The sequence below is a fragment of the Melopsittacus undulatus genome, chromosome 2 (genome assembly GCF_012275295.1).
Source record: "Melopsittacus undulatus isolate bMelUnd1 chromosome 2, bMelUnd1.mat.Z, whole genome shotgun sequence".
Classification (NCBI taxonomy): Eukaryota; Metazoa; Chordata; class Aves; order Psittaciformes; family Psittaculidae; genus Melopsittacus; species Melopsittacus undulatus.
Window position 1 is genome coordinate 28,736,657 of NC_047528.1, and position 144,179 is coordinate 28,880,835.

General features: G+C 41.5%; 3 protein-coding genes and 1 long non-coding RNA gene across 8 annotated transcripts in view; 3 read left to right on the forward strand and 1 right to left on the reverse strand.

Annotated features, from left to right (window-relative positions):
* The first annotated feature begins 10,608 nt into the window (after positions 1-10,608).
* On the forward strand, positions 10,609-27,722 carry CPB2 (carboxypeptidase B2). Its single transcript, XM_005147707.4, has 11 exons — positions 10,609-10,685; positions 14,645-14,720; positions 17,502-17,626; positions 17,711-17,819; positions 18,341-18,442; positions 18,998-19,102; positions 21,572-21,688; positions 22,719-22,809; positions 26,400-26,602; positions 27,337-27,421; positions 27,538-27,722. Exons 1-11 carry the CDS (start codon positions 10,609-10,611, stop codon positions 27,720-27,722), a joined length of 1,275 nt encoding a protein of 424 aa, XP_005147764.4.
* A 1,224-nt stretch (positions 27,723-28,946) lies between these two features.
* Positions 28,947-76,811, forward strand: ZC3H13 (zinc finger CCCH-type containing 13). Of its 4 annotated transcripts, none has more exons than XM_034072371.1 (20): positions 28,947-29,131; positions 35,038-35,160; positions 35,604-35,713; positions 40,961-41,072; positions 47,629-47,737; positions 49,877-50,016; positions 50,533-50,693; positions 51,991-52,188; positions 53,578-53,751; positions 56,488-56,798; positions 58,822-59,286; positions 60,584-60,766; positions 63,708-64,251; positions 65,319-65,422; positions 65,829-66,848; positions 67,686-68,198; positions 71,306-71,461; positions 72,346-72,546; positions 75,558-75,721; positions 76,314-76,811. In XM_034072371.1, the coding sequence occupies exons 2-20, from the start codon at positions 35,044-35,046 to the stop codon at positions 76,482-76,484; spliced, it is 4,953 nt and encodes a 1,650-aa protein (XP_033928262.1). In that variant the 5' UTR covers positions 28,947-29,131; positions 35,038-35,043; the 3' UTR covers positions 76,485-76,811. The 4 variants fall into 4 exon arrangements, with proteins under 4 accessions (XP_033928262.1, XP_033928277.1, XP_033928269.1 ...); XM_034072386.1 differs by having other exon boundaries at positions 71,306-71,455; XM_034072378.1 differs by having other exon boundaries at positions 28,976-29,131; positions 35,035-35,160.
* A 27,753-nt stretch (positions 76,812-104,564) lies between these two features.
* LOC115946279 (uncharacterized) lies at positions 104,565-122,657 on the reverse strand. Of its 2 annotated transcripts, XR_004080374.2 has the most exons (5): positions 122,453-122,657; positions 122,128-122,286; positions 107,092-107,271; positions 106,249-106,988; positions 104,565-105,879 (listed from the first exon to the last, which is right to left on the reverse strand). It is a non-coding gene; the product is annotated as an uncharacterized lncRNA (long non-coding RNA). The 2 variants fall into 2 exon arrangements; XR_004080375.2 differs by lacking the exon at positions 122,128-122,286.
* The window catches only part of SIAH3 (siah E3 ubiquitin protein ligase family member 3), a 47,902-nt gene continuing 9,370 nt past the window's right edge, over positions 105,648-144,179 (forward strand). Inside the window, exon 1 of the mRNA XM_005147678.3 lies at positions 105,648-105,952. Within this exon, the coding sequence (XP_005147735.2) occupies positions 105,818-105,952 (135 nt within the window). The 5' untranslated portion in view covers positions 105,648-105,817. The remainder of the gene's footprint in view (positions 105,953-144,179) is intronic.

Sequence of the window (144,179 nt, forward strand, 5' to 3'; positions counted from 1 at the left end):
GTAGATGTGAGGCATGAAGTAGGTGATGGATGGGAGATGGTATCAGCACCAGGATAAGAGGAGGGGCTTTTCCCTTGGTCCCACACAAATGCAAGCAGCAGCTATCCCCAGAGAGAAGGGATTTTCAGGCATTTCCCATTCACCAGCCCTTAGCAACTCATTGTTTTTTTTTTTGCACAGGGGTAGGATTTTTCGATAAGCCTGCTGAGAGAGGCAGGGAGAGGAGGCTTTCACACATGGTGCATTTCTCAGTGGCAAGGTGTCTGTGGAGAGCAAAACCTGCCTCTAGCTCAGGCTCTGGTGATGTACACTGTTCCTCGAGGCATATTTTGTGAAGAGGGCTTCTTTTCCTCCTCCTCAGCACTGGAGCCAGGCACCTGCCATACAGCCCTCCCCATTGCTAGCCCCTTGTGCCCCAAGGCTGCATTTTGGGACACTCTCTGAGCCTCAACCTGCTCCCAGCCTTTGCACCAGCCCTGCACCAGTGCAGCACGGAGAGTTAACCGCGAGATGGCACTCGCTCTGTCTGGAGGTTTAGTGACTGCCTCGCTCGAGTTCTGAAAATGTTCTCCTCTGGGAAATGGAGTGAAATAGGGATATTTAACCGTAGGCAAAACGCTAGCAGCTGCCAGTGTGCAAAAGGGAGTAAGTGTTGTTGTCAGGGACACTATAGCAAATGCCTTACCAGATCTTCGTTTTTATCTTTATAATCTCCTTTGAAAAATAAATCTGTCATGGGCCTGGAGGTGTGGGAATAACTGCATTCTGTTACAGGAGTAAAACCATTCTCACTTTTTCATGCACCTCTGTTTAACTGGGTATTCTGTTTATTTGAGCACTTGAGGCTTTGTTTTCATGAACGGGTAACAGAAGCCTGTAATAAGGTTCCCAGCAGATACTGATGGGGTTAAACCTATGAAAAAAGAAAGCAGGATCTGGAATTTTTTGCTGCTGCTTTTCTCCAACTTCTTCCATCACTTTTAGAAAAAGCAGCTGTCTGGGATTCACTCCCAAATCAAGCTGGCTTTGTAAGCCCTTCCATTATTGATTTTCATTGCACAATTAATCATAATTTTCAATGCTTCAGAAAGGCTTAAACATTCATACAAATAAAAATAAAGCATCAGCAGTTACTTTAAGTAGGAGAAAAAAACCATGAGGGCAATCAATTCACGTGCTTCAGGGTACAGCCTGATCAGCAGATGGACTCAGAAGGAAATATCCCCCCACAGTGTAGTAAAACATAATTAGGTGCATGATGAGGATTTTACACTTTCTTGTATATCATCTATCCTGGCTAGAAACCATCTATTCTGGCCTTAAAAAGAGGATAACAAGCAGTACAGCTGGCTGCTGTGCTCCTGTACAGACAAAGTCACATTTCTGCTTCCTCCAGGGGTGGAACTGAACCAAAACCCCAAGCTGAAATCATTCCTCTTTCCAAGTACAGCTTAATTCCGCTGTGAACCTCATCAAAAACTTCAGGACTTGGTGTCCATTGCTGCTTAACTGAGAAGCAACTTCCATCCGTCTCCTGCTTGGAAAACAGGACCATGGTACTAGCAGATGACTGCAAAAAGCACATGAGCAGCATTGGTCCTAGAGCAAGCACTTGGCTACTGCTGCTTTCAGCTTGACTCAGAAATGGTTCCTGGTGCCTCTGGTCTTGCAAACCCATGTGTTGAGTTGCTACTGTGACTGTCTGTTGCTCCTGGCAGCCTCCTCCAGTGCCTGGAAAATGGAATCAAGCATTTGGGAGTGTTTTCCTCAAGGCTGCTCAGTCACTTTATATTCAGCACTTTCCAGGCTAGCAGACAATGTGAGCAGCAGGAAGTACCACACTGAATACCTGAGCACCAGCCTTATTGCTGTGTGGTGAACAATGTCAGAGTCAAAATTTATCCACAAACCTAAGAAGCTGTTCATTAAGTATGACAGGAAATGGAGGAGCTCTGTGTATGGTAAGGTGATTTCTGTGGACTTTATACAGCTTAGTGTGGGAAAATTCTGAACTAGGACCAACATCACTTGATAAGGCTCTCATTTTGTTTGTATTTTTTATATCAATCAGTGCTCAGTGGCGGTTCTCGCCTGCCGTTGAGTTGTTGCCCTGATGGTTCTTTTGCTGTTCTCAAAGTAACACAGAACTCTGAGTCTCAGTTCTCAGAACTAATGCTTAGTCTGAGAGCTAAGCACTAGTTTAGTTCTCAGCATTAGTTGGAGCACTGTTTTTCATGGCACCTTATTTACTTTTTGTGCCCTGATCACTTTTAAAGGCGTGTCTTACAGAAAGTCTGATTTAGTCCCAGGGTGCAAGCTATTACAGGTCCATGATAAATTGTCCAAAGCCAAGAAGGTCACAATTCACATAGGCCATGTGCTCACAGGTAATGACGTGTCTGAAATCTGTGAAAAGAGCAGAAAGCTACATAATCAGTCATGCACAGAAGCACTGAACTCCCTCAGGGCATGCACTCATTTAGTGCATGGTCTTGAGGATCTCAAGGAATACAGCAATGGATAGCTGTAAACACACAAAACATGGAGAGGAACCCCACACATCCACTCGGGAAATCTCATAGCAGGTAACTGATGTGCACAGTGCTGCTTTGACTGACACACGCAGAAAAGCAACGTCACATTGCCAGGCAACTCCAGCAGCCTATGATGCTGTCCTGGCTCTTCACTGCAGTTAAGCAAACTGGACACCATGGAACACATTTTGGTTTGTCACTGAGGTGGGGAGATGTCTTCTGACCAGCCCCTCAGTAACATTCCCTCCCTTGATTTTGCAGCCCTGGCAGAACACCCTGAACATCTGAGAGGTGATGGATAAGCCCTAGGTGTAGCAGCCTGTCCATGCCTTCTCCTCATAACCTGCATCTGCTTGGGTGCTAGTAAAACAGACCTGTGAACATGCCAAGAAAAGGCTCAATCAGCCGCATCAGTGAAAAGTAATTGAGCTCTCTGAGGAGGAATGCAGGCCCCGACCACCAGCCCCACCTCCACTGCTGGAGCGATGCTGCCCATGTGGTGATAAACCTTACAGAGCAGCCAAACGACTCTAGAAAGTTCCCAAATTCACCATTGAAGCCAAGTTCTAGGATTATAGGTTCTGCTAATTTTATAAGTTGTGAGCTGTGAATGCGACCAAGGCTGGAAACCTCCTTGGCTTGCCAAGCTTCACAACATGTGGGACCAACCTGCTAATGCGGGTTCAGCTTCTGCTGACCTGGTGGAAGCCATTTGGGAGCACCCAGGGGCTTTGAGCCTCACAGAGGAACAAATTCTCATAAAGTACTTTCACTATGTGCTTCTCATACAAGCTCTGGGCAGAGGAATGCAGAACATGTATACTATACAGTACCCTCTCTAGCCTACAGTGATCTCCTAAAGGTTTGGAAATGACATTTGGAAATGCTTTCAGAGAATGGTCCTTTGATGCAGATTGCATAAACTTTAAGCACAGATGCCCTTAGATGTCAGAGTAGTCGCACCATGCTGGGCTGGAGCAGTCACATAGAAGTGCCACTGCTTCGTTTGGGGTCTGCAACTGCAATGCTGAGAGTACACTGTAAGAAAGCTCACCTTCCCTACCCCTGGATGGATAGAAGACAAGTCAAGTGTGTATTTGGATACATTTGTACAAGAGCTTTTCCAGTGAGACAGTGATGAGTCCCTCTGCAGTGTGGCTCTGCTTGTGCAGACTGATGATCGGCATGGCCTGAGAGTGAGATATAACAGTCTGAGGTGGGGACCATACCAGTGAAAGGTGTGAATGAAAGGGGGCAGGAGCATTGTTCCATGAAGCTCCTCTTCACCAGCATCCTTAAGGAGGTATAGACATCCTCCAAACAGGTCGCAGCATCCTCCAAAATCCAAAGGCAGGTTCCACTCTTCTAACCTCTACCAAATGCCATGCAAGCAATGTGAACAAGTGTAAGCAGTGCAGAGAAGACTAGCAATTACTGTTGATGCACTCAGAGACAGGCAGAACACATTACTAGTCCAGATCTAACTGCGTTCCTGATATGTACATACATGCACCTAAGTACATAGCGATGGGGACAGATGCGCCATCCATTCACTCGCACCTTAGGTGCTCTCTGTAGGTGGTACTTGGAGAAACTTTCTCCAGCCCTCAGTAGCTTTTCCTGGAATGCCTCTGCAGTTCCCTTTGATATGCTTTTTTAAACAAAGTTAAGTTTGCTTTGCAAGTACTTCTTGTGAAGATACTGGCAAACAAATCAGTATCTACTGGCATTAAGAAAAGATGAGTCACTTGTTTGGGTGGGAGTTGATAATAGACCTTCAGGAAACGGAGCTCATGATGAAAATGTTTAACCAGTGGTGACACCTCCTTACCTCCCCAAAATGGCACATACACTACAGCATCTTTCTCCCTGCTGACCCTGGAAAGCTAAACAGTAAGGAGAGTAGAATAAAAACTTAGATAGGTTGGTGTAACTGAATACTCAGAAAACCAAAGTGAACATGTATATGAGGGAGAAATGCTGTAACCACAAAATTTAGACATAGTTCAGATTGTCGCTTCCTGGTGGTTTCATAGGCTGCGAAATTGCTTCCAGAATGAAATGACAGAGGTTGGTGACATTGGCCACGTATGTAAATGATCACAGTGTCCTAAGGAGATTAATTGGTTCATGAATAAAGATGAGGAGCTGAGGTGTGCAAGGAGAAATCATTTATCAATTATATGCCTTGGAAAACTGAAAGATGATGCAGCCTTAACGGCTGAATGGCTTTGAAAGGGAGACTTGTAAATTGAGTTCTAATTCTGTTCTGCTGTACTCATAATAAAGAGCTGTTAAACTAATTGCATCCTTGTGTAGTTCATGAGCAATGGCACTCAGCTGCATCCTACAGCAAGCAACAGAGATCAGAGTTCAGTCAGACTTCAGTCGTCCCTTACCTCATCTAGGAAGGATCCTAACCAGTTACTTTTGGCCTCATCAGTAGATTTAATGCACAAAAAAAGGGAAAATGCCTGTAAATATTTTTCAGGAGATTAATTTTGTATTTGAATCTGAATTTAAAGAACCAAGAAGGACAGCACAGACTCACTTGGCTTTTGTGTTCTGCTTCAGTTACGTGGATCCATCATGATTCCTGATCCCTAGAGGGGCTCATTGTTGATTAACTGGAAACATGAGGATTCTTAAGGGTCAAAACAATAGCAAAATATGCTAATCCCAAACAGGAAAAAGGATCTGAGGGATGAGGCTGCTGGTAACAGCTGACCTCTCTCTCTCCTACCCCTTCTGTGTGCTTGTTAAGAGGTTCACTGTTAAAAACAGACAGTATCAACCTAGCATGGGCTCTGGCACATGCTGAAATACAGACTCAGATCTGAGAATATGGATGCAGGAAGGGGCTTGTTATTTAAAGTCTTGCTGCTGGACACTGTGAAATCCTGAGATCAAAGAGACAGCCACACTTGGGTCCTGGTTGAGCTTACAGGAAATTTCATGACACTTAGTTGCTGAAAGCCAAGGATGCCACTGATGGGAGTCACTGGAGATTACTCAGTGGCACTGCTGCAACTGCTCAAGACCATCTCCCTGCAGCAATGCCAGCAGTTACTTTTTTGACTTGTTCTATCTGACCACTTTCTTGGTTCTGGCTCTCCTTCACCAGCAACAGCAGCTGCAGGAGCCCAGCACAATGGCCAGGCACAGCCCAGCATCTCAGTGTATGCTGGTGCAGTAGGTGCTTGAGCCGTGATAGATACCCTGACTTAGCTGGGACATGGGTACCTGGCCTCTTTTGCTGCCACGTTTTTGGTCACAGACATCCTAAGCCTCCACATAAAGATGTGCCAGAGCCTGGTCTGGATGAGGTACAACATCTATGCAGCACCCAGAGGACATTAGTGTTACTATACATGAATGTGGAGAGGGAGGGGAGAGAAAGCAGATTTGGCCTAAAGAGTGGATATCTCTCTTCAGAATTGCCTTTGAGGTGTCATTATACTTAAAAAAGCAATATACTAATGGCACCAGGAAGCTTATATACTGCCAGTCCTAAATCTCACAAGTGTAGTTTTCAACAAAGAAATCAACAGACTACTTTGTTAATTACCTGCTCTGAAAACTAGGACCCGATTGTCCCTGATTAAATAAAAACCTGTGCATGTCCCAGAGCTACTCTAAAAGTTAACAGAAACCAACTGTCCCTCATTATTGCAAGGCTTCTGATCACATCTGCTATGGTAACACTTACAGGCATCATCATAGCCTGTGGTCTACCCATGGTAGAAGGAATAATTAATCCAGGTGCAGCAAAACCTTTGAACTTTCAACCAAGCAGCTCTTCCTCAGGGAATGCTGATTCATCAGAAGCAAAAAAGGATCAGTTTTGATGAATTTCCTAATTAGAGAAAAATACATTTATTCAGGGAAGGGAGCTTTTGAACAGCTGAAATCTCCCCCTGCAACAGTTCCTAAATTCAATTTGATTTCCTCCAGGTCAAAAAAAAAAAAAAAGCAAGCATAAAAATGCAAGTTAATTTTCAATAGAATTATGAAAAAGCCTTGAAATTGAGTAAAAATCAAACAATGGTTGAAATGATGAAAATGACAGGTTTTGATTAACTCCATTGCTGTTATTATTGCCCTGCACAGTGCATTTTAAGACTGTATTATTCTTCCCAGCTTATCTGGGAAATATTTCTCAGGTTCACAGAAATTCTTGAAGGTTAATAAACAATTTACTGTTGTGGGTAGAGCAAATATACAGAATCACAGAATCCCAAGGGTTGGAAGGGACCTCAAAAGATCATCTAGTCCAACCCCCCTGCAAGAGCAGGGTAATCTAGAGTACATCACACAGGAACTTGTCCAGGCGGGCCTTGAATATCTCCAACGTAGGAGACTCCACAACCTCCCTGGGCAACCTGTTCCAGTGCTCTGTCACTCTCACAGTAAAGAAGTTCTTCCTGATGTTAACGTGGAACCTCCTATGCTCCAGTTTACACCCATTGCCCCTTGTTCTATCACTGGATATCACTGAAAAAAGCCTAGCTCCATTGTCCTGACACCCACCCTTTACATATTTGTAAACACTGATGAGGTCACCCCTCAGTCTCCTCCAAGCTAAAGAGACCCAGCTCCTTCAGCCTCTCCTTGTAAGGGAGGTGTTCCACTCCTTTAATCATCTTTGTGGCTCTGCACTGGACTCTTTCAAGCAATTCCCTGTCCTTCTTGAACTGGGGGGCCCAGAACTGGATGCAGTATTCCAGATGCGGCCTCACCAAGGCAGAGTAGAGGGGGAGGAGAACCTCTCTTGCCCTACTAACCACACCCTTTCTAATGTACCCTAGGATGCCATTTGCCTTCTTGGCCACAAGGGCACATTGCTGGCTCATGGTCATCCTCCTGTCCACCAGGACCCCCAGGTCCCTTTCCCCTTCACTACTTTCCAGCAGGTCAACCCCCAACCTGTACTGGTACATAGGGTTGTTCTTCCCCAGGTGCACGACTCTACACTTGCCCTTGTTGAATTTCATCAAGTTTCTCCCTGCCCAACTCTCCAGCCTGTCCAGGTCTCGCTGAATGGCAACACAGCCTTCTGGTGTGTCAGCCACTCCTCCCAATTCAGTGTCATCAGCAAACTTGCTGAGGGTACACTCGGTTCCCTCATCCAGGTCGTTGATGAAAATATTAAACAGCACTGGTCCCAGCACTGACCCCTGAGGGACTCCACTAGTCACAGACCTCCAGCTAGATTCTGCCCCATTGACGACAACTCTGCCTTCTTCCTTTCAACCAGTTCTTGATCCACCTCACTACCTGATCATCAAGCCCACACTTTCTTAGCTTATCTATGACAATGCTGTGGGAGACAGTATCAAATGCCTTACTGAAATCAAGAAAAACCACATCTACCGCTCTACCATCATCCCTCCACCTAGTCACTTCCTCATAGAAGGCTATAAGGTTGGTCAAACATGACTTCCCCTTCATAAAAGGGCTTTTGTAGCCCAGAATAACTCTTATTGCTTCTGACCATAGCAAAGACCTGAATGTCCAAGCTGAGGGAGGGAGATATCCAGAACCCATGCTGTTCAATGAAACAAACACAGACTCCTACCTCTAAGCCAATGGCCATGAATAGGAGCAGGTGTTTCATTACACTCTGAGATGTCTATAGAGATCACAGATGGATTAGTCCTGGAAAGAGGCCACTTCTCTGCAATGCCAGTGAAGCAGCATGAGATGGCTCTCTCAGGTATAGTGGTCTGCACTAGGAAAGGATGAAGCTGGAGGAGATGGTGTTCCTAAGAAGACAAGTGGGAAGTGGGATTGTCAACACAGAGACAAATGATGACCCCTAACAGCTGGGTAGAAGTAGGGAAGTTTATGCTTAAATTTCTCTTTTTTTTTGGTCTTCCATCCTACATTTACTTTCCTTTTTATTTTGTTTTAACCTGTGCAGTGCCTTAACCTCCACAAGACTCTAGTTTGTCCTTCCTCAGAATTTCATTTAGTGTCTTTAGTTTCCTCAAGCACCCATTTTTGCTTTTTTTTGGGGGGGTGAAATACTTCCAATGCAGACCAGAAACCCAAAACCAAGTAGGAAAACAGCAGCTTTCAAACAGAGTGTGAAGCACGTCTTTGCAAAAAGCTGAAGAACCCACAGTAAAAGCAATCAACATAAAGAAAGTCTCACACTTAACATTTTCCCAAACTTTATTCTTGGGTAGTTAGTAGAAAGTGTTCCCTTTTTCTACTTAATTCATGCTGTAAGACATAAAGAAATATGATCTTTTATTTCCTTTGTTACCAGCAACCCCACTCCATCAATTTCCTCTGTTACACCTATCTCAGTAGGTTCCGTTTTTCTTTGAATTTGTGTCTCTGCACCAGACATTTCCAGACAGAAGTGTGCCTGAATGGCCAAGCTTCATCTCCTGTGTTTTATCCTCTGTTGGCAGCTTCCTTTTGCCTACGTGAGGGAAGAGCATCTGAATCCCTGGTTTAAAAATCAACCCCTGTGGCACAGCACTTCCCTTGCTGGGAATGGCCTCTGTACCTTACCAGAACTCCCTATTTGTTTGAACTACATCTAGAAAAGATAAAATAGGAACTATAAAATCTAGGTAAGGTGTCAGTGTTTTTTTTTTTTTGTTTTGTTTTCCCTTTGGTGTCCAGTTTGTGCTCAACTCCAGTCTGGGGAATTCCAGTGTTGGTGTGTATTCACAGACATTATAATCCCAGGGTACTCAACTGGGTAGCATCATTCAGCTCTGCTGACTTCAGCCATCTAAGACTTAGCTGTCTGGCTTCTTAGGACAGATGTACCCTCCTAAGTAAAAAACACCAGGACTGAATTTTATCTTGGAAGCCTTGATTGCCTGCCTAACTGGAGCACTGGCTCTTACTCAGACCACTCCAGAGCTCTTTTAGAGGAGGCTGGTGGATGCAGTCCATGTTACCTAACGTTAGCTCCAGAGCTTGCTTCCAGGCATTTTTCAAGTAGTTGTAGAACTATGACCCCAAGCTACACCTGCAGCATCAAATAATTTAGTTTCCCCATTCATTCCCATGTCTTGGCTCCCTGCTGTCCCCTTTACATGTATATTGATTCATTTCTTGGTCCTATTCTGGAATTAATTCCCTCTGGAAGAAAACCATGTTGTGTTTCTGGGGACCACTTACCTGAATAATCTTTTGTGTCAGACATCAGGTTTGGTTCCCTCATTCTGCACACACATGACAAAAAAAAGCTAACATGTCAAATTGATTCAGCTTTTTGGCATTTCCTGTCTGGACAATTGTGGATAGAAATATAGGAGGAAAATCTTAGGGCATGCAAAAATTAATAATGAGATGAAGAGTCACTAGTACATTTCTTGAAAAGCTAACCCTGTATGACATATGGAAAATACAGGGACATCTGAACATCACACAAAAGAGGACACAGAGCAGAACAAGCAATCTGAAATCCTTGGATAGACCAGGTGTTAATAAAAGAGGCAGCGACCAGCTCCAGAAGATGGAGACCAAATCGGTGTGCTCTATCCTAAACAAGAGGAACATCCCTCAATAACAAGTAGGTATCACATCACACTTGCTCCTTGTTTTCTCTGCTAGCAAATGCCATCAAAAGAAGTTTTCCTGCTCAGGATTTTTCCATTTGGACTACACAGTGGGAGTGTGGTTAACCTCACTCCCACTCCAGCTTCAGCTTTGCTGTGATGTTATAGGAGTTCTGAATGCAGAGCAGGCTGCCAGACCTCTGTAAACATTACAGGATAACAAAACCTTTGTGCTGTGCATTCTTTCTTATGTCTGTGGTTCATAGCCACAGTGAAATGACTCGCAGGCTGAAATGACAAAGCAACTTGTCAATATGAAAATGCCCAAAATGTACTTTATCCTTTTGGAGGTGGACAACGTCAATATGAGCAGGACCTCCCCAGGGATCTCTGTCATATTGACTTAGCCACCAGGAGCTTGGGAGCTTGAGCTTGAGATGAGAGACAGTATTAAATTTTAACCACTCTTTAAATAACGTTTTTAAAATCAATAATGTGGGTCTTGAACCCTTGGCTTTCCAATTGCATTTTGTTTCATTGTGTATACCATGAAGATGAAGTTTTGCCTGCTCTTTTTTACCCTACTTATGTGGATTCAAGAGAAGCATGTTTTCACTCTTCCAAGGTAAATATCTACTGGTGCTACTGGGCTTTTAGAGTGTGGTGAGTGGGACAGGGAATATACAGAGGCAGAATAACTCCAAGCTGCATAAGAAAACATTTGGCAAAGGCTGACATTTATTTATTGGTCTTGTAATTGGATATGTGGTTCAATTTAACATATAGATGGTAGAGGAAATGAAATTATTCTAAGTCTTCTTTGCATCCATAAATCCTATGTTTTTAATCATATTAAAACTATTCTTTCTGGTCTAAGTGCCAATCAATTCTGTTCATTCAGTGCTTTTGAATGCCAATAAAGGGCATTCTGAAACTTAATGGGATAAAATAATTTGCTTCATTTGCCTTAAAACAAGATCTTAAGTGAATTACTTCTTGAGGTAGAAAGAGAAACCATTTCAGAAAGTGCTAACAATCTGTTTTCTTTCTAAAGCAGCTTTTATGATCGTTTTTCCAGTCATAAATCATTTTTGAATAACCATTCAGTATTTGTACAATGTTCTAGAGGCAGCTTTATTGTTACCTATCGATAAATTTCAGAAATGCCTGGGAACCAAACTCTTTCTTAAAACACAAGGACATATGTCAGAGATGAAGATGGGCAAAGTGCTTTGATTTTCTACATGTACAGATGATTTGAAAAACTGAAATGTTTTAATAGGTAGAACTAAGAGGATAAGCCCCTCACAGTGATATTAAGCAAGCTGAACAACCTACAGGAATCACGATTAAACACAACCTGCTCACAGAGCTAAAACACCCACACAAATAATAGCAAATTATGTCTCACAGCCCCTCTGTAACTCCACAACACATGCCAGTGGCAGACCTGTGAGAGATGAACACCACTGAGCTCATGTTTCAGAAGTGGATATTTCACCCCCATTTGTGTTACGATCATGTTTTGTTGTAGATTGCTACAGAGGTATGAGGAGGGTTACAGCAGGGGAACAGTTAAACACAGTTTTAGGTTAATAGGGGGACAATTAAACATGTTTTTAAGTTAATTCTGTTGGGCAATATTGTTCTGTGCTACTTGAAGGTTCATCTATTTCATATTATAATAAAATGCTGAATATCTCACCTTTACAGAAGAATACATTTCCCACTGAAAAGCCTGAGTCTAACCCTCCCAGCCCTGATTATAAAAATGTCTAAAACAATGAGATTTTGAAGGTGATATATCTGACTTTTTACTTTTATTTGGGTGCTAGTGTGGAAGGATTTAATGGTCACATATTAAAGCTTGCCTTTGCAAGGTTATAGTGTGATTACTGCATCGTGAGACTTGTGAAAGAGCTGGGAACAGTGGAAAGACACACAGTTCACTTGTAGGGAAAAGGCAAGCGTGGCGGCTGATTGAGAGACAGCAAGGTGGAAGAAAAGAGAGCCCACAGGCAGACATCTGTGCTCAAGGCAGATAAACAGCTTACATGGTCCAGGAGAACAGGTGATGATGCTGGCAGCACTCCTCTAATGACACTACCTGCCAGAGGCAGGTAAGACATTCAGCTGAAGACTGATAGGGAGGTCTCTTTTCTGGAGATGATAGTCACAACATGCAAGATTCAAATGAAGCCAGGCTATGAGGACAGAGAGATGCACCCCTGCTGGTGCCTTGGTTTTGTGGCATGTGATGCTGATGGCATTCCCAGTGACTGAGAAATGCAGTGGAGAGGAGGGATGAAGAGACTGACATACCTGCAGAGAGTCATCACTGATTTGTGATTATCTGTGAGATGGTGGCCAGGCCCCCTGGACTGGATTCAGCTGACTATATGGGATTTCTATAGAGTTCTGCATGGGAACAAGTCCCCTTCATCTCCCGTACAGCTAGTGGAGAAAAATACGTGTATTTAGGTTATAATTCATTCCAGTTTAGCACACACACCTAAATTCACTCAGGTTAACCAGACTCTGAAAATGCCTTTCTTTATTAGGAGTGACAAGCTCCGATTACGATATCAAAACCATCTAAAATGAACTGTAATGCATCCCACTCGCTCTGTCATAGCTACAAGGCAAGGCCTGAGTATTGTGGTGTGGGAATGGCAGCTGGACTTACTTTTGTCACCCAAAGAAAAGGTAGAGGCGAAATAGATGAGGAACAACGACAGTGTCCAGTGGGACCCTGGCAGAAAGTTAGAGGAGTGGAATAAGAAGGAACCTCTTAAGGACAAACTTAAAGAGCAACTAGGGAAGCAGGGCATGAGGACAAAAAAGTGGAAGTGTGTTCAAGATGAACATGTTCAACCAGGGCAGTAGGCAGGAAAAGGAAGCTGGGGATGGGAGGTTGTTTCTGAGATTTGTATAAAGGCAACAATTGGAGCTTTTCCTTGAAGCAAAGGAACTGAGAAGCTGAATGACTACAATTTCAGCTATTACTACTCCCCATGTTAAACACGGCTACAAGCGCAAGGGCAGAACTCAGATCAGCTTGTTCAGTGTATTCAGGTCCTACTAATGAGAGCTGTAGAGGAACTGCTGCTAGCTATGACCCGTCTGGCACTTATCACACTCAGCTGAAATATTTGTGCAGCAAATGTTGGGGTGCAAGTACATACCAGCTTCCTCATTATAGCCCTCTCAGGCTGTGCGAATCACAGGACAAAGCCAGATGCAACAGCCCTTTTCTGGCCTCTCCTCTGAAAAGGCTCCCCCAGATACAAGAAGACAAATTTTCTTTTAAAGTAGCCCCCAAAACACACTGTGGACTGCACCTGCCTAAAGAAATAGGCAAAATGCCAACTCTGTGTATCCCTGATTACTTTTTGATGCTCTGTCAAATGATGGTGGACGCTAAAATAGGGCTGGCATATTGCTGGTTCTACATGAGAAACAACAGTGATTGCTTTGAGCCTGGCTAAAAGTAGAAAAGATAAATTACCTGGTTGCCAGACGCTGTCACGTCTCCGCTTGAAATCAGTCACAACACTGAGTTGTGACAATTGTGTTATGCAGCTTGAAAACACTAGTTCTGATAGCCCTGCCTGTTTTCTTTTCAGAACAGTCTTTGCAGACACGGCTGGCAGGGCCTTCCACAGTGTCAGGTTTATACACTGCTGCCAACTCCACATGATTAGAGGGCTGAGAGCCAGCCCAGCCCAGACAATGGAAATAAGTGTTTGACATTCCCCTGAGCCTGCTCCTTCCACACAGGCAAATTAGTTTAATTATCTATCCAGTGCAATTTTGAACTACAGAGCTTGTAGGGAACTGGAAATTAGGACTGGATTTACAATGCGAAAATGGTGGGTTTTCTTTCCAGAAAGTGAATTTCACTTCTGTCACCAGTAGTGGGGTGAGGCATGGAGTAGCTGGGTAGCACCATCTCATGTACTTCATATCCAGACCATGGGTTTCAAGTAGAAGGGGAATATAAGTTACCAGGCAAAGAGGGGGAGGACAGTGGTACAGACCAACTGAAACAATACCTGGCAGAGAGACAGAAATTAGGAGATTGGGACAGCTGGACTTTAGTAGGAATGATGATGGCAGTAGCCTCTGCTCATCTATAAACCATCATGTTTTGCTTTTGCCCCCCTGGGAGGGCTTTTTCCAGGATGGGAGGGTTCATGTCTCTGCTGAACAGTGGCTGAGACCACAGAACTCAGGGGACAACAGGAGAGCTGTCTTCCTGATCTAGGCTAGTTTTCCACCGGTGCTGCTGCACTCAGGTGCAGCTGGAGCTGGTTGCTGTTGTGCTCTACCAGCTCCCAGGGTGGTTCTCATAGTCCATCAGTAAATATTGGCTACCAAAGCCCTGCACCACTTCTTTCATGGATTTTACTGTCTGGCAGAAGCAAAGGCTGGAATGGAGCTCAGCATCTTCATTATTGAATCTTCTTTGTGTTCACGGCAGCCAAGCCAGGGAAGATGAGAAAGGCCAAGCCTGCTTCTCTACTTTCACAAGATCTAGAGTTCTGAGTACCTGTACTTCACTTAAATACCCTTCTTTTTCAGAGATGGAGTTTTGTGGGCTCTTCCACAAACAGACAAACAGGTTGAAGCACTTCAGGATTTATTGAACACCACTGAGGTAAAGAGATCCCTCTGCCTCTCTTGTCTGCAGGCCAGTATTTTTCCCCCAGGTGCACTAATACTGCCTTTCTTATCAGAGGAAGATTTAGCCCACTTTTATCCACTTGTTTTGATATAGCAACTCAACAAATGCCTGATTTTCATTGCTTCACCATCTTCTGATTTACATGTGGAGATCCCTCCTTCATAAAGTTGAGTAATGCATTATACCAGAGCTCAGATTTCTGCAATTGATTTTGTGTAGTAAGACACTGAAAAACTGGCAAAGCACAAACACACAGTAAATAGAAACATGCTAGGGAACCTCAGCATTTTAGATCAATGCAATCTTGACCTATATGACTTGCACAGCTTTGAAGATCGGTACTTGATTTTTATGGTAGTATTCTTAAAGCAGCATTTAAAAGATAAAAATCTCCTAAGCAATGGTTTTTAAAAAGAAAACAACCAAAACTCAAAAACATTTTAACCTTTCATTAAAGACTAGAGTATTTAATTAAAATGAGCCATCTCTTCCTCTTCAAAAGCATTTGCCCAACTACACCCTCCCAGTTTGAAGCCAACACTCTGCAACAAAGGTGTAAATCTTCCATCAACCAACATAATTTACAGTATGATTGAGGATGTGTCACAGATGGATGAGAGCTTTCAGTGGTGTCTATGCCCAATCTTTCTCTGTCTTTCTTGGCTCCTATTTATTTTATGTCCACCCCAAAATCCTACCAGTCTTCTGCTGTCCCTATTAGCATCTTTTGATCCTTCCCTTTAGTTCTCACAAACCTTGATAACCTTCCTTCCTCTTTTCCACCTCCACCAGTCAATTCACATATCCATCTCCTTTCCTGTACCCAAATAAATCTTCCATCCTCACCATCATTCCTCACTTCCTTGTATGCAGGAGCCCCAAGAAGTCATTAAGAACAACTGCAGTACATTCAGGGCTGAGAGAGCATGTGCTGATTCCTACCAAGTCACTTGTGTGAATATGTAAGCCAAACATTTTTCAAGGGTTATAAACTGACCATTTTTTTCCCATGGCAACAAATTGAGCAAGTTTTAAGAAGAGAAAGGAAATAGGAGAAGGAAAAGGAAAGGGAAGCCATAAATAGTACCTCCTAACAAGTCTTAATGGTTCCAATCTAGCAATCTAGCAAAGTAGAAGCATATGAAAATTGGCATCTTTCAAGAAGAATTATCAGACTAATTATAGGTGCTACTCCTGTAGTTGGAAGCAAAAACCTAAAGCAAAGGAAATGGTTCTTGTAGCATATTGTACTTGTAGCATCTTGTAACATTGCACCTAGCCTCCATCAGAAAACCCAGATGCAGTAACACCTACAAGAGAGTCTTTTCTTGCTGCCATGGGGCAGTACTGACCATTGCAATGATAGGTAAAGAGACCAATAATCATATGCATTATCAGAGTTTCCCATTTACTCCCATTCATTGCTCCTCTGCCACCTCAGCTGTGTCAATCCAGAGTTCCTCAGTTTTCCTCACTCTCCATTCGAAGAATGTCTTTACCTAAGAGCAACTCAATCTGAACTGGTGCATGCCAGTGGAGACAGCAGCCTAGCTAGGGAAACAGGAAAATCAGTGCTGGGCAGTTAAGCATCCAGCTTGCATCTTAGATGGGTTTTCCAAACAATGCTGAGCCATGTGATGCTGTTACTACCCTGCCAGTAACCCATGCCAGGGATATGGTTTAGTGTGGGATGTCCCTGCCCATGGCAGGGGGGTTGGAACTAGATGATCTTGAGGTCCTTTCCAATCCTAACTATTCTATGATTCTATGTGAGGTGGCTATACTGAGACTACCTCAACCATTTGTATAGCACATTGCAGTAATATATCCAGGGGCCAAATGTTTTCCCACTTACTGTTCCAAAGTGTTGATTAAAAGCATGGATGAGTTTTCTGTATGATTTTGCAGACACATTCTCTCTGAGATATGAGTGAGGTAAACAGCTGACAACTGCTACATGCCTGGAAACATGGTGTCTAAATTGAATATAATAATGCAACTACACCAGAAACAAAAAAATATAAACCTGTTTGTCTGGCAAATCCATGTTGTATGTTTTCAAAAATGCATCCAAGGATTATGTTGAGCTTTTTCACATTGTAAATTCATAACCAAATTTCTGCTTACTGTCACCCCTAGACCTTTTGGTATTATTGGTTTTAAAGTTTCAGTCTTTTATTGAATATGTTGGCTTCTGATTTTATTATTGTAAAAGATTTAACTTTACCAAGAAGAATCTCATTTTCTTATTTTGCTCCCATTTCTAATCTCCATATTGCTGCTTCAACTTGACTTATATTCAAACCCCTTCTGGCATTTATTTCCTCCCTGATCAAAGTCATCAGCGAATACAATAACTACAAAGACTAGCCTGATCTTCATTAATTCTCCAAATACCCTCAGGGAAAATAACTCTCAGCAGACTTTAAAACATGTAACATAATAACCAGCTAAGCATATCTATTATACCAGAAATACTATCTCAGAAAAGGTTATGTTCCTGTCTTTGTTTCTGATTTATGAATTTGTGTGCAGAAGTCATTATAAACATGTCTTAAATACACACGTTTTATTTCCAGCAGTAGCAGAATGCAGAAATACAACACAGGGAACATTAAACTGCTTGTTACAAGTGGTCTCTTAAATTGAAAACATATGCTTTGATTATTTTTGAAATGCTTCTTAAATGTCAGTAAGAATATTTTTCTTTCCTAGGTTAAAAAAAAAATTAAAATGCTTTTGGAAACTTTGCAGGTCATTCTCTGGCAACCTGTTGTGGTTGAAAACATCAAGAAGGACAGAGAAGTCCATTTCTATGTCAGGGCATCCAGCATAAATAGCATAAAAGCTCAGTTAAGGGAACTGATCATCCAGCACAGGTATGTATTTTTTTATTTGTTGTCATGAATGTTTCTGTAAAGTTGTTTGCCATTTATTTCAGAGGACATTGTGCTCTTTTTCAGAGTCTTACTGGGAGATGTTCAAGGACTTATTGAAAAACAGATTATCAATGACACAGTCAACCCTCGCATATCTTCCTCATATTATGAAAACTACCATTCGATGAAAGAAGTAAGACATTTTTGTTGTAATCCTCTGCAGATTCAAAGACTCAAATTTGTCTCATGTTTGAGAATGGAGAAAGGAAAGAAATCATCATCAGGATTACCATTGTATTGCTCAGCCACTGAGAGTTGTATTTACTGTAATGCCTTCATAAAGAAAAAAGCCCCAGACAAAACCTCTCTTTTTTGCCTCAAACTGCCGTTCACATACAGTTAATACAGAAGGAAAATGAAGTCACAAAACAACATGTAAATATTTTAAACATGAAATGAACAGCAATTTAACCAAGGAGAAGTGAAGAGGGATTTCAGGACTACATTTGGACACTGTTGTGACTGTATCTTAGTGGGTTTGTAATGAGAAATTACAGAGAGACAAGTGGTAAGTGGGCTGAGTTGCTAGGTTTTCTTTCTCATCAGCTAAAGAGGCAGGATTTGGGTAGGAAGAATTAATCTAAGTCTAGACCTCGTTCAGGAATGAAGGAGAACAACTGGGAGAAGATCAATTTGCTAACTTCATCTTTGCAGATATATTATTGGATGGAAGAAGTAGTGCAAGTCCATTCTGACCTCCTCCAGAAAATATATATTGGATCATCATATGAAAAACGACCGCTTTATGTTCTGAAGGTACAGCTGTGACTTACTGCAAAACCTGTCCAAGTACTAATGTCAGCAAGTGATGGGGTTTGGCCAGAGCACTTTCTTAAATCTATACTTATATGCATATTTTTGTGGGGGTTAGAATTTTCCTAAAATATTGCAATAATTTGTATTGCATTTGCAAAGGCATTTGACCACATTAGACTCCTTGTTGGATCACAAGAAAGTTATCACATTTAGGCCATCATCCAAATGCATGAAAAACCGGCATGGTGGATACCCTCTCCTGTTAACTATGAATCCAGTCTAGGTTGTTGCCCTGCTTAGCTGGTGACCTACTCACTTGACTTCAGGTCTTGCTGTAGTCTTGATGCCATGTTAGGAGGTTGCTGCAAGCAGTCTGAACATGGCTCTCTGACTGCATGTGAACATAACTGACAGCAGTATCCTGGCCCAGTATCAGACTAAGCTCTCCTTACAAGACAGATATTTCTTCTTCCATCTTGGTTACTCTTTTCACTTCTGCTTTCAGGTGGTTCACTTTGCAATGGTGCCACTTTAATACAAATTCTCTTTTGTCAGCTTTCTAAAAGGCAGGACAAATCCAAAAGTGTCATATGGATTGACTGTGGTATCCACGCTAGAGAATGGATTTCTCCTGCATTTTGCCTGTGGTTCATAGGCCATGTGAGTAGCTAAACACATCTGATTGATTATCATTTTCAAAGCAAAGCAAAAAATCTCGATTCTTTACCCAATTGCACTCTAAGCTCCATAAAGTCTTAATCCACAACACCATCCTATGAGTTTTGTTTCTAAGCTGCATACGTAGCAGTGAGTGTGTGTGAACATATGTGTGTGTGAGTAGATGGAGGGGGGGATGTGTGCAACAGACAGAAAGTCATATGGATAAAATGCAAAAGAGCTCAGATGTATTCTCAAGTATATGATAGGAACTTCCAAGTTTCTTCAAATGTGCAGCAAATTCAACATAGATGTTTACAATTATGAACAGTCATGGATGGAGAGGGCATGTCAGGAAAAGCAAGTATCTGGTAATCCACTAGGGCTGTGTCCATACCACCACATGGATCCAAGGAATGGTCTTGGCTCTGAACCGTGCAGCACATGGTGGCTCATGCCCATATTACTGGCAGCTGGCACTCCCTGGAGTAGATCAGAGGAGACCCAGAGTGAGCTCAAGCTGTCCTACAACTCCTAGCTTTTCCCTACATGCCTTCCTAAAGCAACACATAACTCTTGCTCCAGGCATGGCATAGCTCCACACCAGCATGAACGCCAGCAATCTCTATTTATCACTTGCTGTGATGTGCCACCTGCTGCTGTGCCTGCTGCTACTGCTCCTCTGCCTCCTGCCTCTGCATTATTTATTCATGCTCCTGCTTTTTTCTGGTCTGCCTCATTCAGAGAACGAGGCCACACAAGCCACCTTCTTCTGAAGGTACCATCCCTCCTAGAGACACCCATCCTAGAGACCTCCAGAACACGACCCACATCTGCCAGCCACATGCATAGTACCAGCTCACGTGAACTAGTAAATCACTGATGGGATGAGACTGTAGTATGGCCTTAGCCTAAAAGCAGCCTTGATATGCAGTTGCAGACCGATGGTCATATCTGATCTTTAGTATTTTTGATACCTACACTGTTCAGAATAGTGAACAAAGGTACACCAAAAGATTCAACATCCATGGTTTTCACCTGTACCTTAACATATCTTGCCTTGGTCTTTTGGAATTTAAGGCATCTCTGCTCAATTCTGTTAAGCTGCTGGCCCAGTTCCTAAGATGTACCAGGAAAAGTCTCTTAATGCCTTTCTGGCCCAGACAAGGTTGCCCAGCTCGCTCAGTTAATATCCTGAGGTATTATTCACTGTTTTCCACAAAAGTGAAGTTCACTGTAAAAATACGCTAGATGAGATTCAGACTTAACAATCACCAGTACTGTAGCCAGAGAAACAACATAGATGAGTCCTTCAAACATGAATTACAGTTCGTGATGGAACTAAGTAATAAGGATAATAATAATCACGTGTTTATTTCTGTCCTCAGTCACAACTATAAAATCTCAGTGGCTATAATATTTGAAAGGATATTGCAAGAGTTAGGAGCAGATACAGCAGAATGTACCTTGTGATCCACCTATAATCCCAGCCTTTAAGGTTCCCTTGGAGAGAAATGCATTTGCCCTTTTCATGCTGCTCCAAATAATTACCAGCTGTGCTGTCACTTTGCCAGTGACATGTCCCTGCAGCATTTTTCAGAAGTAACAAGCCGAACATTTAAGTTCACAATCCTTTTGATCTAATTTATGTGTTTTAAATTCAAATTTTATTTTTATATCACTTCATAAAAGTAACATTTCAAAATCTGACATTAATCCACATCTGCACACATGCATTAAAATCACTAGCTCTCTCTAGCAAATCCTAGGCATTCTTTATAATGGGTTCCCCCTTTATCATTTAATTTTGTAGAAAGATTGACACTTCCCATTTAGTCAGAGAAAGTCCATTTCCTCAGTAAAATGAGGAAGGTTTTAAAATTAAATAAAGTAGTTTAAGTAAGGCATAAATAATAAAAAATATTATATGATTAATGACTTAATCTATTTTAATAGTAATAAACCCACTTATCTAGGTTAAAATTTATCCCTGTGTCATGGACCACAACAAGTAAGATAAGAAAGAAGAAATAATGTTATATACAGCAGACATTTGAAACGTTACTTGTTATTTTTGGGCCTGCCTTATTTTATGGCCTGATTTATTTTATATACCAGTACTTTTGTGGTATTTTCAGTGGGAAGGAAGGGTTCCCATATTTTATATGACTAGCAGAAGCTCAAACCTTCGTCTTAACAGGCTTCAACTCTATCTCATGACCACTAATTAACATTGGATTGCAGTGTATCTGATTGACTGTACCAGTTCAATTCTTACCCTCTCCCTGGCATTTCTAACCAAAGAGCTACTTTGCTGTTTAGCAGTTTCTGTGATGTGATGCATCTCTATGAGGCGATAGACTGGTCTGATAATTGCACAGTTATTTTACATAGCCCATCAGCTGCCTTTCTAGGACGGTAAGAAAACTGCTGTTACAAATGCTTTTCATAAGTTGCTCCTGTACTTTATAGGCAATCCATGTGCGTGAGAGAGATCAGACCATGACAGAGCTTCTGGAGCACTTTGACTTCTACGTCATGCCTGTGATCAATGTAGATGGCTACGAGTACACATGGAGCCATCCTTCTGTATGTAGAGCTTTTCTGACAACCTATGCAATGCACTGATGTGCTATTTATGGGAACCATCAGTGAGCATGCCTAGGACATCATTTTCATCCTGGAAGTGCATGCCCCAACCTCTTAATGTGCTTGGAATTTCTGCATCTTTGCCCTATGTCAAAACCAACAAATTCTGCAACAAATTGGCATCTGACCCACAGCAACTTGGTGTCTTCCAAAATGCCAGAAATACATTTAGAAATGACAGAATCTCACCTTGGGACTTTAATACTTCTAGAGATCAGGGAATGCCCGTGTCAGCCTTCAGCAGCAAGGTTACAACTATTGGCACAATCCAGCACAAGCTGGATAGCACGCTGCATCACACAAAGAACAGCCAATAACTCACTCCTTCCTCCTGCAAGGTAGCCCCATTTTCTGCACACTTTTTACTTCACATACATGAAGGTACAACATGTATCTTTTGTCCAAGATTTTATGTACTGATTGCAAATTCCAAGCTGTTGAGATGATTCTTTGGGTTTTAGATAATTCTTTGGGTTTTAGATAATTCACTAATGTCAAAAAAAAGAACCACCAAAAACCGACAATCCTCCTCCACTCTTTTACTCATCCAATCTTAACCCAGCCTGGCTCACATTTGGATAACTACATATATATACCTCAACAGCTGCACACCAAATTTCCAACTTTCTACATGCTGTCAGCAGTGCCTACAGAAAGGTTGGACTGGGAGTTCTAAACTCACATTTCTGGCCAAACTATACATCTCCTCCTCTCCTTCCAAGGTCCAAATCCATTGAAATCAGACCAGATGTGACCACCTCTTATCCTACCCAGTATTGGGTACTACCCAATCCTACCCAGTCTTTTATCATCCAGCCTTGCAGACAAGCAGACTGTGGTCTTTTGCATCTTCCTTGACACATGACCTGTAGAGGCAAAAGTGGGAAGTCACATTTAACTAACCAATGAGATGGTGCATTGTTTCTCTCAGCTTTTTCCCTGAACATGGCTTGTGTGTCCATTTCCATAGAATCGACTGTGGAGAAAGAGCCGTTCATCGCATGGTAACAGCAAGTGCATTGGTACTGACATGAACAGGAATTTTGATGCGCACTGGTGTGGTATGACATAACTTCCTTGCTATTGTACTCCTGCCTCACTTTCAGCCTTTAAAATTCATTATTTTGGGGGAAAAAAATCTATTTCACAGAGTTGATACAAAGACAAATGCAGCTGAGTATCTGTTATGAATAAGTGAATACTTCCTCAACTTCAGACACTTTTTGTTGGGACTCAGGATTTTTCCTCCTCAGATGCCACACTGGGGATTAACCTCTTCCCAGCACCATGACAAGAGAGAGGGGGACCAGGACCCTGGATCCTGCCCCTTGCATCACACCATGTCACATATGGTGCAGGCTACTAACGGGAGGGATGAAAGAGGGAAGAGAACCATCTCAACATCCCTTGCCATGTCAGTCAAGAGCTGTTGCACCATCCAGTTGAATAGATGCTCCACTGGGCTGTGTTATCACCCCAGTCATCCTTCAGTAATGCCTAGCTGACCAAGATTTTTTGGTTCCCAGTGTTTGCTGTTGTCAAGGCTGGATCATATTTACTTACCTACAGGCAGTTTAGTACTTGACAGATTTTTAATGCAGAATAGCTGCCTTAAAATGTTAACCTACAGGTCAGATCTGGTTACACACAGTACTGACAGTAACATCCTGTATGACTTTTGGTCCTTTTAGTCCATTACTAAACTGGGAATAAAGATGTTTATTTACCATTCATGGTTATTGTATGGGGAAAACCACACATTTTTTCAGGCACAAAATTATGAAGATGGAGACCACAAACACAGATCTGAAAGTGATTTTTAGTATAAATGTATCATAAAAACAGAATCTGGGGAAGTCTGAAGCAGTAACAGCGAAAACCTACGTGATACAGATACTAGTTTCAAGGTTATACCATGTAGCGCACTCAACTTGTCAAGCACTTCTGGTGAACAACTTCTGAAGTGGAGAGATGATTCTTTTTCACAAAGAGCAGAAGAAAACTTGTAGATTAGAAAGTGCTTCCTCTCTAAGTAAATCTTTGGACAAAATATACACCTTCTTACAGGGCAAAACCAGAACATCTTAAGTAATCAGGGAAGCATTCATACTGTTTTCAGCCATGCTACACTCCTCTCTTTCAAACATGTTTGGAAACATAGAAAAGCCTTAGCACCTTGTAGGGTCATTGGAGAAAAAAAAAATGTAAAGGTGAATCTAAGGACCAAGCCAGATGCTTGTAATAACTTAAATAGATGATTGTAAGGCTGTCCCTAAGTTTCTACTTCTTTTAGTTATATTTATGTATATATACATGTACATATAGTCAGTAAAACGATGAAAAACAAATCCCTGTTTTTCTTAGATAGCATAAAAATATTGTTTATACTGATTCAGATACATTAGCAACTGGTAGCAACAGTTGAGCAGATTTAACCCAGAACATATTAACTGTAATATCCCCATTATTGTTGTTCAACAGGATTCTCAGAAGAACCTAGCTGAAGTTTTATCTTTGTAATACTGCTGCAATTATTAGTAGCTGTGTCAATTGAATACAATAACACAATTGTGTTAATGGGAAAAGGCCACAAATTCATGGGAACCTGCAAGCTAACTTTTCTAAGCAGAGAGGAGTTCTTGTCAGGGATGCCAATTGTTCAGGCTTCCACTGGCTTCAGATTTGCTTGTGAATACATTTTTGTGCCACTGCAAAATCCTGGCTTTCAGCTGTATGCAATTAAAGCTGTTTTCCTCTTCAGCTGCTTAGATAACAACTTTGTGAAGTTTATGAACAAATCCCTCATGGTTTTTATGAGGAGCAAAATATGCTAAATGCACTGATACTGTATGTTTTTCTTTTATACCAGTATGAAGCAAAAATATTCTACAAAAAGCAATGCACTAACTTAGAATTTGCTCTGTGGAACTAATTTTGACTGGAACCTGGATTTAAATTGTTTTCCACATTTTCCATAAGGTTTCTTTAGCTGGCTACTCTCAAACTGATCAAGAATTTAGGAAAGCAGACAGAACATTTATCTAAGATTGCCAGCCAACAGATTCTTCATTGCCTTTTTCCTTGGAGAGTTTTCCCTTCTTTGCAAAACAAAACAGTGTAAAATTTAACATTCTCATTTTGCCTCTTTTACATGACTTTGCTCAAATGCCAAGAACTGTTTGCATTTTCATGTGCATGAATTTTCATGGACTGTCTGTGAAATCCCCCCTTGATTCAGAAACATTAAGGTTTATACTTGTATCCCAGAACATAAATGTACCACAGCCCTCTCTATCACAGTACTGTTTTTTCTGACCTCCCAGCCTGCATCTCCCAGAGCTTCTCTGTCACCACTTCTCCCACACAGCTTTCTCTCTTCACTGTATTATTTCTGCTTCTTCATACAAGGGGCATTTATTTTTAGCCATTGATATTATAAAGGAGATTGCAGCATCTGTGGAACAGGTCAATGCATGAAAATACAGGTTTATTCATAACATCAATAACCAGGCACTATCATATAACCTAAGCTTTCTGCCTATTGCAACAACATTTCATGCAAATACACCTTTATGGAGCCTTGGAACTTTTAATTAAAACATGTATGTTTTATGTATATATTAAAAAAAACCCCTAACATGTATGTATATGTTTTAATTAAATAGTAAGTAATTTTTTATATTGAGATACATAAATATATATATATATATATAATATTGAGATATATATATATTTCAATCACAATTTTAAAGCATTTTTGGGATCCAGGTATGCTTTCTGCTACTTCCTGACATGGTATAGATCTTCCTTAGATATCACTGGCACCAAAAGATATTTCCTTCTCTTCTGTATCTTAAGATAATAGCTTGTGTTTCTTCCTCAGGGCTGCAACTCAGCAGATGTAACTGGAATTATTGATTTCTGGAAGATGGGCATCTGTTAAAACATACCAGTGCCCACAGATGAAGAAAGTCTTGTGGGTGTTAAAGTACTCAGTGAGCTTTATTCCTGCATAAGATTTAAAGATAAAATGTCAATTTAAACTAGAGATAGTAGCAAAGGGGAAAATTTACAAAATTTATTAAAACATGGAGACCTGATATTTAACATTAAAGATCCTGGCTGCTTCCAGAAAGTTATTTGGTCTTATTCTGAAGAGAGCAAAAATGGTGAATCCTAGTCATCTTCTTGGTAATTTGTTCCGGTGTGTAGTTTTTCTCATTCTTAACAACCTTCACTTTGATTTGTATTTCTCCTACTTAAATTTGCAGGTTTTTTTCCCCCAAGATGAAATAATCACTTAGAACTGTCTTTCCTGTAGGACTTCCTAGATTTTGAGAAGGGATCTCATGATTTAGTTCTAGGTGAATTTAAATTGAGCATATTCAGCCCCTCCTCTAAGACATTTTATTGGGTCTTTGAGTCTTTCTTTTTTCTTCGCCTTCTCCATCTTGTTCCTTCTCAATTTTTTTTTCAAGGGTATAGCAGGTAAGAGATCCTGGTAGGTTCACACTGATTTCTAGAAGCATGAGGGTTCTTTCCACAGCATGGCCATGTCCATTTCTTCTGTATTAGCATCATACTCTGCTCTCTTGTTAAACAGAACTGCAGAAGAGGAGAAGGAGTAATGCTGTGCACTTCTTTGTTACAGGAGAAGGAGCATCTCCCTATGAATGTCATGAGATATACTGCGGACCCTACCCTGAGTCTGAGCCTGAAGTGAAAGCAGTGGCTCGGTTTATCAGAGATCACAAAGACATCATTAAAGCCTACATAACCATGCACTCCTACTCCCAACTGGTATTGTTTCCATACTCTTACACTATGGAAAAAAGCAAAGATCATGATGAACTGGTAAGTCTTCCCAGCTCCTGATTTCACATTTGTTTCAGAAATTCCTCCCCTGCTTGGTTAGGCTTCTAATGAGGGACACACAGTGCTCTAAGGATCAGGAATTAGGAGATTAGATTTCTCTTGATGTTCCTAAGAACTTAAGTCTGGGCTGATCTAGCAGTGTGCAACTTATCAAACTGTTTCTGAAGACTACAGAAAAAATAAAAATACTTATTACAGATTGATAACACAACAATCCCTGATACACTGAAGCTAAAGAGCAAAGTCTTCTTTTATTGGGCACCTCGAAAAGATCACTTGCTAATTTAATGCTCTCTGTACACCTAAGCAATGAGGTACTCTTGCGGACATTTGCTACTTTTAAAGTTTAATAGTAGAATTCCACCAATGAAAATCTACGTCAATACTACATAAATCAATAGTCACTTAAAATACTGTGGTGAAAAAGGAAAAATATGAGACAAGAGGGAAAAATTGGTCTGACAACAGTTTGCTGCCTGAAGTGATGGTAAGGTCCCACATATATTTTTTACCTAGCTACAGCAGAAATGCAAACTGTGACATGGGCATAGGCTGAAAATTTTAACCATGTTCTGTGGGTTTTCTAAAGCCATTAATAAGAACATTTAACTAATGTGAGTTAACACAGAACACGGTGCAAGTAAATCCTAACTGCATACATATTAACTATTATCACAACGGGGTAAAGCTAAGAATGTTTTGTTTAATTTCAGGAAAGTCTGGCAAAGAAAGCAGCTAAAGCTATAAGGAGAACAACAAAGAAAATTTACATACCTGGTGCTGGTGCACAAACAATTTGTAAGTATGACTTTACTGCAATAAATAACATCCTTGTTAGCATCAGAAGACAGCTTTTGAGCAGAAAACTGAAGTTCTGGTTCTAAGTAACTTATCTATTTTCCCTTCTCATACAGATTTAGCTCCTGGAGGGTCAGATGACTGGGCTTATGATCTTGGCATTAAATATTCTTTTACCATTGAGCTTCGGGACACAGGAACTTACGGATTTTTGCTTCCTCCTCAAGAAATTAAACCAACTTGCTTAGAAGCACTTTCTGCTGTCAAAGAGATAGCTCAACATGTTCTTCAAAATTTGTGATGCTGAATATAATTTATTCCAGCATGACTGTTCTCAGTTAGTTCAACCAATAATAAAAAAACCAAACTTGCTGCTTTATTAAAATTATTTATACATGGGCAAAAGAAAAAAGAATTACTGTAGTCCCTGTATTTCATTCTAGAATACATGGTATTTTTTTCTGCCATACTTACAGACCTATAACAGTAGCTCAGTGCACTACATATACATATACTGAACACTGTAAGGGGAAAATAAGATAATCTTATGTCCTTCTAGATGGTGGGAGCTCCAGGTGATGGAGCATCAAACAGGCCTCTGATTGAAATGCGTCATTCTGGGCAGACCCAGAAAAGATTCGCGCATTTTGGTCATTCAAGCTGTTACAGGATTTCCTCACCAAAAAAAACCAAACAACCTATCCATCATTTTTACTGCCAAATGAAGGGTGTTCACATGAGAACTTCCCCCTGCATCTTTAGAGAAAGGCAAGGACACACTAATGGTCAAATCCAGTGGGAGCTGACCAAAGGCTCCTCCACAATTAGCTGCTGTGTTTATCCTGTGGCCAAGGGTTAGCACAGAACAACCTAGGCTTCAAGACTTCATACCAGGGCCTCCAGTGAAAGGACAAGAGGCACGGTTTTATACAGAAAAAGGGTAAATTTAGACTAGGTATTGGCAAGAATTTCTTCCCTGTGTGGGTGGTGAAGCACTGGCACAGGTTTACCAGAGCTGTGGATGCTCCATCCCTAGCAGTGTTCAACGCCAGGCTGGACAGGGCTCGGAGCAACCTGGTCTAGTGGAAGATGTCCTTGCCCACAGCAGGGGGCTGGAAATAGATGATCTTGAACGTCTTTTCCATCCCAAACTACTCTGTTTGCACCTCAGCCACAGTGTTTATCAGCCCCACAGTCCTGAGAGGCACAGGCCGAGAAAGCAGACTGGCAAGCCCGAGAAGGGCGCGAGGAACAATCAGCGCTACCGGCCCCCCTGAAGCTCCCTGAGGCTCGGCGGGGCCAGGGGAACAGACACGCCAGTTCCTCCCGTGGCCTACCAGCCCCGCCTTCCCCGCCCTCCTCCAACATGGCGGTGACGCCGCTTCCGCCCGGTCCCCTCTCTGCTGTCCTCCCTCCCTTGACGTCATCACCGGGGGCATCGCGGCGGGGCGGGCGGCGCGAGGGCCGCCGGGAAGGCCGCGCGCGGCGGGAGCGGCGGTGGCGGCGGCGGTTTCCCATCGTCCGCGGCGCGCGGGGGCAGGGCGGGCGGCGCCGGGCTGCGGGAGCGGGCGGCGCTCCTCGGCTTCCTCTCCGTGTCGCTCCGCGCTCAGGCCCGGGAGGACGGACTCCCCCCTCGCCCCCTCCCACCCTCTCCGCCCCGGGCGGCGGCGGAGGAGGCGGCGGGGAGCGGCGCGGCAGCGGAAGGAGCAGGTGAGTGCGGCGGTACGACCGGGGGTGCGGAAGGAGGGAGGGAGAGAGAGGGAAGGGCCGTGAGGGAAGGAGAGGGTGGGCCGGGTCGGGTCCCGCATCCCTTTCACCGCGCCCCACGACGGGCTCGGTGCCGGAGCTGCGGGGAAGGGCCGCGGTGTCGCCCGCCCAGCCCGGTGCGAGGCGGGGGCCTGCCCGAGGAGGGGGCGCAGCTGGGCGGGCCTAGCGGTGCGGCCGGCCGGCCGTTTGCGCGGTGTGAGGTGCCATCCGTCGGTGACCATGTCGGAGCCCGCTTCCCGCGTACTTGGATCTTCCCTTTTAAGGGTTTTTTTCCCTTTCAGTGGGGCTCTTCCCCCCCTTTCTGGCAGTAAAACGGTTTCTGCTTCATGCGCCTGCAGGATCTACTAATTTCGCTGGTGCGAATTCCGTCATCACCATTTCTTTAGACAGTGGTCTCAGCTAGCTCCCATTCCTTCCAGAACTTGTATGCCAGGCATGTTGGGTTAGTGTTGTGGATGGTCTGCTTAGGTCCTCCCCTTTGACTTCCTCTGCTGGATTCTCCCTCCACCACTGGTTTCTTGTCAACCTTCTGCCAGACTGCTTGAAGAACAGGTTTTGACAGATAGTGGGATAGGGAACAGGACCTTAAGGGATCTTGCTGTGGTGGTGAAACACTTAGGGTGCCTCTGTGCAGATTGGAGCAGTCACACTCAGTGAGTGGGCCTAGTCTATCTGGAAACTGGAAGTGTGGTTTTATGTGGCTGTGCCCAAGAGAATCCATTCTGCTCCTTGGCATGCTTGGTATGGTGTGACAACGTGCTAATGTGGTGCTCCAATTTACAGATTGGAGGTAACACGTGTCCAGCAAACTTGGCACGAAGATATAGTGAACTGGGGTTTGTCTGCAGAAGTCTGCACAGACTGTCCCTTAGTCTGGTGGATCATCTTCTTTGAATATGAGGATTTTGTTAGACAAGATATGGAATACTAGATACTTTATTTTGTGGTGCTAGGGCCTGATTTTTTAATTTATTTATTTACATGTAGAAAGCCAACTGTGATTTTATACTTGTGAAAACATAACTAGCAGTTGCTTATCACTACTAGTGAAGGAATACCGTATGTTAAATGAGAGGTAGGGTCAACTTAATATGGTGATGGGTTAACAGCACGGAGTTGTTAAAATAAACTTGGAATAATTTCTAGGGTTTTGTCAAACAGGCTTCTTTGTGGGAGTTAAGAGTGTTAGACTGGCATCCTATAAATGTGCCATCAGTGTTTGACTAGTTTTTTGAAAGATGGGTAACAATGCATTTTACTATTTTTAGCATTATTTTTAGGTAGTAAACCGGTGGAGCTCATTCAGTATCTCTGTTTTGTTAGTAGTGTGATGTGGAAACATTAACACTGTAATCAGAAATGAAACCTTTTCAGGTAAAAGCTTTTCATGTGGAAAAGTGGAGGGAAGCACTGACATTTTCCTCTCCCTAAGGTGTTATTTAGTTGTCAACAGGTATTAGCTTATCATAGGGTGTTACAATCAGTTTGTGCCTGAACTACTGCAGGATTTTAAAATTACAATTTTGTTACTTTAAATGGCATATTGTCACTTCACAGGTAGGATTTTCTTTATGTTTAACCTGTGTGTGGTCTGCATGTATGCATGCACAGACACTGATTGACATGCCTACTAGGGATGTCTTGGACTTTCTTGAACAGATTATATCTTGTTATATTTTTTTTTCTGAACTTTGCTGTTGTTCTGTTACATCTCAGTTTCTAGTTGTCCTGTAGAAGCAGGATTGTTTTTTTGCAAATGACTGGATTAGGTTTTTCTAGTAGAAAAGCAGGTATTTCAGATGTGCTTCTATTGATCGTGGCTTATGTAATATCATACTTCTTTTGGAAGAAAAATGCTAATCATACTTGACCCCAAAATGGAGGAGTACTGATAATAAAAATACTGAATTTCATTGAATATTGTGTTAATCGTCACACTTCATGGATCTCAGTTACTTGGATAATGCCCACTAAGTATACTCACTTCTCTCAAGTCTGTCTTACATTTTAGATTTACTCATGAGGTAACACTCTGAGATACATTTTATTTCAAATGGTAGTATAATTAATGTCATTAACAGTTTGTCTCTCACCCAGGAAAAGTTATTCAATTTAAAGACCAACATAGATTCATCTGTAGGTTATTGTAGTGTTAAAATATTCCTAAATTATTACTAACAATTCCTGTGGATCTTATTTATGTATTGGAAAGCAATACTTTACAGTCAAAATTGTAGCTATAGAATTTATTTTAGGAGTATAAAGTTCACTTAGTAGTAGTAAGCTGTTTCAGAAGCTGCAGACACTTCAGTATCCCTACAGCAGTACAATGTCATGTACTTGAAATAAAGAAGTGCATAATTTTCTACTTAGAAACTTAAAAAAATAATTATTATGAAAGTAATTAGCTGAAATGTTGAAATATGAATGCTCAGGGCTCAGCCCATACTGATAATCAGTGCTTTCTAATCCATGTGAGTGTTTGATAAGGAGATGTTAGTTCAGGGACACAGACATTTGGTACAAAAGAAAATTGTTGAACTGGTCATTAGTGTGGGATTTATTGTAGAATGATGATCATCAAGGGTAAAGCAATGTAAGATGAAAATGAGGGAGCATTGAGCAAGTTATGGGAATGTTTATGGGATGTACCATTTCAGTTCTTGATTATCCATTAATATGCAGCCTGAAAAATCTGGAAATGAAACAATTTTGGTTTTCCCCTTATAGTATTCTTTATAAGCAAGGAAACTTGTCACTAACATAAAACTACTGTTAGGCATCTGAGGTTTTCAGCTGCAATATTGTTTAAGTAGTGTATTTTTCCAACTTGCTTGGGCCTTTGAAGAATGAAAATGGGACTGGCTACATTTCCAGATAGTCTCTCAATTGTAATGCTTGACATAGTGGAAATTCCTCAGTTTGCCTCTGAATAGCATGTCTGGGCTCTAAACCTTCAGCCTGTATAACAATTATGTTCACTTAAAGTGAAATCTCATACAGTTCTGGTTGCAGGAGCAACCAGAAGAACCCTTGTAATAGAATTGACAGAATGCTACCTAAAATAGTACATTTTTTAATTTGTTACTCTTAGCTTTTTTTTTTTTTTTTCATTTAACATAGGGTTTTTTTACAAACCATAGAAGAATCAGGGTTGGATGGCATTCTCTTAATTTCCTTATAGGAAATTATTGGCCTAAAAGTCAGGAAGCAGGTAGTTGGAATGAAGTTACCTGCTCAGTTATGATGGTGTTTCCCCCTTCATCCTCTCCATGTTTAGAACTGTCCTCTTAAGCTTAGTCATCATCTGAACTTCCCATAGAAGTTAATTCAAAGAAGGTAATATTTGTTGGGTAAAAAATAAAATTTAAAATAAGATGTTTTGCCTCTGTTCCCTCAAAAATAGAAGGACATTGAAATTAGGCAAAATAAATGTAAATATTATGTATCATGTACTACTATCATGTTAGTGTGTATTGTACTTGCGTATTAGATGCACTCATTTTATCTGTCCTTCATGTGTTGAACCTTCTCCCTATGCCATTGCCAGTGCCGTTCTGCTAACCTTTTTATTTCAGATATACCTCTTTTTAGTGCAAATATTTAAACCAAAATCAGTATGTCATATATATGATCGTCTTATTAAAAATGCTTTTGCATATGTCAGTCAATTTTTGTATCCTTTGTTAAAGCGTGTAGCTGCATGAAACCTTACAAATTCAGTGGGGGTTTTTGCTCACATGCAGTGGGAAACAATCCTGAAATGCAAGGGGCTCAGCTGGGTGAGATGTGGTATTGTTTTGCTTTCTACCTTTAATGGTTTATTCTGTCAGACTTTGTAACTACTGCTGCACATTGAGCTGTCCACAATGACTCCTAATTATTTTTCTCAGAAGACTGGACTAATTAAAACTCATCAAGTATTTAGATAAAATCATTTCTCCTTGTGTGCATTACATTTTATTTATTTGCATTTCATCTGCTGTTGTATTACTCAATTTTCTAACTCAGGTAGATCTTTCTGGAAATCTCTGTTCTCCACAGTTTTTACTAACCTAAGTAATTTCCAACTACTGATGAATTCTACTGTTTCACTGTCTGCTTCCACTAATTGTTGTTAACCATTGTTTTTAATGTCTGGTATACACCACATGGTTAACTTCTACCATCTCTGAGCATCTTGGTTATCTGAAACTTACTTATGATAGGGATCAAATTCTTCACATAGTCGAAGGGTTGGAGAAGTAGTCACTAGAGCTGAGCTGAGAAATCTCTCAAGTACATAGTTTAAGCTTGCTATCTTCTGTTGCTTGTAAAGGGGCTATAGTGCCTAGCAAGAGCTTCAGCACAGTTTTCTTTGTAGAAAGTGCACAAATGTCAGTCTTCTAGGGAAGCCTTGTTGAAGTAACCATAGGATTCAGATAATGAAGTTCCATCTAAATAAAAGGGAGAAAAACAGGTATATCCAAGTATCAAGTGTAAAATACATACAGCAGTGTTACTTTTCTTTTTTTTTTGTACATTTGTCAGCATTTATACTTTTTTTTAATATTACTGTAGAATGGAACCTTACAATCTGAATGCTATGGGAATATGTTGCTGATCAGATTGGTGAAAAATTGTAGTAATGCAGTGTGGAGGGTGTTAGCTTAAATTTGTATTATTCTGACTGTATGGATGAGCTTTTCATGACGTGGATGGGGCAGAATATATAGCAGAAGGGTGGGTGGTTAGAGTTTGGCTAATCATGTTGTACTGAGTAATGAGCTCTAGAATGATGGCACTGTGACAGAGGTGATTTTTTGAGCTGTGTATAAATCATCCAGAAACTGGCAGAATTTTCCAGACTGAAATAATTTCAATGTAGATCAAGTAAAATTTAAACAGTGGACAATGGTTTTTGGACTCCAGTTTGCCCTGTTTGTGCAATTTGTTTCTAAATGTTTATCTTCCTTTTTTTAAAAAAAAAATATTTTTTTTCTGTATTCAATAACTCCTCAGGTAAGAGAAATTGTGACTTATTTATCAAACTTATGCTGTATTTGCTTTCAAATTTGTTTTTTTTTAATGAAAGGAGTTACTTCTTAGGAAGCATAAGTTTATCACAGTTTTGTGGGTTTTTTTGTTTGGGTTTTTTGTTTTTTGTTTTGTTTGCTTTTGAGGTTGGTTTTTGTGGGTGAGGGGTTTTTTGTTCAATTTTTTTGTTTTGATTTTTGTTTTGCCTTTTTTTTTTGTCTTTCTAAACTCAGGTGATTGCAAATACTTGTAGGATACAAGCCAGTAACAAATACAGACTGTGGATGGTATCAGGGTGATGTTCAGTATGATACCAAGTTGGTATTTCACACATTAAAATGAGGGGGGTGGATGGAGCTCTCATTTTCTGGATATCTGTTTCTGAAAATGGGAGCCATTCTTAGTTTCTTAGAACCTGTTTCTGAGAGGTTGGTGAAGTAAAAGTAATATTAAAGGCTCTTTTTACCTGGAGTCACTTCAGCTCCTTCACATAAAATACATGTTGAAGGAAGGCATCTGTTCTGTGTGGTGTTTGGTACCGAAATGAGTAACATATCGTATGATCTTTATCAAAGGGAAGCTGAAGAATCCAAAACAGGTCATAAAATAAAATGAAGAACTATCATTACTGGTGCTCAGCTGACTTGTTCAAATCAGAGGCATTCCTTGTTATTAGATACATTTCACTCATTTATAACTTTTATTCTTTCTTCATCATCTCTGCAGCAACTCTTGCAATGTGTATCATACTATTTTATTAATGTGAGTTCAGTGTCCATAGCCTCAAACTGAAGGATTTTACAGTTTTGCTTTTTTTTTTTTGGTTGAAGTAGTACAAAATGTCAAAAATTAGAAGGAAGGTCACAGTGGAAAATACCAAGACCATATCCGATAGCACTTCCCGAAGACCCAGTGTGTTTGAAAGGCTTGGACCCAGCACTGGAAGTACTGCAGAGGTGAGTTGTGAAAATGTTCTTCTTCTGCTTTCCACCCCAGCATCTTCTTTTCCAGGATTTAGGTGGTGGGAAAGTATAGCTCACAAGTACCAAATACTCAGATGTCACTGATATTAGTAAAGGTGAAAAGAACTCCTTGACGCATGGATGTTCAACATGCTAATAACTAGAACATTCAGATAATGTGTGTTGTCCCAGCTTCTGGAGAGGAGCAGTAGTACTGTACATATTAATGGAATTTACACCAACCTAAATTTTTCTCTGCCAGACCTGATGCTCATTGTTGGGTTTTGTTTTTTTTTTTTTTTAATTATATTACTGGTAGACAGAAATTACAGATAAATGTGAGTTAATGTGGAGTCATTTGTTTGTTCTGCCACACTCACACCAATGGTATTTCCAGAAACGAGTGTGAAATTCACCCAGTGATGTCTGTCTCTTAGACACAGTGCCGTAACTGGCTGAAGACTGGCAACTGCCTCTATGGGAACACATGTAGATTCGTACATGGCCCTTCACCACGAGGTAAAGGCTATAGCAGCAGTTATAGAAGGTAAATCAAGAACTCACTTTGAATTCTTCACATGCTGTAGGAAAAATAGCTTTTGCAACTATGTCTTTTGTTTAGTTTTTTTTTTTTTAAGTGAAATGCTGTTGTGTGCCTAATGGTATGTTTTATCAATAACCAGTTGCATTGTGAAGCTGCTCAAGACAGTTTAGCAACTTGCAGTGGGTTTTCTCGGGATTTGTGTGTATGTAGCTTTAAAAAATTAACAGAGTCCACTGAATGCAGATTGTCTTATATTACTTGAAATGGGAAGTTTAAGTGCCTTAACACTTTTTATGTGTAGTGTCACTGCAGCTTCTGATATGCCTTTCTGTCCTTTACTAAAATGCTGTCTTGCAGCTACTTTCTGCAGCACTCGCATACTTGCAGCCCTTCTGCCTTTGCTATGTTGTTTGATGAGTGTCTGTCCTTTCTCTCCTGTTGTGGGAAAACAGTTCTCTTCAAGAGGTAGTTCTGTGACTTTATCTGTCAGATTCAGAACAGATATCCTGCATCATAGGAGGAGATCCAAAAAGTAACTCCATTTTTCAAATGAGAGTATTTTTACTCTGTCTCTTCATTTGTTACTGTAATTTTAAAGTAGTGGGTGTCTCAGCTGTCCTTTTTGTGGCATAACACCTTACTTAACTGAAACAAACTGTGGCAGTAACTTTGTAATATTCTTGCTATAAAAACCAGAAAATACAGTTTCAGCATAGTACCTCTTTGTATAAAGGCTTCACCTTTTAGAAACAACTACCCTTCATAATGCTACAGTAGTGTCAGTGTGTCCGTCTGTAATCTAGAGGCAACACTAAAGTATCAAAGTGTAAAGCCACAACGGGAAGGATGGCATGAGGTTAGGGTTATGTTTCTGTCTTTTTTTCCTAGTCTTGTGGCATACTGTCAGGATGATCTTGACTTGACTTGTTTGATCTTCCATTGTTGCAAGGTGACAGCAGCTGGGATACAAAATACATCACTGAGTTTAATGTTTCTTTCAGTGTGTAAAAAATTTACTCCGTTCGGTACTGAATGTTCCAAATGGGAAAAATGAGGGATTTACTGGTAGAAATTCAATTTTAGAACTTTTAGAATGTCACTTTCTCCTTGCTTTCATTGTTTGGAACACTCAGTGCGTAGTTCTGCTTGGTCATTTGAAGAAAAGTGACATTTCTTTTAATGATTAAAGCTGTGTTTCTGCTTCACTGTCACTACTGACATTTAAGAATACCGTCAGTTTACTTCTTTTTATTGCTAAATTTTTTTACTGGGACTATATGAAAAAGTCAAAGGACAAATCTTGCTGATTATCCTTGACACATTTAACATTTAAGTGTTCTTAAAAAGGGCGAGGAAGCCTCTACGTGCCTTACACATACACACACACCATAACAGACAAATGAAAAAGCATGCTTGCCTTCAGGAATTTCTGGTAATACCTCATGGCCAGGCACAGAAAAAACTGATTTATGTACATGATAAAATGATGACAACTTCATGCCATTTAACATTAGCGATTTTTACAAATGTTATCCAGAATTTTGAATGCAATTTTATTGGCTTCTTGCAAGCCAAGCTCATGCTGCTTCCAGCAGTTCATTTCAAGCAGTATTCTTGTTCAGGTATCTGGGACAACATAATGGTGGTGTGTCTACATGAATTCAGCCAGACCTGCTGGTGAAGGCATTTGTCTGTTTTGCAAGCAGTTTGGTAGGACAAAGCAAGTCTTGCTGCCTTTCTGTCTTGCCCTTTCGGTTTCATACCTGTCTGAAATAAATATCGCTGTTAATGATTTTTATCTGAATATAACGCCTCCCAAAACTCAGAATCTCACCAGGCAGTAGGAAAACTTGAGTCTAAAGTGTGAAGAACTCTTAAGTTTAGTTTCACTGTAACTCTGTTTCAGCATTAAGCTGCTTCTCACAGCATGAATTTTAATCTTGCTGTTACAAAAAAGGGAACCTAGCATGTTTGAGCATGCAAACCTTTCCTGATGAGGATATTAAGAATTCGTTAATAGACCTGCCAGTCTTCCAGGCATCCGAAGTATGGAGAAGCTAACAAGAAAAGAGCTGTGTGTAAACATGCTATCCCACAAGTAACTTTACTCTCTTTCTCCACTTGTAAATTGTTGGGTAGCTACTTGGCTGCTTCTTGCTGGTTCCCTTACACTGTATACATACATACCTGTGCCATTGTAACTTCCCTTTCTTAGCCTGTCTGATCATGTTAATTCTGGATTATTAAATAATTTTTAAAACCAAACCAGCAGGGATATTGCATAAGAACTTACAGATTTTGTGAGGTTCAAATACTGTTGTATGGGAATCTGAAAAAAATGGGACAGTATTTCATGAGCAATTATAATATGTACACTACACACTAATAATTGTCATTTGTTAATGCCTGCACGTGTGTGCACACAAACATACACAGATATGCTCAAGAAGTATGTTGTAATGTGTGCCTGCTGCTGGGTAGTTACTCCTGACACTCTTTAAGAGGTACAGAAGCAGATGGAGGGACAGTTACGAACATGTATTTCCTAACCAAGCTGCTGAATATGCAGAACTGAACTGTTGCACAAGTAATGCAGTTTAAAATTGCTTAATGTCACTGCTTAAGTTTTGAAATGATGAAATTCTGCATTTTAGGCCTTACTTAAGAAGTAAGCCCATCACAAAGATCCCTTTTGGAGGGGGAGCAAGTGGAAGGTTAGGTAGAAAAGAAGCCAAAGTAAAGTTGTGATATACCTGAAAGAAAAATCAGACCAGCTTGTTTTTCTGTGCATTAAGTTAAAGTATCTGAAAACTATTCAGTTTTCTGAATAATTGTTTCTTAAAATCTGACAAATTATCAGTCTTACTTTATTAGACTCTTTGGGGGATTATGATGATTTTGGGGAAGAAGTGCTAGGATTGTTACCATGACACTTTGTCCCAGTGTTCTCCTAGGGCTGAAGAAGAAAAGAAAACAAAACAACAAAACCAACAAACTAGACAAAAACCAAACAACAACAAAAACAACATACAAAAAACCCCAACAAACAAAAAAAGCAAAACAAACAAACCCCCCCCCCCACAAAAAACCAGAAACTAACAAACAAAAACCACCAGAAAACCACTAACAAACTCCAAGCCTGAAGCTGTAGCTTTTTTCATTTCTGTGATTTCTTGGTAACTTTTGTAATCTTTAAGTAGATTTTTGAATAATAAGTTTTTTCTTCCCTCCCATACTGAAAAAGATATTAATTAAGGGTGAAATGGTTTCAGTGTTTTTTTTCACTCTGGTATATAGCTTTTTTTTTTTTTTAAAAAAAGGTATTAAAAACCAAGTACGTGAGCAGCATTCAGTGGAAGTTCTGTTGCTTTCTCCTTTAGCTACTGTTTTATATACCTGAAATTGCTCCTGTTGAGGAGCAGTGTTACATTAGCTTGCATTTTTTTGCCTTTAAAATTAATTTTCCCTTTCACAAGTTCAAATCCTTTCTGCCATAGCTAAGTATTATTAAAAATTAAGGCATATGTTGCCAGTATAATGCTTGAAGACAGTTTATTTGTTGAGGTAGCTGATGGTTGGACTGCTTCAGAGTGTTTCCATAATGCAAAGGAATTATCTTTCTAAGATGGGTGAGAGGGGGAAAAAAAAGCTTTAATACCTTTTCTAATTTAATACCCTTTCTAAAGTCAGATGCTTTAAAGATGATATGCATGCAAAGAAGATAACTTGTTTATATTTGTATGCTGGACATTATTTGATCCTTAGTGCTGAAAGAAGCAGTGTTACCATTTTGTACCTTTCCTCCAGTCTAGATTGACCTGTATTTAAAACTTCATGAAGATTTAAATGTATTTAAAATGAGAGCAGTCACTGGTCTTTTTCTTCTTAGATCCTAAAACACTTAACTAAAGCACAATTTAAAGAATATTGACAACATTGCAAAAGGTGGAGTGGAAACCAGTTTTTGTTATTCAAATATGCACAGGGTGAAAATGAAATCATTAATTTAGATTTTTGTATGCATAAACTCTGAAAGACAGTTTATGATGTACTTATGTGACAGAGGAAGGGTGGGAGAAATGACACTTTCTAAACAGAAACCCTAATTCAGTCTGAAAAGCAAGTGCAGACTTCCTTATTCAAATAGCACCTATAACTTCTAATCAACTAAGGCATTATCAGTTACCTCTTTATGATTCTTTAGTGTAAACTGATAGGTACAGATCCAGCATTTTCATGCATCTATTTCATGGAAGAATCTGTAGTTAACAGCTGACAGCCATCACGGAAGTACAAAACTCAGTCCAGTTTTATATGAAGAGAAAATTTGTGGTGTTGAACTGAAAGATCATTTGAAGCAGCTCTTATATCCATCGCATTTGTTTAGGAACTCGTTTCAATGCAAAGATTGTTATCTTTAAATTCATAAGGGATAAAGAACTTGTGAATACATACTAAGGTGACAAAATTACATAGATGTAGTAGGATAGGATGTTCCCCTTCCCTTCCCATGATACCTTTTTACAGAAAATATATGTTAACGTTACATGACTGCTAGAGTTCATCCAATATTTTGTAATGAAGTAACAAAGTAATTGCATTACTGCAAAATGGAAAATAGAGGAGACCTCCAGGAGTGAATTTCTGGTGCATGGTCTTGCAACAGGGTTTTTTCTGTGGCAGTCTCATTAAGGCCGTGGGAGGATGCCACTTAGGTCATGTTATCTCCACTTGCAGGCTTCATTTGTATTCAGAGTTGTGCTTCCGTGTGACTATCGTTGCTAGTTTAAAGTAATTTGACTCTGCATTAATTGTGTTTTTTATATATACACACACATATATATAAAAGATATATATTAAAATGGTGCAGCTTAGAATATGGAGAAGGCTAAAGATATCCTGAAAAACTTGGTAAGAGTGATTGTGGAACACAGTCAGTGATGGTCAGAAAAAGATTTATTCTTGATAAGATCACCTGAAGCTGATCTAGAGTAGTAATCAAATCATGTCATATACATGTACAAGTAATTTTTCTTCTTAGAGTCAAGTCTTACTTGATGTTCTGAAAAAGTTGTTTTTTTTAGAATGCTTAAGCCCATTAGAACAAAGTATTTTTTTTTTATTCATGTATTTCACTTCTGGGTGGGAGGTTTAGCTTCTTTATGTATATGCTAAATAAAAAAAAATAGCTTGTATTTGTTTAGAAATAGTCCCACAGAACTGGTTATATTACGTTTCTGTATTAAACAGGTCACCAGAAAGACCCACTGGAGATCTTCGGGAAAGAATGAAGAACAAACGTCAGGATGTTGAAGCAGAGCCACAGAAGCGAAGTACAGAGGAATCGTCCTCTCCTGTTAGGGTAAGAATGGAGTTTGCAGAACTCCAGAATCCCTCAGTAGCAATTGGGCAATGTATCCTAGAAGCCTGATCATGGTGACTTGTAATATTTAAAATGTTTTAATGAACTGATCATTTTGTACATAGCATGTGGCATATTTTATTATGAAGTGTCTTAACAATTGTATTATATTGCAATTTTATAGCACTTTCTATTCTTGTGGTGCCCAAAGATTTTACAAACCTCACAGACTAAAATATATTATGGATGCTGATATTTGTTATTTAATAACATTGCAGGCTCTGGTTATTACCAAGAAAGTGTATTAACTGTTGTTCCAGTCATCCACTTTTCCCCCCCCCCCCAGCACTTAATCATATCCATTGTTCGCATGCATTCTGACTCCAGTTGTTCCAAATTTGCTTTTGATGAGACCACACAGTTATTGTTGTGCTGGTTCATTTCACCTTCTTCCTCACAGACTGATCAGCCATCCCAACTGCTCATTTTTTGGATTTTGCAAAAAATTCTTCCATTATCCTCATTTTCTTATCATCTTTCTGCAGCCCTATACCTCTGAAATGTCAGAACTTACTTATTTTTAAATCGTATTATCTGTTCCTGATGTTACAAATGGATAGGGGCAGAGTTGGTAGTGTGGCCCTGAACCCGTGTAACAATAGCACCAGTGTATTCCTGCATCATGTTTTTTAAGATAATTTTCATCTGAATAACAACTAAAAATTTTTATCTGTGAAAAATCAGGTTTGCTTCTTCAGATATTAATAGCATTCTGTTTTTACTTCCTCTCGGTCTGTTCCTACTTGCTGTATAAAATGAATTTTTATGTCAGGTGTAAAGAAATCAACAGCAGCTGCTATCATTAAATTAAGAGAATGGCTTACCTTTCAATCATGTTTTCAGTTGCTGTTAATTTATGTAAACTTTTGATCTTTTTACTCTTTTACTTGAATGTGTTTCTTTTATTTTTCCAATAGTTTGAATAAACTGTTCAGTTATTGAGTACATGGTTGGTGGGAGAAGTGTTTTTGTCCAACCGTTATTAAAAAATTATCATAACTTCTTCTGTCCAACTGACAACTGTACAACTCTGATTTTAATGTAATTCTTACTTTTTGGTAAGAATTCATGCTTTTATAGTGTTCTATTAATGTAATAATAAAATACTTTTAAACAACTAAAACCCAAATAAAGATGAACTTGAAGCAGGAATCAAAAAGCACCATAGAATTAGTGGGTCTGTTAAAGTACCCAGGAATTATTTACAGGGTAAGCACACTGCAGAGGAAAAAAAGTTACTCTGCTTCAATCTCATAAAGCAGAAGGCTGAGGAAACCACTGAGCTTTTATATTATTTACATGGAGGCAACTTTCAAATGTGGGATATCCAAAGAAAGTTTCTGGAACAATAGATGAAGAGGGACAGTCATCAAGAGTTGCATTGCAAAGAACCAGGATATCTAAAAGAACAGAAGACTGAACTGCTAACAAAAATCTTGCTCTACCATTAGAGCTACTACTGTGGTGGAGATCTGATATCTGATGTTTCCATCTCAAGCTTTTGGGATAACAGAGGAGCTGGATAAGAAATCTTAATTTTGTTTTGAAATAATGAAAAGTAGCTTGTTCCATACAAATTTCCTAATTGTATTTTTTTTTTTGAAAGAGCAGCACTGTTCCTGCAGGCAGAATCTGTGCTTCACCAGTCTACTAGCATGAAACTTTAACAGAGCATAGGGGTTAAGAGAGAACTGTTTGATACAGGTGAAACCTTAAATAGCTTCTTTTAAAACAAGGCTTTTGAGGCATATTAGATAGTCGAAGAATAGCAGGTATAATGCTGTCAGGTTTAGAAGCTAGCTAAGGGAAAAATTTTAGATTAATTTCAGATGATAAAGTTACAAAGGATGTTATGGTGCTTCATCTAAAGAGCTATAAATTTTTAAGAATCTGAAAAAAATGTTGGAAATCACTAATGCCAAACTTTACAGAAGGTATGAAAGCAGTTGAGATTACTAAAGTCTGAGGAATGCTACAGAGGTTGGGGAAAGATAGTTTTTGTCAGTACAATGGCAGGTGAAACTTGGTGTTGGCAAGTGCAAGGTAATGACAATTAAGAATGTATTTAAAACAAAGAATCATGAATGAATATTTGAAAAGTAACTGAAGCCATCCAGTAGAAAAAGAAGTTATTGTGGACAGCTCAATAAAACTATCTGTTCAAAGTGCAGTCACAGTTGCAGAAGCAAACACATATATAAAAATGGAATAGAAAATGATCAATATTATGTTGTAGAAATTCATGTTCCAGTTTTATTTGAAATGCTGTTTGCTTATGATCACCTGTATGCAAGAAAATGCAAAGTATTTTTGAAGTGGGCAAGGAAGTGGGAGACTGGAGACAAAAAAGGTCATGTGGCGAATGTATGTAATGTATGGTTGAGATAATGTAAATTAGATGCGTCATGTTCGTACTTTATCCCAGTAGAAAGAGTGGCAAATTTTAAATGGTGAGGGGAAATGCTGTTTATGTTATGTATGACAATTCTACCTGATTGCCAGAAGATACATTCAAAAACCTGAATAGGTTCCACAAAAAGTTGAGACAATATAACTAGTATAAAATCGTCTTAGAAGACATTTCTTGTTCTTTGGAGACGTAAGATAACTAGCACAATCTGTGTGTATTTAGGAAGAAACTTCCTGTAAGGACAGTTTATAGAATATATTCATTATATCTTCATGTCTTGTACTGTTATTTTCAGAGACAATATACTGCGTTACGTGGACAACTACATTGAACTCAGTTGTTTCTGTATTTCTCAGATTTGTGCTCAGAATTATTTCAGCACTGTCTATAGTGTATCAATTATGATACAAATAGATTAGGTTCATGTTGCTACTATATTTAGTCGGAAATTTTATTGTTGAATTTTTCTGTGTATTATGAAGACAGCTACATTGGCGTATATGAAGTATTAGGTAAAGTGTTACCTGGGAGGTGTGTGTGGTTTGGGAGAAATAGTTGGAAGAACTTGATGTACATTTAGGAAAGGGTTTTTGTAAGGCTTGTGTATTACCTGTTGCGTATCTTTGCTCTTTATCAGTATGGCATTTGAATACCTCTACTAGAAATGGAAGTCAGCATTGTCTTCCGTCTCTGAAATGGAAACAGTACCTGTTAATTTCAGGGAAACTTCAGATTCATTTTCTTGTACATTTGTGTAGTGTGGTAGTAGTTTACACTGTAAAGGTATTATACCTAGAGCAAAATAGTACTATGCTTGCCTAAAAGATTCTGTCTGTAATACATGATAGCTTATTTTAGAGTTAAAGGAATCTGTGCTTTTGAATTAGTTTATATTTCTGCTTTGTGTACACATGCTGATAAGGCTGAAACTGAAGTTTCTGCCTTGTAAGAATTGTAGGTTGTAAGAGTCTTATAAATATTCTCTCTGCTGGTGTTGGTAAAATAATACTGCTTGGCTAGAAGTATGTTTTGCCAACTGGGTGAGTCCTTTTGTGCTTGGCCAGACTCCTCTAGCTGTGGTGGGAAATTCATTCAAGTAGACATGGTGTGCTGTAGGATGCTGATCATATCTTACGGGGTGTGGAACTTCAACTTAAGTAGATGTTAATTAAATAAAATCTCACAGAATTCAGCCATATTGTCATGGGCTTTTTGTTTTGGTGTTTTTTTTTTTCCTAAGTAACATTTCTTCTGAATGTCAAATTAACTGATAATTAAACTGTAATCATCTAACACATATAAATAGTTTAAGTGTGAGCACATTCCTGAGAACAGCAAGATAAGGTCTACTAACTTGTTTACTCTTAGGACAATCCACAATTTCTTTTTTTTTTTTTTTAATAAATATCTTATTGTGAAAATTTATTGTTTCTTTTCTAGTAAATGAGATTTTTTCAGAGTCTGCAGAAAAATAGTTCACAAGTGTGGTTAAATTTGATACAGCGTCTTGAAGTACAAGTCAAAGACATCCTACTGGCCTTTGGAGCTTGACTTACTTTATTCTTGGCTTACTAAGGGAGAGACAAAAAAAAACTCTGTGAAGTACAAGCAGGTCTATATGAAGGAAATATTTCCCATAGTATGAGGGAATTAAATGTGTTGTAAGTGGAACAAGTACAATGGAAGGAATACCTTGAAGATTTTTGCAATGAGAAAATTCAAATATGTCTTCTGAACCATCATAATTTAAATTCTTGATTTGTGACCTCAGGAATAAATACTTAATTTCTAAACTGAGATTTGTTTTTCAAGATGCAATGTTACCAGAATCTTTCTCCTGGCATATAAACTGAAGTAATTTAGTGTATAAATGAGCTCGGATCAAGTTGTCCAGACTTGTAAAATATCATGCTTGCATAAAAATTGTCTGTTCCCTTCCCCTATATTCAGTAATTCAATAAAATTCCTTTCATAGATCTTTTTGCTCTCAGTTCTTCTGTAAAAGTATAATTGTGCCACTACTGAACCACTCCACTGAAAGGAGAAAATGCAGGTTGTTTCTAGATGCTTGTGTTTGGTTGTATGCTTGGAGATGTAGGCAAGACTTAAGCAATACTACACAGGTTGTATAGTATGGGGTTGTATAAAATGTACATTTCAGTTAGTAAAAAATGGTGTTGGACTAATAGAAACTAGTGTTTGTATTTCAGAAATTGTTTATTGTTTGTTTATATTATAGGAGTTGGAGTATGGAGTGGAAGTACACAGTTTAATACAACAGATGCAGTCTTTCAAGGAGGGCAGTCTAGAAATCTTAAGATACTCTAAGAAAATAAAGAGTGGTTGCAGGGCAGGCTTCTTGATGAAGTTAAGGTTTTCAAATGTCATTAGAGGAATTTTCTTTTTAAGTAACTTGCTTTGTATAGTACAGTTCCTGCTCTTAGACTGAAATGTCTTTAGTACATCTTGTGGTGATGGCTTACGTGATGTCAGTAACCAACACGACTTGATAGGTTAGCGTCTTGTGCATCATTTTAGAGATCCTGTCATGAGATGGAGAAACCTCTATTTCCCCTCCCCCCCCACCTTTTTTTTTTCCTTATTCTACAAGCTGCTTTAAATTAAACATGACATAAATTAGTTATTTACTGTGAAATTCCTTTGTGTTACATAGTGACTGATCGCTTCTGAGCCTTTGAATATGGTACACTGAATGCGTTGAAACACTTAAGAATAACTGTGCTGAAGCATCTGGTTTAAGTTCACTAGGTAAAATAAATACAGTACTTGTTCTGTTGTCATATCATAAAGCTAGAGATAAGATTTTGACATTTAGTGAGTAAAAAGGAATAGTTGAATTTTACTTACTTGGAAGTGACTATCCACAAGCTTATGTTATTTCCTTGCTGTATTTCTAAGGTGATGTTGAGGATTGAAATTAAGTAAAAATTAAGTAAAAAGTCCCAGTGAGAAATAGATAGTGAAATTCTCAGGCATCTCCTTCTCTTGGTATAAAAGCAAAGGTTTCTACGTATCAACACTGAAGAATCCCCAAAAGGCAAAGGAAGGCACTATGGGAGGTGAGAACAAAAGGGATATGGAACAGACTTTCATTATTTGCTCTTTCTGGTTTCCTACTTAGTAAATTAACTTGAGATACTTCTAAGCTTGAATGTTCTTTTTTTTTTCCTCTTTTCTTTTTTTTCAAATCATAAAAGAATTTTGTCCTGTGCTCCACTTGATCCCAGGTAGATTATTTAAGGAATGTCACTTCAGCCTCAGCAATGATGTAACAATGTATCAATTACTACTGGAATTTAGCTGTGGGGAAAGAATAGCATGGGTTCAGTCATCTTTTAAAATTTCTCTTTTTTCCTGTAAGAACAGTCTTTGGCTTCCTTAGGAGTCCACAGGACCATCTGCCACATGCAGAATGGTGCTGCTGCAATAGTTAGACTTGTGTAATAGCTCACAGCCAGTGAAAGTTCAAATACAAAGTTACCAACAAAACTTGATTCTAGTGTGTTGCTTTAGCCTTTTTTTTTTCCCCTTCCTTCTGCCAGCAAAGGGTCTCTGGGGTTTTTATTATTTATTTTATTATTTCCCCAAATTCTTTATCCTGTGGAGAATTAAATGGTTCAGCTTCTGAGGTTCATCTGCCTTGCATATAAGTATTCTTATTTACAGCTGAAAACTCTCACTCAAGCTGGTAAAATTATAGTCTTCCAATGTTTGTTAAGCTATCAGCTCAAGAACCTGATCTGTTCTTTCAGTTCCCGTTTTAAACTTTGTTCTCTGATACATGCTTGTTTCTTGCCCTGCCCCTAAACCTTCTTATTTTATGAAACCTTTCTTCTCTTTTCCCCACCTGCTGTTTGCATACTGATTACTCGAAATTGCATTTGATCATGTTGCCTGTGGAATTTCTGCTTATTTAAGAAGGTATTTGTTCAAGAGGCTAAAGGGAGAAATACTTTTTGTGAACTATAAAAAAGAAACAGCCAGAATGCCATGTAAAATGTACCTTCTTCAGTCTTCTTTTAAAATAAAAATGTTTACTCTAATGCAGCATTTTTCCCCTTGTAGAAAGAGTCTTCACGAGGAAGACACAGGGAAAAAGAGGATATCAAAATTACAAAAGAGAGAACACCAGAAAGTGAAGAGGAAAATGGGGATTGGGAAACAAATAGAGAAGGTAAGTGTAATGAAATGAATGGTCCCTCTACACCTCAATGAATTACAAGATTACTGGGCTGTATGTAAAGTAGAATGTTGGAAGATTTGGTCTCTAAACAGAATACTTTTATGCAGTAGCCATTAATCTTAGTTTTGGAGGTGAGCAAAGACTGCTTCTTTGCTCTGTATTTGGACTGCTACAGTGCTAAAACCAACTTATTTTGAAAGCGCATGCATTTTTTCCCTTTTAAGGACTCCTCAGACAGCAAGAAACTTGGCCATAGGCTGCTCTATAGCAGAATCTTTCACATTTAGATCACTAGTTGAATCCAAGTTACATCCAAAGTAATTTCTGAATTGAGCAGTCTGAGGAGAGAGAATAACTCCTTTGAATTAAAAAGTCAGCAGGGTTTTGTTGCATAATTTGTAATGGTGTAGACTGTCTCATTAACAAGGGCTTCATTGGATGAGTATAACAGCTCAACAGCTGAAGGTAGCAATCTGAGAACACTCCAGGAGTAGTAGGAGTCTTGCATTACCTTCTGTACTCATTTTTGTTTGTGTGGGCTTTTTTGTTTTGTTTAGTGGTTAAAAGATGATTTTGTTGTCCTTGTTTATAATACTTGTCTGCTTGAGGAAAAGACTGTCTGTTTTCTCCTGAGTTTCACTTTTGTTAGAGACCAAGCTCACCTGACAGTGAAATTGTGACTGGTTCTAATGAACTGTAGTGTTTGTGTGGTTTTGTGTCAGTGTTTCAGAAGTAGTTACAATATTGCAATAGAAGATGAGAATCCTGATCCATTCTAAGTGAATTCAAATATAGTGAAAGTATTTGCAATAAAGTATACTACAAGTTGGTTTTGGGATGAAGCTCCTCTGTAAATTTCATTAAGTAGGTGACTTTAGCATGTGAGATAAGTATTGCAAATATTGTTTTGCGTGTCACAGTACATGAATAGAAGCTGTGATATATTTTCACTCCTTTCTAAATTTTCAGCATGATTTAAGAAACAGCAGCCTATGACATGTATGCATGGAAGTAGAATCTTAAGTCAAAAATGTCTGGAACATAGAACCCTCAAGTTTTATATAAATACATACTATGGATGTCTGAAGTTCTACACATTGAGGCTTTCATCTTGAAAACTATGTTTTATCAAAATAATGTTGATTGTAGCTATACGGCTGAAATAGAATTACCATCTGTTAAGTTCTACTGAGTGCTGTATAAGCAGGTAGATGGACTGGGAAAGAACCTATGCTGTTAGGAACAGCACCTCTCTAGAAGCTGTTCCCATGCATTCTTGTAACATAAAGGGCATTTGTAGACTGAGTTCAGTTATTGCAGAAACTTTTATATAGTTCCTGTGTGTAGGAGGGGGAGTGAAAGCTAATAACTTCTTAATGAAGTAATCTTTTCTCAGACAGTTATTTTCCTAAAGTGCTTTTTGAGCATTAAACTTAAATAGCCTTATAATAAGAAGTGCAAACAGAGTGAGTAAATTGCTTTAATTTTCAGTAAGATTTCAGTTGCAAAGCTTGATACATATGGTATTAACTAGCCATGTCTTAATGAAAAAGTGAGAGAAGTAGCACCTTTTCTCATACGAAAATCAAACAGTAATAATGTTTTAAAACAAACTCTTGTGCATTAATCCAGTGAGGGAGGTTATACAGACCTCTTATTTTAAATTCAATTTGTAGGTATAATTAAGTGTATCAACTGATTTCCAAGATTCTCTATTACACAAAGCCCTCTAGTATCATGCTTTAGTACTTAGAACTGTTTCGTATGAGATTACCCAGTTAAGTAGTGCGCTACATATTTTTGGATTTCATGAAGATATACTCTTTTTTGTTATTTAAATATAAATAAATGTTTTACTGAGTTTTCCTTGCCAACTAAGTTTAGTTGATGCAAGTCTCTGAAAGAAGTTAAGGTGTTTTTCTTAATGGAGTTTTAAAACTTAACTGCAGTTTCTGTGGAACTAACTGGAGTTTTTTCAAGTTTATACACATAATTAAAGAGATTTGGCATAGCTTCATTGATCTATACATGCAGTGCTCAGAAGTCACTGAAATATTTGTGTTGCATCCAGTATGCTAAATATTATTATGTAGTTGTTTACTAATCTGTTTACTTTTTTTTACAATAAAGACTCTGATAATGGAGATGTTAATTATGATTATGATCATGAGCTGTCTTTGGAAATGAAGCGCCAAAAGATTCAGAGAGAACTCATGAAGTTGGAGCAGGAAAATATGGAGAAACGAGAGGATATAGTCATTAAAAAAGAGGTTTGTATTATGTCAATGTGAAATAAAAATCAAAATTCAGGAGCCACTTCATAGCCTTCTAATTGGTTTCTGGAAGACTTAAGCTTCCTGGGATGCAAATGTGCTATTGTATTATGTAGTAGTAAATAACTGGTGCATGTGTAACTTAATATGGGATTTGGATGTTAGTTGTGAGAATCTGGTCAATCATCCAGCACCATAACCAAGTGTTCTGCTTTAAGAGGTCTGCTATTAAATGAGTAGGGCAAACTTGAATGCTCACTGGCACGTATTGATTTTAAACTTTGAGTTATAGTTTTTGTGATGTGTTACAGAGTGCATCATCTTATCTGCCCCCATCCGTTCCCTGTCATCTTCCTTTTATGATGTTCTCTGAAAATGATACAGTTAGTTTATTTGAGGTAGATGTGTACATAGTTAAGATCTCAGATGTAGGCTGTTACTGAATTTATGTATTTGACACATACAATCAAGCTCTTGAGCATTAGTATCAGTTAATACATTCTTTTCCTCAAGATTTCTCCAGAGGTGGTTAGGTCTAAATTATCACCGTCGCCATCACCAAGAAAGTCTAGCAAATCTCCAAAACGAAGATCCAGTCCCAAATCATCATCTTCAGCTAGTAAGAAAGAGAAGAAAACGTCTACTGTATCTTCCCCACTCATGGATCAGCAGAGGTCAGTATGTAAATGCATCTTGTGAGAAAATTGAGAGGAGAGAACCACGCTGATTTTTATTACTGGGGTTTTCATAAATAGTATGAGGTTTCATTATCCTTGCTTTGAGGACTTCTGATTCCGTAACTTCAGGGGAAGTTCTCTAAATTGTGCACTGTGAATCATCTTATGCAGAAAACTGTTACATTAGTACAGCTGCCACTTGATTAATTTCATGGTTTGCAAGCAAACTTTTTCTCCCTGAATGTCCAGAATCTCTGAGAGGTGATAAGGAAATATAAACCATTACGAAAGTGGGAAAGCAGTTTTATTTTGAGATGCTGCAGCCTATCAAGTGGCTTTTCTAGACCGAAGTAAAACTTTTATAATTTGACTACCTGCACATTCTGTGCTGTTCAAGAAATAATGTTTGACTTTCAAGGCAGGAAATTTTTCATAATTCAGGAGGGGAAAGGAGGTGGGGAATGTGAAGGGGAGGGAAAATGCAAGGACAAAGTATGTGAAAATCACAGAAAGTTTGTACTGGGTACCTTGCCATGAAAAGTCAATCTCCAAAACTTGTTTCTAAGTGATTGCTGGCTGCAGGACCTTTTGGATGACTACAGCACTTAGATAAGAAAAAAATTACTGTAGCAGAGTAAGCAGATGCATCTGTATTTGCTAAGCAAAAATTCCCTTTAAAGCAGACAAAACAATGTTGTTTCTGCTATGAGAATGTACAGCATGCAGTAGTATGCTGCTGACATTCACTATGCAGTGGTATCTAGTTCATAGGGTTTATGTCAGTGGTAGTTTATATGAAAGAAATTATACCTTTTCATATCATGGGATGCATATATTCTTTATCCTGTGTCAGGTAGTTAATGTTAAATTCAAGACATGAGTGGATAGGTCATTTTGTGCATGTGATTGGGGTTTTGCATGGCAGACGTGGGAGTCCTTTGCCAACAGACAAGATGCTTCATTGAATTCTCGTTCTCTGATGTGTGCAGTTCATGCAAGGGCATTTTAACTTTGAAAACTAGTTCTGTCTGAACAGGAGCAATTCCCATTTTTGTTCACTTGCTTCAGAAATAAAGGTTATAAATGGAAGAGCCCAATGTGAATTTTTACCATCTACATTCACCCTTCAGTCAAGTAGAGTTATTGAACATTGCTTCGCTAATGGAGTGGTGAATCCCATCCTAAAAGCTTCAAGGCCCTTTACATTCTACCTTTCCTGCCAGCATCTTAGAAATAATTGTTTGAAGTAGTTGGCAGTCCTTCATTTTTCTTCCCCCTGTTAATCTATCTATAGGAGTTCTAAAAGTAACCAGAGTAAAAAGAAAGGCCCCCGTACCCCTAGTCCTCCTCCTCCAGTACAAGAGGAAACTCCCCTGGGGAAGAAACACAAAGAAAAACATAAAGCAAAAGAGCGTTCAGAAGAAAAGACAAGGGAAGTGAAAGAAAGAGGCCGTGACTTTGAAAGGCATAAAGAGAAAAAAGAGAAGCAGAGGTAAGTTATGTTGCATTATTAGCTTTTAACATTAATGTAACCTTGCTTTTAAAGTTACATTTCATAGAACACTCAATATTAAGGGATTTATACTTCCTTTGCCAACAACCTTTTTGGTACTCATTAAATATTTTAAGTGTGCTATATAGATGTATTGATGGACTAATTAACAGATTGGTTGGTTTTAATTATATAACTTAGTAAATTTGTAAAATACCCTTTTGAAAGATCCATTACTTCTCAGGAATTGGACTTTCACCAGTGGGGCAATTAATTTGCCAAAATCTATCAAAATATTCACTTGTCCTCTTCCCTGCTCCTCTGAAATCTTAAAGGACTATTATCTTTCTAATTTGGCACTGGAAGGTTTAAACTCTGCCTAATATTCAGTAGGTAAAAGTGTTTCTGAAGTAGTCAAAGACTACTGTGATTTTAGAATTACTTTGCTTTTGCACATATGTACGTGTGTGTGTATGTCTATATATATCTATATATCAAATGGTGTACTAATATGACTGTTATTTTCTGAAGCATATGTGTCCATTTAAGTTGAAAAATACAAAATCTGCATTTTTAAGTCCTGTATTCCGTTGATGAAAATAGGGTACACGTTCATGTTTACTTTGTAACTGGCATAACAAAGGCATGGAAGACCAGTAGATGCGTATGTTTGATTGATTAAATGAATTATATCACACTTAGTTTAGACTATATTATTTCCCTCATGCTTGTACACTCCCATTACTGGAAGGAGTTCATAAGCAGTAGAAAAGAACATTCTAGATAGTGCTGGAAAGATCAAGAGAGTACTTGGCTTATTATTGTACTATAATCAGGTATTGCTGTGGTGACTGCAGCTTTTTATTTCAGTGCTGGTTTTTTGTCTTCCTTTTTGTCAAAATAATAAAAATTAGGAAAGATTCATCAAGTCTATATCATGTACAGTAAGTGAAATAGTTGAGGGTTCTGACAGATCCCTTTGATTCATTTGCAACTGTGATTAGTGTTTGAAAATGTCTGTGAGCTTGAGGCTTCCTAAATAAAGTTATGATATTACACAAATTTTTTTAATAGAGTAACAAGATAATTCTACATGATAGGAATTCTGTTTCATGGACACATGAAATACTAGGTATAATTATGAGAATATAATTTTGGATTTACCGTATTCTAGTTCTGTATTTTACAGTTTTAGTAATTGGCAAGAAATTCAGTGCATGTCTTGCATTCTTGAGTTTTGGTAGATTAAGGTAATCTTATATGTAAAATTATGGGTGGAATGTATGTTTCTATAAGATTGTTCTTGGTCTTGTAAGCACGGTTTCTGTCTTGGAGTTGTAGTAGCGTCATATTGTACCTGTTAAACAAGCTGCTGTTTATGTTTCCCAGGGATGCCTCTGAAACCTCCCATAGACAGAAGCGTTCTCCTAGTCCTGCAGATCATTCTGGCAGTAATTCTTCCCCTTCCAGGGAGTATTCACCACCTGCTTCGAGGCGAAGACAAACCTCCCGAGCTCCAGCCAAGTCAACCACTCACAAGCATAACTTCTCACCGTCTCGCAGGTGGGAGGTCAATTGCATGGGTTTTGTTTCCATGAATAGTTGTAGTTTAGAAACTTCCTCTGTTGGTTTGTGTGTCTGTTGGGAATATGTGTGTGCCTCAAACACTCGAACTCTGAAAATTTTGGGTTTGGGATTTTTGTTTGTTTTTTTTTTCTTTTTTTTGCCAAGTTACTACACTGAGAATACCTGCATTATCAAGAATACAAGTCATGGTGTAGGCTTCCGTTTAGTACTCCCTCTCATATGTTTTGCCTTCAGGTGGAACTTCAAAAGTCTGATATGAGACATAGCCTGTGACCTTTTTATTTCTCACCTTCCCCCTTCTTAAAAAGTAGAAAATGTGAGAAGTCTTCCATCTGGGAGATGAGGAAGGAGCAGAGTTTCTCTGCTTTGAAATGGGTACGGTGATACACAGATCCTGGCTCTACACATCTTTCCTGAAAAGCAAACACAGTTGGCTAAAGAGTACAGTACGAGGAGAATTTCAGAGACCCTTCCTGCAGGAAGCTTCAGAGAAATGACCATCCTGCCAGTTCTAGGGACCTTGGAAAAAAAAATCTTTTACCACCCATTAAAAAGGAAGGAGGAGACTTCTTATTTTGGTCTGAAGGAGTCTGTAAGCTCAGGTTTAGAATGGCAGTGCTAAATAATACTGTAGTCCTATGTTTGTATAACGGAGAGGGAAGCGTCCTTATTTTTGGCACTTCTGTTGAAGGGTGGGAGGAAGACACCAGATGTCATATATATCTGCATGCTGATAAAACAAGCAAAATAAACCCATCCATTCAGAAATCCTAAGAGTTGTAAGCAAGCTGTTTTGCTGCTGTGGTGACTCAGTTCAGCTGAACAATGTTGTATTGTTTGAATCTAGATGTCACTGATGGACATTTTCTTTAAATTAGATTGTGTATAGGGAAGGGAGTAAAGCAGCCTGCTCCCCCTGCAGCCAGCAGTAGTAAGGAGACTGAAAAATACCTTTGCAGCACCCTTTTCTCCATGTTTTTAGTTTTGTGTGGTTTTTTTTTATCTACTCTGTATTTTGCTCACTAGCACCTGCTTAGGGGGTTCTGTGCAGATGTATCAAGTGTTTGGAAAGGAACATTAAGCAGTGAACATAAATGGGTCTTCTTCTAGAAGCATGGAAGGTTATTTTAAATGTTTTATTTGTCTCCAAACCATTGAAAACTTCCCATGCAAGCCAATTTCGGTAACCCCATGTTTCATGATAATGGTTTCATGGGAAAAAGTAAATGTGGTCTTAGTTTAAAGATTTGAAGTCATGGAATTATATTGTATTCTGCCAGCCATTTCTGACCTTGGCAGAATTTTACTTTGAGTGCTTTGGAAATTTTGCTACAAATTCCAGGCTCTCTGTTTCATCTCTATGTGACAGTGTCACATACAAATTGTCATTTTAAAGGCTGGGATATTGCAGAAGATTGCAGAGGTACTACTGCCTTTGATAAAGCAGTCCCTCATTTGTGAATCACCCAAAACTGAGTGCTTCATCTGTATGACCTGGATGTTTACTTGAAGTCACCGACACTATATATGGAAATTCAAAAGTGGGAACTAAACCACTTAAGAAGGATTTTTGAGTATGGATTGTCCATGTGTGTTTTTTCTGTCTCCTGCTTTTCTCATTGGAATCTCTGGAATTTTGTGAAGCAGAAGGGAGTTGTGAGTTAAGGGTAATGCGTATTTCATGTAAAAATATTCTTGCAGATCACTTTGATGCTGATAAGGGAAGAATACCCTTACTACTGAGCTCAAGGGTTTGAAATGTGTGTCCACATTAGACTCTATATGGTATAATGTATTACGAGGAAATTTGTTTACTGTTGTCTGAATGATTTTTAGTTGAGTGATGGGATTTTGAAGGTGACAGACACTTTATCTATATTTTCTATATAATATCTATATAGATATTTTCTATTTTCTATATTTCTATATTTCTGTTTTCTATATTTCTATTTTCTATTTTCTATATAATATCTATATAGATATTTTCTATATAATATCTATATAGATGTTATAGAATATATATATTAAAAATATATATAGATATATATATCTATATATAGAATTTCTATATAATATCTATATTTTCTATCTCTATCCTATTAGCTATGAGTTTTCCTTGTTTGTGTAAATATTCATGTTGCTAAAACCTTTAAGTAGATATGCGTATGGGTTTTCTGGATCAAGGCCTAAATTGTTTAAAGATCAATGCTTATAAGAAAAGAAAGAAGTTAAAAATGCACAAGAAGGTGACACTGTTTCTTTTATAAAGAATTGAATGCTGTTGGAAACAAATGAAAAAAAAAATCCCCTTAGGTAACACTGTGTAAAACGTTAACTGCCTAATTTTACCATGAATTTCAGAAAGCATTTTATATTGAAGAAAACAATTGTTCTTGGTTTGGGGGTGGGGGAGAAAATAACTCTTTTCTGATTCCTCTCTCCCTTCCCCCAGGAGGTAGTTGTGTACTGTAATTTTGATTGAACAGCTTGTTCTTGGATAAATAAACTATTGCCATTTAAAGAAAGTATACTTTAAAAGGATATTTGGTACCCTTGAGGGAAAACTAGTTGGTGTTTTGTAGAAACAGTACTTTCAGCAGACAAAGAGTAGACAATGCACAAATTGTTTTAATCACTTTTTTTTGTAGGCATAGTAAGAACCTTTCAAATCAGGTTATTACATGTGTGCCTATTCTAACTCTTTATTTGCAGATCTGCTTCCCCATCAGGTCAGCATCATTCTCCCATATCCTCCAGACATCACTCGTCTTCATCGCAATCAGGCTCCTCTATTCAAAGACATTCTCCTTCCCCACACCGCAAAAGAACTCCGTCTCCATCCTATCAAAGGACAGCTTCCCCACCTGCTAGGCGATCATCTTCTCCGTATCCCCCACACTCTTCCTCTTCTCCTCAGAGGAAGCGAAGTCCTTCGAGACACCGATCTCCTGGAAGAGAAAAGGGAAGACATGATCGTGATCGGACTTCACAGTCTCATGACAGGCGTCACGAAAGACGGGAGGGTATGAATAAAAAATAACACTTCAGAATAATTTTTATTTCTTTGAAAACTGCATTTTGAAACTTGATTTTCAAGCTGTGGTATCTGTCCCAGTGGCTAGGGGGTGAGGAAGATATGATCTGTATTATAGTTCCTGTGCTGGTGGTGCTGTCTTCAGGGACTGTGTTCCTCAAAGGACTGCTTATATAGGCTGAGCTGATTGTAAAGATCCTGTAGACATTTGTTGAGGTGTTTCTTGTGTAATGACATGATGGTGTCAGTAGGTAAGTGAGCTTCTCTTGCTATTGGACATGTACTAGTGGATCAACTGAATGACAGCAGGATACTTGTGAGTGAATACTACTCTTTTCTGTGAGGTTCCGGAATGCTAATCCAATTCTCACTGATTGCTCTTTTGTCCCTTTAATTGACATTAAGTGAGGTCTGTGCAAAGAAACGATGTCTGGCTGGAGACCAGTAACGAATGGTGTCCCTCAGGGATGGGTGCTGGGACTGGTCTTCTTCAACATCTTTGTCAGTGACATGGACAGTGGAATTGAGTGTGCCCTCAGCAAGTTTGCTGATGACACCAAGCTGTGTGGTTCTGTTGATACGCTGGAGGGAAGGAATTCCATCCAGAGGGACCTTGACACACTTGTGAGGTGGGCTGATGCCAATCTCATGAAGTTTAACCATGCCAAGTGCAAGGTCCTACACCTGGGTTGGAGCAATCCCAGGCACAGCTACAGGTTGGGCATAAGGAAATTCAGTGCAGCCCTGTGGAGAAGGACCTGGGAGCATTGGTTGATGAGAAAATGAACATGAGCTGGCAGTGCGAGCTCACAGTCCAGAAAGCCAACTGTATCCTGGGCTGCGTCAAAAGGAGCATGACCAGCAGGTCAAAGCAGGTGATCCTGCCCCTCTACTCTGCTCTTGTGAGACCTCACCTGGAGTATTGTGTGCAGTTCTGGTGTCCTCAACATAAAAAGGACATGGAACTGTTGGAACAAGTCCAGAGGAGGGCCACGAGGATGATCAGGGGACTGGAGCACCTCCTGTATGAAGATAGGCTGAGAAAGTTGGGGCTGTTCAGCCTGGAGAAGAGAAGGCTGCGTGGAGACCTCATAGCAGCCTTCCAGTATTTGAAGGGGGCCTACAGGGATGCTGGTGAGGGACTCTTCTTCGGGACTGTAGTGACAGGACAAGGGGTAACTAGTTAAAACTTAAGCAGGGGAAGTTTAGATTGGATATAAGGAAGAAATTCTTTACTGTGAGGGTGGTGAGGTACTGGAATGGATTGCCCAGGGAGGTTGTGAATGCTCCATCCCTGGCAGTATTCAAGGCCAGGTTGGACGAAGCCTTGGGTGATATGGTTTATTGTGAGGTGTTCCTGCCCATGGCAGGGGGGTTGGAACTAGATGATCTTAAGGTCCTTTCCAACCCTAACTATTCTGTGATTCCCTCTGTAAATCAGTAAAGCTGGTTGAGTAATTTGTGATGAGCAAACATACTGTTTAATTCAAGAGACAGCTTTCAAAGAATACATATGTCAGCTTTTTGTTGGACTGGTTGTAATCTTACCTTCCTGTAGCTGTAATATTATAAATACATAATTAAAAAAGAAAAAGGCTTTGGCAGGGCACTGAGGTCTTAAAAGCAAGTGGTCTAAATATAGCTTAAGTTTCCTGGAAATATATGTGTATGGGTTAAAAATGAATCTGTGATTGGAGGAAAAAAATTATCCTACCTTAAAAGTATTGAAGTGTGTTTGCTCTAAGACGTTTGAAATTTATTTTTATTATACTTCCTGTCTTTTTGAATAGGTAAATATTTGTAAAGTACAGATTCAAATTCAAAAAAAGATCTGTAGAGCTTACTGAATGTATAGGTAAATACCCAACATGATCTTCTCCTACTTACATATTAATTTTGAGTTGCTGTGTGTCAGTAGCATATTTTGACAGTATTACTTTAGTGATTTTTGTGTCCTAAACTTTTGCTTGCTTTGATTAGGTGTATAACCTTTTTTTTTTAACATTTTACAGAAACTAGAGGAAAAAGGGAAAAAGAAAGAGAATCAAGAGATGATCGTGATTATGACCAGGAGCAGAGTAGCTCCAGGGATCACCGAGATGACAGAGAGTCCCGTGATGGAAGAGATCGGAGGGAGACAAGAGACAACAGAGATCGGAGGGAGACAAGGGAATCCAGAGATACTCGAGACTCCAGAGACACAAGGGATTATAGCAGAGATACTAAAGATAGTCGTGATCAGAGAGACTCGCGATCCACACGGGATTCCCATGACTATAGAGACAGAGAGAGTCGTGATGCCCATAAAAAGGATGACCAGTATCAGGAGGACTTGCGCAGCTATGGAAGATCGCATGGCAGAGAGGAGAGCTCTCGGGCCGAAACAAGGAATGACTCCAGAAGTGACTCCAGAAATGACAGCAGAAGTGATAGAACTGGCAGAAGTCGAGGCAGAGTTCCAGAATTATCTGACAAGGGTATTGCATTATTAAAAAAACTAATAAGTATTCCTATAGTTGGAGATTGAATATTGACATTCATACTACCTTGTTTGATATTTGATAAGGAGGTGCTGCCAAATAGCTCATGCTTTTAAAGCTATATTCAATTCTATTGTCATTAAATTACAACAGTTGCTTAAATTTATAGGGCTTACGTGTTCTCCATTCTTTAAAGTAGCATAACATATTGATATTCTGCCATCCAACTTTAAAACAAACCCTAACCCTTACATCACTCTAATGTTTCTGCAGCTCTAGGTTTTTCCATTGGCTACAAATACAAGTAAGGGGCAGCTACAAGAAAGCTGGAGGGAGACTTTTTACAAGGACATGTAGGGATATGACAAGGGGGAATGGCTTTAAACTGAAAGAGGGTGGATTTAGATTAGCTATAAGCAAGAAATTCTTCATTGCAAGGGTGGTGAGGCACTGGAACAGGCTGCCCAGAAAAGCTGTGGCTGCCCCATCCTTGGCAGTGTTCAAGGCCAGGTTGGATGGAGTTTTGAGCAACCTGGTCAAGTGGAAAGTGGGCCTTCCAATGGCAGGGGGTTGGAACTAGATGATCTGTAAGATCACCTCCAACCCAAACGATTCTATGATTCTGTGTGTAGTTGAAGATTCATATGGGGCAGTATGTTTCAGGGTACTGGGCAGCAGGTTTTTGGGGTTGTCTCAAAATCAACTGCATATCATAGGTACTTGAAAACCACCTTTCACAGCTTTCCTTGCCCTGCCATCCTGTCCCTTCTTGATTCACCAAAATAAAAAAAAAAAGGGGGGGTGGGATGATTTTAAGCTGTGGCAGTATTTTTGAAAGTCTGATGCACTTTGTGGAACAGCTTCACTTTTAACCATCTATAGAAAATATATTTTGGCTTTCTCAGGCTTATTGTGGCAGGGAAATGCCATATAATTTTTACAAGAGAAATTACCTCTACTTTCTCTGCTTATTCCTTCTGCACAGTGTATAAGCTTATATGCTACTCAGAACAAATGTGACCTGCCTTTTGGACTGTTCTGTTTATAGCCAGGAGATCTATGTTATGACCAGGGCATGGTGATTTAAAAAATCTTGATTTTTACAGTTTGAAAATACTAACTTTTCAATTAAAACATGTAAAATTGGAGTTGTTGGTTAGAGTTTGGCACTACAATTTCTATTTTCATGAACAATTAATTCAAGTTTATTAGAAGTTACTACTTTAATTGGTGTAAATATCAGTGGTTTTCCTTACATGTAGAAACTGATCTTTTGTGTTGCTGTATCTATTAGGAAGTCGTGGAACTAGAGGATCCCAGGCTGATGGTCACAGCAGTAGTGGAACCTACCATGACAGCTGGGACTCAAGGAGTAGCTACCCTGACCGGGATCGCTATGACAGTCGAGAACAAGCAAGGGATTCCTCTTTTGAAAGAAGACATGGTGAACGGGACAGGCGTGACAATAGAGAAAGAGGTATTTCCATGTGTATTTCTACACTTACATATGTAATCAAATGTTTATGTATGAATGTGTGTGTTTCTGGCTCCCTCCTTGTTCTTCCTTGTTCTGCCCCACACCATTAATTCATAAATAACTCATTTGACACCACACACTGACACTGGTCTTGTCCTTGACATAAGTTAACTTATGTAGTAAGATCACTCATTGGCAGTGTGTGTATGTATGTATGTATGTATGTATGCATGGCCTTTCTCCCTCCCTGTAGCTGGATGTTGGCACCTTCTGTTTTTATTCATCCAGATAGTCTTTAAACAAACTAAACTTCTTCAAGAGATTTCATTGTGTGAAACATCTTTTCCTCTTCTTTGCTTCCACCTCCACTTCGCATGCATACACTTACAAGCTGAGAGTCATAATTGCATTTAATTACTTCTGCACCTGAAAGAATACTGTGTCTTTAAGGAACTTAGTACCAGTTTTTACTCACCAATTAAGAGAACAGGAGGAGTTAGGGAAATGAAGGTAGCATGGAACTGAAAAGAGGAGCTGTGAAGAATAAGTGTAAAATTACAGTGTTTTTTTCTATCTTGAGTTTTGATTTGGAAGTGATAGATATGTTCTAGCTGTCGCTTAATTTTTACGAACGGGTGTTTTGTAACATCAAGGGGTGCTTTTTGGCCCATTGAAATGTATCTGTTGTTGCTTGTTCTTGTGGAAGGTTCTGTTTTAGATTCTCTCTCTTCTTCAAGGCAGGATTTCCACAGACCTAATCTCCAGGCTTCCTTTTTCTTATTAGCTGAAAAATCCTTCAGTCTGAATGTGTCCTGGGGGGTTGGCTTTTGCAGAGTAGCTTTCATCTCTTCCACCTTCCCACCCCAGAAAATCCTAGATATATTATAATGTAATTTATGCTCCTCATATCATTATGAGCTCATAAATTATTCAGAATTAAAAGAAAATCCCAGTCAACAGAAAAAAAACATCTTCAAAGAAAACACATTTATAAAATAAATTTATAGAAGGGAAGTTGCTTTGAATGGGTTCTATTTCCCTTTTAGGAGAAAAATGTAAAGAGTTGAATGGAGATAAAATTTGTTGTTTCCTTACTTGAAAAATTAGATCATTTTTTGTGGTAGTAAATCCTCCTCAGAGTTATAATTCAAGACAGTTTCCATAATTAGACCACAATCTTAATGTTTGTCATTCAGAGAAGAATTGAGATAAATCTTGGTTGCTATTTGATTCTGTAATATGTAAGGAATAATTTTAGAAAGATTTTAAAATGCAGACTTGCGCATTTGAGTTGCAGCTAAGGCAAGTAAGTTGGATGTTCCAAACAACCACTGAAGCAGCACTTCAGAAAAAGAAGTCATGTAAGAAGTGCTCAGTATCCGCACTTAATTGTCTAATACACTTCAGTATCTTGATACATGTAAGACTTTCATGTGGATGTTTTGTCACCAAAACTGACATAATAGGTAGGAGTTACAGAACTTCTGGATAAAATCTAACACTTAGTATGCACAGGAAATCATAATATTACAGGCACCATTGAAAAAATATGAAACCCATTCACGGAACCAATTGCATGGATTAATGATTTACCTTTTACAAAAATAAGTGTTACATCCATGGCAGAAATGTCACTCAAGTTTGCTTTTCATTTTGTCTAGTAACAGGAGAGCAGTAAGTCATTGTTAATTTGCTCAGAAATTAAAATTGATTAAACCGATGAAAATGAACATATTATTGATTTGGTCCTGTTCAAATTCTGCCTGCTTGCCCCTCGTGGATGTTGTCTCAATTTATAGCAAAGTGCACTCCTGGCCTCAGCGTAATGGACCGAAAAATACCAGCTTCTATTCATGCCATTTTTTGTTCTTTTTTGTAGTGCTTTTAGTATATGTTGTGGAAAAATAGTTTTATTGATACGTTGTAGTTCAAATATTATTTACAGCAGAATAGGAATTTTTATGAAGTGATCATAATATATAGAAATATATCTAAAAAATCTGAAATATAATTAACAAAATGCAGTGAAGTCTGTGGAAAGTGAATAAATCAGGTTTCTCTCCTTCTCGATCAGTTATTTTCTATGTAAGTTTAGTTTTCTCCCTGACTCTAATCTACTGATCAAGCTTCTAAAACTTTAAGACTCTGTAGTGAATACATATGAAAATTTCTAGCAGTTCTGCTTCCCCTATCTCATCCTCACCACTCCCTTTCCTTTGGGCTTGGCTGTGTATTTCTGGGGAGAGATCTTTTCTGTGATGAGACAGGCCAGAATTTCTTAGTTTGCAGTATGTATGTATGTATGTATGGCCTTTCTCCCTTCCTATAGCTGGATGTTGGCACCTACTGTTTTTATTCATCCAGATAGTCTTTAAACAACCTAAACTTCTTAATGAGATTTCATTGTGTGAAACATCTTTTCCTCTTCTTTGTCTCCACCTCCAGTATAAGTATAAACAGTGTGAATTCTTATAAAGCCTGTGACTCTTAACAGGCTTAGGAAGTAAAATTTTCATATAGAAGTCTTAGTATTGCATATCTATGTCATTAAGAGCTTTTTAAGATCTTATACCAGATTTTGAATCATTGAGCAATGTAATAATAATAGGTAGGCTGTGAGGTGTATACTTACCTTTTGAAGCCATTCAGAAAAATCTAGTAGGAAAAAAAAAATCGTAGTAGTTTTTGGCTAAAATAAGGAATGCTTATTAAATATTGAAAAGCCTTTTAAATACTGAAAAAAGCCTTTCAAAATTAGTACTGCTTTTTGTCATCTTCCCTCCCCAAGGGGAATTTTCATGTTTCTGCAGGGAGTTACTTTTCATTTAAGGCAAACCAGTATCTAAATTGTCAAAACAAAAGCTGCTGGGATTTTATTAGTGTAGTGGAAACAGTTTATGTCCCTTTAGCACCTGGTAATCAAACCTGCTTCTCTTCACAGATCAGAGAGCAAGCTCACCAGTACGGCATCAAGGACGAAGTGATGACCTTGAGCGGGATGATAGAAGAGAAGAGCGAAGGGGAGATCGGTCTGATGACAGGAGAGAGGAAAGGGCCCGGGAGAGGGAGCGAGAAAGGGAGCGGGACCGAGAGAGGGAAAGGGAAAGAGATCGGGAAAGAGAAAGGGAGAAGGAAAGAGAGTTGGAGCGAGATCGTGCTCGGGAGCGGGAGAGGGAAAGAGAGCGGGACAAAGACAGGGATCGGGAGCGGGACCGAGACAGGGACCATGACAGGGAAAGGGAACGAGAGCGGGAGAGGGAGAAGGAACGAGAACGAGAGCGGGAGGAACGAGAAAGGGAGCGGGAGCGAGAAAGAGATCGTGAGCGGGAACGAGAAAGGGACAGAGGTCGAGACAGGGATAAAGAAAGAGACCGCCAGAGAGACTGGGATGACAAAGAAAAAGGAAGGGAAGACCGCAGGGATAAGAGAGAAGATATCCGAGAAGAAAGAAGCTCAAGAGATGTCCACGAGGAGAGAAAATCCAAGTGAGTAGATCTGAATGTTGCTTCAGTCTTGGGAAAAAAAAAGGCAGTCTTTTACTGCTGATTTCAGTATGTTAGTAAGCAAGAGAGTATCATAAGGGAGAAGATAGCCTGCTTATGCAGAGGCCTACTCTGGCACCATTTCTACCCTGCATCTGTGTGGCACACACTGGTGACCCTGAAGTCAGTACTGTGGTGACGAAATTAATCCAATACTTTGTTAGTGCAGAGCTGTGGAACTACTCAGGAGCTAGCAATTGAGTCAGACAATGTCATTTTCCTTTCTAAGTATGCCTGCATGGCCTTGCCTTTAATAAATGCAGGCATTCTTGGAAACATAATAGCAGTCTGTGGTACCTTTTGAAGCCTGGAAAGTCAGATAGCAGCTAACAAGGTCAGGGTTCATGACTTCATTTGTTAAATTTTTGTGGGACATGCATTACCCTTTGCACTACTAAATTTTCAATCCCAGAAGGCTACCAGTGAAGGCGTGGACAATATCCTGAGTGAATGTGTGGGGCCTCTTTTAAGTGCATAGCACTGATGCACTTTTTTCCTTTTTTTTTTTTTTTTTTTCATTTAATACGGTAATATTCTCACTGCTTTGTCAATACTGGTCAAAGCAGTGTTGCCCTGAATGGTTGCTTTGCTTGGAAGTTATGAATAGCTTTTTCATGAGAGAATTGTGGATTCCTATAAATCAGCATGGGCTCCCGCAATCCCCAGCAAGAATCTAGGTGGGGGTTTAGCTACCAGCTGGGGGCAATGCATTGCAAGGGTCATTGCCACAAGGAAAAGATTATCTTAATAATCTTTGATAACTTTTTGCTAAAAAGGTACTTGTCTGAAGTGTTTGTATTTTAGTTTAAGGTATCTTACAGTATGGTCAGAAAACTGATCATGCTTGCAGTTTTGGAATAACAACTTAAAAAAATACAGAACTCCTGGCATCCTTAGCTGTGTTGTCTTCTGAGTTGCTTAGATGTCAGGGATTGTATTGATTACTCAGTGAATGACTGTTTTGTTTAAGGAATCCTGAAGTATTTTGACTGTACATGTTTCTTCTGCAGGAAGCGTCACAGAAATGAAAGCAGTCCAAGTCCTCGTCAGTCACCCAAACGTCGTCGTGAGCACTCTCCTGATAGTGATAATTACAACAGTGGAGATGATAAAAGTAAGTAGGAGCGGCCTGCCTCTGCAGCTGGATCCAGCTTACTCTCTGCTTATGGAAAATAACTTGCAATCTTAAATAGACAAAACATGGGGAAAGCTTTTGTAAGTGTCCTCCTTCCCATATTTTTATGACTGTTTTTCTTAATCTGTATATTTGTCTCATCTTAATTTTGTCACTATGTGTTATGTCTGCCAGGTGGTAGTGACTTCCACATCATTTGTTTAAGATGCATGTTTACCAAAATGGAAAGAAGTCTGTTGCTACTGCAGCAGTTGAAAAACTTTATAAATGTATCTGAAATAATGGATTGTATGTTTTAATTTACACGTTTTCATGTACAAGATACCAAATGTTCACGTGTTCTCCTTCCTAAAAAATACAGTGCATCCTTTTTCCCATTTTGTAGATGAAAAGCACAGACTTCTGAGCCAGGTTGTTCGGCCCCAGGATTCCCGGTCACTGAGCCCCTCTCATATTTCAGAAGAGCGTCAGAGTCGGTGGAAAGAAGAAGAGCGAAAATCAGACAGAAAGGAAAGTTCCCGGCGTTATGAAGAACCAGAGTTTAAAGAGAGGGTTTCTTCAACAGATAAGCAAAGAGAGCAGCCAGATGTTTCAGAAGGCTCCCGGTCCAGGGTTCAGGAAAATCTTGGACACCGTCCCTCTGAAGAAAGAGATGCTTCTGACAGAATACATGATGACAGTAAGAAGAAGTCTAAGGTACAGAAAAAGGCCACAAAGAAGAAGAAGGATGATGACAGTGGGGTGGAGCGGTACACTAATGAGTCAACGACTGAGGAAAGCCAGGTCTTTTCACCCAAGAAAGGTCAAAAAAAGAAAAATGTAGAGAAAAAGCGGAAGAGATCAAAGGGTGATTCTGAAGTTTCTGATGAAGAGATTGTTCCACATCATAAAAAGAAGAAAGGCCCAAGAACCCCCCCTGTAACAAAAGAAGAATTGGTTGAAGCACCACCTGAGAAAGCTGTGACAGAAGTCCCCCAGAAAAGAGAAGATACAACATTCAGTGACTGGTCAGATGAAGATGTTCCTGAACGTGGTGACATTGTTGTTCCAGAAAGAAACACTGAGGATTCCCACAGAAAAAGTCACAGGACGAGAGGAGAAAAGGTGGAAGGCCCTCATGTTACTATAGAGGATGGACCACACCGTAAACCTGTGGATCAGAAGCGTAGCAGCAGCCTTGGTAGCAATCGGAGCCATGCTTCAAGCAGACTCAGATCTCCTTCCAATGAGTCAGCTCATCGCAGTGGAGATGACCAGACTGGACGGAAGAGGATCCTGCACAGTAGCTCTAGAGACAGGGATAGGGACAGGGACAGAGAAAAGAAAAGCTTAGAAATCACTGGGGAACGGAAATCAAGAATTGATCAGTTGAAACGAGGGGAACCCAGTCGCAGCACATCTTCAGGTAACAGCATACATTTCAGTGAGACTGACCTCCTGCTTTGTACAGAAGTCCAAAGGCAAAAATCCCAATTCATTCTTGGCTGTATGCTCTTTTCATTTCTAATTAGTGTGAAGGGAGAGGGGGGGATGCTCTCTGCAATTAATTGTGAAGCTAGAGTAAATTAAGATTCCTGCAAGTGTTATCATATTTGAAAAGCTGATCCTCAGTGGGCAGGATTATCACTTTGTTTACACAAGAACAGTCAGATTCAGTTCATGCTGTCTGGGGAGTAAAGTAATTTATAGGACAAAAAAACCCCAACCTTGTAGAAGGAGAAAATGCTTGTGCTAACAGAACATTGATATAGTTCTATCATCTAAATAATGTTCTTAAACTCATCATTAACATTTTGATACGTAAATCTGAAATCTATGCAAAATGAGGTAGATACCTTCCTCCTAAAGCACTTTGTCTCACTGTTCTCATGGTTACATGCCTGAAATTATTTTTCTGAATTTATCATTTGCTAGCCAAATTATTTCTATCTTTTAGAAGATACATTTTGAAAAATTAGCATTTTTCCTTGCGTATATTTCTGAGTTAAAATGATGTACCTTTGGTTTGGCTTCTGTTATAGTGGAAAGTAGCCACTAAGAATCTTTTGCATGTCTGGGATAAATTTCTTATATTTCTAAGTAAGGTTAAAGCTATAGGCAACCTGAAAACATTGTTTATTTTAAGATGATACTTTTGAGAAGTACATTTTCATACCCGAATCTTTAAAATTCTTTGGTCTAGTAAAATAGTATTACTTTTATGTGCTGCAGTCACCATCTGTATTTAAAATATTTTATTCAGATCGTCAAGATTCAAGAAGCCACAGTTCAAGAAGAAGTTCTCCTGAATCAGATCGTCAAGTCCATTCCAGATCTGGGTCCTTTGATAGCAGGGAAAGGCTTCAGGACCGAGATCGACATGAACATGATCGAGAACGAGAGAGAGAGAGGAGAGAGGGAAGACAGAGAGACTGGGACCGAGATGTTGACAAAGACTGGCCGAGGAGCAGGGAACGAGAGAGGCTCCGAGAACGGGAGAGGGAAAGGGAGAGAGAGAAGCGACGTGAGCTGGACAGAGAGAGAGACAGACAGTTGCCTGATGCTGCTGAAAGAGAGAGAGACAGAACTCTTGACATCTCTCAAAAAGAATCAACAAAACACAGTGAAATTAAAATGGACAGAGATCATGAAAAGGAATTTGATGGTGTTTGTCGGGATTCAGCAGCTTCGGAGAAGGAAAGAACAGACAAAGACTTAGGACCTTTACCAGGTTTTGAAGATGGAAATGAGGCTGAAAAGGTAGAGAGTTTAGAAGGTGAGATATTCTGTGAAATTGCCTGGAATGACAATTATTTTATTCTTGCCTTCTTAACAGAGTGCTGAATTGACCTATAATAGATTAAGGTTTGTTGAAAGGTTTGTTGACTCTCGCTTCTTTGCTGTGGAAGCAGACAGAATAAGAAAGAAACCTGATGAGCATCTTCTTTAGTGTTAGTTGTGTATATTTGTTAATTTCTAAAGTCTTGAGGCAAAGGAACATAAATGATCTGAGGTTTAATTTCACCAAGGTGTAATGTTTCTGAATAGTCAGTTTTTGAAGGGTAAGACCAATGCTTGATTGCCTTGTTGTATCATTATAAGATATATTTCTTAGTGTGAAAGTGATAGGTAATGAGTGAAAAATAATTAGTGTTGACTTAGAACTGTTCTTTAGTTTTCTTTTCCGTAGAGTCCAATTATCATAGAAATGACTGTCTGATTAGTAGGTGAAACATGTGTATGGCTTCATACAGCAGTCCAAAAATGGCTTTCCTGAGGTAATGGTGTTAAATGCAGCTTCAGTTTGCTGGCCCTAATGATAATGGGGGAAGCATACTTGGAATTAATAATTAAGGGGCAAACAGTGACAAACTCTTAAGAGTTTTCTATGTGGATTAGACAGCTTACATCTACATCTGTATTAACAACATAAATGAAAAAAGAGTCTAAATCCAGCGTTAAGTGGTGTCCCTTAACTGTTATGTTCAGTAAGTTGAGGGTTTTTGGTGATGGCAGGAGTTTTCTTCTCCAAAGTCTGTTGAGAGGAAAAAAGGCATTGTGAAATTTGGAATTTTTGGATGGTAAGACGTGAAGTCTTAGAAAGAGAAACAAATTAATTAAGCCTTTGTAATTTGACACAAGATAACAGGACATTGTCTCATCATATTTTCATTCATAATAAGAATTATCTGTAGTGTTCATTGTTAATTTGGGCAGCTAAATCAAATGTTGTCCAGAGAGAATGATGAGGAATATTTTTACTTACTGTATCTCCTACCTGATTACTTGCAAAGTGATCATTAGGAGTGACTGGTACAGTTGAGAAGATCCTGTTTAAGGAGACTGCCTGTGGAGTGGAAGCACTTATCAAAGATAATATTTGAGCATGAGAAAGTCTGCTTTATCTTACTGCAATGGAGAGATTTCAGTGGTTTTTAAGCTAGAGGAAGGAATGATACAATAAATCTGACAGTATAGTGTGGTAGCTTCAGAAGAGTTGGTGAAAGGTATATCAACTAACAGGCCATGGGAATTGTGTTCTTAGGTCCAGCCTTTCAGCAGACTTCTTGTGTTTTAATGTATATCCTTTGGTGTATTTTTCAGAGGTTGTCCTGTAAATTCTCTGAAAATTATCATGTGTAGAAAGTTATGGCATATTTAGGATATATTTTTTTAGAAAAATGTCTATAAAATACTAGATGGCATTCCGCTTAATCAAGGCATAGTATATAGCATGCTTATAACTTTATACCATTTAGTGTACTTTATTGTCTTTCATTACTTTATTACACCTGCTTATATTGCTTCTTTTAGCTGACCAGTATGTCATGGTTTTAATGCAGAATTAATATTGAAGTATATTTCTGGAAAAGAGCAATAAAGATATAGTAGTAGAATTATGATCTGGGATTTATCAAACTTTGATTTGAAATTCAAAACTGAGAAAAGTAATCTTTTTTTTTTTTAATCATGTATTAAGAGCTATGGATTACTGCTTTTAATTGCTTCATAGGGTAATTCTTTAATGGCTCATCTGTGCTGTCCAAACACGTGTTTATGGTGAGCTAGTATATCTGGTAGATCAGTGTGGAGACAGAAGATGGATCATAGACAGTGAATATTTAAGATCATAAGACACAAAATGAAATCCAGTACAGATCACCTTAATTTCCTTTTAAAGTGGAAAAACCTTTTAGAAAATGAAACGTAATTTACAAAGCTGATGATGTTAAGGAGGTGTCTGGCATTTACTTGAACAAATTACTGTGGTTTATTGTCTGACAAAATGTGTGAGAATATAATTACTAAATTATTTTAATGTCTTAAACTTAATGTGTTTGCTGTAGCAGTGGGCTTAAATAATGCCCAAGATGCTCTGTGCTTCCTCCAAAGTGCTGCCAGGTGGTCTGAGTAGTTAATTTATGCTCTGCTAGCATGTCTTTTACTTGCTTTTTTCATGCTGATTTTTAGGTGAGTTGAGGTGATTTTCTTTAATTCTTCTTTTGTAGCTTTTACAAAAGCAAGCAACAACAGAAAAAAAATAAGGGGCAAGTTAAAGCAGAGGCAGTTTCCCTTCTGGGTAAGGGAGCTGTAAGATGCTAGAATAGTCATCCACAGGGGAGGAACCCTGTAAAGTCTGTCTAGCTCATATAGCCAAGTCATAGCAAGTACTGTGGTGGAGAACCCTAAGAAAGCCTGAGTTTAGGGCAGTAGGGTTTCTGAATGCTTGAATCAGTCTTTTCTGTCTTGGAGATCAGAGAATAGCTTCAGGTGTTCCTTTCATAAGCTGCATAACTTTGAGTGTCTTGTGTTTACAGGCTTTAAGGAATGTTTTTACATGTACAGAACAGGTACTTGTATATGTTTATAGTATGTGAATGGCAGGAGTGCGACAACAATGAAGAAGTTTGACATGGCTTTCTAAAAACTCTTCTTATGACTTCCACAAAGAATCTAAAACTGTAAATAATTGCTTCATTCAGGATATCTTGCACCTTCTTATTTTGGGGGTTTATTACTTTGTTTTGTAGAGCCTTTGGAGTGAATCCTGAGTTTGGATTCATGTGCAAAGGTATCTGAAAGACTTTGTGGTGCCAACTTAGATGTGTATTATTAACTGCAGGTTATCAACATATGCTTCTTCTGAATGTCCTCCTCTGTGCAGTTTGACTAATATTGCACACAAAAAAAAATAAATTACTGTGATATATAAAATGCAAGTCGCCGTGTTGTGTATGGAATAAATAACTTGTTTCCGTAAGTTAATACCTTTTTCTATGTTGAATATACTTGTTCCCAAAAGCTGATAGTTTAGTTTGCTGAACCTCTTTGTTTAGAAAACAAGAATGATTGCTTTAAAGCAACAGTATTATCTGTCTGCAGGAGGAGAAGATGAAGCAAAGATTGATGATGTACAGTCACTGGGGTCTGGTGCTGGAGAATATGAGCCCATCAGTGATGATGAGCTGGATGAAATTCTGGCAGGTGATGCTGAAAAGCGGGAAGATCAACAGGAAGATGAGAAGATGCCTGGTAAAAGTATAGCAAACCCCCTTTGTATTATTTAAATATAAATATTAGATACATTTGCATATAATGCAGTTGTGATATTGACAGTATTTCTAAAGTAGGAACGCAGTTTGTATGCTCTTCAGCATTTCTTTGTTCTGTAATAGACAGGTAAGCCTGCAAAGCAGAGAGGTTAAGTACTGGAGCTGTATCGTGAAGTAATATTTAGCTTGTTTTATACAGTTAGAAGGGTAAGCTTTTTGGTTTTATAAAGATGTTTTCTTTAATCCCATTTGTTTTGCCTGTTATTAGGAACTGATATTTTTATGAACAGATTTTATCCGTGCTTGAATGCTTCCCAAATGCACTGGGAGGCACATAGTTTTATACTTGTCTTGAGTTCAGTTGGGTCATCGGGGCTGTATCATTGGTGTTTGTATTCTTGTGATAAACATACTAGAAAAGCAGTCATATGGCTATTAAATAAATAGTATAACTTTCCTTTGGAAAAAAATATTCATCATGTAGAGTTGAAATATTAGCTTTTGAAGCATTTAGTTTGGATCTGTCATAACATGTTTAGTTTTACTGTGACTTCTGTGAACGAGTAAGTAATGTGTCCAGATTGGCTGGCAAAGCAGGGTCTGAGCAGCCTTCCGCAAAGGATTTGCAATAAAAATAAAGCAGAATATTAGGGGTGGGATTTTTTTTTAATCCAAGAAGCTTTATATTTGTATGCTTCTTTTTTTACCTACACTTGTACCTAAAGTGTCCAAGGATCTGGCTTTGAGAACTGCAGAACAGTGCTTATCTGATATGCATTGCTTTTAGGAGAGGGGGCTGTGCAACGCATGTGAAATTAATCAGCTTTGGTAAGGGATGATGATGTGATAACTCTGTCAATGTTTTTGCAGATCCTGTGGATGTTATAGATGTAGATTGGTCCAGCCTTATGCCAAAGCAGCCAAAAGAACCACGTGAGCCTGGAGCTGCACTCTTGAAATTCACACCAGCTGCTGTTATGTTGAGAGTTGGCATTTCCAAACGTCTGGCAGGACCAGAACTCTTCACCAAAATTAAAGAAACTTGCCAGAGAGCATTAGAAAAGCCTAAAGGTAATTGTTTCTGTAGGGATTAAACTGCCTTTTGTACTTAGTGAAAATCTGTCTGAAGTGTGCATTAATTCATTATTTTAGGTTTCAAGACTGTAGAAAGCATATAATGAGTATTGTGTGAAAATTACAGGAACATAACTGCATATAACTGCATATCCATCAAACTGGTGTTTTAATTCCAGCAATGGTGACGAGATCTTGAATAACAGCCTGAACAATTTTTCGTCTTAGTGGAGTGTTATTTTTGTGAGACAATTCATGCTTTCCAAGCACTAAGTGTCAGCAGTTTTTTTGAGAGCTAAATACAGTGAATTACCAGTTATCTTGGAAGAAAGAGCAAGAATTCCTATTTTCTCTGAAGGTCCTCTGCATGTCCTCTAACTTTCCTTCTGCAGATCCTCTCCAGAATACACAGATAGGAGTTTTTGGGTCAGAATTAGGTAGCTAAGTGAAATTTGCATATTATATTTCTTCTAGAAGCGGGAAATTCAGTAATGCACAGGTCTGGCATGTGGGCAAAGTGTACAGTGCAAGACATGCATTATAGATGGGATGGGCATCAATTTCCCAGTGCTGTTTACTGCAATTCTGTAGTGTAAGCAGGAAAGAGAATACTGAGTTTTCTCCTTTGCCATCCCAGGAACCAGCTAGGCTTTTTGCAACAACTTGCATGGTAGAATTGTTTCTATAAGATTGTAAAAACTTTGCTTTCTGTAAGATCTCTGCAAATTATTCCAGGATCTAAAATATGATGAAATTATGACTTGGTAAATGATTTGTAGAGCTCCTGTTCTTAGGGAATAGCACATATTTCTAATTACTTTTTTTTTCTAATTGTATAAGTTCTAGTTCTTAATTTGGAACAATACTTTTTAATTCTTTGACACATTATTCTTTATGCAGTTGTCTCATTTACCTCACAGTCTCAGATAAGTAGAGAGTAAAAAAAAAACCAAACCCAACCCTGGCTTCTCCCAGCCCTGTTAATCTCCATGAATGTCACTGCTTGCTTGAGCCATTTAAATTGTGTAACTAGTAGTCCTGGGCGGTTGCCAGAAACATTTTTAATGCATCATAGGTAACATAATTTGAGGTGCATACTTGGTATTAGTAAGCACTGTAAAATGTCCCACTGAAATATTTGCAGTTCTTTTTAATGCAGTATTAGTTTTTTTCTAGTTTAAAAAAAAAAATTAAAATCTCCGCTATTATGCCTAAGAATAGTGATAATAGAAGGCTCTCCAGTACTGCCTCTGAGCTGTCTTAAATGTACTCATATTCAGCTGGAGCTTGCTTTGGAGAGGAAGGGAGATTGAAGTGCCTCTGATGGTTTCCCTTTGGTGTGTGCAGTCTCTCACACATCAAAGTTGCTACGTGTGGAACTGCCAGTAGGCTTTCAAGTGCAGGCATTTCCTGTGAAATCTGCTGGTTCAAGGTTCCCTTTTATAGTGATTACACAGCCACAGCATGTATATTCTAAACAAAGGCACAAATATGGTGCCCTGAAGAGTGAATGAATTTAGTGTGCATTACAGTGGAAATACAGTGTTTTCACTTTGGATTAGTGGTATGATTTGTTTCCCTGTTTTATTCTTGAGTTTGGTGGTCCCTTCCTTGTTCTTATCGTGGGTACAAAGTTTCTGGTAATAGACTGAAATGAAGAAAAAAGGGAAATGATAGCTTTTTAATTATTATCCTTTTTCTCTGGAAACAAAAATCTGTAGTATGTGATAGAATTGAGATTTGTAGCTGACATCCTCTATTATATGCAGTTGTTTCCTCTAAGGGTATGGACATGCTTACTTTCCAGATATGCTCAGCATCTGGCACTATGCACTCTGCAAGCTGTCAGTGTTACCTCTGAAGTGGCCTTTTTGTTTCTTGTCACTTATTTGTGATGTTGATTGTCCGTAGAGGTTGTCTGGATGACTTCAGAGCAATTTTCTTTAACCTGCCCTTGATTTCCTGTAACTTTCTTCTTTCTTTTCACCTTGTCTAAAAACTAGTCTTACTCAGCTTCATCCAAATTCTCCAGGTGGTTTAAAAATGCATATTTGTTCTATTCTGTGTGCATACTGCCAAACAATTTTTGCTGTTAACTGCTTTATCTTGCCCAGTTTTGATGCTGACTCTAGTAAGGTATTAGATTCTCTGATAAACACCCAATGTTTTACTATATAGTGGTGGCTGCGTTGGACTCAGCTGCATACCCTGCCTTTTTTAATTTTTTTTCATTTATATTATAATCTTCCTATTTATAGTAAAAGGGTTATAAATGAGTAAGCTGCAGCCCAGCCATGTGCACCCTTTTTTGTCTTTGTCTGCATTTCATAGAAACAGACCAGTTGCAGACCAAGACTCACCTCGGGATCCATCTTTCGTTAAAGTGATTAAAGTCTTCTAGCTGCACGCTGCTTCTTCTGATAAATGTATTGAAAGACCAGTCCTGCCACTTTGAGTATTGTTAACAAATGCTTTAGATGAGCCAGTAGGAGGGGGTAGCTCATTGGCATCTCTTGACTTGTTCTCCAGGTTTATGCAGCATCTATAAAAGAACTGTTCTACATAGGAGAATTTTACTTCTGCATAGCCATACAAAAGGCCTGCATGGACACTAGTATGATTATCTGATATCTTGCAGAGAACAGAAACTTAGACTGCTTTCTGATTAATGCTAGCAGTAAACTCCTTTTGTCACACATATCTGACCATAAACGGTATCCCCTCTTCTGTCCCAGAATTGTCACTAGATTTTTAGGCCTCTCAGTAATTGCTGTCTCAGCATTTATTTACAGTGCTCAATGCCACATACAAACCTGTCCTTCCCTTTAAATGGTTGAGGATTTACTCAGGTTTTATGTAAACTTCAATATCCTTTTTTCCCGAACCTTGATACTGTTTAGAAGGTAGAAATACAAATAGTAAAACTTTAAGAAGCTTCATATTACTGGATATTGGTATTCAGAGATACTGTGTATATGTTGATCTCTGCAAATATCAATTCTTTCTAGATGCAGAAAACCTTTTTGAACATGAACTGGGGGCTTTGAACATGGCTGCACTTCTACGGAAAGAAGAAAGAGCTGGTCTTCTCAGTAATCTGGGCCCGTGCTGTAAGGCACTGTGCTTCCGAAGGGATTCTGCAATTCGTAAGCAGCTAATGAAGAATGAAAAGGCAAGTTCTTCATTTCCAGTGCTTGATCAGAACATGAGAACACAGATTCTATTATGCAAAGCATTTCTTGAGGGAGATAATTTTTGTATTTGTTGTTCTGAAGTAAGCCTGGTCCTTTAAATAACAGAGAACAGACTTTAATTATTTAAAGAGGTTGTAGGGTGTTTATTTTTTACTTAAGATGAGAATTTAAGATTGGCACTAGATGTGGATGCTGTTTCTTATTTGCGGGTTTCAATTCTAAAGATACGTTTTCTATATTTAGAGAATACATTCTAAAAATAATTTACTAAAATACAATTTCAGAGACAATTGTTGAGTAATTCTGCTTGAGATTCCATGTATTTTTATAAGAATTATAGAATTCTGCTCTTCCAAGTCAAAAAATACTTTAGCCATTTTTGCACCACAGTAGATTTTATGATCTTGCATGCTAAATAGAAAAAACATTAATTCTCAGTCTTTTCTAGTGAATATGCATGATTAAACCTCTAATTATTGAGAGTACTTGAGATTAATATCTCAGCTTGCATGTTAAAAGCCACTGTTTTCAGTTCTTTCCTTTTTTATTTTTCATTTTTAATTTCAACAGGGAGCAACAAAACAAACTTACACAAATTCTGCAGCAATGGACAGTGACTTGTTACGGTTGAGTCTGCGGTTGTTCAAACGGAAGACTGTGTGCCAAGTTCCTGGGCAGGAAAAGACAGAAGATAGTAAAATTCCACAACCAGCTATCCAGCAGGAAGTGTGCGTGTCTTGAGCAAATGACCATGGTGGCACTTTCTAGTTGATTTCCCACTACCAGTGTTGATACTGATGTTTAAAACCAGTTGGTTGGAAAGCAGCTGTAGAAGATGGAAGAAAATACTCTGTATGTACACAGATAAGAATCATTGGGTTTGGATGTGAATAAAAGGGGTAAAGAATAAACAACTTCTGTGTGAAGTTCTCTGCAAGTTTTATATTATTGAATCTTAGGCTGTAACATAAATCTGTTTTATGGTGCATGAAGTGTAATAATGTGAAGATGTCTGGTTTTAGCAGTTTATAACACCACCTAATATTAAACAGAAGAAAACTGTTTGCATATCTCTTTCTTCATTATGACTGGGTTTTTCTTCCACCACCACCCTGGTTCCTCAATGCACATATGAAATTTCTTAAATAGCTTGCTTCCTCAGAGTCTACTTCCACTTTCCAAATCCCTTTCATATCACAGCAGCCTGTGGTGTGGATCTGAACCTTGATAAAACTCTAGCTCTTTTCCATCTTTAGTTTAATTTCTGCTAATTTCTGGACACAGAAGTCTTGTCTAGTCACTTAAGACTCCCCTTCTTGTTGATGAAGGAATTAGAAAAACTTCCAGGAAGTGATTTATGACCAGTTTTAGATGCCCTTAAATGTATTTATGAGATTAACAGCATTTTGGAAATGCCTGCTGCTTACAAGGAAAGGCTAGTGCATCTGGTTTACATACTATTAAGTATCCGACAGATCAAACTCATGCAGCAACCTGTGGGTATTTCATGTTTGATGAGTTTCAGGAGGTTTTGGATGTTAGCAGTAAAGGCAGTGAGCAAGGATGGTTTGCTGGATGTTAGAGATTTCAGGGTCCTGATTAGAGGTTTGTCAAGCCTGGGCTCAATTTTGTAAGGATTGTTTTCCGTTTGAGAAGTTATGCTCTGTGCAATCACTGGATTATACCGGTAAGGTATAACCCATATATTAGTATGTAAATATGCAACATAAATATATTACATATTTATGTATTCTGTGGAGGCCTCCATGTGAAACTGGGTCTTCTAAAACTTCGAACTAAGTCTCTGTAAACACCCCTCTACTTTTCCTGAGTTTAAAACTGTTGCTTTGAATTCTGCCCATAGAGGGTGGGAAAGAAATGCTCATTTAATTTTGATACTGGCCTGCTGCAAAACAGCTTGTGTTTGTTCTTCTCATTCAGGTTGAAAATTGAGTTACGAACCACTAAATTTTTTACCAGTTGGTTTATATTAGTTTCTTACCCTTTTTCTCTGCTTGAAGTCAGCATACTGAGGTGGGAAGTTGACAGTGCAGTTTAACAGCAGGCTTGTCTCATGTCTCTTGTGATTACTGACAGTTGTATTGGCCTTCAAGCAAAGGAAGCAAAAATTAATAGCAGTTCAAATACAAAGATTTTTTACTACAGCTCTTTCCTATAGCACCTAGTTACATAACTGTCAGTAAAATGTTCTTATAATACATTTTTAAAAAGTGCTGTTAAGGAAAATGTGTGTGGGTTTCATTTATATTTTTGAAAGTAGCCCTACACTTTATGTACATGTATCAAATATAAATGGCATGAGAAATTTCTGCCGTTTGTTTCATTCTTATCAAATTGTGTGATTCAGGCAAAACTTAAGTTTTTCACTTGTTGAACATTTTAAAGGGCCTAGTATAATTTTTTAATGTCATTGGTGATTTTATATATGCTTATAAAAAAATAGTATTAAACAGGCTAGTACTTTAACCTAAGTAAAAGTTAACAAACCTGTTCTTCTCAGCATTTAAATGCACTTACCTATTTTATAGCTACAGTAACACTGCCTTTAAGCTGAAAGTATTAGATCATTGCTTCCATTTGTGTTAAAGCCCATTTTAATCTCTTTCTCTAAAAGACATTAAAATGTTTGATAGCCAGAAACAGCCTGTCAAAGACTGCAGTACACAACATAGACTCACTGTTCACCATTTAATTACACTGTGCTTGCCTTAAACACTCTTCCTGTAAAACCGTCAAGGTGTATATATGCACTTAGCTTGCAGAAGAATATTTCACACCACTCTAGAAAATGCAAAACAAAGCAGACTTGTTGGGCTACTGTATCTTGTGAAGTGGTAGCATCCCACTGAAGGTCAAAGCCAGTACTGACCTGTACCATCATTTGTTGGAATTAAACAAAAAAGATGCTGAAATTGCTTCTTACACATCTTTGTTTTGATTCAGTTTGCAGGAGTACATTGCAGCACTGGTAGAAAGCACTCCTGTTCCTGTGGGAAATGCTTTAAGTTTTTTTTCCAAGCAATTCCCTTCTCAGCTGGCAGGAATTACTGCACAGGTAGAGCCCAGCAACTGTGAAATTCCTGTGTATGAGCATTTTGGTCTCTGTCATCGTAACAAAACGCAGTGTTTAGTTCGCAGGGAATGTAAGTTACACTGTCATCAGGTAATTTTACAGTAAGAACAAGAGATTTACTGCAGTTTCAGAAAAAGATGTGAAACTTGTCTGAATCAAAGAACTTGCTGTAGAACCTTCCATCCCTTTTCCTATCTTTGTCATCACTTTTCAGATAGCGTCTACCTGCCCTGTTAGCCTCTTCCATCTCTTCCTTTCTCTGCATTTCTCTCCTAGCTTGATTTTGTTTTGAAAAGAGTAGATGAAAGAATTTTAGTACAGTTCTCATTTTGCAAGGCTTCAGCATGGCACATAAGAGCCTGTAATGATTCAGGTGAGGGTGTGCCGACAGGTATGAATGTGTGCCTCAGATGCCCTTGTGCACTCTAACTCCAAATCTGAAAATGCGGAGAAGCATCTATCCCTACTCTGTTTCTGCTATTTAAGCTGTGGCAGCAACTTGAAAGCAGTCCCTGTACCAAAGCAGAGATGTCAGCCCTTTCTGCTGCTAAGCTCACGCTGTGCCTAGTTAGATGATAAATTAGCTTTAAGCTTCCCTGAGGTGCAGGCCAGAACATGGAACTGCAGAAGAAGCAGCTGCCTCGTGTGCTGGTAAGATGAGGCAGGCCTTCACCCAAGTGAAACGCTGTGACCAGCTCTTGCAGCCATAACAGATTCACAGACGGAGCAGATTTTTACATCCTTGACACAAATGGGACTATGACCTGTATCTTGGGATATTGTCGTGTTCATTATCACAAATAATACTTAAAGGCTATTGCTGCTTTAGCTAGTGGAATGAGATACTGATTTTTGACAGCAGGCCATCTGCACAGCATACTCGTAAGACAGTTTAGACAATTATACTAAATTAAAGCTGTTTGAATTGCCTTGACACAGTTGTGATTTCCCGTTTTTGCTGTAGGAATGTCCTTCAGCAGAGAGCAGGTTGGCTGGAGCTGCTCTGCATGTATATGGCACGGAATGGGATGCATGTTCAATTCAAGCAGTTGCTACCAGCTTAAAGAGTTCAGGAGCCTCCACTGGAAGTTAGTGCTTTTGAAAGGATCTTTGAACAAAAAGTTGTTTCTACTGTACAGGTCTTCACCTTCATGCTAAGGGGAAGCCCAAGGAGATGGTACTAAATGCTTGTTCTTGGTACACACATTGTATAATAGGGTAAGGTTTCCTGGGCTATGTGGGTGGCCAGGGGGATTTGGATGCAGTTTCAGGAAACTGCTTAAGAACTACAGATGTAGTGATGCTAATAAAAAACTCTAAATGAAGCCCTAAACATGGAAATAAAGCAATGTGACCAAGCACAAAGATGCAAGGGATTTCCTAAACCAAACTGACATCCTAAGACTTTTGAAATTTGTCCCATCAAAATCAGTAAAGGAGTCCAAACATGTAGGAGAGGCAGGTGCAAAAATAGCATTCAAAACCTAAATAACTGGAGCTTTTTTGAAGAAGACAATGTTTTTATAATGAACAGCCAGTACCATTGCCTCTGCCCTGTCAGTAGGGATCAATAGATGAAAGAAGGAAGATAAGTCTGTTGTAGGAATGTTTAATTTTTTGCTATCAGCTTTCAGTGCCAGGGGTGCACCTACCACAGACTTGCTTTTTCTCATGGTAAGGAAGTTGAGATATCATCTTTAAAGACTGAAGTGTCAGAAGATGTGCTGGAATGAACTGCTGTGGCACAAAGCAATATGCTGTCAGATTTTAAGTGTATGTTCTCATGTGCAAGGGATTGTGTTGGTTGCAAGCATGCAGTTCCTAAAAAGAGGGATGATTGAAGTGACAGGTATTGGATGGGGATTTTAAGAAAACTCCCAGAGTTGTGGAGGCTGGCAGTGGTTTTTCTCATCTACTTCATGACTAAATCTGTTGTTTGAACATATGTGTATGAGAAGGGCTTAGGGCACTGTGCAGAAGGACACTTGAGGAAGGGTGTAGTAGAAATGGGAGAGAATTAAGTAGCATAGGTTGCAATTGTCAACCTGGGCGTGTGACCTCACACTCCATCCCTGGCAGTATTCAAAGTGAGGTTGGATGGGGCCTTGAATCTGGTCTAGTGCCCCAGCCCATGGCAGGGGTGTTGGAATTAGATGATCTTAAGGTCCCTTCCAACCCAAACCATTCTGTGATTCTGTGAGCCAGGAGCTTACTCATTAGGGTGATGGAAATGGATCTAGGAATTCTAACAGAGGACACAGTGAAACAGCTCTGGAAACAGGCAGTGTAGCCCTAACATGGCTCCAGACATGGTACTACTTGCTGTAGTACCTGCACATTCTTACCTTGTCTCCTCTGGTCTGCTCCCCTATGCTTGCAGAAATTGGATTCAACCTGCAGGCATAGGAAGCTCTGTGAAAGTGAGGAGAAGCGTGGAGTATAAATGCTGTCTCCTGAAAAACTGGGGAAGTGAGAAATGGGAAGGAAAAACTCAAGGTCAGCAAAAGAACAGGTGAGCCTAAGCTGCTGATATGTACCTTTAAGATGGATACTAAAAGCCCCCTGAGGATCTGAATAGGTGCACACAAGGTTTACCTTCACTTTGAGTTGCAAAGGTGCTATGTGTCAGTATGAAACCTTCAGTTGCCTCTATCTCAGACATCGTTACTGTGCCTGTGTCTTGCATGCTCACAGAAAATGTGTTAGGTTTCAGGGGATTTTCAGTCATCTTGCACAAGGTTACTAGAAAAAATTAAGCTGTTGCAAGTGAAGGATAAGGAAATGACATGAATTAAAAATTAACTGGGTAACAGAAGGTAAAGCAGAGGATTAAATGATCATGTCTCATCACAAGCAGCTCAGACTGGGTGACCTCCCTGTACATTTGTGATTTGGGAAGCAGTTGACTAAGAAGAAAGATGAGAAAATTTGTAAATCACGGTTAAAACTGGAGAAACACTCAAGGAGACGCATTTGCTACTATGTGGCCCATTCATTTAGCTCATTTAAAGCCCTACCAGTCAGCATCAAGATGTCCAAATTGACTGAATTGGATTTGCATGGTAAGGTTTTGGTAGTGAGGAGCTGGAGAAGTGGCTTCTGTGAGAATCTGCTAGAAGCTTCCCCCGTATCTGACAATGGCAATACCAGCTGGCTCCAAGAGGGATGAACCCCTGGCCAAGGCTGAGCCCATCAGCAACAGTACCTCTGGGATAATGTACTGAAGAAGGGCGAAAAACCCTGTGCAGCAATTGCAGCTGGAGAGAGGAGTGAGAATGCGTGGTGTGAGAGAAACATCCTGCAGACACCAAGGTGCAATTAATTAAGTAGTATCAGTGCCAGAAGGGAAACTGTAGTTCATGGCAAACTTCAATTTCATGTATAGCTATGTGTAAAGCAAAAAATAGAAGAATACACGGAAAATATGTATGCAAAGGTAGAAACTAATGCAAGTAGGATCCTAATGCAAGAAAGGTTATTGCAAAATAGGTGAGAACTCACATAAGGCATGGAAGGTATTGTATCAGAGTTACTAAACTTTCTTGGACCCATGTCCTTAGAAAGGAAAGGAATAATAGTAGATATGATTAAAATATGTGAAACGGGAGCAATATTAGGTATGATTAAAATATATGAAACAGCGTCCCAGAAGGAAGGTGAAAGGTACTTTTTTCCTGTTGCTTATGACGGAGTTTGTTTGTAACTCAGTAAAATTAAAGAGTGGCAGAATTGAATAATGAAACTGAAATTTTTATTTTTCCTCACAGTTAGGCTGAGAGTTCAAGCTGCAGGACATTGCAGAAACTAAAATTTAGCACGATTTCCAAAAGGATTGAGTATGCTGCAAGTACATATAGATGTTGCTGGGAGGTAAGCTAAGGCTGTGTCTATAAGAGCTAGTATGGATTTACGTACAATGGGGAAGGCTCTCAGGCATTGTGAGCTCCTGGTACCCAGCAGTTTGTTTCTGCATGAGGAAGCTGTCCCAGCTCCTGAAATAGGATGGCTACCCGTTGGGAAAAGCCCCTGATTCAGCTGCCAAATCACATGGGCATTTGCATGGGCAACAATTCAGTTTGGGACAGGCCAGGTTCAGTCACACCGTTGTTCAGACTCAGACAATCATGTTCCTCTGCTTGGGAACCATCCTGGGCATGTTTGAGTCTTTCAGGATGTCAAATGTGTGGGCTTAAACTGCACACCTCTTGATACTGTGAGACCTCCCAACAAGACTATGTCAGCATACGTCTTAACTCTGGTTGAATTAGAAGAACCTATTTGATGGCTTTTGAGTTTTCTTCTGAGTTGTCTGGATAGGACCACTGTAAGTGAGAGATCTATTGACAGATACATTGACTGTGGCATTTTTCCTGCACAATCAGAGTTGTTTGTTTATTTTTTTTTCTTTATGCAAAAGGTTTTCTTGCCAGCTTATCCTTTTGGATAAGCTTTGGATAATTTGCCTTTGAGCTGGCAAGTTGCCCAAATAATAAATGCACTGTTAAAGTCACACTTAGCAGCAAATATTCTGTTCTGCCCTTCCCCTAAGCACTGGTACCCCCTCTTTGCAAATCTCATCTGATGCATGTACTGTCAAAACATAAATAGGCAACTGTGACTTCTCTGCTGTCTGCTCTGGAATGATAGTGTGATGTATTTGCTATATTCATTCCTTTCATTTCCATTTTTATTGCTATAATCTAACCCACTTTTTTTTTTCTTTCTTTCTTGGTGCACAAATTATGAAGATGGCCTCGCCTATTCATCAGCAAGCTCTAAAGCATGTGGTGTGTGATGCATGATTCTATCTTGTTGTTTGATCTAGTTAATGCCACATTCATAACTATACATAAAAAATGGGGAGTGCTTTCTGATGACAGCTTAGTGTAAATCACTGGCCCAGGTGAAAGCATGGAATCTTATCAGATCCGAAGCTTAAAAACCCCAGTCAGATAAACAGCACTTTTAAAGAGTTAAAACCTGTGAAAACCAGGTTCTGTACATTGAGTGGGCACAGGAGCCTTTTCCTGGAACACTGGACCAATGGCATCACCATCTACATGGAGATGTCATCACAGGGGTGCTGAATAACCACAAGGTTCATTCATAAGGGAATGCTCAAATTAAGGTCCCACTTCAGCAACACTTTAGGAAAAGCAATTTAATACTTCTCAAATACCATAGGAACATAAAACAGCCTGATTTTGCATTAAAATCCTGAAGCCTGTAATAAAATGTGCTGGGTAGTTAATAAATAAGGCAACTGGATAGAGAATTTCAGAGCCAGACCTTTTTTCCTGGCAACAGGCATATATCAGTTCCAGCCTCAACTCAACCATGCATGTCTGGATGGAAAGGAAAGATCGTGTTTGTGTAGGGGAGATTCAACTCTAATTTTCACCTGTATAAACCAATGTGAACTGTGAAGAGAATTACATGATTAAATTGATATACTACCGAAGTGATAAATCCAATATCTGGAAAGATGTTTTCCTTCCCTGCTTGCTTCTGAACCGTAGAAATTGTTTTTCAGCTCTCCAGTGAAGAAAAGCAGAGGAGGATTTATCAGGTGGTGAGTTTGGGTTGGTTTCTTTTTTTGAAGTATTTTGTGTTGCTGTAAAGTACCTAATCATTGCTGTATTGATTTGTGTATCAAAAAAGGAATATTAGGTAAAGAGCAGGAGTTTCCTTAGCTTTTGTATCTGGTTGTTAAATAAATTCATATATGCATTTTTGCCACAGTTTCCAGGGAACAATTTGTCTGCTCTGACCACAGGACCTTATGCAGCCTTCTAGTTCTTAAAAAGGGCCTATGGGAAAGATGGGGAAAGACTTTTTAGCAGGGCCTGGATTGGGGGGTAATGTTTTTAAACTAAAAGAAGGGAGATTCAGGCTGGATGTGAGGAAGAAGTTCTTTACAGTGAGGGTGATAAAACACTGGCACAGGTTGCCCTGAGAGACAATGGATGCACCATTCCTGGAGACACTCAAGGCCAGGCTCGATGTGGTTCTGGGCAACCTGATCTAGTTGAATATGTCCCTGCTCATTGCAGGGAGGTTGAATTGAATGATCTTTGAAAGTCCCTTCCAACCAAAACTATTCTGTGATTCTATTTCATCTGGAGACATCGTAACCTACTTGATGAATGCTGACTCTGTCCTGTAAAGGGATGGAGGAGAACTTAATGTAACCCTAAACTAAAATTGTGTTGTTGGGTTTTTTCCTCTCTTTCCTGCAAGACCTGGGTAGCCTTCTGATTCATCGCACCCTACTTATTAAAAGCTGGGAATGTTTCTTCCCAGTCTTAGAAAATGTTATGCAGCTCTTGACCTGGATTAGTGGTGGGCAAAGCAACATATAACCTAATTCCTATTATTTCTTAGTTGTTGGCTCAGGCCCACTCTGCCTTTCCACTGCTGGCATGTGCTCCTGTTTGCAGGCTGGCAGCTCCATGCAGGCTTGCTGGAAAAGGAATCACAAAAGGATTGTTAGATGGCAATAGGAAGATCTTGTAAATAAAAAATATTCAGAAAGCCAACAGAAGTCTTAAGGGCATTTAAAAATACATTGTAAAGAACATCACAAAGACCATTGTAGAAATACAGTTATCTTCGGCACAGCCTCCCTTCTAATTGAGTCTTGGACCCCCGCTGGTTAAATGACTGGTTTTCTATCTACATGGTTAAATCTGCTTCTTTGTGGATAACTCTTTATGAACACTGCCCCTGTTACAAATCCTGAAGTACAATTTATATTGGCAATAAAACCTTTAACAGTTGCTAAAACAGTTAACCAGCTCACTAGAACATTCCCCATCACAGATCTAGCCTTGGGAAGTTAACTAACAAACATGTTATTAACCACTGATGAGGAGCTGTTTGGAAAAGATTATTGCTTAATTAATCTTTGTGCTGAGCTAATAAGAGTGTTAAATGGGCCTCTCTGTTGAATTGGGTTGTTAAAACAGATTGCAAGTTCCCTCAGGGGTAACTCTGAGACCAATATGACATTAAAGTTAGCCATCCAACAAAGAAGATATTTTGGTCATTAAAAATAACAAATCCAAACATCTTCATTAAGAACATCATAAGATTCAGTGGCTGTGTGGGTATTGAGTGAGTATACGTGCGTGTATAAATTACCGTGCTCTTTTCTCTTCTGGTAAGAAAGCTGTATCATTCAGCATTTAAATTCAGTGTTTTTTACCACTGTTCTATTGCTGCATAAATTGAACGTGTCACACTTATCTGTAGTAAGCAAGTTACCCTGATCTGGAAGGCAGAATCTGAAGCAAACTCTAATGTCATCTGCTCATCCTAGAGACAAACAAGATCAAAAATCTCTTCATATTAATGAGTTGAATAAACCTTCTGCTTGATACAATTTGATGCAACAGTAAAAGGCAGTGACCAGATTGCCATTGTGCTTCATGGCATTTTTAGTAGTGAGCTGTCAGGTCTCAGCCATGAAGCAAGATGCCCATACTTGAACTCCCTTTCAACATGCATGTTATGGGAGAAGAGAAAGATTCCATAAAAAGAAAGGTTGTAAAGGATTTATTCACCCTTGAATATCTGGCGGTAATAACTCAGAAGGGATATTGGTCTGTCCCAGCAGTTACTTCCATGCCAGGTCCTGTCCCTCATGAGACACAATTCCATCCTTACACCGACTCGGAGGTGTTGACTCTGTGTATGTTTGCATCCCATGATCTGAATATTATACTCAGTGTGTGATTACATTTCTTTTACATTAAAAAGACTAGGCAAAGCACTTACAGCATGAAAGTAGCAATATGACAGAATGCATTCATGCATACCCATATTTTTGATGTTAGGGTTTTATCTTGTCTGAATTCTTGCTGGCTTCAGGCTTAGTATCTTGCATACCCCCTGTCTCACCAGAAGCCTGGGTGTGTTGAGATGAGGTGAAGTCCTTGTTCACGTCACTCCTCTGTGCCTAACCTTTGACATCTTATGGGTTTATTTTATGGTCTTCTGCCATGCATACTTGAATATTGATGAGGGTCTTGCACTTAGGGGATGTGGTCATAGTACAGATCATCACTTAACAGCCTGTTGACTGGTTTCTCTATGTTGTCCATGTTGTCTCTAATGCATCACATCGAAGCACCAAGGCAAAACCTTCTTGATTAGCATAGCCTTGGAGACCTCTAAATATTGTCTCACTTCATTACTACTGCAAAATGATCAATATGCCTCACCAAAATTAACTGTACTTTGGACATCTCCCTTGCCTGATTACTGGGCATTTTGTATTCCTCGAGGATAATGGATGTTTGTTCCCAGCCAAGATATTATCCTGGTTGTAGGCACAGCTGCAGAGTGCTTCTGTGCCTGTGGTTTTCTCAAGAATGGATCTTAGCTGCTAATCAAAACCAGTCTTTTTACATGTGCACATGATTTGTGTTTGGTGAGTATGAATTGAAGTTCGTGAATAGGAAATGATTGATTAGAATAACATACCCCTGTGCTTTTTAAACATCAGGATGAGGGCTGGAATACCTCATTCCTGACAGCCTGCAGCATATGTCCACAAATCAGAGTCGTTGTGTTCCTACCTCTCATTTCATGCTGACCTTTTAATGTACAAGCCGAAGCTAATCTTAAGTGTACAACAACATATTGGCTTGTTGCATTTGTTACAGATAATTAATATTGCTCTAGTCAGCTATCTTCTTAATTATTATTTCCAGTTGCTTCATAGTTATTACAACGCCACAGTTCAAGTACAGACAAGTGCCCATGATGATATGCAGAGGTCTGCTAAGTGGAAAACTTTTAGGTGCCTTTTTATTACTCAGATCCCCAAGGTATACTGCTGTGGTCATGCTGTCTTCATATGCACAGTTAAAGGTTCAAATAAATATGCATGTTTTCTCTGCTTATTTAGCAAAATTCTAGACATAAAGAGAACTGGAGGGGAGTTTCCACTGATGTCTCAACTCAGTAAGTTGTTCACGCTGGCTGCACCTGCCTGCTTTGTCTCTGCTCCACTCATCCATACTGCTGTTTTTTCCATACATGCATTCACAGAAATCCATTTGCATGGAAATATGGCTCACTAGTTAAGCCCTTGCATTGTAAATCCAGCTTTAATACTATCAGCAGTGCTTCCTGCTGTGCCTCAAGGGCCCGTAAACCACTCCTCCATGCAGTGAGTTGGAGGACCTATTACACATCCTGTGTTTCCTAGGCTCTTGCTTTCCATTAAACCTTCTTTCATGAGCAAGGCCAGGTCCCTCTTGCTTCAGTGGAGACCAGCTGAGCTGCTGCAGTAAATGCAGTAACCTCCTAGATGCAACACCACTGTGTTGCCATCAGTAATAGCTCCTTATGTATGTTCTTCTTGTGGATCCTTTCTGTACAGAAGGAGTTAGATCCCAAGGTAGGGTGAGCTTCAGTGAGGAGGTCTAAGTGACAAGGTCAGAGACTGTAAAACCCTGTCCCCTGCAGCTCACCACCATATCTGTGGTTCTGAGCCCTGTCAGTTGGCACTGAACAGTGACTGTGCTTGGGAAGAGGGGGAAGGAAAGCTGAGATCAAAAATTGAGGTGGAAGAGTATGAATGAATGTCTGAAAAAAGAAGCAAGAGAGCGAGAAAATGACAGAACAGATATTGTTAAATCTCTGTTCATCAGGTTGTGAAAATCTCCCCTCTACACAGAGAAAAATGATTTATTTTCCAGCACAGACCCAGCTCTCAACAAGCTCATGTTGGATTTGGGGAATTGCCTTTCCGAAGGTTCTTCCCAACCAAAAACATGTCATGGCTTTTTACTGAAAAAAAGCTGAACACCAAAACTGGTCAGGAATCCAGCTAAGGACAATCTTCAACTCCAGTAGTCCTGTTTGTCCATGACAGGGCTCCCCTTTCTCCTCTCTGCTGTTAGATCCTGATATTTCATTTTCTCACAGTCGCTCAGGAGACCCTTTTGTTCCCAACCACAGCCCATTGGCTGCAACAGCGGCACCCACACCATTTCCCCTCTCCTGTTTAGGTACATTCCAGCACTGCTATGACCTTCAGAGCTGATGTATGAAGCATCCCTGCAGGATTGTTCTCTCTGACATTGATCATGAGGCTGGGCAATAAAATGAGGAATTAGCAGGCATTTACATTCTGAAGTTAATAATGAGGAGTGTGAGCCTTCCAAACATCTGTTTCCCCTGTTTTCAAGGGGGCCTTTAATTTTCTTCTGGTTCTCATCCACATGGCCATTGTCATTAACCATCAGCCAGCAGTGTGCTGGCTCTAGGAAACAGAGGCTGGCTGTGGAACAAAAACCCTCTAAATCACGGTATGTCTCAATTTTGGGGGGATAGTTGTAACATCCATGGGGTTAGAAAACAGTTGGAAACCTTCTTTTGGTGATGAAAGAAACACACGAAAAACTGTGCTGTCTCCAGGCTTGGAGCTGGACACAGGGCTGTATAAATGAGAACACGGGTCATAAGTGGCTGTGATCTCTTCCTGAAATCCACTGCTGGTCTGTCTCTTCTGGAACCTGCTAAGTCCTAGGCTGGTGACTGTTGCTCAGGGAAAGAAGAAAGCCCTGACTCTAGTTTGGGAGAAAGTCCAGAAAATCCAGAAATTAGCAACTTGTAGGGCAATAAGAATGAGAGGGAAGAACATTGTAAGAAAAACAAACAACCAGAATTGAGTGTTTAAGGAAAAAGAAGTCAGGAGGTGTGGATGAAAGGAAACTCTGGATAGTGGCCACTGTTCTGAGATGGACTCCGTGGATATAGAGGCAGAATACTGTCCCCCAGTAAAACAAAGGCATGGATGAAGCTACCAAAAATCAGTCATCTCCTAATCCAGGGAATGAATGGGGCAAACTGGCACCCTGGCGTGAACAAAACATAGAGGGGACCTCTTACAGAAGAAAATGCCAGAAAGGAACATAAAGGCAAATAAAACAACAAATCTTCCTGGTGTCTTTGCCTTTAACTTTCAAAGTCTTCCAAGAGGGCATGTTGGTCAGCTGTTACACCCTTCCCTGATTTAGTGACACTGAAGTAGCCTTCAGTTCCCAGAGGCCCCTGCTTATTGCCTTTAATAACCTCATGAAGGGTAATGAAACATCTTAGGTTTTGTGTCATGCTGTTTGGTGTGGTGAGGGTGTCATATGAGGGCTTTGGGACACCTGGTCAAGGTTTCAAGATGCCTTTGAGAAGGTGCCTGGGGTGGGGATGAAGCATCTTAAGGCTCAGCCCTGGGGACAGGGTCCTGCTGCTGTTTCACATGAGAGCCTGAGGGACTGCCCTTGTGATTGCAGCCAGCTCTGCATCCTTTCCCAAATTCTCTCTAGTCTCTTCATGACTTTCATGTGGAAATCTGGAGCTGAGGCAGTACAAGGACACAGGATGGAGGGGGGTCATCCGAGACTCGCATCTGCTGCCCACCCACAGGCAGAGCTGGAGGTGGGTTTTACCATTTCCCCTTGTCAAAAGAGTTCCTCCTTGTCAAAACCTAAGCACAATAATAGCCAGGGGGAGGCTTTAAAAGCCTGCTGCCAAAAGTGACTTTTATTATGCATCACACTGTTTGCAGTCATCCAAACGCTGTGATGTCCGTGCGCACCTTAAATTGTGGGTCTGTGACAGCTGGATTCAGCACGGAGGTGTGGGAAGTCTCTGTGGTTTACCAAATAACAGGGAGAGAAAGGAAAATCAACTTGTCACAGCAGTGTTTGTCTGCTGGCAGCCTGACTGATTTAACTGGCTGCATGCTTTTAGTGGTTGTGTTGGATTTGCTTGACTTTTAAAAGCAGGCTTTCAGGCTTGCAGCCATTTTCAGATCAAATCAACCCCCCACTCCTGTCCCCATCTTCTTGTGAGGTGCTTTTTTGGCTGGCACAGATTGACTGATGAGGATTTGGTTCCAAGGTGGTGCATTCAAGGTTGTAATAAAACCTTTTCTTTTTGGCCATTTCCCTTCTAAGCAAGGTAACCAAGAAACCCTGATTTGCATCCGGGAATGCTGATTGCACTAAGTAGTTAAGTCCATCAAGTTCCCAGTGGCACTTTCTGTCTGTGAGTTTCAGATAAAGATGGGGAGCTAAAGTAGCTTAATGGATTAAAGCAATTGCCTTCCTCACCTAGGCACCTCGGCTGGAATCCGATTTTGGTGCTTAAGTGAAATTGCCCATTTGCTTCAGGAGGGGGGGGAGAGACAGATCACCAGAGTGACCCCAGTGGCCAAAACCTCTCATCTGGCAGCTAAGGGCTGGCCATCAGCAGGACCAGGGCCATTGGCACTGGTAGATGGGTGGCCTGCACTGATGCATGTTTCCCTGCAACTGGCTTCTCTGACAGATACTCTGCTCATATAGAAGTTCTCAGGGAAGCTGTGGCTGCCCCATCCCTGGCAGTGTCCAAGGCCAGACTGGAAGTGGCTTGGAGCAACCTGGTCTAGGGGAAGGTGGCTCTGCCCTATGCAGGGGGATTGGAGCTGGGTGATCTTTGAGGTTCCTCACAGCCAAAATGAGTCTGTGATTCTGTGATTCCCAACTGCTAAAACTGAACCCTCCTTTGGCATGAAACAACTATCCCTCATGGCAAACGTGGAGCAGCTTGTCCCACTGTTGAAAACATGGTGACAAGTTCTGCCAAATTCTCATTCATTTGGAAAATGGTGTTCGCATTGAAGAAGTGCTAAATGGTTAATCTTTCCATCAGAGCAGGGAGAGGCTCTGGCTGTGAAAGCATCAGTAATTTACTGTCCATTTAGATATTGCAGCTTCTCATCTATTTGAAGGCTGATGGACATTGTTTTCTAAGTAATAAGACATTCCCTGTAAAAAATATCATAGGTAATGGAAAGATTAAAACAGAATTTGAGATATCACCAATCTATATATTCAATCAATGCCAAATGCTTTATGCAGTCAGTATCTGCTTCCCCATACATGTCACTAGGACCATACCAGAATACCAGAAAGCTCAGGAGCATTTCCAAGAATTGGATTGCTGCTATTTTAACTTTCCCTTTTTTTTTCAGTTCACTTTGAGTTCCAGAACAGAATAACTGTAAATTGACCAAATGACCTGAGAGATCAGTGGAAAATCTGTCAGAGAACGCCTGACTTTTCATTTACAGGCTAGAGCCACTTCCACAGGAGCAAAACATTTCTTAGGGCTGTTCCTTTCACTCTCTAGTGTGGCTGTAATTAAAGTGGATTCTCTTAAAGGATCATTTTGTTTCTGTGCATAGTTGAGGCCCATCACTCCTTATTTCCCAAGACATCCCAGAGCACCTGAGAAAATGTGTCCTTGGAGGGTCACCTCTCCATTACTGTCTTGTCCAAAGGTGGAACATCACAATTTTGTCTCGTGACAGTACACTGCAATTTTCACTAGGGGAATATTTCTCCAAGATAGCCAGATTTTGATTAGGTGTAACAGAACCAGACGAGCTGAATCTGAACAGTCAGCATGCTGGTTTTGTAAACTTCTTTTTCCTGTATAATATCTAGAAAACCAGTTGGTGAGAGTGTTAGGGAAGAGCAACCTGTTTCTAACTTCTGCAAACAGGCTGATCACACGCTGCTGGTTGTGAAGCTCATGTGAAATGTATCAGGGCCAGTGCTTCACAGCAATGATGCATCTTTGTGACAGAGGAGAGAGACAGAAATACCACTTAATGCCAGATTAATCCAACATGATTTAATAATAAGGCACAAAGGAACATACTTGTCATTTACCATCGGCTTTAAAATGCTTTGTGTTAACCGCATGTACTCCTCTGTCTGATCTAAGCTGTCCATTTAAACCCACTTGATAGGCTCTCTCTGTTACTGTTTCTCACAGATACGTGTTTTACTGCCCCTCTCTTCTGTTAAAGAGTTTAGAAGAAGACTGACCTTGATGTAGGACACCACGTCATTGTCTCTGCCCCATGCTACACACTGTAACCACTACTCTCATGAGACTGTAGAAGCAAGACTGCTCTGCAGCCCTAATGAAGGCAAAAGCTTTCCTTGCCAGTGAAGTGAGCAAATAGGATGGGAAATTGTTCCTTGATCCTATCTGTAGGGTTTTTTCTAGACTGCAGCCAGTCCTAATGGGGATTTTTTTCCTCCATGGAATTAGGGACTTCTGTTATCTGTCCTGAAGTTTATTCAAGTTTGTCTATGAGAAGCCCAGAGTTTGAAAAATGGAAACATTTGGGTGTTTCTTGGCAATGAAAACTTTTCAGGTCATGAAAAATCATTGAAAGATGCATGTTCTTGAAAATGCTTATTGAGTGGGAAAGCTGTTTTTCACTGGAAAACATGAAGGATAATTTTCTTCTTCACTGCAGCAGATCAAGTCACAGCTGAGCCTGAGCTCCTTTCTTACACTGTTTATTTTGCCTCCTTTCCACAAAATGTCCTCTCCCTCTCTGCCATCATGGTCAAAGGGTCAATGCTTCCCAGTTCAGCCCCCCTCTGAAAGCTCACAGTGTTGTTTAAATGTCCCAGAGACCAAGGGGATTTTGTGGTTCTCTGGTGTTGGGATGAAATCACCTGAATGATTCTGCATTTACTTCTGACTCTGGGAAGTGGAGAAGGTTGGATCCAGAAAGGGGAGCAGAACTCTGAAATTCAGAGCTCATGGTGTTTCTTTCTTCCAATCTCTATGCCAGGCTCTGCCCAGACTTCTTGTGCAGCCAGCGATGGTTCACTCAACCCACCTGTGCACCTACAGAGGGAAGCTATCATGCTCACTATTGACCCACCTCCGTGCCCTTTCTGCCCCATGTGCTGTCGCATAAAGATCCCAAGGATCCTCAGCTGAAATATCATAGTGCAGTGGCAGAATTGCCAGGATTTGGGTTTCTGCCTTACTCTTATCTTGTTAGTTCAGATCCATGAGCTAAAGAAATTGCTACTTACCCTAGTTAGCCACCGAATACTGCTTATTTAACTTAGAAAATGCAAATAGGCTGGCTGTCAGAGGGTTAAGAGAGAGCAGCGACTAAGTACTTGTAAATTGATGTAGTGCCCTGAGGGTACCTCTGCTGGTAATAAAGTGCATCTCATAAACAGATCTCCTGCTATGGTCCAGCAAAGCAAAGTGGAGTGGATCCTTCCCAAATTAACCATAAATGAGACCGACACTCTAACACAAATCGAAAGCCCCTCAGGGTGCCGCTTACATTAATTACAAAGCCTTGGAAACTATCTAGAAGGGCTTTCTCTTTTCCAGGAGAAATTAATAGAAGGGATCTGCAAGTGGGGAAAAATCAGATGTACAAGAAGCAAAAGCCATTTAAATCCCTCTCTTTGCTCACCTTTCTCATGAAAACCAGTAATATTGACAGTAACTACATCTGAATTCCTCTGGGTGCTGCTCTCCTCCTTCACCACTCTCCGAGCCATGGCCTTTGAGGTGGAGAAGTCCATCTTGTCCATGGATGTGGGCACTTGCACACATGCCCTGGAAGGCAATAAATCACCACTCAAAGGCTGGCAGCAGGAGGAAACAGGGCTGCAAGAGCAAAACCCACATCAGGAAAACAAACAGGCTGGAAAGGCTGGACTCCCCAGGGGGTCTGAGGACATCCATATGGGCTGAGTGCTCCTGCAGCTGAGATTGGGGTGCCACAGGTGCTCCCCCCCAACCTCACCCTGCAGTACCCAGATGTTCTCTGTGCCCAGCCATGCTACAGAGACATGCCTCATGTTCCGGCTGCTGCCCTCCCCAAGCTTCCACCTCTGTCCTCCTAATAAAGGGCTCCAGCCCCATACAACCGCAGCCAGTGATCAAAGAGTCAGGAGACATGGGGTGACCAAGTCTCCTCCAGTGGTGTTTCAGAGAAACCAAAATGTGCTTTTTTCCTTTGCTGGAGAGAAAGCAAATTAGCACCCATGAGCTAACATTAGTACCAGAGGGGTCAGGTCCTCCACCATGACTTTGTTTCTCTCGTGCACTGGAACATCATGATGGCATAGCAACAATGCAGATGAGGTGATGACCCCTGGGGTGCACACTGGATCAGGGGCTGAATGAGCTATGTATCGCCAAAAAAATGCAAAAAGGCCTCCTGATCTGAAGTCTGGGGGTGCAGTTTGTCACAGCTCCTCCTTTCTTGTGACAGGCTGTGGCACCAGAGCAGGCAGTAGGTGTTCTCTGAGGCAGGATGGCTCCTCTTGAGCTTTGAATCAAAGTAGGTGGAAGGGTGAAGGTGCTGCTTTATGCCCTATCCTCCAGTTCTGCTGCTTTGCATTTCAGATGCAGGGGCATGGTTTATAATCTAATTCCAAAACAAAGGCTTGGCATCTATTTTTTATGCTCTGTTAAGTAGCCTGTTTGTTTTTTTATGATTCATCTAATATTTGTGGGAGTTTTCATTGCGAGCAGCCATCCAATAGCAACATTAAATAAAAAGTGGAGTCTCTTTATTGATTTGCTTTTAGTTAAAAACAAACATGTCATATATAATCGAGATGTACACTGCTTGTAGATCGTAGAGAGCACATTTATAAAGCTATCGAAAGAATGAAATGGAATCTATCACAGCTACCTTTCCGAATCATTCAAACAGGGATGTTTACACACCTAAAATGCTGACAGTCCTTCTGGCAAACTTTTAATACAATCATTTGGTTTGCTCTTTAAATGCCTGGCATATTTTAACCCTGGAGATAAATGAATCTCAGTGGGATTGCTGAGTAATTAAGAAAAGCGTCTCTGATGGGCTTGCTTCATACAGAGACGTGAAATAACAGCGGCAGAGTCAGCTGCTCGTTTGATGTCTTTACATTTAAAAAAAGAAGGCAAACTCCAGTGTGAGCCATTGCCACACTGTGTGGCAGGGATTGCTTTCAAACAAGTTGGGTTTTCCGTGTTCTTGCATCACAGTTTTATAAATTGCCATTTAAAATGGAAACCAGTGTATGCTCTGGAAGGAAGCCTCTTGAGACCCCCTTAGCCAGAGCTCTATGGCCTAGAGGCTGCAGGTCAAGGCTCATCTGCTCAGTTGAGCTTTCCTTGATTGAGGGCAAGAGCTCAGTGGCAGTGGTGGAAGGGCTTGGGGAGGAGAGGTTTGCTGCCCGCTAGCTATTCACTGGCAAAAGATCCATGAGAGCTGGTTATTTTCTAATAATGGGTCAAGATACAGTCAGGATGTTCCTGATAACCTGCTTTTAGGCTTTGTGTTGAGCTATCTGGATGCTCAGTTTTACTGAAGGCACAGATTTGTTTTTTGGTAGGAAATACCAAATAGAAATTGAAACACTGGGCCCCCGGAAAAAGAAATCAAGCCTCAAATTACTGCCTGACTCTTTGATGTTCCATGATTAGCAACGCATGCGGTTTTAGTCCCAGTGCTATTGAGCACAAACCGCACTGGGAACTCTCCCACAGCTATTACTGCCAGCAGAGGGATGTTTTCACATAGAGATGTGTAACTCAAAATAGCCACTTTGCTGGAAAAATCTTCCTGGAGGGCAGGCTCTGGAGTTTTCCTTTTGGTGTAAAGCTAAATCCCAGGCTGGGAGCTTGCAGCCTTGATCTCTGCTGGTGAAGCTGAGGTCAGGCTCTACTCACCTCTTGGGAGTCAGCTGTATCACAGTCAGAAACATGTAGTGTCAGCTGGGATTTTCACTGACAAAATTGCTCTCAGCTTCAACGCCTGTCCTCTGGCATGAAAAGCATTCCAGGAAGAAGGTGGTTGTATCCCCAGAGATGGTAACCGATCTCATTATGAAAAACATTAGTTATTCACTGGAAAACAGACCAGGAATCAAGACATTAGGCAATTGCCCCTTTAAATGATTATTTTCAACTACAAGACATTGTTATTACTGGTGGAGAGGTGGCTGCAGGAACAGGCCATTTGACAATTGTGTCTGAGAGCAGGGGACAGAAGTGCCTGTTTATTTGCTATATAAATCAAATTAATTTAGTTAAATTTACAAAGGCAGGAAGAAAAGCAATAAGGTCTGTCCTGTGGCTGTGCCCTGAAACAGAGGCAACACTGCCAGTACTGAAACTGTGCTCCCCAGGGAAACCAAGAGTGCAATGTAGCTGCAAGTATTTATTTAGCTGCTGCCATTTCCAGTGCTACATATTTTAAATGTATTTCAAACACTGCTGAAAACCTATACTGGTGAGAAACCACCTGCCCAGAGGGACCCAGTGGGCTGACATGCCCACCAGCATGAAGGGGGCTCTAAGGAAAACAGTGAATTAAGCGTTTATAACCAAGGTTAATAACTCTGCCACACAAGAAAGGTGGGCTGTTTATAGGCACATGTTCTCGCTGCCTCACTCTCACCTCCTGCCCTCTCCCTCTGTCCCTCTCCACTGCTCTACCAACATCTGCCTTGTCCATGACTCCAAACAGGTCTGAAGCATGGCAGAGCATCACTTTTCCACGTGTGATGCAAAAAGAGGCAAAAAGAGGCCATACTTTGACAACCTCCCCCAGTATTTCTCACCTCAGTATTTGCCTTATTAATCAAGGTAAGACAGACGTGATGCGGGTCCTGGACATCACAGACCATCTCTAGCTCACAGGATGTGAGACCAGATGCAGAGAAAGAAATGGTCACTGCAGGACATAGTCTGGAGGGAGCTGCATGGCTTTTACTGCACTGGCCAGTTGGCAATGACAGGCATTGGTCTACTTCACCTCTGCTGACATCAGCATAATTGCAGGGGTCCATTAAGCTGAAGGTCAAACATTCATTTCAGGGATGACTAGCCGTCTCTGGTTTTAACTCCTGAGAAGATCCTGAAGTTGAAATAAATGGTCTAAGAATGAAATTCTGCTATCAGATACCTGTCTGTACATGCCACTAGTGTGATAGAAGCACCATGTGTGAACATGAGAAGAAGATTTGGTGCGTCGGGTGAGGCGCTTGTTGTTTAACATCTGTTTAAGTGCACGCTTCCTGGGCAGACAAGTTCCTGCACCATCTCTGGTCTAGGTGGGCTCAACCTTAGGTATCTCTGTGCTGAAAAAACACCACTGGCTGCCAGGATGCTTTTGGTGCATGTACAGATGTGAAAAGATAAGGTCCAGGGAAGCTGTTACTGGGTGAAACTCATGAGGGATGGATGGTCTGGTGATGCACTGGGACATGGTAATCATCTTAACAGCATTTGGCACTGAGTACTGCCTCCCATCCATGTCACTCCCTGAATCCCTTTGCCATTAGCTAATTGAGCTTCACAGCAATACTTCAGTGACACTGGCACTGAGAGGCATGTATTTCAAATGACTAAACAGGGATTTGGAAAAGCTACTTGTCCCGCCTGGCTAGTGGTGACCTGCAGGACCTGCAAACCTTTCCATGGCAGGAGCTGGTGAGACCTTCAGATAGCGGTGTTGGCCCCTGGTGCTCTCCAGCACTGCATGGGAGGCTCCTGCTGGGCTCTGTCCTAGAGGCTCTTGTGGAAAGGATTTAGAAATTTAGGAAATGGGTCTGAAATTTAGACTTAGGTGGTGCATATCCAACCATCCCCAGCCCGTGTCTGTTGGCGAGGGGTATGGCTAGCCCTGGGGAACTTCTCTGCCCAAAGCAGCATGGGACTGTAGGGGACACAGATGCTTTTGCACTGGTGTGTACCCAGACTAATCTGGGGAAACCTGGGCTCTGAGTGTTTACTTGGCCAGGCCAAGGGGATGCTTCATACAGGAAGAGAAGCATTCAATGCACACATACCTCTACAGCAGACACGACCCTTTGTAGAGACTATTTCCCCACAGGTCATGGCAACAACTGGCCTTCCTTCAGTGCTGGCCAAGTACTGCCACTGACAAGCAGGTCCTCACTGAAGCAGCCCCTGCCATGACACCCACTGTCCAGGTGGGATGTACAGGGGCTACTGTGGGGTTGCTGGATTCCCTGTACTGGAATCTCTGCTTGCATATCAATACCCAGCTTGCTGAGCTTAGGGTTCATCTAACCTGGTTATGGAGGAGTGTGGTGCTATGTCTGTGAGAATCACATTTACAATCAATTGAGGTGATTCAGTACTTTACATGGTGCATCATCTAATCCATTTTACATATCTCCTTTAAGCTGAGATGCCCCAGACCTGCTTCTCCCCACTGTCTCTGGAGGCACAGCTGGCCAACGCGGGCATAGGCATCCACTAGAGGAAGATGTGTGTGACCTCCAATGGCTGGAAAATCCTTGATGAATGCCTCCTAAATCTGCCTCAGGATTTGAAGACACAGAAGTGCAAGAACAGAAAAATGTGGACATAGGATCCAAAGCTGTGAAGCAAGCCTGAATTATTTATCATTCTAGTGACCCAGATCAGCGGGGACTTCAGTCTGTCTAACTGGGTCATTTGGATACAGCCCTACACCTCTTCACTGCACAGGGCATCTTCCTCCATGGGGGAGTCAGGAGCAGCACAACCTGGTTCAGCAGGGCTCATCTGCACATGAGAAGCTGCTCAAACTTAGACGTGGGCACAGCAAGTCTGTCTCATTCCTGCTACCTGCCTGTCCTTTTCATGTCTCCATGCATGTGTCTCTGTGTCTGTTTTAAAGCATGTGGACCAAAAAAGAAGCCCGTCGTTTCTCTGGCAGGGTCCTGGACAGGCCCCCACCATCCTCATTACAAACCGGCGCTGGAGAGGACACTAAGGAGATTAAAGGGTAACAACAGTGCTGCCACCAGTCTGCATTGCTGACTGCTGCTTCCCCCAGCTGAGTGCAACTCTGGGAGTGACATGTCAGCCCACAGAGCATGACCACAGGCAGCCTCTCAGGCAGGCTCCCTGGCAGATGAGAAACTCTCTAGCCCTTAAACCTGCTCAGAATCAGAGGCTGCCTCTGAGTAAGCTGCTGCCCAAGCTGTTGGCAGGAAAAGGAGCCTCCTTCATCCACCACTGCTGGCTCAGGGAGCTTTTCTGTCCAACCCAATGCAACTGAGGTGGCTACAGTCCATCCACCCTTGCTCTGGCATGGCTTGGGGCAGTAGGACTCTCCTCTGGGCACTGTGTTAGGCTGGCAATTGGAAAGCAATACGACCTTATGGTAATGTGGGCACCAGGCAGCCACTATGAGTAGGAATGATGGCAGTTACTTTATCTAATAATGGCATGAAAATGTAAAGTGTTTCTATTGGGCTGCTGGCTTGCTGGTGAGAGTTAAAGGAGATGCTCTCTTGGGTATAACATTTGCAGAGAGAAGGGGACGAGATATTGCCATAAACTCTCCCGCTAATAAGCGAGCAGAGGAAGAGAAAGTATGCCAAATGCAGCAGTGTGAGGGGACAAAATTAAGGAGTCAGCAACCTTTTTCCCTAGGCAGCAGATATCCCCAAAGGATAAATGAAGAATTCCCCTCTTGACCCAGAGACTGGAAAACTCATGTACTGCTGATAATAATGCAGGAGGGACAGCTTTGAAAGGAATAAAAGAAAAATGTTTTTGCCATATTAGTGTCCTTTAATACAAGAGGGAAATGTAAGTTTCTGCCGAAGGAGATTAGCAGGAAGAGCCCAGCTCAGTAGCTGTGCATTGACAATGCTCTGCAGGTCAGGGGGTGCAGAAATTACTTTTGCCCTGTGACAGATGGGGGAGACTTGGCCCAAGCATGTGAACAATGGTGTGTGCGTTCCCTGTTATTCTGGTGATGGTGGTGGCTGTGCAGCATCACAAAGTAGCCCTGAGGACAATGGCCATGCACAGCTGAAGGCAAGAGGGAGCAGGAACACAGAGCTGAAGAAAGTCGGGAAGAACCTCAGAATTCTGCAATTGGTTCCAGTTCAGCAAATTCTGTTTTCTCCCCAGTTTTATAAGGTTATCTGTGGCATTTATTGCAGAATCATGGAATCATTACAGTTGGAAGGGACCTTGAAATCATCTCGTCTAAACCCCCTGCCAAGACAGAGCCACCTAGGGCAGGTCGCACAGGCAGGTTTTGAATGTCTCCAGGAGAGACTCCACAACCCACATGGGCATACTGTTCCAGCGCTCTGCCACCCTCAATGTAAAGAAGTTGTTCCTCAGGTTGAGGTGAAACTTCCTGTGGTTTAGTTTATGGTCATTCCTCTTTGTCCTATCACTCTGTACCACTGACAGGATGAGAAGCAATGGCCGTTTGTCACTGATATCTTAATTGCCATGTTATTTAACTGCTTTAAAAACTGATTTTGAAGGGTTTTGCCCAATAAAAGCTGTTCTTTTAAGAAAGTCAGGTTTGTTGAGATGTTTAAGATCAGTTTCCTCTTAAAGCACCCATACAATCCCAACACAGCTGTTGCTTATAGTGCTGCATAGAGTCGAAATGGATTTTTTAAAACCTATTTAGCAAAATACTTTTCCACAAACAAATAAAGCACCTCAGTAAAGACAACAGCTTTTGACAACACTTTGCTCATGAAAAAGTAGATAATTTTTTAAAAGAAGAAAAAAAGGCTTGCTGGCATTCTCTCCTCTCGTCTGTGTAGATGCCACAGAAGGCAAGGAGAGGGAGCACCTCCATGAATTTTCCAGGGAGGTTTGAGGGTCTCCTTTCTGCCAGCAGGCAGCTCTGGCTTCCATGTGTCTGTGCTGAAGCAGTGTTAAATCTGTCCTGTAAGTGAAGAGGAGGGGGGTGAATGGGACCCCAATGAGTGAACATGTCATGCTGTAACCAGGGCATCATGATGCTGTGACCCAAATGGGTGATTTTGCTTCTGCATTCATCAGCAGTCAGGAGCAGATCAGGCTGAAGAAGAGACGAGGAAGAGGAAGAGAAAATTAGTAGAGGAGCTGCAAAAGTGACATCTAGAGCAAGAAAAGTGCTTTGCAAATGAAACTGTTGAGTTTGCTGAAGGAGACTTTAGGTAAAAACTGTGTCTTTCCATGGAGGTGGTCTGTGGTGACAGAGGCTGCCTCATCTCAGCAAGGGAAAGCTCAATGGCTTTCTGCAGGCAGAAGCTTATGCAGACAAATTATTCAGACTGGAAGTATGATGATAAATGCTACTGGTGAAGACAAATAAATTTTGGAAGAACTTACTAGGAAGTGCCACTGGTCTTCTTGCTTAAAAGCTCTGGATTGCAACAGAGAAAAATGATAATTAATAGTGAAAATACATCTCCTCAAAACCTGCCGTGAGATTCAGGAGAGCAGATGAAGCTTCACACAAAGGATGCAGAAAACTGCCTGATGTCCCAGTCAGGCCAGGGGAAGTGCATCTTCAGTGTGCCCCATTACCCCCGTGACTATGAAGGGAGCTGCGCTGATGCACTCAGATGTAGACACAGGAAAGGTGGCTAGTTGGCATGCCATGGATCTTGCTCCTCCAGCCTGTCCAAGCAGGAAATGGATTTGAACCTTAGCTAGATGTGGGCACCAACACATTTAAGTAGCCAGCTAGCATCCCTTGAAGGCACGGCTGAGAGTATAAAAGAAGTCTTTCCCAGCACCCATGCTGGCTGTCCCTACTTGATGGCAGCAACAGGTTTGCTTGGCTTGTCTCCTTCCCCAAGGAAATATAAATAGCGGAGCCAGAGTACTTCCCACATCAGCCAGCCCTGCCAGAAATCCTACCAGCAGTCAGAAACAGCAAGCAGGCTGGTAAGCTGCCAGGATGGATTCTCATGATGCTGAACAGCATCCCCTTCTCCTGTCCTTGGGATAGACTAGTGCCGGTGCTGCCTGAGACAGGTTATGTTCCCCTTATGGCTGTCTGTAATGGAGGGCAGCATGGTGCCATTGGCATGGAAATCATCCCATGGATGTCAGTGAGACATACACACAGGGACAAGAAAGAACTTGGGTTTGCTATAACTGTGGTGTCTGGCAAGGCAGAAAGGGAAAGGAAGCAGCATGTAGGAAGGTCACCCCCAAAAGTGCTTAGTCAGAAAGGTAAAGAAATCCAATTGAAACCCAAGCCCTGCAATTTAACGTTGGGTTTGGACTAAGTGATGTATCTCCCAGGCTGCTGCCCTGCCAAATTGTGTGGTGCCTGGGCACTCATGGTTTCCCACAAGCATTTCCCTTTCACCTCAGTGTCTCAGACCAAAAGCAAAGTGGGCAAATTAGAAAGTTAGTGCTGCTTTTATGTACAGCTGATCCTATTATTGTACTAACCTAACAGAGCTGCATCAGAAGCTGAGCTGTTGGAGCATTATAATCCCATGTGTATTATGGTGAGGCCACTAGAGCTGCTAATTTGGCAAAATCTGGATCCTAATGAAGAGTTAGCCTGTGGCCTTTTGCCATGTCACACTTGCATGTTATGGAATTAACTATCTTGGAAATGATGGCTGCAGTCACCAGAAATTTGTAACCAGAAGTTAAATAGGATTCCTTCCATGTAGACTTGTTCCTCCTCTCTCTGGCTGCATCCACAAGTAATGAATGCAGTCATAGGAGCTGCATATGGGTCTCAGGACACGAACAATGTGGGCAATAAAACATTTTCCAGCAGTGTTGCCATGAAAGTGAATGTGCACTTAGCAGGAGTTAACTTCAGATGCACTGAGTTCTTGTTTTCCTCCTTTTCCACACATATTGCTGTCAGGAAGATGCTCCTCATAAGGTCATGTGTATTAGAATGCAAGTTGAGCAGAGCTGCATATGGGGGTTTGGGCACTGCAGAGGTCCCTCACCCACCCTGGAAGGTGATCTTTTCTTTGCAAGAATGGCAACTCTTTCTGTATACCAGCCCAGTGGCCAGGATGTTTATTTAGGTTGAAGATATTACTGTGTGCCTGTGGGATCAGGAATGCCTCTTTTGCCCCCCAGGTAGGCAGCTGTGTCTCAGAGGGGCTGGACAGCAGCATGCCAGAGCTCAAGGCTGGCTGGACAGCAGGGATGGGGGGTGCTGTCCCTGCCCCCCAAGGATGTGATCCTGCCCCCCAGACTTAGGCATTCAATTGAGCCGATCAGTCAAACAGAAATAATCCCAGGAGTTTAGGTGGTGATAACCAATGTAAATAGCAAAGACCTTTTTTTCATTTGAGGCTTTGGGGGTAGAGTACTCGAACTGATAACTTGCAGACTGAAATCTGCTGCTAAGAAGTGTTTGTGCAGCTACCAACTACAAATCAGGAAGACATAAATAATAAATAGCTGGATGCTCACAGTTACTTTAGGAATGGAGAAAAGGACACGTTTAAGCAAATCAATTCACTCACTTGTCCTCAAGTCTGTCTGAAAATACTCTCAAAGTGTTTCTCAGCACTGCAAAAATTATCTCCTCATTTACAAGCAAATGTTAAGAACTGAGAGATACATATTCCTCCTTTCCTTAATGCTGGGGGGAGGGGGAGGGGAATTACGTTGTCAGCTGTTCCAGCATTCACAATTTCCCACTTATTTATCCACTCAGGCCTCCTTTTCTACTTTATGTTTCATTTTTTGTACGCACAGGCTCTCTGCAGTCTGGCAGAGCCAGTATTGCAGTATTGATTTAGTACAAGGCAGTTGTGACAATCCAGTCCCAGGCTGAAGCCTGCGCTGTATGGGGGCTGCTTTACCCAGAGCAGCAGCCTCACACCCAGCACAGGACTCATGTTTAAAAGAAGCAAAAATGAAAAGAAAGGAAAGCTACTTTCATCTGCGCTGCTTTGAAGGGAAAACGGATTACCAAGGCTAAATAAGCCATCTGAGTACTTAGCTCGCAAGCCTAAATAGCACCCTGATAGGAAGTTCTGGCAGAGAGCTAATTAAATTAACCCTCTTTGATTTATTAACAAGCAGAGCAACATATCACACAGGATTGTCCCATGAAATGAATGTGCTTTCTGATTCCCTTGGCTGCTTTGGTGCAGTCACCTCCTGGAAAAGCCAGTTATGGCGATTCAAGTTTAATGAGACTCAATGGCTTGAAAAGGCTCCCTGCCCACCAACAGAGATACACATTGGTAATAATACACAAAAAGCGTGTTATTTTCCTTGCAATTCCCTTATTCTTTTTTAATGCCTAGGACTGTCTAATGGCTAATGTGTAATTTCCTACCCACCAATATGCAGATGAATGACAAGCAAAACCCTTCTGCGTATTTAATTATTGTGTTGATTTAGAAGCTACTTTTCCCTCAGTGCAAGTTTCTCTCGGTGTATGCTCTCATGCATCATGTATTTCATTATATTTAGAAACATGACCCATGCCTTTTTATGCTCTCATGGTTCCAACATACAGTAATTACCATGTTTTGTGTGCAATGGACCTGATCCACCAGCAAGTGTGAATCAGGAAAACATTGCTGACTTTAAATGGTGTTATTTCAACTTACACCAGACCTGAGACCTGACCTCTCTTATTTTTAGTGGTGAGGGAAGGTGTGTGTCCTGGGACACTTCTGAAGTAGCAGAATATAAAATCTAGAAAACTTCAGAGTGGTGATGATCCAAATCAAAGCCAGCAAACACAGAGACATGAATTTATTTATACAATGAGCTCTACTTCTGCTTAACCCCTGCAAAGAACTGTAACTCTCTTTGAATATTTTATTTCTCTCTTTCAGCAAAACACAGTCTACTTAATCTATTTTTGCTACTTTCTAACAATTTCATTGGTGGGCTTCTTCCCTATGCTTTACATTTAGCTTTGGCATCCAAACGGTCTTTTGTTAAATTAAGGCAATTAATAAATGGAGACGTTAAGCAATCAATTTTGTCTGCATATCTCCACAGCCTTACGTATGACTGGCTGTAATCACGAGATAAATGCAACGTGCTGATGTATGGTAATGTTCAATAATACATTCTCCACCAGGCTCAATTCATCAGGGAGTTTCTGGAGGGGAGGCATTTGTTATTGGCTGTCTCCGGACCTCAAGGATAACATTTCTGTCCTTTCCATTGGCCGCCCTGCCGCTGCAAGCCTCTTCCCGTCTTATTTTGATGATGAATATGAAGGCATGCTAAGCTGTGCCGGAGCATAGCTCACACCGCCTGCACTCCCTCCCGGGGCTCAAGGACTCAGGGGCTCCCTCGCTGCTTCCCCTACCCACCGCCAGCAGCAGCAGCAGCAGCACCAACAGCAGCAGCAACGCCAAAAGTTGTGATGCTTTTCTTCACCCAGTGCTTTGGGGCTGTGTTAGATCTTATTCATCTGCGGTTTCAGCACTACAAGGCAAAGAGGGTTTTCTCAGCTGCAGGGCAACTTGTCTGTGTTGTCAACCCAACGCACAGCCTAAAGGTGAGTTACAAATATTTTTTCTCTTCTGACACCTTCCCGTCTTCCCCCCCCCCCCTCCCCCCCCAGCTGCGTCTCTCTGCAGGGAATGAAATGATGCTCTCGCAGCTAGAGGAGAGTGCCATTAACACATTGCAGCCCTGGCAGAGGATGTTTGCATTGTCTTGCTGCATGATTCCCTTCGGAGCGAAGGGGAAGCAACCCTCAGCTCCAAGCAATCTTGGGAAGTCGCTTCTCCCCCTCCCCTCCCCAAAGTTTCCTCATCCCTTTTATCCGTGTGAAAGGAATGTTACAAATACCTGGAAAAAAATAATGGAAAAGTTAGTTGGAGGAATTCACGTTCCTTTTTGGTAGAAGGATGCTGGGGGGTCTTTCGGGCTGACACCCCAGCACAGCAGGATGCTGCCAGGCAGTAGGGAGCAGGGAGAGGAGGGGTGGCAGCAGAGGGGTCTCCAGCTGCTGGTCTTGTTTGCTTTTTGGAGGAAAAAGGCTGTTCCTGCTTCCTGGAGGGAGTCTGAAGGCGTTCCTCTGGCACTGAAACTGTCCTTAAGCTGTTTGCAAGGTGAACCTATTTTAGGCAGGAGAATACATTTGCCTTAATGCAAAACTATTTATAGTCCCCATAAAACATTTCTCTTACTCGCACAGTTCTGGATTTTCACTGAGAAAGTGGCAACAGCTCCATCTGTGCCAGAGCCGTGATGTTTGTACGTAGAGAAGGAGCAGCAGGGGGAGAAAGAAACTGCGCAGTTTTAATTACTTTATCACAGTAGCGAATGACCAACTTTAACAAAGTGGCTTCTGTTTTATGGAAGTCCTTGAGGACCTGACCCGTGATGCTGCTCAGCTAGCCCAACACAAGCTCAGAAATTAATTGAGGACAACTTATCTCTGGGTCTGAACTGTGGGTCCCTGGGAGGTCCATTGATGGGTTAAATCCCTCTTCAGAGTATATCCCAGAGTTGTATTTTCAGCCTCAGGCTGTGCTCAGGCAGGGAGAGGTTGTTTCTAGCAGGGCACCAGCTCCAGGAGGATTTCACTGCAAGGAAAGGATTTCACTGTAAGCACTGTGCTAAGCCTGATGAGTGCTGCTGGCCAGGGCAGGCATTCCCAAGGGACACACTGCTGGGGTGCAGGCTCACCTCTCCCGGCATTGCTCCTCTGCTGACACAAGCTGTTTAAAAACGTGCGTCCCTGTCATTATCTGAAAGGATCTGAACAGATAAAAGAAGCAACTGCTTTCCTAAGTGCATGGAGAGATGCTGTAAGTGAATGCTTCTGTGCTTGACCCCTTTTATGTGACTGTCTCCTGCTTCTTTCATCTATAATTTTAATTAAAAAAAAAAGAAAAAGAGCAGAAAAAAGGTTATTGAGGGTCACAACGCAATTTCAGTGCCTGTGGCACTGTCTGATGAGGTCCCATAAGCACACAGAGGGGTGTCTGCTGACTGCTCCACTGGTATCTAGGACTAGACCTGAATTTATCAGTTCAGATCCTCTTGAGCTGCAGATTTGCTATTGCTGCAGCATTTTACCTTTGAGCATACCAGAAAAAGTTGATGCTTCTGCTTGTTAAACACAGAGGGAATTTCAGTTTGTTAAACCCCCCAGCGACCAAGCTCTTCACTGCTCAGACCCAAAGCCTGATAAAGAGACAAGTAATCTCAGTACTATCTTGACAGCTCCTGGTATTAAGATGCAAAACTCTTGGAAAAAAATGGGAGCCTCTAGGAAAAGGTCCAACATGTCAGTGAAGCTCCAATGAGGATTGTCATGACTGGAGTGGGAATTGCTCCTCTGATAAGATTGCAGTGGGAACCCTGTGGCACGCGTTTTCCCACACAGGTCTGTTGAGACACCAGATAGATGGACAAGCTGACAAGAAACCTCTCTGCTCTGATAAAGAAACACCAACTATAAAGTGAAATATACTTGGAAGGTGCTCCCAGGTTACCCAGCTCACATCCAGCTGGGTGAATATGGTGGGCTTTAGCTCTAATCTGCTCTCAAGGTGTTCAGTGTGGTTCCCACCATCTCTGTAAGGAACCCATCAGCACTCAGTGGCAGGGTGGGTCAGATCCCTTTGTGTCCACCACAGCACTACTGGTGTCCACCCAAGAACACCAGCTACCCCTGAGCAAGACACCTCTCCCCATAAGCTCTTGCCTGATGGTGGAGAGGTGGTCACCTCCAGCCAGCTCAGCACCACACCTTGTCCAAAACCCGGTGTCAGAGACACGCCTGATGAATCTGCTTCTTGGGGTGCCCTTTTCTCCCCCTGGGATGCACAGAGAAGCTGTGGTTGCTCCCTCCAGCAAAATGGAAAGGGACTTCTGAAGCTGGGAGAGGGAGTTTCCCCCCCACCCTCAAAGCCTGTCCTCTATGCCAAATGACACCTGAGAGACCATAAAAATGAAAGGGATGAACATACTGCTCTGAGATAGTTTACATTACTATGACTACTTAGATGCTTCAAGGTCTGTTATTTCTAGCTGGGTCATTTCAACTGTAACATTTTGTTGACAGCCCCCAAATCTATCTGAACAATTGACAAGTGGAGTGAAAACTGTATTAAGGTATGTGGTCGATGAATACATGCCTGCTAGGAAACAAGAGCTAGGAGCAATGTCATTTCTTTCCCTTCCCTTCAAAGTTTAAATGTTTGTGCTTACTTCAGAATTGTAAGCTCTTTGCAAAGGGATTATTTTATCCTGTATCTCCACAGCACCCGGGTGAGGGGGCTCCTGGTTCACTGGTGCAAATGATAAATGACAGGCATCGTATCCTAATGTGATTATGCACACTGACATCCCTCACATAGGCCTGATTCTCAATCAGTGTCAACACACATAACTCCATTAGAATCAAATTGCACGACTTCTGTTTTCACTCCTTCCATCCAGGGGAGTGCTGGGGATGGTGGTGGGATCCAGCCTGCCTGGAGGGCCCATGGCTGGTGATCGTGTACGTGTGTCAGAAATTTGGTATCGTGTAAAGCGCTCAGTGAGCAGCAGAGGGCAGGGGAGCCCTGATACCCTCCAGGGAAAACTTGCACAGGCTTGTGCTGTCACAGACCCATAGCTAGAGCAAGGAGGGCTGCGGAGAAATTATGTCAGCACGCTGTCACCGCAGTCACAGCCCCGACCTCTGACCATGACCAGAGCCCATCACTTCTTCCTTTAGGAGAGGTCCGGGGGTTAGCAGAGAAGCACACACTTAGAATGAAACCTGTGCCTTTCTTCCCACTAAAAGGCTCATTAACTGGAAAGGCTGATGAGTATCTTAAAGGACAGTGTATCTTAAAGGACAAGATGACAAGAGTGTCAGTACAGACACCTCTATTGATCTGCTGCTATTTTCCCTGTGCACAACAGGCTAACACAAGCAGCTTTAAACAAGGAAAGACAGCTTTGCAACTGTTCCCCTCTGTTTCGCCTGTTTGGCAGGGGTGTTAATGGGGTGGGAGGATTGTTTCAGAGCCGCTTTGTCCTTCTGTTTGCTTTCTGCTCTTTGTCCAACCACGATATTCCCCAGGCAGGCATAGCAGCAGCACCTTATGAAGCACTGCTATGCTGGGATAAAAATTCACTTGCCAAGCAGAGAAAACCACGTATTTACTGCACTTCTATAGGTCACCTTCTTTCTCAGTCATATACATGCATTACCTTATAAACTGCCTGCCTTCAAATATATGGTCACCATGACATCTCCCCTTGGAGATGCAACAGAGCTCCCTAGCCAAGTGGCTGCTCCTTCTCAAGGCCATGTTAATTAGAGGTGCACTCCTGCTGCTGGCTGCAGGGCCCAGTGTGCAGGGAAAGTTTATAGATGCTCTGTGTGCATGGAAGAAATGAGTGTTTGCTTGTTGTGTGGAGATGAGGCTCAGTGAGCTCCTGTGCATTTTCACCCTGTTAATAGCAATTGTCCCCAGCACTGCTAACTGCAGCCTAGGGAGAAGCAAAGGTGGGTGGTGTGTCCTTGCTCCTTAGCTGGCATTGGCCCCTGTCCCAAAAACCAGCCATAACACATAGCAGGGGACTGCTGTGCAGTAACAGCCCAGCTGGTACTGATGCCTTGCGGGGTGCTGTGTACAGCTGGGTAAAAGAGATTTTCTCCATTCAAGGAGTTACCAGCTTTTTACACACGACTTTAACTCTTTGGAGAGTGTGAAAAATATTCTTGTAAAGAGTCAAAAACTGTGGTTAAGTTTGCTTGTAAAACCCACCTATCTCTGTCTCTGTAGGACTTCAATGAACTCACTAAATTACCAAAAAAAAGCATATTTAAAGGAGGGTATAAGTAGTTCAATCTTAAATTCAAAAAGGGTCGTAGCATGGTTTATGGGGCCAAGCTCTCTTCTAGCTGTTTTTTAAAGCAACAAGCAAATCTGCTCTGAGTTAGGGAAGGGATTTGAATCCTGTTATAACAGTTCGGCTCTGCACACAGTGGCCAGACAAATAGCATTGTAATCCACTTTATCTCCAGCAGGATTAAAGTGCTACAGTGCATTATAAGCCCATGAGCTTTATTTATTTATGTGGTGGAAAGGAGGAGAGGGACTCTGAAACCTGCTGCTAACAACCTGCAGGCATCTTCTGACACCTGGACACCTCATCCTGGACATGATCTCATGACCGTCTCTTGACCATCTCAACCCTAATCTCATATCTCCCATGCGGGGCTGTGATTTGGGGAACCCAAGTGGTGTTTGGCCCCAGCGTCCAGCAGGATTGTGACAGCCACGATGAGAGAGGCTGCAAAATCCCCTGCTGCCTGCAAATGCAGGCTCCTGGCAGGGCTCTGGGTCCCATCCCAGCCGTAGACTAGGGCTGTGTGGGCACCTGGCATCCCAGATATTCAAAACCTTGTGTAAGGATGTGGACAGTCCCAACCAGAGCTGCTTCGCCATCCCTCCCTCAGCCTTGCCTCTGTTTGAAGGGGTGTCAGTGGGCAAAACTGGGAGCCAAGATGATCATGACTACCCTGGGAGCCTCTGTGCATATGTTCACAGCCACCTGCAGAGCTGCATGCTCCAGCACCTCTCCCTGCAGGCTCTCCATCCACCAATGCCACTGCTTGGTCACAGGAGCTCCCATCTCCTGTAACCATTAACCCTGAGCCCACAGACCCAGTACCTGTACAACCCACAGTGCAGGGTGGCATGGGCTTTACTCCAAGCATGCTGCAAAGCAGAGCAACTTCGAGCTCCAGCATGGACTCCCAGAGTAACAGTTATGGTGTCTTCTTGATGGAGGGACAGGGAGGGAAATGTTGGCATGTCAGAATATTTTGTGTTAATATGCTCCAGGTTCCTTCTCCCCACCTCCTACCCCTAATTAATTACTGCTGTTAACTGGCCTTGCCTGTTGTGCTACAGCTCTGGATATGGGACAGAGTGGGTAAGCATCTAGTCTTTTCCTCCTCATGCTTGATTTTGGGGTGAATTTCAATAACAAACCTGACCTAGTTGCAGGACATTTCAAGTCAGAGGCTATCAATGGAAGATAGTGCTGTTATTTTAGTATTAGAGAAATGTCTCTCCCCTCGACAGGGTGTTTGACAGCAGGGTAAGGAGCATCCATCAGACACCACCACATATTGCTTTGTAATCCACCCACTCTGCTACGACCCAGCTCATGAAGAATTTCTCGGTGCAACCCTTTGGGTTAGACATAACAGCCCAGATATATCCCTCAAGAGAAATACAGCCCCAAAGAAATTGTGGTGGCTAACACAAGGGCTGCAGAGGAAAGAGGGATGTTTTAATATAAGCCTTGATTACATGGAATGAGTGGAGATGTGTCAGTCTGCTTCCCAGCAGATGTAAGTCATCTGAGGACATTCACACTACTGGCATTAATCAACACACATTGTTGGTTGCCTCAGTAGAATATGAATATGGTCCTGGAAGCCCCAGATGTTAAAAAGTCCCAGGCCACGTTCCCAAGCATCATGAATTTTGTCTCAAAATCGTAACTGACATAGTATGGATTTTTGTTTAACCATTAAGAGTCTCTCCTGGTGTCGAAGACCTCCCAGCACACTTAGCTGGAGGGCACACAGAAACTTCCACTTTTTTTCTCAGAGACAATCTGAGGTTCTTAATCCTAAAAATCAAGCTTAAAACACAGCGCATCCCAAGAGCTCCTGTAAAGCAAGGAAAGGGAGCTGCTGTGGTTGTGCCCTGTCTCTCCTCGGTTTTGGCACTTCCTACACCATAGAAAGACCATAATCTTCATCCTGCCTTTCTCAGCGTTGGAACTTTATGTCCCTCCTGGCACCCCTAAAGCCTTTCCATCACAACAGGCAATGAGTGTCCCTCAGCCAGGTGCAAAAGTGGGGAAAAGTGTGAATCCTGCAGAAGTTTCCCAGGGTGGCAGGGGGGGAGGACAGTCTTTACCCAGCTTTCCTAAGGGCTGAGTGACCATAGGAGCAATGACTGTGATGGACTGCTTTAAACACCTCCCAAAGGCATTGCCACAGGCACACACAGCTGGGCAGGACACAGCATGGTGCAGAGGCATGATCCTCCTTGGAGGCACTGGATGTGGGTGCCAGGAGACACTGGAGGCATCAAAAAGGAGAGAATTCCTTTGGAGAGCTGAACAAAATTCAGGTAACATGCTAGGCCTGGTTTTGGTGTGATTTTTACAACAGAGCTGAGCCACCATCAAGTTCAGCTGATCTGGGTCCAGTTTCTGATGGAGCTGGAGAGAGCATGGGCCTGAAGTCTCTGCTTAGGTCTGGCTGAACATAGAGGCAATTTACCAGCCCACCTCTATATGCATGTGCTGTATTTGGAGATGAAAAGAACAGATGCTGAGACATTAAACACCTTATCAGATTGTGTTATTTTTATTTCTTCCTTTCTTTCCATAGCTTGTCTCTTTGTTAAGTACTTTTCTTTCTGTGCTATTGTCCTCATCCTGCCCATTCTCTGCTATATCAAAGACTTAAAGCAAAAGATTGTCTGCATTTATTGCTCAAAAAGCTAATTTTGGGCTTTTTTAAATCCTGCTGAAAGGAAAGCATCACTAACTTCACTGCAACTTTGGATCTCTCATTTTCCTCTAAGCTCTTTCAGAAGAAATCACAATCATTCAATCCTCAGCTTGTTTGGTGCCACCAACTTCCCAGTGATGGATTAAGTCCTGCTTTAAAATGATTGCCAGCAAGATGAGGAGAGCTACAAAACCCAACTAAATGTTGCTGTGGATGCAGCTCGCAAGGAAGCAAAGTGCCTCACATGCCTGCAAAAGCTAATTTTCATTGTGCTCTGGATGAGGCTCAGGCAGGCAGATCCAGTGGTAGGTGCCACGACTGCCCGTTGTCCACCCAGCACAGTAAGCCACGATCATGGTCCCTTTACCAGTGCTGGCAAAAGAGAGTATCTTCCTTCTGCTTTGGTGTGGTGAAGAAAATTCACTTTCAGCAGGGATTTAAGCTGGTGGTCTGGTGTGTGCGCTGCCGAAGTAGGCACACATCCCTTCTGCCTCCATGCCACAGGAACAAGCAGCTAGACAGAGCAGTGGCCTCAGCTAATTCTCACATCCTCTCACAAAGCTCTTACCCCTAAGGGTTACTGACGGCTGTGCTCAAAGGCAAAATTCCAGTTGTGCATGGAGGTGTTCTGAAAATTGCTCTGAGTGAATAGCTACCTGCAATTCTCCCACTTGGCTCTCCCTCAGTGCTCTCCTTTGAAGAGGGAAGAGTGTCCTAGCACTGCTGACACTGGGTAAACTGCCTGGCACATACATAGTGTACAATCTGAACCACTTTTATTTAATTAGAGGCATTTCTGAGCGTCTTATGTAACATTAATGGGTTTATCTTTAGCTATCCCCTTCAGTCTAAGCAGCACCATGGAAGAGCCACTGAGGGAGAACAGCAGAGGCCTTAAGTAGTTGGCATGCTTTCCTTGGTGTGCATTTTTTAACAAGTAGAAATGTTTGAAACAACTTTTGGAAGGGATTAACCAGTTATTTACAGACCAGATGCAGTGCTTCCAGTCCCAGTCTTTTCTTCCAGAGCAATTCTGTTCTGAGCTGATCCAAATTGAAACCTCCATGCCATGGGCAGGGACACCTCATATTAGACTCTGTCATCCAAGATTCCGTCCAACCTGGCCTTGAACACCGCCAGGGATGGAACATTCACTACTTCCCTGGGCAACCCATACCAGTGCCTCACCACCCTCACAGTAAAGAACTTCTTCCTTACATCTAACCTGAACTTCCTTCCAGGTTGTCGTCCTCAGTAAAAAACAGGTCATCTGCATAGCTTTAGTGATGTTACTGGTATTTTAAACATGCAAATATTAAGCTCCTGTTTGGCTGTCAAATTGTCCATCAGCCCTGGGGAAATGTGTGGCAGAAGAGAGACATAGGTGAATATCATAAGCAAAAGATAGCACATTCTTTCACATCAAGTGCCAGCTGAAATAGAAACAGAGAAATGGATCATAAATGAAACAGAAAAAGATTAAATCAGTAACATCCCCTTGTGCACCAAACAAACACTATAGATGAGCAGGGAGGCAGATGCTGCAGAGCAGAAAACCACATCAGCAGAGGATGAAAATGTTCACCCACTCTTTGGAACTGACATGTGGAAAATAAGCAAAGTAATAGGTGTGAAAATGGAGTAAATGATCACCACACAAGGATTACATAGAGCAGCTAGGGATGGTTATGGTCACCTTCAGGCTTTGTGGAAATGAGAGACTGAAATGGAAATAGCAGGATGGTGGCAAGTGGGCTGAGCATGGTAGTGACCTGAACTCAGCAAAGCCACTCAGGGGCTCAGTTTCAAGCATGTGCACAAATTCAAAAATATGTATGTTTTTCAGAATCAGACCCTTATTCAGACATACTTATCCCAAAAAACTTGATCCAGCAAAAGACTGTATGAAAAACCTGCTAGAGTGCAGCAAACTTTTCCATCTCATCTGAAGAGCACAGGGTGGATTGAAGACATCTTCCTCTTCAGCAGGGAAGTGATCCTATATGTCTCACTGCTGCATTGTGCCATCTGTCCAGACGAGGATACTTGTTTGCAAATGGGGATGTGTAATCTCAGCTGGTTGGACCCCCATAGTGTGAAAAGGCATGCTACAGAGCAGTGGGGCCACTGCTTTGCTTATGGGGCAGTCCTGTGGGCTCACTTCTTGTACTACCTGAGAGCTGAGGACATCTCTGTGGTGCAAAGTCTTTTGGAGGCTAGCATCAATGAGATGAATTATCCTCAAAGGAAGTCTGTCTTGCTTGCCACTGACAATCTAGGAAGCCAGAAGACTAGCTTGGAATGGATAGGTCATTTTTGTCTAGCTGAAGTGAGATGAAATGCACCCCATTGATGCTCTACAGTTATTTATGCAAAGAAAATACAATCAGGATAATTGTCTCCTTGAGATAAATACAGAAGTTTGGGCACAGTAACACTAAGTATTATACTCACTACTCTTTTACACAGGTTTAGGTAAGGTAGTCTGACAACCTTCTTTCCACTTCCCAAAAGCAAGCTTTGAGGGAGATTTCAGATGCAGCATAAAAAGGTTTGGCAACATGACTGCAGGGTGAGAGCTTTCAGTTATTTCTACTAGAAGACACTTCTCATAAAAAAAAAAGTAGGGCATAACTTTTTGGACTGACAACAGAGAATTTCATGCAAAGTGTGTAAATAAACCATTGACGCTGTCACCAAGGAGAACAAGGACCAGACGTAAGCTGAAACAAGGGATATTTTGACTACATATGAGGCACTAGCACAGGCTGCCCAGAGAGGTTCTGCCATCTGCATCCTTGGAGATTTTAAAAACCCTGAACGACCTGACCTATTTTTGCAGCTGACTGTCCTTTAAGCAGGGGTTGGTGATGCCCAGAGGTTTTCCCCACCTGAATTGTTCTGACCCTGCAATCCTGTATAAAAACAGATCTTGGTGTGCAAGGAGGAGTGCAGCAGCATTAGGGTTTCAAGACTAACCATCAAATGGTTGCATTAGCAACCAAGCCAAAGTCATATAGAATCACAGAATGGTTTGGGTTGGAAAGGACCTTGAAGATCATCTAGCTCCAACCCCTCTGCCATGCTAGGGAACAAATATTTGAAAGACATACCTGAAAAGAATGAGGAAGACAAACAGATGGACATGTGTGACACACTCAGAAATCCAAGGATCAATATGGGATACCAACATCAGTGAAAAATTATGGAGCTATGCCAGCTACAGAAGTAGCTGGTAATTTAAACTCATCAGAAATACAAATCCTGATGGTAGTCCAAAGCCCAGGGATATTACCAGCTAATGAAATCAGTCTGGATTGGAAAGGAGGCCACTGTGTTAGATGAGGGATGGCAAAGAGAGCAAGACATATTTCAAAATATGCTTTGGAATAAGCATCCATACTGGTAATTACAATCAATACAAAATAAACTCTGAAGAGGAGAGGACAGATTGCTCAACATCTACGCACTGTGGCGTAAGAGTAAACATGTTCCCAAAGAGCATTGAGTGAAGCAAATAACATGGAGCAGGTCACACGGAGCAAATAATCCACTCGAAAAAAATGTGTATTTCATTCTCTTCATAGGATGGCTGCCAGCAGAAAAAACTTTCCCTGGGCTTATTCAATTAACTGCTTCGTGATTACTTTCCCCCTACAGCAGGATCCCTAGTGCTTCAGACCCACTTTTTGGCATGCGAGCCATGTTAATTAGCTATGCAAAGAGGTAGAAAGCAGAGATTCTACTTTAGTAACATTGTTCCCTGCCTGGATTCTGGTTCTGCTTCCAGGCTCAATGGAGTCTGTTTCTGTTTATCTCTGATCAGTGAAATCCAGAGGTTTCAGACTTTGGTGACTTAGGGTGAGATAGCATCACTAGAGATAAGGAAATGCCATTTTGTCCAGCCATTTTAGGCAGGGTCATGGTTTGCAGTATGGAAGTTTGTAGGTGACCTGTATTTTGTTGGGGCAGCTTAAAATATTGCCATCCCACATGACATTGTTGGTCCCTTAAAATCTGTCATTGCCTTGGTGCAGGGCCAGCAAAGGGGGAGATAAAGGTTGGTCCTCGTGCCACTCCTAACCCATTTCATAGGCTTTTGTGGGTTTATTAAAAGAGTTTGCAGCAGTATGTCAGACTGAGGAGGCAGCTGAAATGCAGGCACTCTTTGCTGTGGCTGTAGGTACATGAGGCCTGGCAGGGGCCATGCAGACACTGAGATCAGGAATGCCCTAGGCCACCATAGCAAGCTTCGCTAGAGGGTATCTGACAGGAGACTGATGCATCTGTCCTTGAAAAACGTTTTGCTGGTGATTAAGGTTTGTTGGCTGGGAGAGATGGTTATGTTTCTTTTTCTCTCCTCTCATTCCTACAGTGTAGTTGTGTTGCTGTCAGGAGCTTGTGTGGCTTGTTTAGTTTTCTCTTTGCCATCACTGTGACAAATGGTTTTAGGGAACTTTTTTATCCCTGTTAACTAAAGCAGTATCCTATATAAACACTTACCTCAAGGCATGTACCCAGGTTTAGACCTCTCATTATCTGTGCTTTTGGGAGTGGCTAAAAAGACGTTTTCCACAGTCACAAGCCAACCTGGGCAGAATGCAAAGTTAAGGCAGCAGCAATGCAGCAAGAGCACGTTCCTTACAAATAGGGGTGTGTTTACCTACAGACAATTCATGACTATTCCCAGGTCAAGATCTAAAGTGTGGCAAGAAAACAAGACACAAATATTGGCAGTTATTCAGTGTCATTTCATCTTGTTTCTCCCTTATAGTCAAACTGGAATATTTCTTGCAATTATAGTTCCAGCCCTGTAATCTCCAGGGTCTAAATCATATGGGAAATAATACAGGTTTAAAAATAAAACAAAACTTTCACTGTGTTTCTTCTGCCACAGAAAATATTTCAAAAAAGAGACTCGAAAACATTAAGGTCATGCAATGTTGCACAAACATAACCACTGGTTTGTAAAGAGCTGATTATAAAGACTGAATTTTCTTTCAGGCTATTGGCAAAAGAAAAAGACACTATCAGAAAACAGATCTGAAACCAGCTTAATCTCCAGGAGCTTCACAGAGCAACACATAATTTAGTGCTGCAGCTAAACACAAGCTCACTGGTGAGGTGTTTCTTAATAATTCTCTTAATAATACACTAGTGATTAGAAAACTGCATCCCAGTTCGCAGATAAATCCAGGCTGCATCTGGGTGTTTTGTCTATTTGCTGCTTTAACTAAAGCAACTTTAATTTGCCAGAGGCCAATCAACAGCACATAGCATGAGAACTCAGTCTGATGAAGCAGATGCTGGGGAAGGGAAGACCTTTTCTTTACTCACTCATAAGGAAAATTTATTGATGCCAAAAGCAGACTTTCAGTGGTTTTTTGTAATAGTAACTTTTGCTTCTTGACTTTTACAACATAGAAGAAATTTTCAGATCATGTAGCTTCTGAGTTGCTTTTCATGGAAAAGGACCTTGATGCTCTCTACAGGCAAATCACACAGTGGGCTGCAACCATCTCCAGTCCTGGCTGACCCACAGTAGAACTCAGACGCTCCAGTAAGACCTTTGCCACTCGGTGTTTGCAAATAGTTGAGGTTGAAAAATGAACAGGAACATAACCCACTCTCTGCAGTCAAGAAGTCCTACAGCCTAAGCCCAGTTTTGGGTATAATTTGTTTCCCTGGTGGCGAACAAGCCTACCTCTTGCTGGGTATCACTAGACTTACCCAAGAGCCATCTAGTAAACATCTATTCTTAAGGTGGGCAAAATCAGGCTGAGCTCCCTGAGAGAACTCACTGATGGCTGACCCAGTGCTCTGAGCCCAGCTACAGCTAACACTGACAGTTTGCTGTGGTTGCCTGTGTACCCAAACCTGCTTTTACAAACAGAGCCTTTGAGATCACCAACAGCATCATAAAGCTGCCCATCTCCTGCCCCTCTTGCTCCAGAAACTGAGGTGTGAGAAAGGACAGAGCAGAGATGCAGCAGAGGTTGGATACAAGCCAGGCTGAACCTAGCAGACAAATAGCTGTGTTAGGTGGATGCTGTGCCTGAGCTAATAAACCCTGCAGGAGACAGGATCTGTTCACTGCAGCACCCTGCCAAGGCATTGTGGTTTATATGCCTTCAAACCTGATGGGCACATCCACATGTTGCAATGGTCCATTGTGCAGCCAGAGCTGCAGGATGGATCAGCTAGCTGGGATGCTCTGCAAGCATCTACACCTTTAGTTTCTCCCTCTGTAAATGAGGTGGGGGACAATGTTCTTTGACATCAACCAGGTGGTTTGGAATGGAGGCCAAAATAGTCAAATCTCCTGTAGTAGGTTAAGCTGCTGTATGTGTGTGAGGGACCAATCCACAAAACTGGTCCTGTTGCCACAAAATACTGTGAATCTGATGATCCTTTTGGTGTTGATAAGGCTGGTGGGATATGTTATTCCAACCTCACAGTCAGGCTGTAAATATGTAAGACTAAAAATGAGGATGCTGAAGCTTAATTGTAGCCACCTAAGTTTATAATATTTTTACCTTAATCCCTTAATGATGATTATACTGTGAGGAGAAAATATAAAGCATTTTAGCAGCACTAAGTAATACTTAGAAGGCTCATTAATCCACAGTTAATATGCAGCCACTACTGAGAGGGAATGAAGCAATCATGCCACCTCAGCACTACGCAGCACGCACCCCTGCTTGCCTTTAGGAGGGAAGTGGAGGATGTCTGCTCTACCTGGGATTGCTGCAGGAGGTGGAGCATGAGGCATGTGCGGCCTCCTAACCTCCCTTGTCATTGGGCGCTGGAGTTTGGGACAGATCTGTGCCAACACCTTGACTTTTCCCATAACAAAGACCACAAAGTTGGCACTTTTTACTTTCCAACCAGAGTGAAATTCAGTCACCTAGGTCAAAGATGCTGCTTTGGAAAAGTGGGTGTCAGTGCAGCAGCCTATGTGCTTTTCCCTCACAAAGTCAAAACCCCTGGGAGGTCAATCATGAATCTTCTAGGCTTCACCACATATAAATGTGTAGGAGTATTCATCAGCCTTATCTTCACTGATAAAAAAAATGCTCTTCCTCACTTTGGGTTTTCTTAGTTTCCCTGCATGCAACAGCGATTAGACTGTGCCTCATCCAGTCCATGATGAGTTCCCAGTGGTGAAGCAGAGGCAGAAATCACAGTGTCTGCAGTACAGCCATACAGTCTCTGGGCTTTAATTCCAAGGGGGCATAAATGCTCATAGAAAATGTCCTAATGGCACATGGAAAATAAAAACTTGTCATCTCAGTGATCTTCAGGAGGTTCTTAACTGGCAGAAAATTCAAGGAACACTGCTTAGGACAGGTTAAAATGAGAATGGTGTGTCAGGCACTTACAAATGTGCAAGTACTGTGTGGTCAAAGACAAGATCTTCCTTTGTCCTGCCAGGGAACTTAATATTCCAGGTGCTTGCCACCACAGGAAGTGCGTAATGATGATTCCAAATGATTCCTCTGGGTGTGTACTACCTTCACTTCCAATGTGTGAGGTAAGGCTAAGGCCATCCATGCTCACCAGTCTTTGTGACCTGCTCACCTGCATCTGGATTCAATACAGCATCATGGCCAAATGTCCAAAAGGTGCAAATCCCATCAACCTGGGGTGGCTGCTCTTAGCTGCAAACAAAGAGAGGAGCAAGAGCAGGAAGTATGCCTTTCGGTGGGCTTGCTTCTAGCACCCAGTTCCAAAGCTGAAGAAAGAAAGAAATATATGTGCTCAAAGGGGTAAATCCTCTGGATTAGTGTGGCAGGGGTGCAGAGCCCAAGCCTGCATCTGTGCTTTGTGGATTATGCACGGGTGCTATCCCAGTAGGAAGCTGTAGTGTATGCTCAGCACTGGCAGCCACCCTAAAATTCATGGCCAGGAAACAAGGAGTGTGAACAGGTCATCTTCAAAATATAACAGCTTACTGCAAATCAGCCCCCTCCTACATGCTCCTTGCTGCCCTCTTTGCTAATGTGCGCACATCCGCTGCACCTCCTCTAATCCAGAAGTTATAAATGCCATACCACGATGCAATGCTCACGATTATTCATATTTTTTATCTAAGCGTAATCCATTGATGTCATTTAATTACCATAAAGCAGCTGCCTTATAGCATCCAAAATAACATCTATTTGCCTTAATTTTGCAGTATGGTAATTAACTACCAACTACTTATTTGAAACATATTTACAGAGGGAAATGTCAGAGATACATCACTTTCTCGTGCCCAGTAAATGCACCCGCAATAACCAATTTTGTATTTAATTAGCTTGCTTATGAGCTCACCTCTAAGAAAAATTATTCCAGAGGACGTGTTAGCTGTGATGCTTAAGCAGATTCTCAGATAGGGAATGCACCAGCTGCAGGTCAGTAACAATTTTTGCTCTGTTATGTTGGTGTGTTATGGTGTTCATACAGGCTTAACAAACTTATGGCCTTCACATAATTTTTAAGTTAAACTATTAACCACACAGAAAATCAATACGCAATAGAACAACGTTCATTAAGCACACCATAAATCAACCCTTCTGTAGACACACAGCAGGTACCAAAGACTTTCATAAAACTCCTGGCCTGTCATGATCAAGGGAAAGGAGACTGTTACCAGGAACAACACATTTCTGTGCATCAGATCTGGGTTAAGATACATGCACACTAAGAAATATTAATTGGGAAGGGAATTTGTGTCTCTCAGGGCCTAGTAACAGAGTGGTACTTCAATGTGTAGCTCTCTGGACAAGATGTGTACTCACAGCATGTTCATCCATCACTGAGGACAAGCACCTGGAGGGAGCCTGCGAAATTGGCAGCAGGGGCAGGCAAAAAGAGGAATCCCATTTTGAAACCTCCCTGACATAACACAGGGTGAAGACTCAGTGGGGGTACAGTGACATTTTCTTGCCTCCTAAACATAAATTCACATCATTTAAAGCTAGAAGAGGCTCTTATGGTAATCTAGCCAGGCCAGCTGCACAAGATCCTTTCTCAGCAGCTTAAGGCCCGAACTTCAGCTCCCTGATGTCTTTTAGAAAGACCTCTACTTTGGACACAATGACTTTAATTGACAAAGATCACATGTCCATGGGCAAAATATGATCTTAGGAATGCTACTGTCAGCTGGGAAAAAAAAAGTTACATTTTATTACCTTGGAAAGCTTAGGGAAAGCTGGAAAGACATTGTTCAGTGTTCTCTTTTTCCTGAATGTTAATAGCAGCAACTCGAGATAGCACAAAAAAGCCTGGAAATTCAGGATCCCCTCCCTTCTGCTGGGGAAAAATTTGATGTCCCCACAGAACCACTGCGTCTGTTGTAAAAAACACAGTAATATTGAGGGGGTTTAGAGGGGAGACAGTGAAATAACCCCAGAAAAATCAATTACAGCTGGTTGACAACAGAGGTTTGTATTGATTTGCAAGATTCCCCCTCCTTGGGATAGCTTTGCTATAGCCTTACAATCCCAAGGTACTCACCTGTTCCCTCCAAGGTGTCTTTTCCCTGTGCTCCTCTCTCTACCAGCTTTTGCAGGTGCAGTTACAGCTCATCTCAGCTGCTGGATCAGCAGCTTTTGCCCTCTGAGGCTTTGTGAAAGTCACCCCAGCTTGCAAACCCTCTGACTGGTGCTTCAGCACTCTGTAAAAGAGAGCCATGTCAGTGCACACCACTTACCCTCACAAAGTCCAGGCTCTCCCGGATGCTTTCCCACAGTAGCTGCAGCTTCCTCCTCCTGCCCCAGTTTCCCAAATTGCCCCTTTATATTTTTCTCCCAGTCACACCCTGACCCATCCAGCTGGTTTCTCAATCCAGGAGCAGGCAGAGAGAACCTTCCTTGCCCTGTGGGCTCCTGAAGAATCCCTGGTTATCCCACGTCAGGGAGATCAGCCATGGGCTTTCTGCTCCCCTAGCCTGTGGGGTACCAGCCTGGCAGTGTTACAGTGCCTTAATGCCTCACTTCTGTTCCAGTTAAATATCGAAACTCCTGTTTTAAGGAACTGGATTTTCTTGTACTTTCTTTTCGTGCAGGAGAGAGTCCATGGCTCATTGATCTGGAGAATATCGTGCTTGCCTTTGGCAAATAGCCAGGCTTTCATAAAATGCTCCTCAAGTGGAAACTCCCCATCCACTTATAAATACTGTCACCTACGTTTTAGAGCTGGAAAAACCAAGGCCTTTCTGAGATTAAAGCTAGATCTATGACACAGAAAGGAGAAAGCCCCAGTCTCCTCTTTTTTCATTAAGAAAGTGTTCTCAGCAGTTCTGCAGAACAAGAGATGAAACCTCTTCTGAAGTCAGGGAAACTCTCAGGGGCTCAGCACTTACAGGTTCACACCTTTGCATCAGCAGAAAGAAGGGGCTTTTTTTGAAGTTGATCAAAATAGACTTGATTTTGAAGTTACAGAAATTATGCTGGTTTTGGAGATAATCAGTCCAGGCACCTTCTACATAGAATCATAGAATAGTTAGGGCTGGAAAGGACCTTAAGATCATCTAGTTCCAACCCCCCTGCCATGGGCAGGGACACCTCACACTAAACCATATCACCCAAGGCTTCATCCAGTCTGGTCTTGAGCACTGCCAGGGATGGAGCATTCACTACCTCCCTGAGTAACCCATTCCAGTACCTCACCATTCTTACAGTAAAGAATTTCTTCCTTATATCCAATCTAAACCTCTACTGTTTAAGTTTTAACCCGCTACCCCACATAAAACAAACAGAAATGATGTGCCAAAACAGAGAAAAGTAATTGTAAGCTGATAGCAGCTACAGTCCAGAAGGTGCCTGCTGAAGGACAGACACTATTCCCTATTCACCTCAAAATGCATAAACCAGGACCTGTGTGAGGACATTTCAGCTCCTGACTATTGCTTCAGCCCTAACAGTCTAGATAATAAATTAAGAAACTTACTTTCAAACCTGTGCTACATTGTCTTAAGATTACATTACACTTGTTATCCAAATAATAAGAAAAATAAAGACTTTGTTGAGTCTCCAGGGGAAAAAGTGATAATTTCATGCAAGATGCCTTTTGTTTGTCCCTGAGGTCAATGCCTGAGCACTGCCCATGGAGCGCTGTATTCCAGCTATGCCTCCACTAGTAAGTCATGGAGCGGAGACCTACAGCAAATGTCTTGTGATAATTAAGAGAAATAGGAAGTTTAGATTGGTTTAAATCCATGGTAGGATGCACTTAGGACTAAACTGCAGCTAAGTTTTGTGTCTGTGTTTCACAACAGTGAGTGCGTCTTGCTTGTTTCTTTGAGATTTTATCCACCTTTGAGCCAGAACTGGAGAATGGAGCGCAGGAATGGGAGATGGTTTCAGTGCTAAAAAGGGTGACTGGGTTTTGGTACCTTCCTTTTGGATGTGTTTGGTCATGCCCCCCATGAGGCAGGTGACAACCAAGGGGGCCAAGACAGCACTCTGATGGGCAGCAGCTCTGAAACTCAGCCTGGCTTTTGGCTATTCTGCAAACCAAGCTCCATGGAGAGCAACGGGGTAATTGTCCTGCAAGTGCTCAAATCTGCATTTTTCTGATCACTCGAATTCACTGAGAAAGTGATGATAGTGCAGGGCTTGTACTTTTCTACTGTCTTTTTCTTCCCTTTAATATAGCCAAGTGGTCTGCTATTAGCAGACATGCATTAAACTTCTTGGCACAGCATGTTCAGCACTGAGAGCAGGAAACGATCATTTTGGGGCCACTGCTAAGAAAACCCGTTGAGGTATCTCAGGGCAGAGTGAAAATCTAGTACTTAGGGATTAATTATCTGGAATTTAATGAGGCCAAAAGCCAGGTAGCAATTAAATGTCTGGAGATGGAGAGGGTAGTTTCATAACAGACTTCTGTGGTGAGGCTGGCTTAAGAAGTTTTTGCTCTCTCGTCTCAGTCTGTTATCAAATTACCATTTTGAGGGTTATTCTGTGAATGTGATTGCTGATGTGGTCTGCATTTCAGACTCTTTTGGGGGATTATATTTGAGCTGTGACATTTCGAAATCAGGCTCAGGTTTCTGCCAGATTGGAGCAATGAAGATGTAAGTATGTGCATGCATAGACATGTGCATTTTAACAGGTCAGCATAAATGCATTGAGGAAATTATGTTTGCATAGAGAAAGTACAAAGTCCAAGACTGGCAGGTTATGTCTATGCTGATAAACCAAAGAGCAACAGGAAACAGCCTCTTGCCTGAAGCTAAATGTCAATGATTTCTTCAGTTGGTTAGAGTTATCTTTCATTATAACAGTTTCACTGTGGAGAGATGTAGCTGGAGTGGTGCACACAGAGCCAGGGAGTGAGGTGATAATTTGGGTGTGTGGATCATCAAGACTACGATGCTTGGATTTACTACTTGATTTCTTTTGCTGGACATAGCCATATACCCCTTTTCACTAAACATATCCAGCTCCAGATACTGGCTTTGAAGTTTAAAAATCCAAAAGCCAGTATTTGTCTGACATAATTAAATTCAGAATATTTTTATTTGAATTTTGACTTTCTTAATTTTGTTTATATTATTTAAATATCTGAATAAAAGAATTTTTTTTTTTTCGTAGCAAATTATACTTTGAATAAGTCGACAGGAAACTGTACTTTTGCCTGATTTATGTAAACTAGTTGTTGTCCCCTGTACTCGGCACTGGTGAGGCCTCAAATCCTGTGTTCAGTTCTGGGTCCCTCACTACAAGAAAGACATTGAGGTGTGGAGCAGGTCCAGAGAAGGGCAAAGAAGCTGGCAAAGGGTCTGGAGCACAAGTGTGATGAGGAACGGCTGAGGGACCTGGGGGTGTTTGGTCTGGAGAAGAGAAGGCTCAGTGAGACCTCTACAATTGCCTGAAAGGAGGTTGTGATGAGGTGAGGGTCAGTTTCTTCTCGCAGCAAGTGATAGGAAAAGAAGAAATGGCCTGAAGTTGTGCTAGGAGAGGTTTAGATTGGATATTAGGAAAAAATTCTTCACCGAAAGGGCTGTCAAGCATTAGAACAGGCTGCCCAAGGAAGTGGTTGAGTCACTATCCCTGGAGGTATTTAAAAGAAGTGTAGATGTGTTTAGGGACATAGTTTAGTTGTGGACTTAGCAGTCATAGAATCATAGAATCATAGAATAGTTAGGGTTGGAAAGGACCTTAAGATCATCTAGTTCCAACCCCCCTGCCATGGGCAGGGACATCTCACACTAAACCATATCACCCAAGGCTTCATCCAACCTGGCCTTGCACACTGCCGGGGATGGAGCATTCACAACTTCTTTGGGCAACCCATTCCAGTGCCTCACCACTCTCACAGTAAATAATTTCTTCCTTTTATCCAATCTAAACTTCCCCTGTTTAAGTTTCAACCCCTTACCCCTATCACTACAGTCCCTAATGAATAGTCCCTCCCCAGCATCCTTGTAGCCCCATTTCAGATACTGGAAGGCTGCTATGAGGTCTCCACGCAGCCTTCTCTTCTCCAGGCTGAACAGCCCCAACTTTCTCAGCCTGTTTTCATATGGGAGGTGCTCCAGTCCCCTGATCATCCTCGTGGCCCTCCTCAGAGTCATAGAATAGTTAGGATTGGAAAGGACCTTAAGATCATCTAATTCCAACCCCCCCCGCCATGCACACTAAAGCATGCCACGCAAGGCTCTGTCCAACATGGTCTTAAACACTGCCAGCTTCCCTGGGCAACCCATTCCAGTGCCTCACCACCCTCACAGTAAAGAATTTCTTCCTTATATCCATTCTAAACCTCCCCTGTTTAAGTTTTAACCCCCTACCACTTGATGATTTTAAATGTTTTTTCCAACCTAAATGATTCTGCAATTCTAAGAAATATGTGAAGAGTTCCTATTTAGCGGTTTTAAGAAAAGCATGTTGCACGGTAAAACTCCTGACTACTGTATCACCTGGCATATAGGTGTCGACTTTGCATCAGTCCTATCTCCTGTTTCATCCAGTCCAGCTTTTCTGCAGAGTTCATGTTTCTCTCTGAGTACATTAACGATATCATTGCAGTTCTTGCTGTCGTAGCAAGGAGATCAGACACGCTCCCTGGTTTTTCCATACAGTATTCAACTCTGGTTATATAAAATATTACAATAAATTATTGCATCAAACAGGTTACAGACAACAGGATCAAAACATTATGGCATGACATGTGCAATATGAAATCATAGGCTCTACCTGGCTATGTATATGTACATATATTAGTTTGCATATGGACCTAGGAAAAGATTTGTGGAACTGGAGATTTTTTCAAAAATCAAGAATCGGGATATAACCACCCTGGGTTTGAGCAGAGCCCTTTTTACCTCTTACAAAAAGCCTGATGGCTTTCTGACAGCCACAGAACAGCTCTCTATCACTTATTTTGATTTTAAAGCTTTAATGAGATCAGCCATAGCTCAGCTTTCCTTAACTCTCTGCAGGCTTGTACCAACGCAGATGTTCATGAAGAAGAGATAATGATTTAAAAGCTCTAATTTTGTTACCCTCTCTGCCATCTAAGCTGATCCTAATGTGATTAGGAAAAGTCCTTTCTTATTTAGGCAGGGTCAATTTGTCTCAGTGGAGGTACGGAAAGGAGACACTGAGGGTGCCAGTGCTGGCTTCATGCTCAGAAATGTTAACCTAGGGGCTTGGAGACTTGTTAATGCAGTGTCCTTCATCGCATAAAAAGGCAGGGAAGAGTGACCCACTTTAGTCATTCCTTCTTTGTTTGCATTTATCTGGAAGCAATGACCTGACACATTTCCACAAGTGCTGATGAGCCCTTTCCAATGTTGTTATATGATCCTATGATTCTGTAAGCACGCTTTATACAAAAACAGGCTGCCAAACCTGGTCTCTGTGATTGTACCAGATCAAGCTGCGTTCCTCACATCTGATTTGTCACATAGCTTCATCTCAGTGAAGTGGAGGGCCACAAGAAACCCAGTGTACCAAACACTTGCTGCATGAGAAAGCAAGTTGTAGACTGGAGGGTTGAGGTGGTGTTGTGTTTTAACCCCAGCTGACAACTAAACACCATGCAACCACTCACCCTTCTCAAGTGGGATGGGGAGAAAATCGGAAAAGTGAGAAAACTCATGGGCTAAGAGCAGTTTAACACATAAAGCGAACACCACACACAAGCGAAGCAAACCAAGGAATTAATTCACCACTTCAAATGGTCAGGCAGATGTTTAGCCATCCCCAGGAAAGCAGGGCTCCATTACACATAACAGTTACTTGGGAAGACAAAAAACATCACTCCAAACGTCCCCACTTCCTTCTCCTTCCCCCAGCTTTACATGCTGAGCATGACACTGTATGGTGTGAAACACCACTTTGGTCACTTCCAGCCATCCTAGCTGTGTTCTTTCCCAACTCCTTGTGTACCCCCAGTCTACTTGCTAGTGCGGTGTTGTGAGGAGCAGAAAAGGCCTTGGCTCTGTGTAAATGCTTCTCAGCAATAATGAAAACATCCCTTAATTATCAACACTTTTCAACACTGATCCAAAACACAGCTCCATACCAGCTACTGTGAAGAAAATTAACTCTACAACAGCCAAAACCAGCAAGAGGGGGCTGTGAAGTCATGCTTATTTCGGAGCTATGTGCCACTAGATTAGGGCAGGAGCAGCAGGGAAGGAAGGGCAGAGCTGTAGAATGAAGCCCATCAGAGGAGAAGCACATGATATAAATGATGCTAAATGTGCCTGCCGTTAGGCAAAATATTGTGTTACCCTATTCCTACTCAGTCCCTGCTTTCACCATCACACCTGAAACATGAGCAGGCTACAGCAGCACAAGTTAACCTCCATCTGTACGGGCTGAAGACCATATGTCCAGTCTTCACTACCAGCTGAGCCCATTTTCTTGGGGGACACCTCTGACAGAGCTAACATGTCACTCCTGGCCTCATGCTGACACGCTTCTCTGACCTCTCATTTCTTATGTACTTATTTTCTGGTCATTCTGATGATAATAACAAAATTACCCTGGCAATTTCAGCTGCTGGTGCTCCACAGTGCTTGCTGTCCATGCAGTTCCTCCACTGCAGACAGCCGGTGTGATGTTTCCTGCTATCTTTTCCTACAGGTGTTTTCAGTGCCCATCTGGGGGCTGCCATTTGGCCTGTTAGTGCTCCCTGCATTTTCTCTGTGTTATGGTGGTGGATACCATGGACCAACTCATTTGTTGTTTGCCCCTTCTACCTTATCACAGCATTGTACTGCAAAGTCTTTCCCCACTACTGGATTAAGCTCAGAGATGGCTCAGCACTCTGGGTTATCTTTTCCAGAAATGGCACAAACATAAGTTTGTCTCCAAATGTGTCATTCTCAGTATTTCAAAATTCTTCACTTCCTTCATTCTCAGTCTTAGCTTTGTGTGCCAAACTGCTCTTTCATGAAGTGTGGGTATCCCTGCAGCTGGCATTGTTCAAAGAGGATTTTTAGGATTACAATAGTAATACTGCTAAGACTTTATACAAAGTGAAGATTTTTTGGGGTTTTTTTCCATGTCTGATGCAAACAGATGTTATAAACTTCTAGCAAAATGTCTTCTAGGCTGCGGCTTCTTGAGTGTTCTAGGGCACCGGAGCCCTGGACATGCTGTTCCCATTTTCTTCATGTTTCAGCAATGCTGCCAGGACACTACAGAGGCTGGTTTATTTCATGCAAATGTCAATTTTCTGGTTTCCTTTCCTTCTGGTCTTCACTAATTTTTCTAGTCTATTCGCTCTCTGTGGTAGTGAACAACCCTGCTCAAACACCGACCACCTGCTCACTCTTTCCCCATCAGCAGAAGGGGAGAAGAATTGGAGAAACAATAGTGAGAAAAACTCAGGAGTCAAGATAAAGACAGTTAAATAAGAGAAGGAAAGAGAGAAAACAAAGAACAAGCGATCAAACGCACTCACTTGCTGCCTTCCACCAGCAGACCAGTGTCCAGCTGATCTCCAAGCAAGGACTACTTTGGAAAGACAACCTCCTGAATTTATTGCTGAGCTAAAATATCTGTGTGTTATCAACACTGTTCTGGTCACAGATCAGTGCCGCATCCTATAGGCTTCTGTGAAGAAAGTTAACTCCATCCCAGCCAGACCCAGTGCTTCCTACTTCAATTTCACTCCACATGCTCAGTGACTCCTCCCTTCTTGCACACTGCTCTTCTCTGCTGCCAAATATAAAAGATACCTGACCAAATGGAGGTTCCCATTTTACCCAGTGGAGGGAAATAGGTATGCTTACAGTAGATGCAAAAGCAGATCAGGAGATGAACCCAGATGACTATGCTTTTTACTTTGACTCTTAGGAGAGCCTATACTGACGAGGTCATATGCAGATGCCTATGAACCTGTGATGTTAGGTAAGACAAGTCACATTTTGAGTTGTTTTTGAAATCTTTCAGTGATCTCAAAACTTTGAAACACAGAGCATAAAACTTTAACCATATTTCTCCTTTTGAGATCTTACATAGTCTAGCCCAGCAGACTGTCACCTTCCACTACCTAAATGGTCCACATCTTGTTCTGTGATTCTTACTAAAATCTGAATATTTGACCTTAAAAAGAGTCAGCACTGTGACGTACTACATACATCATTTTCCATTGGTGTACAGCTGGAAATACAACTCTGGTTGCATTTTTTACTCCTATGCCTTTGTGGTAAACATCAACACCAACAAATCACAATGAAAGTATTTCATTTCCATTAGCTGGAGGGATGGTGAAGATTAAAGAGAGAACAAGAACAAAGAAGCTGGATCTTCTTCAATTGGTCTTGCTGGCTTTCTATGCTGGAGAGAGGAAACTGTAACCTTCATTTTCTAGGTCACTTTGTTCAGGAACCTTTTGCTATGCACAAAGAGATTCTGTAAGCAAGGTGTACACAACTTTGAAGTACAAAACAGTTGTTTATTAGTTGACACAGACAAGAGATAGCTGGATTTAACGTGCTACCAGGCTAAGCATTAGTATGTTTGGTGTCCTCAGTAAGAAACCTGAAGAATCCTTGCTGGCCAAGCAGTCAGCCAGCAGGTAAGAAAGGGTTGACATTTGGGACACATCCATAGTGCTGCTGACTCTCCAGCTTCCAGCTCTCTGTGTTTCCATCCTAGGGTTTTATATCTTCCCATGCTGGCATTTTTCATCTTGAATCCTTTAGTTGTTCCCGCTCCCCATCTCAGCAATCCTACCTCTGTTTGCCTTTTCACCTTTCCCATCTCATGAGTCTGCAGACTTTCTCCCACTCTTCCTCAGAGGTTTGAGACTAGGCTATGTTGCTGTGTTAAAGGAGAGCCAGCCACTGGATTCCTGGATCACAGAGAGATACATCTCTAGGAGGAGAGAAGGTTGCAAGTGTGTCAAGACATGAGTGATTATGGAAGCACATATAGTGATTTTTTTGCTGGACACGCAGATCAGCAGTGCTGGTGAGCATATGCATATGTCCTGGGTTCAGCCATAGCAGTTATTTTTCTCCTTCTTCGTAGCTGGTGCTGTGCTGTGGTTTTGACTTTAGCCTGAGAACAACACTGATAATACTGATGTTTTTAGTTGTTGCTAAGTAGCATGTACTTACCCCCATCAAGGAATTTCAGTCTCATGGTCTGCCAGTGAGGAGGGGCATGAGGAGCAGGGAGGAAGCAGAGACAGGACACCTGACCTACAGTAGCCAAAGAGGTATTCCATACCATAGCACTTCATGCCCAGTATAAACTGGGGGCAGTTACCTGAAAGGCCCAGATTGCTGCTCGTGTCAGGCTGGGTATCAGTTGGCAGGTAGTGAGCAATTGTATTGTGTTTGTTGTTTTCTTTTCCTTTTCCCCTTTAAGATTTATATTCTCTCTCTTTATTTTTCCCCTTACCATTATTATTATTGGTGGTAGCAGTAGTGGTTTGTGTTATACCTTAGTTATTGAACTGTTCTTAGCCCATGGGAGTTACATACTTTCAGTTCTCCCCTCCATCCCTTCAGGAGTGGGGGGAAGAAAGGGAGGAAGTGAATGAGTGGCTGCGTGGTTCTGAGTTACCAGCTGTACTTAAAGCTTGAGAGTGTGTTATGACTGATAGGTCTTGGCTACCAGTATTGTGTGCCTACATCTAGGGAACCCCATGCAGGCATTCCAGACTGAATCCCTAATCTTGCTGAGCTCAGTTTAATTTTCCCTGCCCTCTTCTACTGCCACAGCCACCAACAGGTTCAGGTCCCACTGGCAGAGCAGAGCCCTCCACTACCTGGACCCTCCATTTGAATGCATTTTCCCAAAATCTTCATTCAAAGTATCCCCTTTTTCTCAGCTAGCAGTATGAACCCATTTAGTGCAAGCTTGCGTGTGACGCCACAGAGCAGAGTAACATTCTGTAGTAATAGACTGAGATACCCAAGGGTTTTAGTGTTCCCTGAGTATATAGAGATTCAGAGCAGCCCTGCAGAGAAGGACTTGGGGGTGTTGGTCAATGAGAAAATGAACATGAGCCGGCTTCAGTGTGCACTTGCAGCCCAGAAAGCCAACTGTATCCTGGGCTGCATTAAAAGGAGCGTGACCAGCAGGTCAAAGGAGGTGATCCTGCCCCTCTACTCTGCTCTCGGGAGACCTCACTTGGAGTATTGTGTGCAGTTCTGGTGTCCTCAACATAAAAAGGACATGGAACTGTTGGAACAAGTCCAGAGGAGGGTCATGAGGATGATCAGGGGACTGGAGCACCTCCCATATGAAGACAGGCTGAGAAAGTTGGGGCTGTTCAGCCTGGAGAAGAGAAGGCTGCATGGAGACCTCATAGCAGCCTTCCAGTATCTGAAGGGGGCCTACAGGGATGCTGGGGAGGGACTCTTCTTTCAGGACTGCAGTGATAGGACAATGGGTAATGGGTTAAAACTTAAACAGGGGAAGTTTAGATTGGATAAAAGGAGGAAGTTCTTTACTGTGAGGGTGGTGAGGTACTGGAATGGGTTGCCCAAAGAAGTTGTGAATGGTCCATCCCCAGCAGTGTTCAAGGCCAGGTTGGACAGAGCCTTGGGTGCTATGGTTTAGTGTGAAATGTCCCTACCCATGGCAGGGGGGTTGGAAATAGATGATCTTGAGGTCCTTTCCAATCCTAACTATTCTATGATTCTATGATTCTGTGTAAGGGATGGATAAGTTTCCATGATGGATGATGCCTTAGCCAGTGTAGGGGCAAACTGTGATGTTTCCTTTACCTGTCCAAAATGACCTGTTGGGGACTCAGGGCAAGATCCAGCTCCTAAAATACAGTTGGATGCTATTTCTTCTCTAACTCTCTTTAGCTACTGTTTCCTGTAAAACACAATCCATGGAAACTAGGACCAGACCCTAAATTTATCCTGCTTCATGTCAGGATGCAAACTGTGAAAGCCTCTCCTGTCTCTGCATCTTCCTGGTCCCAGGAGTGCAGCTCCATAGCAGAGGTGCAGTGGAGCTCTGCTGGTTTTGTTCAGCCAAAGATTTGGATTTATCTTGGTTCACCCTTGCTGTAGTCCTTTTCAAGGTACTTGTTATGCTCAGTGCTGGAGAAATATCAACAGCAGAAATAAAGAGGGTGGCACAACAGCAAAGCAGCCAAGTGAGAAATTCACCACTCCAGCTCAAATGAGGCTCATTCTGGCAATTCAGCATTTGCTCTTCTCCCTGGAGCCACGGCTCCTATAACAGCAATGTCTACAAAACCTTGAGGTGCCTCCACTGAAACACAATGTCACCTGCTCACAGCAGAGCATGTTCAGCTGAATGCCACCCTTCGCCAGGTGACTTTAGTTGTGTTGATGGGATCTGTATATATAATGAGAAGCCAAAGATACCCTTGCTCCGGAGTGCCAGTACCAGGAAACAAATGACATAAAAGGAAAGTAATGCACTCCTGTGCCCGTACTCCACACTTAAAATTAATTCCCTGTAACTGAAACGCATTGTTCACATAAATCTCACCCTGCTTTTAAGCTAGGACATAACCTCAGCTTAATTGATATTTGTGCTTGAAGACAAAAAAATCAATTTGGCACCTCTAAAGAGCCTTTAGGATTTTCACAGAGAAAGACTTTCCGTGGTAAGCAAGCTTCTTTTTATAAGCTCAGGTCTGTGAATACAATATGCCTTTGATAGTTACACACATGGACTTGGAAATAAATACACCTTGTGGATGCATCCTTACCTTTGTCTCTTTTGTCAAATGCCCAGGCACTTGAAAACTTGCACAGATAGCTCCCATTCTTATCTTTGCTGTCTCACTACTCCAGGGCTAAGGTGCCTGTTTATAGTTATTTATCAGTGTGTACACAATGAAGTCCTGTGGAGACATCTGAAATGTGGGTATGCCACTTCCATTCCTGGTTTATTGCTCTTTAGTCACTGTTCACCCAGTAATAACCTCATATTCAGGTGAAAGTGCACAAATTAGGTGGGAATTTTACCATCAAACCTGCCATATGGGCATTTCAGCATAAAAAATAATAAAGAAAGCTCAGCCACATTTCTGAGTGATCAGACTTGGGATGGGGTTAGCCACATACCCTCACAAACATACCCTCTCTTAAAGCTCTGAACCAAGAAGGTAGGAGAGCAAGGAGTCTGCTAGGTTTTGAAATGAGCTTGTACAGCAGGTTCACTACACTGTTATCATGCCTTGTAACACACCGTGCCTCTATGTCCTACAATTTATGTGCTAAGTATTTCTAATACAGTGAACACATTGATCTCAAGGGCAGATTGTGAAGCGATGTGACTCTTCAAATGACAGGGAAGGTAAAGCCTGAATGCCCTCTTCTAACCGTAGAAGAGCTGTAGTACGGCTGAGGAGTTGAAATCAGTCCAAAAAGGCTGCTGACACAATGTACACTTGAAGGAAGAGATGTTTTTTACACAGTGCTTTATGAAAACAAACACGTACCTGACATGTAACTGCATCTTGACTTAAGATGCCAAAATAAAAAGCCTTCTGCAGGAAAGTGCTTATTATTTTCCCTTCCAAATGACCGAGTGCATAGGAAAGGTGCCAAAAGTTGTCCCTGAAGGCTGACAGTCTCTGTGCAACCGTTAACCTTCAAGAACTTAGGAAGGAACATGGGAACTCCCCTGATGTGAATCTCTGCCTCTTGCCTACACAAGCTGAGCCACCCCTGGGTGTGGGAAATTTGGGTACGGCTGTATCCACCAAGCTACAGCAGGACAAGGACACAGCACCAACTTGCAATCATCCATGCTTTGTGATGGCCAGCACTCTCCCTGGATTTGTCCCATGCCAGCAAGCACTCTCCTCAATGGTCTCAGAGACCAGGGGCTGTTCCCACAAGGCAAGTTGAACTACATGGACAAAGATGTGTCAATAGCCCTCAGGGCCAGGGAATGGCTCCCAGCCTATTTTATTAACCTGTCTAAAGGAAGTCCAGGCTGGTAAATTAGAACTGAGGTCTGAGTTTGAGGTGTGTTCCTTGACCACCTGCACTACTTCCTTGGCACAACTTCAGACTATCCTGTCTCCCCTCAATGAAAGTGTGTCTGTAAGCCAGGTTGTGTCACCTGGGCTTGGGAGTAAAGATCTGTCCGTAGACCTCCTTTATTTGGCAGTTTAAGCCTTGCATATAAAACCTGTGTTATTGTCCTTTAAAGGCTGCAAGTCATGGTGGAAATAGGGATGCTTGCTTTGTCACATGGGGTCTTTCACATGAGGGACAAGCTGGTAGAGAGGTTATCAGCTGAGTTTGTCAGCTAGATGGTCAGTGGTAAAACACATTTCACATGGCAAAAAGAGGGCATAGAGGTACTCCAGCTGGCTAGCTGAGATCCTGAAGGCAGCCCAAATTTAGAGTGGGGTGTTGACAGCCCCATCTCCTGGCTCAGTTAGGGCAGAGTTCAGGAATGAGCAGAGATGTTATCAGGAGAACCTAAATTCATTAAAGAACTACTCTGAAGGACATGAAGACAAAAATGGGACATGTTTGAGGCAACATGGGGACAAGCCAGTGCAGGGTCAGGCAGATGAGACAGAATCAAAGGACTTGAAGATGACCAGGAAGCCCAGGAACAAAGGCAGGAACATGGTGGGATTAGTCCCACCTGAGTGTAGGAGCTGAAAAACAGATGTCTGCATCTGAGCTCAGCTTAGTTGCCCTCAACTTCCCTTACAGGCAGTGGTGCACCTTACAAGTGATGCCAGAATCAGGTTGATGCCAGAATCAGGATAATGCCAGACTGAACTGGGAAGAGAGTTCAGCCATAATTATACTACTTTACAGCTTCAGATGGTTTAAGTTACTCCTGATGTTATTCCATACACAGACTTTTATAATTTTTCAGTCTGCATTCCTTTAACTACAGTCAGCTGTGTAAGACCAGTGGCAAGGAACTCCACCAAAACGACATTTGCAGGTCAGCTTAGGTTGATACTGCTGTCACCGATGCTTGTTTTCACATTTGCCTGGTAAGAAAGAGTTGCAGTTTACCTTGTACCATATCTTTATGAAACCTTCTTTTTACTTCAGTTTCTCATCCTGAAACATTCACGTTCCTCTCATCTTCTGTCACTGTCAACTTGATATCCATCACTTGAAAGCGTGATAGTGTCTCCCCTTTCCTGTTTTCTCACTGTCCCCTCTACTTCACTGGCCAAATTGCATGGCTTAAAAAATTGCAGCCAGCTATCTCTGTCACCAGGGCTTGGCACCTTTGCAAGTATGAAAGGAAATAAAATACTGAGCAATTAAAAGTGAAAATGAAACATGGAGCAGTATGGCAGATCACCACAATGCTGAGGTTCTTGAATCACAAGGGTTATTTTTATCTTGAACCATTCTCATTTCACATCATCTATGTAATTACTCTGTAACCGAGGGCAGCACCAGGATAGCAGCTATTTAACACAACACTGAGTCTTCTCTGTAACCTATTAATTTGGATGATGTCCAGCCAGTTTAAGTCACAGCTGATTCAGATCCTGTACATCTCTGCTTGCTGCTGCTGATTGCCATTCTGATAAACAGCAACAGGGTGAAAGAAAGAAAGCAGTGTAGGCCTGCTCCTCCATTTATTTAATGTATCCTCAGTAGCATTGCTCTGTAATATGTATGTTACCAATCAATACTTGATATAATTTTAGCAAATGGTGCTGGAGCAAGCCCAAAAGCTAAAGCAGATCTTTGTGTAAAACAGGCAGCAGGAATAAACAAAGAGAAAGCTCATGCGGGAAGCAAAATGGATATGTGACTTGCAGGTCCAGCTTGCAATGACCTCACAGCCTCAGGGCCACCAGAAAGACAAAGCATCTATTGGAAAAGAGAATTTGTCTCAAAGAAATTTGTAGCAAGAAAAGCATTTGTCTCAAAGAAATTCGTAGAAAGAAAGTGGTAGGTTTCCCACTGTAACTGCATCAGCACTTTCTGTGGAAAGAGTTTTTCCACTGCTTGCCCTGAAGTTAGCTGTTCTCATCAACACTGACAAGACCCCAAACAGGGATGAGGTTAATGATCTGTATCCTAAGACCATGAGCACCGGGTCTACTCTGGTTTGCAGTGGTGGAGGAGATGTGTTCATACAGTCCTGTTCTGTGCTGGAGTGCACTGGCCTAAGTGGCTATGGAAGTAGGAAAGCAGTGAAGGTATTAAGACCTTCATTGATCATTTAACTTCTGGGCTGTGGTCTAAATCTGCAGCAATTCTTGGCATATCACTTCAAAAGGCAACCTTGCAGATCTTCTTGTTTGTGCTTCCCTGAGCCCATGAAAACAGTGCAGTCAACTCTGCTGTAGAAGAATTATAGGTCTGATTTCCTTCCATGCTAAGCTGAAATCCCAGTGTAGAGGGGAAAGATATAACCCAGCTCCACAAAGTAAGGATAGGATACTGCTCTGAATACTTTCTCTGCCTGTGGATGCACTAGATATATCTCTATGAACTAGGGACAATAGGAAGATTTTCCATCCTATGTTATATCAGAAAAAGGAACAGCTAGTCAACTCATGACTGGCTATTAGCTGATTAAGTGGCAGTTGATTCTTACAATTTTGTTTTCTTGAATACATGAATACACGAGATGATGCAAGGGCACTGTGCCACATGATGGGAAAAGCCTGGTGAGTCAGGATGAGTTTCAGGGAGGAGCAGTGCTACTGAATCACATTTGAGGATCCAGAGTGCAGACAGAGCACAGACTCAGACCAGGACAAACACTACTGTGCTAGCTACATGTGCATGATATACAGCCCCCACAGTCTAGGGGCAGGAGAGTCTGAGCAGAAGCCAAATATGTATACCTTGAGCTTGGGACTCTGCAGGACTGTTAATTTTGCCTTCACACATCTCAGAGTCAGGTTATCTACGATATTCTTCAGTATTTCTCATAAAACTTTGAAAGCTATTTGTTTCCCAGCACAGGATGTTTTTCAAGCAGACCAGCTTTGATACCTGGCAGTAGGTACCAACATGCAATCAGCATCAGGCTAGGTGAACAGGGGGCTGCCATCACAGTTGCTGTTGAGAGGCAACTGTCCTATTCACTCAATCCCTTTTGATTCAAAACCTCTTTGAAGGGCCATTTAGCTGTGAGCAATGATAGAGGGAAAAGGGCAAAGCAAATACGTGGCTAACTGCTCCTTTGTCTGTATGAAGTCCAGCATTCAGCAGTTAGATAGCACTTCCAGCTAGCCATGGGAGGAATCCAGTGGAAGTGGAAAGTCCTTTTGGGCTCTGTGATTCAGGCTCATGGCTTCAGGTCCTACTGTCACTGAGTTTTTACCATACGTAAATCTAGAAAGAGCCTCTGGTAAAGGCAGCTTTCATCTCATTATCAATTCAATTTCTGTGATAACCCTGCTGGGGTTCTTAATTTCTTGCGTTAAAACAACAAATGAGATGACCCATCTGCAATCTCTAATATGTATCCCGGGTCAGTGATCATTCATTTGTTATAGTGCTTCTCACCCAAAGGACAGAGATGAAAATTTGTTCTCCTAATGGCAAGAGCTGTAAATTAGTTTTATTTCACTGCTAAATCCAGAGGCCTGAAAATTAGGATGACCCGCTCTTAGCTGGGAAGAGAATGTGTCAGCTCAAAGGATTTTCTGCATTAGACAAATAAGCAGCTCATAATCACCCATTAAGTAGTCACAGTGGCTGTCTCCTGACACTCCAAGTTGTAGCTTTCCTGACACACTGAACATGGTGAAACTTTTGAAGTCTGATGTTTATTTCTGGGCCAGCGACCCCAGTTCCACTTCTAGTCCAAGAAGAGACATGAACATCTCCTGCAGGTGCTGCACAGTGATTTCATTTTTTCCTGAAGGTTGCAATGTTCAAAATAGGGATAATCATAGAATCATAGAATGGTTAGGGTTGGAAAGGACCTTGAGATCATCTAGTTCCAACCCCAATAGTGAATTGCTATGTGAAGCTACATCTTGTCTCTGTTAGTAAGAGAGCTTTATATGCATAGCTCAGGTTTGAACATGTCTATCTTTTAGACATGCACATTTAGATGAGACAAATCCCACACAAAAATTATCTAGTTGTTTGTCACAGTTGTTTCTTCTGCTAAGTAATGCTATCACAGAATCCCAGAATGGAAAGCACCTCTGGAGACCATCTAGTTCAACTCCTTGCTGAAGCAGGTTCACCTAGAGCAGGTTGCAATGATAGTGTCCAGGCAGGTTTTGAGTGTCTCCAGAGAGGGAGACTCCACAACATCTCTGGATAGCCTGTTCCAGTGCTCTGTCCCCTCAGATGAAAGTTCTTCTTCATACATCATCAGATGGAAATTCCTGAGTTTCAGTTTGTGCCCATTGTCCCTAATCTTGTTGCTGGGCACCAATGAAAAGAGTCTGGACCCATCCTCTTGACACCCAACCCTTAAGATACTTGAATACACCGATAAGATCCCTCTCAGACTTCTCTCAGCTAAACAGGCCCAGCTCTCCCAGTCCTTACTCTTAAGAGAGATGCTCCAGTCCCCTGATCATCTTTCTAGCCCTCTCTTGGACCCTGTCCAGTGATTCCTTGTCTTTCTTGAACTGGGGAACAAAGAACTGGACACAGTACTCCAGATGTGGCCTCACCAGGGCTGTGTAGAGGGGGAGTATCACCTCCCTCAGCCTGGTAGCCACACTCGTCCTAATGCACCCCAGGATACTATTGGCTTTCTTGGCCACAAGGACACATTGCCAGCTCGTGGTTAACTTGCTGTCCACCAGATTTCCTTGTCCTTCTCCACAGAACTGCTTTCCAGCAGGTCAGTTTCCAGCCTGACTGGTAGATGGGGTTAATCCTGCCTAGGTGCAGGACCCTACACTTGCCTTTGTTGAACTTCATTAGGTTCCTGTCCACCCAATTCTCCAGAATACCAAGGTCCCACTGAATGGCATCACAGCCTCCAGGTGCATCAGCCACTCCTCCCAGTTTCTTATGTATCATCAGTGAAATTGCTGAAGGTACACTTTGTCCCTTCATCCAGGTCACTGATCAAGAAGTTGAGTAAGACTAGACCCAGTACTGACCCATGGGGAACACCACTAGCTACATGCCTCCAACTAGACTCTGCACCACTGAGCACAACCCTCTATGCTCTGCCATTCAACCAGTTCTCAGTCACTGTCCACCCATCTAAACTGCAATTCCTGAGCTTACCTATGAGAGTATTATAGAAGACAGTGTCCAAAACTGCTGAAATCAAGGTAGACAACATCCACTGCTTTCCCCTCATCTACCCTTATCCTTGAAGTCTTTGCAATCCTATGGGTCTAAAAGATGCTTTTCTGAGTTAGCATGGACTTGCTGACACTTTGGAAATTGAGGGTAAGCCATCACTGCATGTTCATAGTGTGGAAAGAAAGGAAATGAAGGATTTTAAAGGCAGATGGAAGCTATGTTGACAGGGTCAAACAGCCTTTACTGAGCAAGCAGCTGCTGAAGTCACAGAAACTCTTGGCTGCCTCCTCCTGGGAGTGTGGTGTGTCTCCTGCAGTAATTACACATGTGACTCCAGCCCAGGGTCACATCCACACAGGGAGCAGGGACTGCAGCTGGGACCTCAGTGGCCTGAGCCCTGAGTGGTGGAGCTGTGCCCTCTTGCACGCGTGCACCCTGGCCTAGGGAGAGGCAGGCAGCACTGCAGCACCAGAGATAGAGAGCAGGTCTTCCCTTGGTATCCCATCCCTGAGATACCACCCCTCCTTTCTTCAGCCCTGGCAGCCCTTTGGGGAGAAGGAGAGAGGTTTGTTCTGTGAAAGAAAGGTGAAACACCTTTGATGTGATTAAATGAATGATCGGTCATCTTGTTCAATGGCAAATCACACAGAAAGTCCTACAGAAAGCTGAAAACACAGAAAACCACAATCCACCCCACTTTAAAATCCTCCAAACCTCTAAGTGTATCAGAATTGTACAATTATTCGCTTTCATGATGTTCACAGTATGAAGTATTGTACAGCAGGCAAAGAAAGCACTGCAGATTCAGAGGCTGTCAGTACAGTACCTTTCCATAAGCATGAATGTCAACTTAGAAAGTTGTTGCATTTTTTCTTCAACAAAACCCTTTAAAGTTTCACTCTATTAATAGAGATGGAACATTGTCTTCTCTGGCTAAGCTGAGCCTTCCTTTCTGTTCTTTCTACCTGCATCCTCCACATGTGAAGAAAACTTTGAGAAGAACTATTCTTTGAGAATTTGAGGGGGAGGAAGAAGGAACAGGCTATGATTTGCACAAAATTAGAAGTATTTGTGACACAAGCGAAATGTTCCCATTAAAATGCCCCTTTCCTTAGTGCAAAGAATGTATCAGTGAAGCATCAGCATACATACACAAACTAAGAACATTTCACCAGACTTGCAGTTTGGTTATCATGCCCTAAGCTAATGGCTTGCATTGGTTTTCTGGATTGTTTTGCATTTTTTCTTATTTCTCAAGACTGACTACACAAACTGAAGACACGCTTTCAGCTGACATTGGAATAAGGATGAATTTTGGGTTGTCTTGTAACAGGGAGACCACTGTCATCTAGTGCCATACTCACTGTGCAGATACTCAGAGCAAGGGCAAGGTGAAAGCTCATGGCTAGGTCATTAGTGGAGAAGGGGCAGGGATGTGTCAGGGAAAGGAGAGTTACTGTGAGCGCAGCACAATCTATTTTCCCTTCTTCTCTTCCTAACACTCCTGAAACCTGAGCATGACCTCCACCACACCAGGCCATTGTGGATGTGTTTGAGGTTACCCATTGCTGTTCAGTATCAGTGACAATACCTCCTGCTGAGGAGCAGGAGGGAGGCAGGCCACTCTTACAGCTCATAGAATCACCATAATCACAGAAGTTCCAGCTCAAAGGTTGGAAGGGACCATAAAGCTCATTCAGTTCCAACCCCTCGCCATGGGCAGGGACACCTCCCACTAGACCAGGTTGCTAAAAGCCCCATCCAGCCTGGCCTTGAACGCTGCCACGGACACAGCTCTCGGGAGAAGGTCTTAACCAAAAATGAGGAGTGTCATTCAGCTCAAACATTACTTAGTGACTGCTACAGAGATAGTGTAGAGACAGGGAGCCAGTGTCAGCAGCATTGCATGCCCTGTGCTCCCTCCATGTTTCATCTACCTGGTCCCAGTCCCAGGTCTGAACTAAGCTGACATAGGCTTAATTGCACATTACCCTGTGACAGTTGCAAGAGCAATGTGACACAGAGCAAATCCTTGGCCAGGAGGTGTGTGCAGATGGGAGACACTGGTCACACCAAGAGAGGTCACAGGCTTGTTCAGCAACCATCACCTTACCTTTTCTCTCTTTTCAGTGGACCAGTAACGTTTGTGCTGTCCTTTGGCACTCCCAGGGTGCATTTCTGAAAGAGCAGTTAGTGGATTTAAATGTCATATAATTGTGATAGCTGGAGGTTGCCTGATGGAAAGGAAGCATTTCGATTGTCTCAGGGTGGATTAGGTCTAATTATCTCAGATGACACCAGCAAATCAGTTCCTCTCGGAGACATGCTGTTACTGTAGTAACTTGTAAATGAATATTGGATGATGAGTTATTAGAGGCAGCCTGAACTGGTAAGTTTATGAGCACAGTGGGCAATAATTTCTTTTTTTTTTAATTCTTTTCCATATTAATTTCCTTTTTGGTGTGAATGTAAAACACAAATCAGTGGGTCAGATATAGGGCACTTGTGAACTTAGTCTCCCCAGCCAGACAGAGCAGATGCAGCTTGGAACTACTTTATCATTTGGTTTTTAATTAAAGCCTATAATGGTTTTGCACTTTATCCAAAATACAAAGTGGATAAAGGATGCAGTGAATCTTCAGATAATGCTACATTTTCTATTATCTCTTTTTACATATGCAGGCCACTCACTACATCACCCAGCTCCACAACCAGCATTGCCTCATGAGCTATCTGGTGATAAACAATGGTTACACCCTGCCCTTCTGAAGCAAAAGCTGATAGTGTGTGCCTTAATTTCCAGTACTTGCCTTATGTGGCCAAAGGGGATGACATTTAGAGGCATCACCCTTGCTTAGAACAAGGTATAAAATCTTCTTCTAATCCAAGGAGAAGAGGGTAAATGACTCCACGCCGCAGTGCATCAGTAGTTGCAACGCAACATCAGATATCTTGCACTATGGTTTGTTGTCATTGTATTAGGCCCAATCCTAAAATGCAGCAAAGAGAATTCAAATTGCAAATCAGGTTCCAGGGGCACATCCCACCTTTCATCCCAGCTTCTTCCACACCTGTAATTGCTCTAGCCCTCCTGTGGGGCTGGGCATTCTGCCAGGAGGAGGCTCAGGCTCTCCCAGAACTGAACCAGAGATGTCAGACTCTCCTCCCTTGTTCACCAACACTGTACCCTCTATTTTTATAGAAGGCCACCAAATTTGTGGAGCACAATTTTCCCTTAGTGAAACCATGTCAGCTCTCACCAATGAGCTCCTTATTTTCCGTGTGCCTGAGCATGGTTTCCAGGAGGATCTGCTCCACAGTCTTGCCAGGCACCAAGGTGAGACAGACTGGTGTCTCCAGGTCTTCCTTTTTCTCCTTTTTAAATGTGAGGGTTGTGTTTCTCCTTTTTCGGTCAGTGGGAGGTTCACTGGTCTGCCACGACTTGTCAAATATGATGGATAGTGGCTTAGCAACTTCATCTGCCAGCTACATCAGAACCCACAAACACACTTCATCAGGTCCCATGGACTTGTGCATCTTCAGGTTCCTTAGAGGATCTCAAACCTAATCTTCTCCTAAAGCAGGTGC

Coding starts and splice junctions, on each gene's coding strand:
- CPB2 (XM_005147707.4), top strand. CDS start 10,609: ATGAAGATGAAGTTTTGCCTGCTCTTTTTTACCCTACTTATGTGGATT. Junction 18,443..18,997: donor GACCGCTTTATGTTCTGAAG/GTACAGCTGTGA, acceptor CTCTTTTGTCAG/CTTTCTAAAAGGCAGGACAA. Junction 27,422..27,537: donor TGCTGGTGCACAAACAATTT/GTAAGTATGACT, acceptor CTTCTCATACAG/ATTTAGCTCCTGGAGGGTCA.
- ZC3H13 (XM_034072371.1), top strand. CDS start 35,044: ATGTCAAAAATTAGAAGGAAGGTCACAGTGGAAAATACCAAGACCATA. Junction 35,714..40,960: donor TATAGCAGCAGTTATAGAAG/GTAAATCAAGAA, acceptor TGTATTAAACAG/GTCACCAGAAAGACCCACTG. Junction 59,287..60,583: donor TCCAGAATTATCTGACAAGG/GTATTGCATTAT, acceptor TGTATCTATTAG/GAAGTCGTGGAACTAGAGGA.